The 144,179-nt window shown below is 43.7% G+C and overlaps 1 protein-coding gene across 5 annotated transcripts; it reads left to right on the top strand.

The window, feature by feature from the left end:
• The first annotated feature begins 61,318 nt into the window (after positions 1–61,318).
• LHX9 (LIM homeobox 9) lies at positions 61,319–124,034 on the top strand. 5 transcript variants are annotated; one of them, XM_085601830.1, is made up of 6 exons: positions 61,319–61,449; positions 78,680–78,972; positions 83,182–83,384; positions 88,096–88,454; positions 114,767–114,963; positions 116,319–122,115. In XM_085601830.1, the coding sequence occupies exons 2-6, from the start codon at positions 78,796–78,798 to the stop codon at positions 116,580–116,582; spliced, it is 1,200 nt and encodes a 399-aa protein (XP_085457956.1). In that variant the 5' UTR covers positions 61,319–61,449; positions 78,680–78,795; the 3' UTR covers positions 116,583–122,115. The 5 variants fall into 5 exon arrangements, with proteins under 5 accessions (XP_085457956.1, XP_085457959.1, XP_085457958.1 ...); XM_085601833.1 differs by lacking the exons at positions 61,319–61,449; positions 116,319–122,115 and adding an exon at positions 122,696–124,034 and having other exon boundaries at positions 78,442–78,972; positions 88,099–88,454; XM_085601832.1 differs by lacking the exons at positions 61,319–61,449; positions 116,319–122,115 and adding an exon at positions 122,696–124,034 and having other exon boundaries at positions 78,442–78,972.
• Positions 124,035–144,179: the final 20,145 nt, after the last annotated feature.

The following is a 144,179-nucleotide window of genomic DNA, read 5'->3' as shown; positions in this document are numbered from 1 at the left end:
CCCTCATCAACAGGAGCCTCCACGATGACACCTGAATCTGCATCGCAGCCTTGCAGCTCCTCTGAACTGGAGCAACACCCCAACTGCACGCCGCATTCATAACACCAGACTTAGCATCACAAGCCCCATCAATGGGATCCTCGATAACGATTCAGGCCCTTGCATCGCATTCTAGCCGCATCTCAGAACTGACGCATCATTTCAGCTGCGCAACGCATTTTCAACAACGGTGTTCGCATCACTCTCCAAACCAAGATCTAAGATACTCTGTTCAGCTGGCCTAACTGGGTCCCTGTAGCCGGCCGCGCTCCATCGCCGTTGGCCTGAACTTGTGACTTTGTCCCGGTCCACTGCAACCAGACATCCACAGTTGTCGCTTTGTGCTTTCTGGCGCTATTTTCACAAAAATCTTTTAAATGGCATATGTCCGGTTCTACAGATTGGATATTTGTTGTTTTGGTCTTGTCTTATTTATTAACCCCTTCAATGTGCATGACGGAGCGGTTCCGTCATGCGCGTCGGTTGCGCTGTGCGCATGACGGAACCGCAACGTCACGGCCCGCCCGCTCAATAGAAACTTCAGCACGGCGCGGTAATCCGCGCCGCGCTGAAGGAGTTAAAGAAAATTCTATTTTTCGAACTTGGTGAGGGATCCTTTTTGTGTTGTGTTTTATTTTATTGCTGTTTGAAGAGTTGCACAAATACTTTACACATTGCCTCTAATATAAGTCTGACAGCTCTGTGCCAAGCTACCAGAGGGTTGAGCACATGTTAATTTAAGGTTGGCTTGTGCCTTACCCTGACAAGAATTATGGTTGCTACTTCAACAGGGCTCACACCCCAGTCAACCAACAACCCAATTTCTCACAGTGTTCTTTATCGCAAGATCAAGGGTGATGGAGCGAAAACTTGCAGGTAAATTTGGGTGATTTAAATGTTGGGGGTGCATAAAAATTAGGAGTTCGGGGTTATGCTCCCACACTAACAGGTAGTTTCCAACATTAAAGAATGCATTTAAAGCTATTCCTCATAAAGACAGTATTCAGTGCCTTCCATGCACTGTCTGCTTTGAAAGGAAATTAGGCCTCCATATGTTATCTGTTGTTGGGACGGGTTTTCTACACTAGAAAAAAGAATGTAGGATAGAGAAAAAAACGTATTTTCGAAAATGCAGATTTGCAACCAAGCACGAGTATTCCTGCAAATCTATGACAGCTGTGGGTTTTTATGAGTGTTCCTTGGATTTTTTATGAAATTCCAAGAATAGAATGCCCACTCCATCTAAAAAAGAAAACCCACAGTATTTGAGTAGCTGTTCAACAAAGGAGATGCACAAAGAAACTCTTGTTAGAAAAAAATAAATATTTGACCTCCATTTTGGAATTTAACACATAGATACAATTGCATGTCCCTTTAGAAAATACCTGCAAAGATTCTCTCTCTCTTTCGTTTCTCTCATTCTCCCTCTTTTTCAGAAGGGAGTATTTAGAAGTATTGTTCTTTATTCCATCAATATTCCCTTTCACCGTCCTTAAAAACATGTTTAAAAACATACACATATTTTAAATGGACGACATACATATTTAACTGTTTTACTCTGCTATTTAAGCTTTTGTGGCATCAGAAATAGTGGTTTATAATAGTCTTGTGGTTGTTTGTATTATTTAGTCTCCGACAATCTACACCATACACCAATTACAAGTAGATACCAACCTGAAGCCAGCCTCAAACTATCAAATCACTGATGGCAAACAAAGCTACAACTGTTCTAAAAATGATTTTGCCTATATGAGCAAAAAATGTACTCCCAGCTTTAAGGAGGTCAAAATGCCAAATTTCTACCAACTAAATTACTTCCCAGTCTATGGCCACCTTTTACCTCTTCATGTGGATCAGATATCACTTGAACCTCTCATATTAAATTTGCGTTTAAGGGACATCAACATGCAACTTTCCATGCTTTAGAAACGTCTCCCCCTTCTACAAACCCCTCACCACATTGAACTAACAAGATGTCGTATCAAGCAGTGGCAAAGCCAGCAGTTCAGGTAACTCCTCTGAAAAACAAGACTTATTGACGTTGCCAATGCTTGTTTAAAAACACATACTCAGACTGTGGCTTTCAGGGTGCAGGATTCGCAGTCATTATTAGGAGAAAAAAGCATGGGGGTTAGATCATATATCCCTCCCAAATATTGTTGAAAGGGGTAAGTCCACGTACCTTGGGCTCTTCACTATACAAGTTCCACTGTCCATTGTTCCCCAGGCAGGATATCTTAACTACAGGGCAGGCCACATTTTCCAGTAAGATGTCTGCCTAGCCAAGTACTGAAATGTGATTTAGAAAGGTCTTCCTAAAATTCTAGGCCTAGCTATTATAACATTTTGCGTCAGGGTTGCGTCACTTTTTGGTGCAGCCCCGACGCAAAGGCCCTGACAGGCTAAGTCTTTGCTTTGTCCTGCAACGCAAAGGCTTGAGCAAGATATACAAAGCCATACAAGGGGTGATTTGTGCCGCCTTGTGTGGCTTAGTAAAAAAATGTAATAACGCAGCGACTTGCACTACCTTTCGTTACATTTTGTGGCAGGAGGTGTTCCATGGTTGGAGCACGTTTGTTCCCGTACATCTCCCCAAGATATTTGATGCGATCTCAGATTTACTGAAAGTAGTAAACCTGAAATTGCGCCAAAATGGTACGTCACCCTGACCATGGCGTAACGAGGAGAAATATGTTTATATCTCCTCATTATTTCCTATTTCTATGCATAGTGCATTCTGCATCACACATAGAAAATAGAAATTGCCTCTAAGGATTGTGATTTTGCAGGAAGGTATCCCTTACTGCACAACAACAATCCTGCAAATAATGAAGGCACCCTTGCATCATGGTGCAAGAGTGCCTAAATTGGTACTGGGCAGCTTCAAGTGCGCCAGCACCGGTAGTCAACTGAAGAGCACCATATCTTATTAAACATGGAAATGTTCAGCTATCTCTGGTTCAAGTAAAGTTGTGCAGCAACTTTGCTTGCTGCCCTGCTTTTCGTGAACTTTTAGATTCTATGCCTCAAAATGTATTTCAGAATTTACTAAGCCATGTTAAGCCCCATGTGTGTGGCTTAGTAAAAGAAAAGTAGCACGAGGCAGCGCATGGCGCTCCCATGTGTTTCCTCGCGTTGCATCTATCGTGGTTTTTAACACAAATCTAGATTTACTAAAGTCTGTACACCTGGATTTGCACCAACATGACACGCCTAACTGAGGCTGGTGTAATGAGGAGAAATATTCTTATTTCTCTTCATTATTGCCTCCTGGCATTTGTGTAATTACGCAGCACACATACAAAGAAGATTAAACCTCTAAGAATTTTGGTTACACAGGAAGAGATACCTTCCTGCACAAAAAGTAGTCTGACCACAACACAGGCACCCTTGCGCCATGATGCAAGGGTGCCTGCATTGGCGCTAGGCTGCCACAAGGGTACCTGCGCAAGGAGACAGCAAACGTTCACTTCTTTGTAAATATGGCACATTTTTGCTCTTTCACGCAACACAGAGCATCAAACTCTCTTGCTGCGTTGCGTGAAATTTAAATCCAGGCTCTAATAGCTAGACTCTAAAGACTCCAAGATAAATCTGCCAAAATTGTTCTGGAGCCACAGACATTTGACCACACCAAACCAGCTCTAAAAACACCACACTGGCCCCCACTGGGTCTTATGAACAAATATGATCCTTTTCAGGTTGCTCTTTATCATACCTAAGGTTTACTCATATGACCCGGCATACTTTCAAATACTGGCTCCACACTACATTCTGCTAAGAAACGTCCAATCAGCATTAGGCCTGGGCCAAAATTCCGTTCCGTTCGCGGAAATTGCAATATTTTGGCATTTTCGCGTTCCGCGGAAAGCGCGAAAATGTCAAAATTTCCGCATTCCGCAGCTTAGCGATAATTTCTTTCTTGCTCGCGCTGTAAAAAAATACATTCTCGCGTTCGCGCGATCGCCTTACCTGAGACCCCGCGGTCGCCGACAAGTTTTCTTGACCCGGTCACGTTCTCCACGAGATGTTGGATTTTGGTAGCCATTTTGCGCTGTCTCGCGACAGTTCGCGGCCGCATTAACGTCATTTGTCACGCGATCACGTCATTTGTCGCGCGATCACGTCTTTCTTCTCGTGATCATGCACCGCGCGAGTATGAGAAGATTGAGATCTCGAACATGTCATTCTACATCGCGAGCTACAGGATGAGGACGCGGGCACGTGTAATCGAACGCGAAGAGGAGAAAGAGACCCCGAACACGTCATATCCAACGCGACAGGGACAAAGAAGAGAACGCGATCATGTCGTTTTCGACACGCCGGCGGAAGTAATGTGAAGCTCGAGAACTCAACAACGTAAAATGTACAATTTGGAGAGGAATATCGGCTCTAGCAGCATGAAACCATCTGCAAATGCTGATTTTGGATGAAAAGAACTCCTTACATTGACATTTGGCTTTCCTTTTTTGTGCAAGGAGTCATTTTTTTAAAAGGTGGAGAGAGGGAGGAAGTGACACAGAATCTCCAACTTCCTGTTCCTGTCCAGCAGGCTCCTCCCAGTGCTTTGTCCATCTCCTGCTCATTCTGCCTTTGGATTTGGAGCTGGAAAGATCACTCTTTTTGTCTGCTGCATCATTGCAATTGGATTTCAGGATTTTTGGAATAGGATATTTTACAAGTAAGTGGTTGTTGTGTTTGTTTGATTGTGGGCATTGCAGTTGTTGTAACTACAATTTATTTTTGATAATTAATTATCATCATTCCTTTTTTTTTTTTTTTTATTTTGTGGGTAGTAGTAGTAGGCCCGAGCTAGCCATGGGCATGGCCTCATGGGTGTGTGTGTGCATGATGAAGCAACTGTTCCTTTTGTTGTTTTTTTAATGTATTTCATTTTCAAGCACATTTAGGGCATGGATGGCATTGGATTGAGTTGGGGAAGTGTGTTTTTTGGGGGTGGCCTTTGTGATATTGTTGGGCCTGGCCATGTGGCTGGTGGCCATTTTGAGGCCTAGGCCTGCAAGCTTGCCTGGCCTTGTCTGCCAACAGGCCTGCTTTTTCATCCACTAGGATCAGAGCAGGTAGCCACAGCTTTATTAATCAAGTGTTTTCTGTGTGATCTGCTGAATTTAGACATCATTTAGGGCATGGATGGCATTGGATTGAGTTGGGGAAGTGTGTTTTTTGGGGGTTGCCTTTGTGATGTTGTTGGGCCTGGCCATGTGGTTGGTGGCCATTTTGAGGCCTAGGCCTGCAAGCTTGCCTGGCCTTGTCTGCCAACAGGCCTGCTTTTTCATCCACTAGGATCAGAGCAGGTAGCCACAGCTTTATTAATCAAGTGTTTTCTCTGTGATCTGCTGAATGTAGACATCATTTAGGGCATGGATGGCATTGGATTGAGTTGGGGAAGTGTGTTTTTGGGGGGTTGCCTTTGTGATGTTGTTGGGCCTGGCCATGTGGCTGGTGGACATTTTGAGGCCTAGGCCTGCAAGCTTGCCTGGCCTTGTCTGCCAACAGGCCTGCTTTTTCATCCACTAGGATCAGAGCAGGTAGCCACAGCTTTATTAATCAAGTGTTTTCTGTGTGATCTGCTGAATTTAGACATCATTTAGGGCATGGATGGCATTGGATTGAGTTTGGGAAGTGTGTTTTTTGGGGGTTGCCTTTGTGATGTTGTTGGGCCTGGCCATGTGGCCGGTGGCCATTTTGAGGCCTAGGCCTGCAAGCTTGCCTGGCCTTGTCTGCCAACAAGCCTGCTTTTTCATCCACTAGGATCAGAGCAGGTAGCCACAGCTTTATTAATCAAGTGTTTTCTGTGTGATCTGCTGAATTTAGACATCATTTAGGGCATGGATGGCATTGCATTGAGTTGGGGAAGTGTGTTTTTAGGGGGTGGCCTTTGTGATGTTGTTGGGCCTGGCCATGTGGCTGGTGGCCATTTTGAGGCCTAGGCCTGCAAGCTTGCCTGGCCTTGTCTGCCAACAGGCCTGCTTTTTCATACACTAGGATCAGAGCGCAGGTAGCCACAGCTTTATTAATCAAGTGTTTTCTGTGTGATCTGCTGAATTTAGACATCATTTAGGGCATGGATGGCATTGCATTGAGTTGGGGAAGTGCGTTTTTTGGGGGTGGCCTTTGTGATGTTGTTGGGCCTGGCCATGTGGCTGGTGGCCATTTTGAGGCCTAGGCCTGCAAGCTTGCCTGGACTTGTCTGCCAACAGGCCTGCTTTTTCATCCACTAGGATCAGAGCAGGTAGCCACAGCTTTATTAATCAAGAGTTTTCTGTGTGATCTGCTGAATTTAGACATCATTCAGGGCATGGATGGCATTGCATTGAGTTGGGGAAGTGTGTTTTTTGGGGGTGGCCTTTGTGATGTTGTTGGGCCTGGCCATGTGGCTGGTGGCCATTTTGAGGCCTAGGCCTGCAAGCTTGCCTGGCCTTGTCTGCCAACAGGCCTGCATTTTCATCCACTAGGATCAGAGCAGGCAGCCACAGCTTTATTAATCAAGTGTTTTCTGTGTGATCTGCTGAATTTAGACATCATTTAGGGCATGGATGGCATTGCATTGAGTTGGGGAAGTGTGTTTTTTGGGGGTGGCCTTTGTGATGTTGTTGGGCCTGGCCATGTGGCTGGTGGCCATTTTGAGCCCTAGGCCTGCAAGCTTGCCTGGCCTTGTCTGCCAACAGGCCTGCTTTTTCATCCACTAGTATCAGAGCAGGTAGCCACAGCTTTATTAATCAAGTGTTTTCTGTGTGATCTGCTGAATGTAGACATCATTTAGGGCATGGATGGCATTGGATTGAGTTGGGGAAGTGTGTATTTTGGGGGTGGCCTTTGTGATGTTGTTGGGCCTGGCCATGTGGCTGGTGGCCATTTTGAGGCCTAGGCCTGCAAGCTTGCCTGGCCTTGTCTGCCAACAGGCCTGCTTTTTCATCCACTAGGATCAGAGCAGGTAGCCACAGCTTTATTAATCAAGTGTTTTCTGTGTGATCTGCTGAATTTAGACATCATTTAGGGCATGGATGGCATTGGATTGAGTTGGGGAAGTGTGTTTTTGGGGGGTGGCCTTTGTGATGTTGTTGGGCCTGGCCATGTGGCTGGTGGCCATTTTGAGGCCTAGGCCTGCAAGCTTGCCTGGCCTTGTCTGCCAACAGGCCTGCTTTTTCATCCACTAGGATCAGAGCAGGTAGCCACAGCTTTATTAATCAAGTGTTTTCTGTGTGATCTGCTGAATTTAGACATCATTGAGGGCATGGATGGCATTGAATTGAGTTGGGGAAGTGTGTTTTTGGGGGATGGCCTTTGTGATGTTGTTGGGCCTGGCCATGTGGCTGGTGGCCATTTTGAGGCCTAGGCCTGCAAGCTTGCCTGGCCTTGTCTGCCAACAGGCCTGCTTTTTCATCCACTAGGATCAGAGCAGGTAGCCACAGCTTTATTAATCAAGTGTTTTCTGTGTGATCTGCTGAATTTAGACATCATTTAGGGCATGGATGGCATTGCATTGAGTTGGGGAAGTGTGTTTTTTGGGGTGGCCTTTCTGATGTTGGTTGTCTTAAAGACATGCTTTTGTTGTATGTGTCTGGTGTGTTGGTGTGCAATGCATGCACCCTGCAGAGCTTTTTGGGGCCTGTGAATGTTCGTATTTACATTTTGTTGCATTAAAAAGGCAGAGCCGTGTGCTTTAGCAGGCATCCTTTACCTGGCTTTTGTAGGCCTTTTGTCAGCTCCTGGTGGTTCCCAGGCCCCCGGCTTGTTTGTGATTTGTGTGTGTCCATGTGGGTGGTGGCCTTTTTTGGTGTTTGGACTGTGAGTTATTAGTGTCCTGCTTTTGTCATAGGCCTGCATGGTTTTCCTATTGGCTCTTTGGCTTACTGCTTCCATCCATCCACCCCCTTTGCCAGCAGCAGCTCCATGGATGCTGAGATGCTCAAATAATGCAATGGTCCACCCCACTTCCATTAAATTTTTATTTTGTTGTTTATTATTAACTTTCCTATCCTTCCTGAGAGTGTAGTGTGTGGCTGTACACAGTACTAGTAGTATAACATAGCTCTAGTTAAAAAAAAAGTCATAAGAAGTCCTGCTGCGCATCACGTCCACGTGAGACCAGAACTTGTTGTGCATCTGCATCCTGCCTGACATCTGAAGAAGATGGCCCCAAAGAAAGGTACCAGGTCCAGTACCAAGAAAGTTGCCGGTGAGAAGAAGGAACAGAAAAAGCAAGTGCCATTAACCACGACTGGTGGTGTGCCGGCCAATGTTTTTTTTGGCACCAAAGCGTTGTCCGGGAACCAAGCTGGGAGCAGCACAGCGGTCCAACCCCACCAACCTAGGCCCAAGGGCTTTAGTGTCGCAGAGGTAGCCAGTCTACTGACGAGCAGCGATGTTGAAGAAATGTCATTACCGCAAAGTAGTACACAATCAAGTTCAACGCAGGCGCAAACTCAGCAGATCAGTGTGCAGCCGCCGCAACAAGAACAGCAGCAGCTGCCGCAACAAGAACAGCAGCAGCCGCCGCAACAAGAACAGCAGCAGCCGCCGCAACAAGAACAGCAGCAGCAGCCGCTGCAACAAGAACAGCAGCAGCAGCCGCTGCAAAAAGAACAGCAGCAGCAGCCGCCGCAACAAGAACAGCAGCAGCCGCCGCAACAAGAACAGCAGCAGCCGCCGCAGCAAGAACAGCAGCAGCCGCCGCAACAAGAACAGCAGCAGCCGCCGCAACAGCCCACCATAGTAGTTGTTGCTCCTGACGTAGGGGCATTTCAGGAAATCGAGCTTCCTGCAGACAAAGTGGAGCAAAGTCAAACCACTGTTTCAGAAGATCTATTGTCTTCCAGACGACCAGCAAGGAAAAGGAGGCTTAGTCCATCATCTTCTTCTTCAAGCCCCGCTTCTGATGATCGTGATGACACTTGGGTACCACCAGCTCGGTCTGAGAGTGATATACGCCACAAGACAATGCTTCTGAAAAGGAAGGTCCCAGAAAAACTTAGAGTTATGGAGGTAGATGTAGAAGAGGGGGGTGATGATGTTGATGAAGACGAGCCAGTCATCACGCACATTACTCCCACCCCAATGGGATTGGAGACCGACATTCTCACCCTATCCAGAAAGGCTGCTACTGAGCGGGATGTAGCACGGATCTCACCAACACAGTTTACACCACCACTACCTCCAGCTGCCATATTTTCCAAGGCCCGGCAGGGACCTACATCCAGCTCAACCATCTCAGTAGGAAGTGGTAGTAAAAGTCACAGTGTAGGTGGACAGGGTCACATATTTTCAAGCACCCCCTCAAGTTCATCTGGTGTTGAAAGTGGCACATCCAGCAGTGCCAGAAAGTTCTCCTCCCCAGTTTGGGACTTCTTTTCTGTTAGCGCCAAGGAGGAGAACGTTGCTATATGCTCAATTTGTCGACAAGGTGTTCGGCGTGGTAAGCTTGGTACAAACTATGGTACCGGAGGACAAGCAAGTCATCTCAGAATACACCACACTATCGTGTGGGAGGATAACCTACTTAAGTTAAAAGAAAGTAGGAAAACTAAACCCATTGAAGTTGGTCAGGATTCAGAATCAGGGAGCGATATTATTGTGGTGGCAGGTGAAGAACAGGGAGGCATTTCTAGCCCTGTCTCCAGTAGTGCAGTCACTGCAGTGGTAACGCCCACATCCTCCTCAGTAACATCAGAGTGGCACCGCAGTAAGAGCCATACTCAGAGTGTGGGTGAGACACCAAGGCGACCGGCGAGTACCTCAATGAGACAATCTGTGTCGTTGAGCCTTAGTGGGTTAATGAAAACAGCACCACTAAGGAAAGTAAGCCAGCCTACCATTGAGAGCATGTTTAGGTTGGAGGGGCAGTTCCAACGCAACCACCCAACGGCACGATTGTACAATGCGAAGCTGGCTAAAATGTTAGCTCTGGACCTTCTTCCTTTTTCATTTGTGGAAGGGGTGGGTTTCCTTGAATTTGTGTCTGCCATCTGGCCTAAATGGAAAGTTCCCAGCCGGTCCTATTTCGCAAGAATTGCGTTTCCGGCACTACATCATGATGTGCTGGAATTGGTTGGTCACGGTTTGCAGCAGAGTGCTGTGCACAATATCCACCTGACAACAGGCATGTGGAGCAGTTGCCAAGCCACAGATTACATGTGCATCACTGCACACTGGATCTCTTTTGTGGGGGTTAGAGATAAACTATCTGCACGAGGTGTTGTTGACACAGCTGCGATTTTTGAAGGTACTCGGAAACATGCAACTGTAGCCATGTTCGCCATGGAGAAATCTCATACGGCTGAAAACATTTTAGAAGAGTTTCGCACCAAGGTTTTGGAATGGCTGCGGCCCAGAGGGCTTGGTATTGGTTTTGTTGCCACAGACAATGGCAGTAATGTACTTAAGGCCATGGAACTTGGTTCCTATTTCAGGGTTCTGTGTTTGGCACACTGCATAAACATAATAGTGCAAGACTTTCTGAAAAAAGAACCCATAGTCAGCAATTTACTGGCCATCTGCCGAAGAATATGCACTCATTTCAGCCATTCTTTTAAAGCTCGGAAGCAGCTGAGGATCATCCAACGTGAATTTAGGATGCCAGTCAAGGCACTCATCCAGGAGGTGGCAACACGTTGGAACTCAACGTATTACATGCTTGATCGTCTGTACGAACAGCACAGGTCACTCCATGAATATGTCTGGTACAGAAGCAGTGATGCTAGTGTTAAAGGCATGACCCTTCAGAGGGAGCAATGGACCCTAATTAAATGCCTGACTGAGATGCTGTCTCCTTTTGAGGTCTTCACACGTGAAGTCAGCAAGGAGGACTGTACAATGGGCCAAGCTATCCCATTGTTGCAAATGCTAGAGCATGAGCTGAATAATGTGTCTGAATCCTACAAAGGTGTAGAGGACAGAAGGCAAGCCCATGACTTGGTGGAGAGCTTATCCAGGCGCTTATCAGAAAATGTAAGGATACAAAATAAAATTTTGTCACAAGAACATTACATTTGTGCCACAATTATGGATCCACGTGCAAAATTAGGACTATTACTTGCTTTTTCCGACAATGATGTTCCCCGCTACAAAAGTTGTATAGCTGAAGCAGCCATTAAGTTTGAAAACGAAGGGCTGCTAATTAAAATCCCGCCACATCAACCCACAACAAATACTGATACTGAAGCAGGCCATGCAGAATCAAGTGCAACTTCGTCGGCTGAGGGCAGTGCGGTTGGCTCACAATCACAACACTCACCATCACTATCGACTACAGAAACAAAAACAGGATAATTAGGCCGAGTACAAGCATCATCATTACAGGATTGGTATGTAAAGATGGGCTATTGCAAGCACAGTGCTGATGCACAGAAAACACAGCACAAAAGCTTACCATCAGAAACCCTGAACATTGAGCGGATGGTCCAGGCCTATCTGGACGACCCAACAGAGGTGTACGTTGATCAAAACCCATTGCAGTATTGGTATAGGAAAAGGTCTGAATGGCCACAGCTCAGCAGGCTGGCGATAAGCTATCTGGCTTGCCCTGTCGCAAGTGTCTCTTCCGAACGTGTTTTCAGTGCTGCTGGTTCCATTGTAACATTGAGAAGGACCAGTCTATCTCCAAAAAACGTGGAGAGGTTAACAATGATCAAAATGAATCAGCACTTCATACCACCGAATTACACAATGCATGAATCAACAGGAGGAAGATGAGGACAGCGGCTCAGGTGACGGAAGTATTGTGTCAGATGATTACCTACTACTGGAAGAACCCCCAGAGTTTGAGGACGAGCTATACTTCCCTGACAATTAGGCTCGCACTTACTGTCTTCCTCCCTTTTTTTCCCCCTTTGTTTATGTGTCTGTTGTTCCGGTTATAAACTTGTGAATCGCCACAAATCCATTATCACCGTCTTCAACTCTTCTAATTTAATATACAAGTTTCAGGTGTCTGCCATTTGACAGTACAGTCCTCCGAATCCAGCTCCTCCGCTCGATCATACTGAATCTCCTGCTTAATTCCATTTCCCTCATGAATGATGATTGGATGATGGTAAAAACAAATTCAAACTTTCCTCGTCCTTCCAAAACAAGTGGACCGTGAATCAGATGACCACTATAGCTATCCTCCTTTCAGAGCCGAGAGAGACTGGCCATTAACTGAAAATAAGATGGAACAGGTAATGATTGATGCCATGCATTGGACGCAGAGTCGCAGACTGAATGATTTAGATTTTGTTGTGTTTGTTGCGCATGAATTTATGTAATTGTGCACTGCCACTAATCAACTTTCTACAGAACACACTAATTTTCCCCTTCTTGCAAATACGAAATGTGTACTTCTCCTGCATCTTGGTGATACATTGCTTTTAATTCAATACAGGAAGGGGACTCACTAAATCTGTGCAATGCAAATGACTGTGACACAACAGCACCGTCTATGATGATGATGGCGAAATAGACGGCCCGTTAACAAGATGAGATGGAACAGGTAATGATTGATGGCTGCCATGCATTGGCCGCAGAATTGCAGACTGAATGATGTAGATTTTGTTGTGTTTGTTGCGCATGAATTTATGTCATTGTGCACTCCCACTAATCAACTTTCTACAGAACACACTAATTTTCCCCTTCTTGCAAATAAGAAATGTGTACTTCTCCTGCATCTTGGTGATACAGTGCTTTTAATTCAATACAGGAAGGGGACTCACTCAATCTGCGCAATGCAAATGACTGTGACACAACAGCACCGTCCATCATGATGATGGCGAAAGAGATGGCCCGTTAACTTAAGATGAGAAGGAACAGGTAATGAATGATGACAATTAATGGCATGCATTGGACACCTGACTCTGAGCTATTGGTCTTTGTGTTTGCGTTGTTTGTTGTGCACAAAGTGATGTCAAAGTGTACTAGTAGTAATCTATCTTTCTGTACACAATAAAGAATGACTCAAGTCAGTAATATTTATATTTCTACTCTTGTTGTGTCATAAAAATTATACTTTATTATAATTATACTTATACTGCAGGCCGATCTTCAGTCAGTCAGTAAAAGTATCAGAGATGATGATGAAGTCAGGAGGATGTTTCAGGAGTGGCATAAAACGGAAAAGCCTAAAGGTAAACACGTCAACAACAACCACAGCAGACCCAAATGTCTGTGTAGAAGTTGAATAGAGTGTAGCGGTGGGATGACTGCAGTGCATTGATTTTACTAACTTAAACTGTAAAATGCTATGTTTGGAATGGATAATGTGCTTTGCATTTGTCCAACTCTTTGAGAGAAAAAAAAGGACTCTAAAGTGTTAACGTAGGATGTGCTAATGCTAAGCACTGTGGCCCTGCTCTCTCCTGTTACTGTTGAAGGTCAATGCTGGAAAAGTAGAGATGATGCATATGCATACATGCCACCTTGGAAAGTGTTCTTGTTGCACTACACCATCACTTGTGCATTTGTTTTCACTTTCTTTCTCAATATACCCTTTGATTTTCCATCTAAACTTACAGGCCGGTATTGCCCAAAACTTTGTAAAACATTACAATGCATATTAATTACCTTACCAATCAATCACCTTTTTTTTTCCAGCCGGGCAGTGGCGAGTGGCGAGGCGACACACCCAAGATTGATGGACGAGACGAGAGGAGCAAGAGGTCTGCCGAGATGCAAAAATCCAGTCCACATTTTTGACCAGGATAAGACAGTAACAGTATCCACTTTTAACTTCTTTTAAATAATTTGATTAATATCTTGTATACAATCTTTACAACACTGTGTTCTTGGAGTTGTTATTATCAATCATCATTCTGTTTGCTCTGTGTTTACGATTCTTCCCTACCAATATTTAAAATTTCTATTTGCTATCTGTTAAAGTATTAAGGCCGGAACAACAGAACAAGAACTAGAAGTGTATGTAATCCGGGTCTCTCATCATCATGCATGCATTGCCTTTTTCTCCCTTAACATATGGATATGGTAGTCTTCAATGATTGTCGTTTGTTTGTCTATGTATGCATACTGTTTTTCTATGTCAAACCTTTCCCAAAAACCCCCTTCCCATCCATTCAACAAACCCTAACCCTCTTCCCCCGGGCTGTGTGACTTATTGTCGAGGTGTAACTAAATTAAATGCACACCAATACTTAATCACACACTTGCTGGGGCGGATGTGGTGAAAGCAACACTACTTCAATTTGAAGGCAGAGCGATGATCTTCTTCTGTTTGGCCACCCATGAGTAGGATATTTCAGAGGTTATTTAATTTTATTTAACAAAGGAACATATACCTCAGCATGAATTGCCGGCATTGATTGGATTTGTTTGTTGTCATTCCTCATATACAGCACTAACTGTTAGACTGTAGGCATAGTCAAGTGACTCAACACAACTATAGTTTGTAACTCTGTCTAGTAGGCTATCCTCCTAACCACCATTCAGTTTTTTTGTCAAATATTTGAGCATATTATTGTTGCTCGGTAAGTTCTGTACTGTACTTCATTCAACTACTCCTCTAACAGTCTCTCAAAGGCGATTGACTGTCTCCTTTTCTTTTTTTGGAAATGCTGCCGCCCTGCCGGTGTCTACTACTACTACTATACTACCACCACCACTACCACCACCACCACCCCAATCGTGGCATGTATGAAAAAGGAAACCATCTTCACCATGCAGCCAGTGCTGTGCCACAGTTGGACATAAACATCAAGCACCGGTAAGAGAGAAGTTTGGGGGAGGCAGAATTAATAATGGACATGTTGTCAATGATTTCATTTTCAACACCACTCCAAAGAATGCATAGACTAGAGGACAGACTGAAAGTACTAGAAGGACCAATCAATGAGTGAGGTGTGTCGCATCTATCTGTTTGTGTCTTATACAGTCAGCAAATTATTGAAATCAAACACAGGCTATGGGCGGCCATGCACCAGCAAGGAAACAGTGTGATGTCAAACAGTGACCCCATCTACAAAACATTAACAACATTGCATGTAACATAGAAAAATATATTTAATGTACCCTAACAAAAATAAACTAAACCCACAAAAGCTGACCCACCCCCCTCCCTAACCCCAACCACTGTCCATGGTAGAAAAAAACGCCCAAACGAACAAGAATTAAAAAAGGGGCAGTGACAGGGACTAACTGGTGGGGCGGGACTGGAGGAGGACACGCATCTGGCGCATCTCATCCTCTAAACGGGCGACGCGGCATCTAAGGCCGCGGCAGTTGCAGCCACAGTGGGGGGGGCACCGGAGATGGCACGGTGGCGGCGGGCAGCCGCCAGACAGTGGTGCCGTACCGCTGGAGGGCGGTGGCTGGGGCCCGGGGCACTGGAGGAGGCTTGAACAATTGATGCCGCAGTCCCATCAGTCATGTTTGCACTCCGCCATCTCCTCATTCTGTCATCGTGACTTTCCTGCCCACACGGTCTACCGAACATGTAATTATACCTTCTTGCACTCCGATGCCGTTCCCTCTCATACATCTCTTCTTCCCACTCTGTCAAAGCTTCGAATTGAGTAGGTCTAGGTCTTGGTTCTAATCTCATCATTCTTTCTCTCAAGTTCCTTAATACAGCTAAACTAAATGAACCACTTTCTGGAAACGCTAAGACAACATCTTCTTTTGTATACTTTGCCCAATTATCTAGCCAAATACATGTATGGTACCCATATTTCGCTACCATAAAGGATGCAGGCGATTTCGGTCGAGGAAGTATCTGTCCTTCTCTAGTCACAATTGGCTTATCCTTTTTAAATAGACTTTTAATTTTCCCAAACCATGACTTGACATGGATCGTAATACATCATTTTTACTTATCATTAGTCCTGAATCACTAGACTTCTCAAATCACTTCTCTACGACTATTCCATTTGTTGTCCAATCCCAGCGCGAGTCACACTAACGCACCAATCCTGGGCATCTACGTCACACCGACAATTCTCCACTCCTAGCGCGTTTCACACCAATGCACCAATCCGTGAAAGCTTTGTCTCTCTATGGCTGGCCAATCCCAGCGCAGTCTTTCTGATGTCAGCGTGTCTCACTATTCCTGCTTCTGCTGACCCATCCTTCACAAAATTTATCGGCAAACTTTTCTTACGTTTTCTTTAATCAAATCTGTTAGTAACGACATAAAAACACCACCATTGCCCATTTCGCTAAACCAAAGAGATAGTTTTGTTCATTTACACAAGAATTCTGTATTTCTAGTAGGCAGCGCTTTCCTCTACCCTACCACAGAATTATTCAGTTTCGCCGATAAAGTAGCACTTCCCTCTACCTTACCCTTCTAACAAGCAAAAGGCTAACCGTTTCTCTGGGGATAAAACACATGAGGAGGCTACACTGCTCCTGAGAATTAAGGCCAGAGTTTCACGCGAGAACCTGTTGCCATTGCACTCACGCACAACCACACAGAAATGTCCCTAACGATAACACACGACGATGTTACCAACTCGAAACCAGACAATGTGTTGTGCAACTTCACTTGCCACACATTTTCCCCGTGTACCTACAGGGCAACCAGACAATACACAGTGCGACTTCACTTGCCACACATTTTCCCCATGTACCTACAGGGCATCCAACTTCCTACGTCCCGGAAGTCTTCAAAAACAACATGAAACGCGACACGACTCAACATCGAATGTTAGTACATAAATCAATAATCAATCATCAATAATCAATAACTAATAATCACCAAACAAATGCAATAAAACCATAACTCTGCTACCAGAAAAACTGCTCTAGAGGTAAAGGGCAAATTTACATATCCTCCCTGCGTCACAGACCCGTCATCACACTTACTCATTCACGCACGCATCCATTGGTGGGGCCCATTACACCAACATTCATACGTCTCACTCGAATCTGCACACAGGAGGAAAGAAGCGCTGGACATGTGGGGGGTACCTTGTTACCTATCTGGAGTAAATCCTTTACATTATATACATTATATACATCTGCACCTATAGAATCCTAACTTTAACATCAAGGCACTCCACCACTTGGTCGATGGACCAATTAGTTGGACTGGTTGATGGTGATTTAGAACCAGCTAAAACACATTAAAAGCTTCAGAAACCTTCAATAAATCAATACCGTTTTAAAGAATCACAGACTCATTTCTTATTAATCAATGTTTAGTTTATCTAGTTAATTCACTTTCATTAGCATAGTCAAATCTCAATCAAATCAGAATTTTAATGAGTATCTTGAACACAAATTGACATGACAAATATATTTACCTAAATTTGAATATTGATGACCATTTTCCAGAGGAGCCCATCAACCCACAGCATAGCTCAAAATCCATTCAGATGGAATCAGCCTGTTAGCCTTAAATAGGAACTCAATTAAATCCAGGAAAGTCCCTCTCAGCCAAGGGACTGGGTGACCGCGATAACGAACCAAATCTTCACACCAACAGTCACCAATGGAAAAATGGTACTTTTTTTTCTTCTACTAAATACCCCCCTTTTATATTCTTTTTCCCCTTACTTCTAGAACAAATATGCAACAATTTTAAAGACAGAGGTGTTCTGATTTGCTAAATCCCTCTGAATTTGCAAGAAGGGGTGATTTTCCCAAGTTCGTCTGCTTCCCATGCGACAGAGTATGACATCACTCAAATTTTTCTTTTAACGGGTTCTCAAGCGAAAGTTCCGAAGTAACAACATGTAAACCTCCGGGTATAGGTCTCTATTGTCTTTCAGTCATTCACACTAGCTGGGTCCTGGCAATCCTCAATGTTCCTATCCTTGACAAGAAACACGTAGTCTTGTGGTTAGTTGTCGCCTGGAGATCTTCAGAGCCATCCGAGTCTGCGCAGTAGGCATTGCGCTCAAATGACGGTGGCCACTTCCGGACTCCATTTTGAATACCGCGGCCTAGTAGGCCCAAATGCCAACATGAGCAAAAATAAACATAAAAATAATTAATATACGGAAATGAAGATTCTAATGTTTAAACCCACCCTAATCCCAATGTATATTAGTTTTGACCTAACTTATAGCAACTTTTAAAGCAATAATACTGACCATTCCGCAACACTAGAAGCACAACCATCACAAAAGCAACATAAAACATGCAATTCCCTATTTTAACACATCCTACAGTTAGTTTGCGTACCACAGTTAATCATTAGAATTATTAGCCATGCAATTAGCATTTTAGTCCCACGTGTATCTTGTGTTTATTAACTTGCAATTGTTGGGTAATCACAACACTCCAAACAATTAATACAGATTAATATTTAGAATGATTACGTAATTAGTATTTTCATGCAAAATAGAGAAGGTATACAAAATGTTGCTTTACCTGCTCCACCATTGGTATGGAGCCAAGGCCTGGAAGGTAGGACAACTGTACCGGTCAAAGGCATGCCTCTAGAAGCTTCTCCCCCACTTCAAAGGCACAACTGGTTATAAGTCTAGACTTCAGACACCAACTCTTTAGTATACTTCTGGACTTGTGGATACTCTGCCAGGAAGAAAGACTGCTGTGCTGATGAAAGAACTGCCATTCTGCTGCATTATTGCTCGGATGGACTGCTGCCATGCTGTACTGACCTGCTGACCTGCTGCCCTCTTGCCAGGGTGAGAAGGACTGGACCTGTTTATACCAAACCCAGAGTGATTCCAAGGGCTAGTTGGCTGGCCTCCTCATCTGAAGCCTCTGGGGCACAAAAGATTTCCAAAAACCTTAAACCTGCACCTGGACTCCGATAGTTGTGAGTCTACCCTGTCAAGTAGTGCCACCCCAGTCCTGGACCCTTTGAAGTGGGCTTAAAGTGCTCTGCCAGCCTCTGCTGCATGGTGCAAACTTGAGCAGAATCGACACATCATCGCTGATGCATGGATTAGACCCATCAGAAAGATCTGCATCACCCTTGCAGCCCCATTGGAACCACCACTGCTTGACGCATCCTCAACAAAGGCCCTCGGAGCCCTCATCAGCAGGAGCCTCCACAATGACACCTGAATCTGCATTGCAGCCTTGCAGCTCCTCTGAACTGGAGCAACACCCCAACTGCACGCCGCAATCATAACACCAGACTTAGCATCACAAGCCCCATCAATCGATAACGATACAGGCCCTTGCGTCGCATTCTAGCCGCATCACAGAACCGACGCATCATTTCAGCTGCGCAACGCATTTTCAACAACGGTCTTCGCATCACTCTCCAAACCAAGATCTAAGATACTCTGTTCAGCTGGCCTAACCGGGCCCCTGTAGCCGGACGCGCTCCATCGCCGTTGGCCTGAACTTGTGACTTTGTCCCGGTCCACTGCAACCAGACATCCACAGTTGTCGCTTTGTGCTTTCTGGCGCTATTTTCACAAAAATCTTTTAAATTGCATATCTCCGGTTCTACTGATTGGATATTTGTTGTTTTGGTCTTGTCTTATTTATTAACCCCTTCAATGCGCATGACGGAGCGGTTCCGTCATGCACGTCGGTTGCGCTGTGCGCATGACGGAACTGCTCTGTCACGGCCCCGCCCGCTCCATAGAACCTTAAGCACGGCGCGGTAATCTGCGCCGCGCTGAAGGAGTTAAAGAAAATTCTATTTTTCTAACTTGGTGAGGGATCCTTTTAGTGTTGTGTTTTATTTTATTGCTGTTTGAAGAGTTGCACAAATTCTTTACAAATTGCCTCTAATATAAGTCTGACAGCTCTGTGCCAAGCTACCAGAGGGTTGAGCACATGTTAATTTAAGGTTAGCTTGTGCCTTACCCTGACATGAATTATGGTTGCTACTTCAACAGGGCTCACACCCCAGTCAACCAACAACCCAATTTCTCACAGTGTTCTTTATCGCAAGATCAAGGGTGATGGAGTGAAAACTTGCAGGTAAATTTGGGTGATTTGAATGTTGGGGGTGCATAAAAATTAGGAGTTCGGGGTTATGCTCCCACACTAACAGGTAGTTTCCAACATTAAAAAATGCATTTAAAACTATTCCTCATAAAGACAGTATTCAGTGCCTTCCATGCACTGTCTGCTTTGAAAGGAAATTAGGCCTCCATATGTTATCTGTTGTTGGGACGGGTTTTCTACACTAGAAAAAAGAATGTAGGATAGAGAAAAAACGTATATTCGAAAATGCAGATTTGCAACCAAGCACGAGTATTCCTGCAAATCTATGACAGCTGTGGGTTTTTATGAGTGTTCCTTGGATTTTTTATGAAATTCCAAGAATAGAATGCCCACTCCACCTAAAAAAGAAAACCCACAGTATTTGAGTAGCTGTTCAACAAAGGAGATGCACAAAGAAACTCTTGTTAGAAAAAAAAAAATATTTGACCTCCATTTTGGATTTTAACACATACATACAATTGCATGTCCCTTTAGCAAATACCTGCAAAGATTCTCTCTCTCTTTCGTTTCTCTCGCTCTCCCTCTTTTTCAGAAGGGAGTATTTAGAAGTATTGTTCTTTATTCCATCAATATTCCCTTTCACCGTCCTTAAAAACATGTTTAAAAACATACACCTATTTTAAATGGACGACATACATATTTAACTGTTTTACTCTGCTATTTAAGCTTTTGTGGCATCAGAAATAGTGGTTTATAATAGTCTTGTGGTTGTTTGTATTATTTAGTCTCCAACAATCTACATCATACACCAATTACAAGTAGATACCAACCTGAAGCCAGCCTCAAACTATCAAATGTCACTGATGACAAACAAAGCTACAACTGTTCTAAAAATGATTTTGCCTATATGAGCAAAAAATGTACTCCCAGCTTTAAGGAGGTTAAAATGCCAAATTTTTACCAACTAAATTACTTCCCAGTCTATGGCCACCTTTTACCTCTTCATGTGGATCAGATATCACTTGAACCTCTCATATTAAATTTGCGTTTAAGGGACATCAACATGCAACTTTCCATGCTTTAGAAACGTCTCCCCCTTCTACAAACCCCTCACCACATTGAACTAACAAGATGTCGTATCAAGCAGTGGCAAAGCCAGCAGTTCAGGTAACTCCTCTGAAAAACAAGACTTATTGACGTTGCCAATGCTTGTTTAAAAACACATACTCAGACTGTGGCTTTCAGGGTGCAGGATTCGCAGTCATTATTAGGAGAAAAAAGCATGGGGGTTAGATCATATATCCCTCCCAAATATTGTTGAAAGGGGTAAGTACACGTACCTTGGGCTCTTCACTATACAAGTTCCACTGTCCATTGTTCCCCAGGCAGGATATCTTAACGGCAGGGCAGGCCACATTTTCCGGTAAGATGTCTGCCTAGCCAAGTACTGAAATGTGATTTAGAAAGGTCTTCCTAAAATTCTAGGCCTAGCTATTATAACATTTTGCGTCAGGGTTGCGTCACTTTGTGGTGCAGCCCCGACGCAAAGGCCCTGACAGGCTAAGTCTTTGCTTTGTCCTGCAACGCAAAGGCTTGAGCAAGATATACAAAGCCATACAAGGGGTGATTTGTGCCGCCTTGTGTGGCCATGGTTGGAGCACGTTTGTTCCCGTACATCTCCCCAAGATATTTGATGCGATCTCAGATTTACTGAAAGTAGTAAACCTGAAATTGCGCCAAAATGGTACGTCACCCTGACCATGGCGTAACGAGGAGAAATATGTTTATATCTCCTCATTATTTCATATTTCTATGCATAGTGCATTCTGCATCACACATAGAAAATAGAAATTGCCTCTAAGGATTGTGATTTTGCAGGAAGGTATACCTTACTGCACAACAACAATCCTGCAAATAATGAAGGCACCCTTGCATCATGGTGCAAGAGTGCCTGAATTGGTACTGGGCAGCTTCAAGTGCGCCAGCACCGGTAGTCAACTGAAGAGCACCATATCTTATTAAACATGGCAATGTTCAGCTATCTCTGGTTCAAGTAAAGTTGTGCAGCAACTTTGCTTGCTGCCCTGCTTTTCGTGAACTTTTAGATTCTATGCCTCAAAATGTATTTCAGAATTTACTAAGCCATGTTAAGCCCCATGTGTGTGGCTTAGTAAAAGAAAAGTAGCACGAGGCAGCGCATAGCGCTCCCATGTGTTTCCTTGCGTTGCATCTATCGTGGTTTTTAACACAAATCTAGATTTACTAAAGTCTGTACACCTGGATTTGCACCAACATGACACGCCTAACTGAGGCTGGTGTAATGAGGAGAAATATTCTTATTTCTCTTCATTATTGCCTCCTGGCATTTGTGTAATTACGCAGCACACATACAAAGAAGAGATACCTTCCTGCACAAAATTAGTCTGTGTGTGGCTTAGTAAAAGAAAAGTAGCACGAGGCAGCGCATAGCGCTCCCATGTGTTTCCTTGCGTTGCATCTATCGTGGTTTTTAACACAAATCTAGATTTACTAAAGTCTGTACACCTGGATTTGCACCAACATGACACGCCTAACTGAGGCTGGTGTAATGAGGAGAAATATTCTTATTTCTCTTCATTATTGCCTCCTGGCATTTGTGTAATTACGCAGCACACATACAAAGAAGAGATACCTTCCTGCACAAAATTAGTCTGACCACAACACAGGCACCCTTGCACCATGATGCAAGGGTGCCTGCATTGGCGCTAGGCTGCCACAAGGGTACCTGCGCAAGGAGACAGCAAACGTTCACTTCTTTGTAAATATGGCACATTTTTGCTCTTTCACGCAACACAGAGCATCAAACTCTCTTGCTGCGTTGCGTGAAATTTAAATCCAGGCTCTAATACCTAGACTCTAAAGACTCCAAGATAAATCTGCCAAAATTGTTCTGGAGCCACAGACATTTGACCACACCAAACCAGCTCTAAAAACACCACACTGGCCCCCACTGGGTCTTATGAACAAATATGATCATTTTCAGGTTGCTCTTTATCATACCTAAGGTTTACTCATATGACCCGGCATACTTTCAAATACTGGCTCCACACTACATTCTGCTAAGAAACGTCCAATCAGCATTAGGCCTGGGCCAAAATTCCGTTCCGTTTACGGAAATTGCGATATTTTGGCATTTTTGCGTTCCGCGGAAAGCGCGAAAATGTCAAAATTTCCGCATTCCGCAGCTTAGCGATAATTTCTTTCTTGCTCGCGCTGTAAAAAAATACATTCTCGCGTTCGCGCGATCGCCTTACCTGAAACCCCGCGTTCGCCGACAAGTTTTCTTGACCCGGTCGCGTTCTCCACGAGATGTTGGATTTTGGTAGCCATTTTGCGCTGTCTCGCGACAGTTCGCGGCCGCATTAACGTCATTTGTCACGCGATCACGTCATTTGTCGCGCGATCACGTGTTTCTTCTCGCGATCATGCACCGCGCGAGTATGAGAAGATTGAGGTCTCGAACATGTCATTCTACATCGCGAGCTAGAGGATGAGGACGCGGGCACGTGTAATCGAACGCGAACAGGAGAAAGAGACCCCGAACACGTCATATCCAACGCGACAGGGACAAAGAAGAGAACGCGATCATGTCGATTCCGACACGCCAGCGGAAGTAATGTGAAGCTCGAGAACTCAACAACGTAAAATTTACAATTTGGAGAGGAATATCGGCTCTAGCAGCATGAAACCATCTGCAAATGCTGATTTTGGATGAAAAGAACTCCTTACATTGACATTTGGCTTTCCTTTTTTGTGCAAGGAGTCATTTTTTTAAAAGGTGGAGAGAGGGAGGAAGTGACACAGAATCTCCAACTTCCTGTTCCTGTCCAGCAGGCTCCTCCCAGTGCTTTGTCCATCTCCTGCTCATTCTGCCTTTGGATTTGGAGCTGGAAAGATCACTCTTTTTGTCTGCTGCATCATTGCAATTGGATTTCAGGATTTTTGGAATAGGATATTTTACAAGTAAGTGGTTGTTGTGTTTGTTTGATTGTGGGCATTGCAGTTGTTGTAACTACAATTTATTTTTGATAATTAATTATCATCATTCCTTTTTTTTAATTTTTTTTATTTTGTGGGTAGTAGTAGTAGGCCCGAGCTAGCCATGGGCATGGCCTCATGGGTGTGTGTGTGCGTGATGAAGCAACTGTTCCTTTTGTTGTTTTTTGAATGTATTTCATTTTCAAGCACATTTAGGGCATGGATGGCATTGGATTGAGTTGGGGAAGTGTGTTTTTTGGGAGTGGCCTTTGTGATGTTGTTGGGCCTGGCCATGTGGCTGGTGGCCATTTTGAGGCCTAGGCCTGCAAGCTTGCCTGGCCTTGTCTGCCAACAGGCCTGCTTTTTCATCCACTAGGATCAGAGCAGGTAGCCACAGCTTTATTAATCAAGTGTTTTCTGTGTGATCTGCTGAATTTAGACATCATTTAGGGCATGGATGGCATTGGATTGAGTTGGGGAAGTGTGTTTTTTGAGGGTTGCCTTTGTGATGTTGTTGGGCCTCGCCATGTGGCTGGTGGCCATTTTGAGGCCTAGGCCTGCAAGCTTGCATGGCCTTGTCTGCCAACAGGCCTGCTTTTTCATCCACTAGGATCAGAGCAGGTAGCCACAGCTTTATTAATCAAGTGTTTTCTGTGTGATCTGCTGAATGTAGACATCATTTAGGGCATAGATGGCATTGGATTGAGTTGGGGAAGTGTGTTTTTTGGGGGTTGCCTTTGTGATGTTCTTGGGCCTGGCCATGTGGCTGGTGGCCATTTTGAGGCCTAGGCCTGCAAGCTTGCCTGGCCTTGTCTGCCAACAGGCCTGCTTTTTCATCCACTAGGATCAGAGCAGGTAGCCACAGCTTTATTAATCAAGTGTTTTCTGTGTGATCTGCTGAATTTAGACATCATTTTGGGCATGGATGGCATTGGATTGAGTTGGGGAAGTGTGTATTTTGGGGGTGGCCTTTGTGATGTTGTTGGGCCTGGCCATGTGGCTGGTGGCCATTTTGAGGCCTAGGCCTGCAAGCTTGCCTGGCCTTGTCTGCCAACAGGCCTGCTTTTTCATCCACTAGGATCAGAGCAGGTAGCCACAGCTTAATTAATCAAGTGTTTTCTGTGTGATCTGCTGAATTTAGACATAATTTAGGGCATGGATGGCATTGGATTGAGTTGGGGAAGTGTGTTTTTGGGGGGTGGCCTTTGTGATGTTGTTGGGCCTGGCCATGTGGCTGGTGGCCATTTTGAGGCCTAGGCCTGCAAGCCTACCTGGCCTTGTCTGCCAACAGGCCTGCTTTTTCATCCACTAGGATCAGAGCAGGTAGCCACAGCTTTATTAATCAAGTGTTTTCTGTGTGATCTGCTGAATGTAGACATCATTTAGGGCATGGATGGCATTGGATTGAGTTGGGGAAGTGTGTATTTTGGGGGTGGCCTTTGTGATGTTGTTGGGCCTGGCCATGTGGCTGGTGGCCATTTTGAGGCCTAGACCTGCAAGCTTGCCTGGCCTTGTCTGCCAACAGGCCTGCTTTTTCTTCCACTAGGATCAGAGCAGGTAGCCACAGCTTTATTAATCAAGTGTTTTCTGTGTGATCTGCTGAATTTAGACATCATTTAGGGCATGGATGGCATTGGATTGAGTTGGGGAAGTGTGTTTTTTGGGGGTGGCCTTTGTGATGTTGTTGGGCCTGGCCATGTGGCTGGTGGCCATTTTGAGGACTAGGCCTGCTAGCTTTCCTGGCCTTGTCTGCCAACAGGCATGCTTTTTCATCCACTAGGATCAGAGCAGGTAGCCACAGCTTTATTAATCAAGTGTTTTCTGTGTGATCTGCTGAATTTAGACATCATTTAGGGCATGGATGGCATTGCATTGAGTTGGGGAAGTGTGTTTTTGGGGTGGCCTTTCTGATGTTGGTTGTCTTAAAGACATGCTTTTGTTGTATGTGTCTGGTGTGTTGGTGTGCAATGCATGCACCCTGCAGAGCTTTGTGGGGCCTGTGAATGTTCGTATTTACATTTTATGGCATTAAAAAGGCAGAGCAGTGTGCTTTAGCAGGCATCCTTTACCTGGCTTTTATAGGCCTTTTGTCAGCTCCTGGTGGTTCCCAGGCCCCCGGCTTGTTTGTGATTTGTGTGTGTCCATGTGGGTGGTGGCCTTTTTTGGTGTTTGGACTGTGAGTTATTAGTGTCCTGCTTTTGCCATAGGCCTGCATGGTTTTCCTATTGGCTCTTTGGCTTACTGCTTCCATCCATCCACCCCCTTTGCCAGCAGCAGCTCCATGGATGCTGAGATGCTCAAATAATGCAATGGTCCACCCCACTTCCATTAAATTTTTATGTTGTTGTTTATTATTAACTTTCCTATCCTTCCTGAGAGTGTAGTGTGTGGCTGTACACAGTACTAGTAGTATAACATAGCTCTAGTTAAAAAAAAAGTAATAAATGGCTAGACTATCTTTTGTTTGCACTAGTACAGTACTAAGTAACTGAACCACAACAACAAATGCAACATTTCACTGATGTTCTTCTCCTGTCTTATTTGCTTTTAGGTTCACAAAAGACAGAGTAGGAGGTGTCATCAGCATCACCCGGCTACCCGTTGTACTGCCAGCCAGACAGAAGTCCTGCTGCGCATCACGTCCACGTGAGACCAGAACTTGTTGTGCATCTGCATCCTGCCTGACATCTGAAGAAGATGGCCCCAAAGAAAGGTACCAGGTCCAGTACCAAGAAAGTTGCCGGTGAGAAGAAGGAACAGAAAAAGCAAGTGCCATTAACCACGACTGGTGGTGTGCCGGCCAATGTTTTTTTGGCACCAAAGCGTTGTCCGGGAACCAAGCTGGGAGCAGCACAGCGGTCCAACCCCACCAACCTAGGCCCAAGGGCTTTAGTGTCGCAGAGGTAGCCAGTCTACTAACGAGCAGCGATGTTGAAGAAATGTCATTACCGCAAAGTAGTACACAATCAAGTTCAACGCAGGCGCAAACTCAGCAGATCAGTGTGCAGCCGCCGCAACAAGAACAGCAGCAGCCGCCGCAACAAGAACAGCAGCAGCCGCCGCAACAAGAACAGCAGCAGCAGCCGCTGCAACAGGAACAGCAGCAGCAGCCGCCGCAACAAGAACAGCAGCAGCCGCCGCAACAAGAACAGCAGCAGCCGCCGCAGCAAGAACAGCAGCAGCCGCTGCATTAAGAACAGCAGCAGCCGCCGCAACAGCCCACCATAGTAGTTGTTGTTCCTGACGTAGGGGCATTTCAGGAAATCTAGCTTCCTGCAGACAAAGTGGAGCAAAGTCAAACCACTGTTTCAGAAGATCTATTGTCTTCCAGACGACCAGCAAGGAAAAGGAGGCTTAGTCCATCATCTTCTTCTTCAAGCCCCGCTTCTGATGATCGTGATGACACTTGGGTACCACCAGCTCGGTCTGAGAGTGATATACGCCACAAGACAAGGCTTCTGAAAAGGAAGGTCCCAGAAAAACTTAGAGTTATGGAGGTAGATGTAGAAGAGGGGGGTGATGATGTTGATGAAGACGAGCCAGTCATCACGCACGTTACTCCCGCCCCAAAGGGATTGGAGACCGACATTCTCACCCTATCCAGAAAGGCTGCTACTGAGCGGGATGTAGCACGGATCTCACCAACACAGGTTACACCACCACTACCTCCAGCTGCCATATTTTCCAAGGCCCAGCAGGGACCTACATCCAGCTCAACCATCTCAGTAGGAAGTGGTAGTAAAAGTCACAGTGTAGGTGGACAGGGTCACATATTTTCAAGCACCCCCTCAAGTTCATCTGGTGTTGAAAGTGGCACATCCAGCAGTGCCAGAAAGTTCTCCTCCCCAGTTTGGGACTTCTTTTCTGTTAGCGCCAAGGAGGAGAACGTTGCTATATGCTCAATTTGTCGGCAAGGTGTTCGGCGTGGTAAGCTTGGTACAAACTATGGTACCGGAGGACAAGCAAGTCATCTCAGAATACACCACACTATCGTGTGGGAGGATAACCTACTTAAGTTAAAAGAAAGTAGGAAAACTAAAACCATTGAAGTTGGTCAGGATTCAGAATCAGGGAGCGATATTATTGTGGTGGCAGGTGAAGAACAGGGAGGCATTTCTAGCCCTGTCTCCAGTAGTGCAGTCACTGCAGTGGTAACGCCCACATCCTCCTCAGTAACATCAGAGTGGCACCGCAGTAAGAGCCATACTCAGAGTGTGGGTGAGACACCAAGGCGACCGGCGAGTACCTCAATGAGACAATCTGTGTCGTTGAGCCTTAGTGGGTTAATGAAAACAGCACCACTAAGGAAAGTAAGCCAGCCTACCATTGAGAGCATGTTTAGGTTGGAGGGGCAGTTCCAACGCAACCACCCAACGGCACGATTGTACAATGCGAAGCTGGCTAAAATGTTAGCGCTGGACCTTCTTCCTTTTTCATTTGTGGAAGGGGTGGGTTTCCTTGAATTTGTGTCTGCCATCTGCCCGAAATGGAAAGTTCCCAGCCGGTCCTATTTCGCAAGAATTGCTGTTCCGGCACTACATCATGATGTGCTGGAATTGGTTGGTCACGGTTTGCAGCAGAGTGCTGTGCACAATATCCACCTGACAACAGACATGTGGAGCAGTTGCCAAGCCACAGATTACATGTGCATCACTGCACACTGGATCTCTTTTGTGGGGGTTAGAGATAAACTATCTGCACGAGGTGTCATTGACACAGCTGCGATTTTTGAAGGTACTCGGAAACATGCAACTGTAGCCATGTTCGCCATGGAGAAATCTCATACGGCTGAAAACATTTTAGAAGAGTTTCGCACCAAGGTTTTGGAATGGCTGTGGCCCAGAGGGCTTGGTATTGGTTTTGTTGCCACAGACAATGGCAGTAATGTACTTAAGGCCATGGAACTTGGTTCCTATTTCAGGGTTCCGTGTTTGGCACACTGCATAAACATTATAGTGCAAGACTTTCTGAAAAAAGAACCCATAGTCAGCAATTTACTGGCCATCTGCCGAAGAATATGCACTCATTTCAGCCATTCTTTTAAAGCTCGGAAGCAGCTGAGGATCATCCAACGTGAATTTAGGATGCCAGTCAAGGCACTCATCCAGGAGGTGGCAACACGTTGGAACTCAACGTATTACATGCTTGATCGTCTGTACGAACAGCACAGGTCACTCCATGAATATGTCTGGTACAGAAGCAGTGATGCTAGTATTAAAGGCATGACCCTTCAGAGGGAGCAATGGACCCTAATTAAATGCCTGACTGAGATGCTGTCTCCTTTTGAGGTCTTCACACGTGAAGTCAGCAAGGAGGACTGTACAATGGGCCAAGCTATCCCATTGTTGCAAATGCTACAGCATGAGCTGAATAATGTGTCTGAATCCTACAAAGGTGTAGAGGACAGAAGGCAAGCCCATGACTTGGTGGAGAGCTTATCCAGGCGCTTATCAGAAAATGTAAGGATACAAAATAAAATTTTGTCACAAGAACATTACATTTGTGCCACAATTCTGGATCCACGTGCAAAATTAGGACTATTCCTTGCTTTTTCCGACAATGATGTTGCCCGCTACAAAAGTTGTATAGCTGAAGCAGCCATTAAGTTTGAAAACGAAGGGCTGCTAATTAAAAGCCCGCCACATCAACCCACAACAAGTACTGATACTGAATCAGGCCATGCAGAATCAAGTGCAACTTCGTCGGCTGAGGGCAGTGCGGTTGGCTCACAATCACAACACTCACCATCACTATCGACTACAGAAACAAAAACTGGATCATTAGGCCGAGTACAATCATCATCATTACAGGATTGGTATGTAAAGATGGGCAATTGCAAGCACAGTGCTGATGCACAGAAAAAACAGCACAAAAGCTTACCATCAGCAACCCTGAACATTGAGCGGATGGTCCAGGCTTATCTGGACGACCCAACAGAGGTGTACGTTGATCAAAACCCATTGCAGTATTGGTATAGGAAAAGGTCTGAATGGCCACAGCTCAGCAGGCTGGCGATAAGCTATCTGGCTTTCCCTGTCGCAAGTGTCTCTTCCGAACGTGTTTTCAGTGCTGCTGGTTCCATTGTAACATTGAGAAGGACCAGTCTATCTCCAAAAAACGTGGAGAGGTTAACAATGATCAAAATGAATCAGCACTTCATACCATCAAATTACACAATGCATGAATCAACAGAGGAAGATGAGGACAGCGGCTCAGGTGACGGAAGTATTGTGTCAGATGATTACCTACTACTGGAAGAACCCCCAGAGTTTGAGGACGAGCTATACTTCCCTGACAATTAGGCTCGCACTTACTGTCTTCCTCCCTTTTTTTCCCCCTTTGTTTATGTGTCTGTCGTTCCGGTTATAAACTTGTGAATCGCCACAAATCCATTATCACCGTCCTCTACTCTTCTAATTTAATATACAAGTTTCAGGTGTCTGCCATTTGACAGTACAGTCCTCCGAATCCAGCTCCTCCGCTCGATCATACTGAATCTCCTGCTCAATTCCATTTCCCTCATGAATGATGATTGGATGATGGTAACAACAAATTCAAACTTTCCTCGTCCTTCCAAAACAAGTGGACCGTGAATCAGATGACCACTATAGCTATCCTCCTTTCAGAGCCGAGAGAGACTGGCCATTAACTGAAAATAAGATGGAACAGGTAATGATTGATGCCATGCATTGGACGCAGAGTCGCAGACTGAATGATTTAGATTTTGTTGTGTTTGTTGCGCATGAATTTATGTAATTGTGCACTGCCACTAATCAACTTTCTACAGAACACACTAATTTCCCCTTCTTGCAAATACGAAATGTGTACTTCTCCTGCATCTTGGTGATACATTGCTTTTAATTCAATACAGGAAGGGGACTCACTAAATCTGCACAATGCAAATGACTGTGACACAACAGCACCGTCTATGATGATGATGGCGAAATAGACGGCCCGTTAACAAGATGAGATGGAACAGGTAATGATTGATGGCTGCCATGCATTGGCCGCAGAATCGCAGACTGAATGATGTAGATTTTGTTGTGTTTGTTGCGCATGAATTTATGTAATTGTGCACTGCCACTAATCAACTTTCTACAGAACACACTAATTTTCCCCTTCTTGCAAATAAGAAATGTGTACTTCTCCTGCATCTTGGTGATATATTGCTTTTAATTGAATACAGGAAGGGGACTCACTCAATCTGCGCAATGCAAATGACTGTGACACAACAGCACCGTCCATCATGATGATGGCGAAAGAGATGGCCCGTTAACTTAAGATGAGAAGGAACAGGTAATGAATGATGACAATTAATGGCATGCATTGGACACCTGACTCTGAGCTATTGGTCTTTGTGTTTGCGTTGTTTGTTGTGCACAAAGTGATGTCAAAGTGTACTAGTAGTAATCTATCTTTCTGTACACAATAAAGAATGACTCAAGTCAGTAATATTTATATTTCTACTCTTGTTGTGTCATAAAAATTATACTTATACTGCAGGCCGATCTTCAGTCAGTCAGTAAAAGTATCAGAGATGATGATGAAGTCAGGAGGATGTTTCAGGAGTGGCATAAAACGGAAAAGCCTAAAGGTAAACACGTCAACAACAAACACAGCAGACCCAAATGTCTGTGTAGAAGTTGAATAGAGTGTAGCGGTGGGATGACTGCAGTGCATTGATTTTACTAACTTAAACTGTAAAATGCTATGTTTGGAATGGATAATGTGCTTTGCATTTGTCCAACTCTTTGAGAGAAAAAAAAGGACTCTAAAGTGTTAACGTAGGATGTGCTAATGCTAAGCACTGTGGCCCTGCTCTCTCCTGTTACTGTTGAAGGTCAATGCTGGAAAAGTAGAGATGATGCATATGCATACATGCCACCTTGGAAAGTGCTGTTGCACTACACCATCACTTGTGCATTTGTTTTCACTTTCTTTCTCAATATACCCTTTGATTTTCCATCTAAAATTACAGGCCGGTATTGACCAAAAGTTTGTAAAACATTACAATGCATATTAATTACCTTACCAATCAATCACCTTTTTTTTTCCAGCCGGGCAGTGGCGAGTGGCGAGGCGACACACCCAAGATTGATGGACGAGACGAGAGGAGCAAGAGGACTGCCGAGATGCAAAAATCCAGTCCACATTTTTGACCAGGATAAGACAGTAACAGTATCCACTTTTAACTTCTTTTAAATAATTTGATTAATATCTTGTATACAATCTTTACAACAGTGTGTTCTTGGAGTTGTTATTATCAATCATCATTATGTTTGCTCTGTGTTTACGATTCTTCCCTACCAATATTTAAAATTTCTATTTGCTATCTGTTAAAGTATTAAGGCCGGAACAACAGAACAAGAACTAGAAGTGTATGTAATCCGGGTCTCTCATCATCATGCATGCATTGCCTTTTTCTCCCTTAACATATGGATATGGTAGTCTTCAATGATTGTCGTTTGTTTGTCTATGTATGCATACTGTTTTTCTATGTCAAACCTTTCCCAAAAACCCCCTTCCCATCCATTCAACAAACCCTAACCCTCTTCCCTCGGGCTGTGTAACTTATTGTCGAGGTGTAACTAAATTAAATGTACACCAATACTTAATCACACACTTGCTGGGGCGGATGTGGTGAAAGCAACACTACTTCAATTTGAAGGCAGAGCGATGATCTTCTTCTGCTTGGCCACCCATGAGTAGGATATTTCAGAGGATATTTAATTTTATTTAACAAAGGAACATATACCTCAGCATGAATTGCCGGCATTGATTGGATTTGTTTGTTGTCATTCCTCATATACAGCACTAACTGTTAGACTGTAGGCATAGTCAAGTGACTCTACACAACTATAGTTTGTAACTCTGTCTAGTAGGCTATCCTCCTAACCACCATTCAGTTTTTTTTGTCAAATATTTGAGCATAATATTGTTGCTCGTTAAGTTCTGTACTGTACTTCATTCAACTACTCCTCTAACAGTCTCTCAAAGGCGATTGACTGTCTCCTTTTCTTTTTTTGGAAATGCTGCCGCCCTGCCAGTGTCTACTACTACTACTATACTACCACCACCACCACCACCACCACCCCAATCATGGCATGTATGAAAAAGGAAACCATCTTCACCATGCAGCCAGTTCTGTGCCACAGTTGGACATAAACATCAAGCACCGGTAAGAGAGAAGTTTGGGGGAGGCAGAATTAATAATGGACATGTTGTCAATGATTTCATTTTCACACACCACTCCAAAGAATGCATAGACTAGAGGACAGACTGAAAGTACTAGAAGGACCAGTCAATGAGTGAGGTGTGTCGCATCTATCTGTTTGTGTCTTATACAGTCAGCAAATTATTGAAATCAAACACAGGCTATGGGCGGCCATGCACCAGCAAGGAAACAGTGTGATGTCAAACAGTGACCCCATCTACAAAACATTAACATTGCATGTAACATAGAAAAATATATTTAATGTACCCTAACAAAAATAAAATAAACCCACAAAAGCTGACCCACCCCCCTCCCTAACCCCAACCACTGTCCATAGTAGAAAAAAACGCCCAAACGAACAAGAATTAAAAAAGGGGCAGTGACAGGCACTAACTGGTGGGGCGGGACTGGAGGAGGACACGCATCTGGCGCATCTCGTCCTCTAAACGGGCGACGCGGCATCTAAGGCCGCGGCAGTTGCAGCCACAGTGGGGGGGGCACCGGAGATGGCACGGTGGCGGCGGGCAGCCGCCAGACGGTGGTGCCGTACCGCTGGAGGGCGGTGGCTGGGGCCCGGGGCACTGGAGGAGGCTTGAACAATTGATGCCGCAGTCCCATCAGTCATGTTTGCACTCTGCCATCTCCTCATTCTGTCATCGTGACTTTCCTGCCCACACGGTCTACCGAACATGTAATTATACCTTCTTGCACTCCGATGCCGTTCCCTCTCATACATCTCTTCTTCCCACTCTGTCAAATCTTCGAATTGAGTAGGTCTAGGTCTAGGTCTTGGTTCTAATCTCATCATTCTTTCTCTCAAGTTCCTTAATACAGCTAAACTAAATGAACCACTTTCTGGAAACGCTAAGACTACATCTTCTTTTGTATACTTTGCCCAATTATCTAGCCAAATACATGTATGGTACCCATATTTCGCTACCATAAAGGATGCAGGCGATTTCGGTCGAGGAAGTATCTGTCCTTCTCTAGTCACAATTGGCTTATCCTTTTTAATTTTTAAATATTTTTTATTTTCTCTCAAAAACAAAGAAAAATAACAACAAATATAAGCACAGTTTTAACTTACGTTGAGTACCCATTAATAGTTACAATACTTTCAATAATTTCTATTATTTAAATTCCAGCAATTCCACCAAGTTATTTCAATACTTTGTTTAAGCAGTGCGGGACTTTTGTCTCTCCTTCCATTTACTTAATGGCTCCCAAGTCCTTCTCCCCAAACATCTTCCTCTCCTTCCTTTCCGAGCAGAAATATTTTCCTCCATATTATGTACATACAACGTATTTGACAACCAAGTTTGAAATTCTGGGGGATTTTTATCCAACCAAGCCCTAGCTATTGTCAATCTGTAAACGGCCATTATAGCAAACAGGAATTCTGCGTGCTCCTGCTCTCCTTCTGCCACTCCTAACATAATCCAAGATGGTGAAAGAGAGATCCCTATACCCAAGGACCTTGCAAGGAACCCCTCTATCTCTTTAATCAAAAATTGAAGTTGGGGACATGTTGCAAAGATATGTATGCTGTCTGCCTCTAACGCATCACATCGAGGGCAGTTAATTCCTACAGTCCCACCCCATCTTGCTATCCTTGCTGGCGTAAAATAGAGAAAATATAATGTTTTATAGTGCTGAGACTGCAAAGGGACTGAACTTAATATTGTGCGTCCATAATTCAGAGATTCCAAAAACAAATTACTTTTAACTCCTATTTTATCTACCCATTTTGTACTAAATTTCTCTAAATCATCCTGATTTTCTTTCAACAATATTGCATAAAACGATCTTATCGTACAGTCCCCCATCAGCTTGATTTTCTCCATTATTTCTATCTTGGTAAAGCCTGCAGGACCTCCCACTTTGTTTCTGAAGAAACTTCTAATCTGTAAATACTTGAAAAAACCCCTATTATCTAAGTTATATAGAGCTCGCAGATCTGAGAATTGCATAAAACCATCCTGAGAGATCAAGTCTCCTATCTGCGTAATCCCCCTTGTTGCCCACTCCGCCATTGTCTGATCAGCAAATATTTCCGCTGGGAGTGATCTATTATTGCATATGGAGACATATCTGTTATACCTCCCCATCTTAACTTTTTTTAAGAAAGCATTCCATACCACAACAGCCGCCTTAACAGTTTTAAACCTGGTTCTCTTAAAATAGCTAGAATCTATACATTTTAAAAAACAGTTGTAGGTATTTGCCCCTAACACAACTGCATAAATCTCAGTAGACATCTTATGCATTCTTACATCATCAATATTCCCCCCAATTAATCCTTGTATATATTGCAAAACAGTTGCCATATAATATAAACGAAAATCTGGTGCTCCCCATCCCCCTTTTTCCCTAGGCAGTGTCATAAACCTATAGGCCCTCCGGGTCTTACCATGTGCCCAGATAAACCTGCTACATATGGCCTCTAGGCCCTTAAACCAGTTGGCTTCAAACAACAAGGGTATAGCCCTAAAAAAATATAAAAATTTAGGTAAAACCAACATCTTAATGATGTTTCTACAGCCTACCAATGACAAGTGTAGGTTATTCATTTTTTTCCAGCTCCTTTTTAACTTGAGCTGTTAAGGGTGCGATATTGATTTTAACAATTTTATCTACTTCCGGTGTAATCTGGACCCCCAGATAGTTTGCCACTCCCACCACTCTATCATCATTACACATTACCCACTGATTTTTAACTATCTGAGTTTTCTCTTTATTCAGGCTATATCCTGAGAACTGCCCAAATCGCACAGCTTCTTCTTCGATTACCCTGATAGCGTCCGAGGGCTTTGTCGTCAGGAGGGCCACGTCGTCAGCGTATGCTAGCGTTTTAAGTCTACAACCGTTTAATATTAGCGGTGGAATCAGAACATTTCTTTCCAGCTTTCGTATATAGGGATCTAAGTAAAGAGCAAAAAGTAAGGGCGAAGAGGGGCAACCCTGCCTTGTTCCTCTCTGGATATAGACTGCGGATGTTTGTCCTCTATTAACTCTTATCTTGGCCGCCGGGTTTATATATAGGGACTGTAGAGCTTTAATAAATCCTACCCCTATACCATTCCATCTCAGAACTTCCCACATATACCTCCACGAAACCCTGTCGAATGCCTTCTCAGCATCTAGGAACAGGGCTGCCATGGGGTCTTCTAAAATTCTTGCTGCATCAAATGCCGTAATTACTTGTCTAGTATGTTGAGTTGTCCCTTTACCCGGGATAAATCCATGCTGAGAAGGAGTTACCAGTGATTCAACTACCCTAGACAACCTTTTCGCCAAAATTTTAGAAAACACCTTAATGTCTGCGTTCATTAAAGTAATAGGACGATACGACCCCGGGATGTCTGGGGGTTTACCCTTCTTTGTTATTACGATGATGTCTGCCCCGCCCCAGGACTCTGGTACAGACTCACCCTTTTGTGCCAGCAGCATAACATTAAACATTTCTTTTATGAGAAAGGGTTGAAAGGTCTTGTAGAATTCTATCGGAATCTGATCCGGGCCAGCTGCCTTCCCTGATGGTAGATCCCTCATAGCCTCAACCAGTTCCTTCAGCTGCAGTATCTCCTCCAGCCCTTTCTTGTCCTCCTCTGCTAGCCCCGAGGGCTCTATCTCACTTAAATAAGTCCTTATATCCTCCACTTTCTCTCAACCATCCTTTTTATAGAGTTCTGTATAAAATTGCTTGAAGACCTCTCGGATCTGTTCAACTTCCTTCACCCTAATTCCCTGAGAATTTTTAATCTCCTTTATATCGGCCATCCCGACCCTTTGCCTAGCACGCACAGCCAGTATGTGGCCAACTCTTTCACTTAGTTCGTATACCTTTTCCTTATTTACCAGATACTTCTCTACTGTTTCCTTCCCCATCTCCTCCATAGCTTCGGCTTTAAGCGCAACTATTTTCAATAAGATCTGGTCAATTGGGGAGTGTGTATGTAAAGCTGTAATAAGTGCTTCCTCTGCTTTAGTGATTGATTTATTAATTTGCTCAGCTTTTACCTTCAAAATTCTTTGTTCCTTAATTACATAACTCAAGGTTTCGCCTCTTATTCCGGCTTTAAAAGCATCCCACACTATCCCTGGTGTTGAAGTACCCCTATTTATCTCCCAATATTCTTTGATCCAGTTACTCAATCTTTCCCTATACTGCTGATCCTGTAGCAGCTTTCTATCAAATGTCCATTGTCTTAGCTCTTTGTTTCTCCTTTGCCCAATTGCTACAGTTAGGACTAATGGGCTATGGTCTGAGATGATCCTTGGTTCCCTATCTATTCTTGCATAATCCAGCAGTCCTCTTGTAATTAAAAAATAATCCAACCTAACCATTATCTGATGAGGGGCTGAAAAGAAAGTACTCCCATCTAGATTTGGATGACATTTTATCCAAGGGTCTTCCAACAAGTTATGTATTGCCATATCTGCTAAGGCTCTATAAGTCCTCCTTTTCCTCCCCAAGTATTTTCTACCGGGGTCTAAAAAACTACTGTCTGGATCGTGTAAATTCAGGTCACCACAGAGTATAATGGGCTCCGGCCATTGTGCTAATTCTGTATCCAAAAATTGAAAAATATCCGGATCATCTCCTGTAGAGCCATAGACCGAGACAATCGTGATTGTCTCCCCCCTAAAACTTATCTCCGCTATAGCCCATCTTCCCCACTGATCCTCTTTCTTTCTCTTAACCAGCGTATCCTGACTCCTACCTAAAATTGCCACCCCTCTCGTCTTTGTATTTTGGTTCGTTTTTGCCAGCGTGTTATAGCCAAGCTGTTCCAGTAAATAAGCCTCAGTGCCTTCAATATGTGTTTCTTGCAGGCACACTAAATCGAGATTTAGCCATTTTAACAGGGCAGCCGTCTTAAGCCTTTTATTTACCTCATTTAAACCACAGATATTTATTGAGGCTATCCTACATGTCATTGTGATTCAAAATTTTTACCCTCTGTAAGTATGCATGCCTGCCGTTTTTCATCAAACCTCAGTATTTTCTTACCTACGATTCTATTTACTAGTATACTGTACCTCCTACCTCGCAAACCTTCACTACCTTTACTGTGCTTAAAACCACCTCCTGAGTGCATGAGTTTCCCCTTCCCCACCACCTCCCCCTTTCCCCCCTCTTCCCCCCTCCCCTTTGGATCCCCACCCCCCTTGCTACAGGCAAATAGGTCAATCCTGACCTATGTGTGTCCCCTATAGTCTGTAGTGTCGCTACTCTCTCCTATCCTAGTCTCTCATGTACTTGTACCTATGTGTACTTTGGGGATTTTCTCTTACTATGTCTTTGAAGGGCCATTTGGTGGTGTTACCGCTGGAGTTTTCCCTCTACTTTCCTTTCCTTTCTCCAACTCCGTGATCTCCGTCAAGTATTCTCCTGCTTTTATCTCGAACGTGAATATCTTGGTGTACCCCTTCCTAATGACTTTCAATCTTGCTGGGAACAGCAAATAAGCTTCTGCAGCTTGCTTTTGGAAGGGTGCTATCATCTGCCTTAGCTTCCATCTTCTTTCCACAGTGACGTGGCAGAAGTCTGGCCTGGCAAAAAATGTATTCCCGTCGGCTAACTTTCTTGCATCTGGTCTAGCTTTATCAATTATTTCTTGCCTCGCCAAGTAATTCCCTAGAAAGACCAACATTGCTCTTGGTAATGCATTCTCCTGACCCCCTCGATTCTTCCTTACAAACAAAGGATATCTGTGGGCTCTTTGCACTTCTAGATCCCATTGCCATTTTGATTCTGGAAAGGCTTCTTTTAGCACCTTAATCACATAGCCTCTCGGGTCCTGTCCTTCCCGCCCTTCCGCAAGTCCCAAAAGTCTTACATTGTTCCGCCTTTGGCGGTTTTCGAAATCTTCTAGTTTCCATTGAAGGTCTTCCACTACTTTCCCTTGTTCCGTTTTAAAAGACTGCCATTCTGCTACCTCATCTTCTACTCTGCCAGTCCTTTCCTCCACCTGGGTAACTCTCTCCTCAACCTCTTCATATTTTCTATTTACTCTTCTCAGTGAGGCTTGTAGCTTTTTTGTGTCTCTTTTTGCCCTTCGACTTTCTGCTCTGGCCTCTGATTGCATCTGCTTCAAAGTTCCAAACAACAATTCAAGAGTTACGTTTTGATTTTGAGGCTCTGGTCTCCCAGTAGTATCTCCTTCTCCCTGATCTTTTTCTCCCTGATCTTTTTCCAGGTAAGTCGCTGATGTAGCAGAGTAGTCCCATGACAGTTTTTTATCCATACTGCTTCTAGACCCTCCACCATCTCTTCTGTATCCCGATCTCCTTTTCTTCTGGGTCACCAGCTCAGTGGAATCCTTGCTTGTGTCTGATTCAGCAGTGTGGTCTGAACAGCTCTGCTCCTCCTCATTCTCGGGCTCACTAATATCTGTTGTATCCGAGCCCTCATTTACTGAAAAGAATTCAGGGGAACCACCCCTCAAATCTCTATCTTCTCTACCACCCTTAACGCTGTCCCGATCATATCCAAAGTCTTGATACCCCTCGAGGCTCTGGGTGCTCCCCCACCTTAGGCCTGTAGATTTAATCATCCCTGCTTCCACGTTTGCCAGAGCGTCTAGCATTTGGGCATTGTTAAGCTTTTCCATCTGGTCTAGCACTTTACAATCTTCATCCGTTTTCTGCTCTCCCCCCTTGCTCACCTTCTTCTCTCCGGTACTCGGCACCGCTTGATGCGTGATGTTTTCTACCGGATTCAGTGGTTGCCCAGCAACCAGGATAACAGCGTCTGCGTCCTCGCGGTCTGCTGTTTCTCCGACGCCCGCGTTCAGCGCAATTGACAGCCGCAGGGGTCCTCCTAGTGTTCCGGGCTGCTGCGGATCCTCCACTTGCTTCTGAGCCGGCGGGGGTACTTTTGACGCAAAGGATTCGGGTAACGTTGACTGTCGCATCTGTTCTTTTGATGTCGGCATTTGTAAACGCTGTGTTTCCCCTCCTGGCTCGAGTGCCAGCTCCCTCGCCGCTTTGCTAGCTGCTGAGCGGGTCTCCGGTTTTGGCTCCGTTTTCCTTTCTTGTTTTTCCTGTCTTTCGGTTTTTCTCCCTCTCAAGGCACTCTTTGTGGTGCGATTGAACTGCTCCGTTTGTCTTTTAGCAGCAGTAGCCGGTGCTGGCGCCGGTGCTTTTGAAATTGCTCCAAGGCGGTTTTCTTCTCTTTTCATCAAACCTTCGGATGGCCCAGTTACTGCCGCTTTCTCTTTGTTTTTCTCCTTGTCCCTGTCCTTGTCCAAGTTTCTTTGCGACATTCTAAGCGAAGCTTTCACGCTGTTAATTATACTTCCCCAGTAACCAGGGAAGGTTTTCCTCGCCTTGTTTAGGATTCCGTTCAATAAGTCCGACCTGAATGCTCGCTCCGAGAATTTAGAAAGGAGTCCACCAAAGACCCGCATCCCCGTTGTCAGAAGTCCGATAGCATTAAGATAGGAGAGAGGTGAATTAGCGACTTTCCTCTAGAGAGCTACAGCGGCCATCTTGCCCAGCTAGGCTTCTCTAGTCACAATTGGCTTATCCTTTTTAAATAGACTTTTAATTTTCCCAAACCATGACTTGACATGGATCGTAATACATCATTTTTACTTATCCTTAGTCCTGAATCACTAGACTTCTCAAATCACTTCTCTACGACTATTCCATTTGTTGTCCAATCCCAGCGCGAGTCACACTAACGCACCAATCCTGGGTGTCTACGTCACACCGACAATTCTCCACTCCTAGCGCGTTTCACACCAATGCACCAATCCGTGAAAGCTTTGTCTCTCTATGGCTGGCCAATCCCAGCGCAGTCTTTCTGATGTCAGCGTGTCTCACTATTCCTGCTTCTGCTGACCCATCCTTCACAAAATTTATCGGCAAACTTTTCTTACGTTTTCTTTAATCAAATCTGTTAGTAACGACATAAAAACACCACCATTGCCCGTTTCGCTAAACCAAAGAGATAGTTTTGTTCATTTACACAAGAATTCTGTATTTCCAGTAGGCAGCGCTTTCCTCTACCCTACCACAGAATTATTCAGTTTCGCCGATAAAGTAGCACTTCCCTCTACCTTACCCTTCTAACAAGCAAAAGGCTAACCGTTTCTCTGGGGATAAAACACATGAGGAGGCTACACTGCTCCTGAGAATTAAGGCCAGAGTTTCACGCGAGAACCTGTTGCTATTGCACTCACGCACAACCACACAGAAATGTCCCTAACGATAACACACGACGATGTTACCAACTCGAAACCAGACAATGGGGCAGATTTATGACGACTGGCGCATCCCTGCATATCAGCAGGGATGCGCCAGTTATTATGCGCCACAGCTGCGCCACCATGGATGCGCCGCATTTATAATGCGGCGCACCATGGGGCAAAAACGGCACAGATGCGTGACGCATCTGTGCCGAAAAGTGGCGCATTGCTGGAGTTGCGTCGCAAGCGCGACGCAGCTCCAGCAATGATCTGGGGGGCCCTATCTGTACAATGCTGCGTCAATCCTTACGCCTGCTTCAAGCAGGCGCAGGGTTTTGACGCAGCATGGGCCTAAAAGTGACTGAGTGAAATCTTGTAGATTTCACTCAGCCACTTTTAGGAGGCGTTCCTGCGCCGGAACGCCCCCACCTGCCCTGGAACGCCTACATGTGGCGCAGGGCTTTACACCGTGACGCATCTGGGAGATGCGTCACGTTTGTAAATGCCCCGCACCATGGCGCAGGATTTGCGCCGCTGCTGCGTCACAAAAGTGACGCAACGGCGGCGCAAAAGTGCCGCAAGTGCAACATAAATCTGCCCCAATGTGTTGTGCAACTTCACTTGCCACACATTTTCCCCGTGTACCTACAGGGCAACCAGACAATACACAGTGCGACTTCACTTGCCACACATTTTCCCCATGTACCTACAGGGCATCTAACTTCCTACGTCCCGTAAGTCTTCAAAAACAACATGAAACGCGACACGACTCAACATCGAATGTTAGTACATAAATCAATAATCAATCATCAATAATCAATAACTAATAATCACCAAACAAATGCAAAAAAACCATAACTCTGCTACCAGAAAAACTGCTCTAGCGGAAAAGGGCAAATTCACATATCCTCCCTGTGTCACAGACCCGTCATCACACTTACTCATTCACGCACGTATCCATTGGTGGGGCCCATTACACCAACACTCATACGTCTCACTCGAATCTGCACACAGGAGGAAAGAAGCGCTGGACATGTGGGGGGGTACCTTGTTACCTATCTGGAGTAAATCCTTTACATTATATACATTATATGCATCTGCACCTATAGAATCCTAACTTTAACATCAAGGCACTCCACCACTTGGTCGATGGACCAATTAGTTGGACTGGTTGATGGTGATTTAGAACCAGCTAAAACACATTAAAAGCTTCAGAAACCTTCAATAAATCAATACCGTTTTAAAGAATCACAGACTCATTTCTTATTAATCAATGTTTAGTTTATCTAGTTATTTCATTTTCATTAGCATAGTCAAATCTCAATCAAATCAGAATTTTAATGAGTATCTTGAACACAAATTGACATGACAAATATATTTACCTAAATTTGAATATTGATGACCATTTTCCAGAGGAACCCATCAACCCACAGCATAGCTCAAAATCCATTCAGATGGAATCAGCCTGTTAGCCTTAAATAGGAATTCAATTAAATCCAGGAAAGTCCCTCTCAGCACGACAACAGTCCCATAAATGTAGCCAAGGGACTGGGTGACCGCGATAACGAACCAAATCTTCACACCAACAGTCACCAATGGAAAAATGGTACGGACTTTTTTTTCTTCTACTAAATACACCCCTTTTATATTCTTTTTCCCCTTACTTCTAGAACAAATATGCAACAATTTTAAAGACAGATTTGCTAAATCCCTCTGAATTTGCAAGAAGGGGTGATTTTCCCAAGTTCGTCTGCTTCCCATGGGACAGAGTATGACATCACTCAAATTGTATTCTTTTAACGGGTTCTCAAGCGAAAGCTCCGAAGTAACAACATGTAAACCTCCGGGTATAGGTCTCTATTGTCTTTCAGTCATTCACACTAGCTGGGTCCTGGCAATCCTCAATGTTCCTATCCTTGACAAGGAACACGTAGTCTTGTGGTTAGTTGTCGCCTGGAGATCTTCAGAGCCATCCGAGTCTGCGCAGTAGCCATCGCGCTCAAATGACGGTGGCCACTTCCGAACTCCATTTTGAATACCGCGGCCTAGTAGGCCCAAATGCCAACTTAAGCAAAAATAAACATAAAAATAATTAATATACGGAAATGAAGTCTAATGTTTAAACCCACCCTAATCCCAATGTATATTAGTTTTGTCCTAACTTATAGCAACTTTTAAAGCAATAATACTGACCATTCCGCAACACTAGAAGCACAACCATCACAAAAGCAACATAAAACATGCAATTCCTTATTTTAACACATCCTACAGTTAGTTTGCGTACCACAGTTAATCATTAGAATTATTAGCCATGCAATTAGCATTTTAGTCCCACGTGTATCTTGTGTTTATTAACGTGCAATTGTTGGGTAATCACAACACTCCAAACAATTAATACAGGTTAATATTTAGAATGATTACGTAATTAGTATTTTCATGCAAAATAGAGAAGGTATACAAAATGTTGCTTTACCTGCTCCACCATTGGTATGGAGCCAAGGCCTGGAAGGTAGGACAACTGTACCGGTCAAAGGCATGCCTCTAGAAGCTTCTCCCCCACTTCAAAGGCACAACTGGTTATAAGTACTAGACTTCAGACACCAACTCTTTAGTATACTTCTGGACCTGTGGATACTCTGCCAGGAAGAAAGACTGCTGTGCTGATGAAAGAACTGCCACTCTGCTGCATTATTGCTCGGATGGACTGCTTCCATGCTGTACTGACCTGCTGACCTGCTGCCCTCTTGCCAGGGTGAGAAGGACTGGACCTGTTTATACCAAACCCAGAGTGATTCCAAGGGCTAGTTGGCTGGCCTCCTCATCTGAAGCCTCTGGGGCACAAAAGATTTCCAACAACATTAAACCTGCACCTGGACTCCGATAGTTGTGAGTCTACCCTGTCAAGTAGTGCCACCCCAGTCCTGGACCCTTTGAAGTGGGCTTAAAGTGCTCTGCCAGCCTCTGCTGCATGGTGCAAACTTGAGCAGAACCGACACATCATCGCTGATGCATGGATTAGACCCATCAGAAAGACCTGCATCACCCTTGCAGCCCCATTGGAACCACCACTGCTTGACGCATCCTCAACAAAGGCCCTCGGAGCCCTCATCAGCAGGAGCCTCCACAATGACACCTGAATCTGCATCGCAGCCTTGCAGCTCCTCTGAACTGGAGCAACACCCCAACTGCACGCCGCAATCATAACACCAGACTTAGCATCACAAGCCCCATCAATGGGATCCTCGATAACGATACAGGCCCTTGCATCGCATTCTAGCCGCATCTCAGAACCGACGCATCATTTCAGCTGCGCAACGCATTTTCAACAACGGTCTTCGCATCACTCTCCAAACCAAGATCTAAGATACTCTGTTCAGCTGGCCTAGCCGGGTCCCTGTAGCCGGCCGCGCTCCATCGCCGTTGGCCTGAACTTGTGACTTTGTCCCGGTCCACTGCAACCAGACATCCACAGTTGTCGCTTTGTGCTTTCTGGCGCTATTTTCACAAAAATCTTTTAAATTGCATATCTCCGGTTCTACTGATTGGATATTTGTTGTTTTGGTCTTGTCTTATTTATTAACCCCTTCAATGCGCATGACGGAGCGGTTCCGTCATGCGCGTCGGTTGCGCTGTGCGCATGATGGAACTGCTCCGTCACGGCCCCGCCCGCTCAATAGAACCTTAAGCACGGCGCGGTAATCCGCGCCGCGCTGAAGGAGTTAAAGAAAATTCTATTTTTCTAACTTGGTGAGGGATCCTTTTTGTGTTGTGTTTTATTTTATTGCTGTTTGAAGAGTTGCACAAATTCTTTACAAATTGCCTCTAATATAAGTCTGACATCTCTGTGCCAAGCTACCAGAGGGTTGAGCACATGTTAATTTAAGGTTGGCTTGTGCCTTACCCTGACATGAATTATGGTTGCTACTTCAACAGGGCTCACACCCCAGTCAACCAACAACCCAATTTCTCACAGTGTTCTTTATCGCAAGATCAAGGGTGATGGAGCGAAAACTTGCAGGTAAATTTGGGTGATTTGAATGTTGGGGGTGCATAAAAATTAGGAGTTCGGGGTTATGCTCCCACACTAACAGGTAGTTTCCAACATTAAAAAATGCATTTAAAACTATTCCTCATAAAGACAGTATTCAGTGCCTTCCATGCACTGTCTGCTTTGAAAGGAAATTAGGCCTCCATATGTTATCTGTTGTTGGGACGGGTTTTCTACACTAGAAAAAAGAATGTAGGATAGAGAAAAAAACGTATATTCGAAAATGCAGATTTGCAACCAAGCACGAGTATTCCTGCAAATCTATGACAGCTGTGGGTTTTTATGAGTGTTCCTTGGATTTTTTATGAAATTCCAAGAATAGAATGCCCACTCCACCTAAAAAAGAAAACCCACAGTATTTGAGTATCTGTTCAACAAAGGAGATGCACAAAGAAACTCTTGTTAGAAAAAAATAAATATTTGACCTCCATTTTGGAATTTAACACATACATACAATTGCATGTCCCTTTAGCAAATACCTGCAAAGATTCTCTCTCTCTTTCGTTTCTCTCGCTCTCCCTCTTTTTCAGAAGGGAGTATTTAGAAGTATTGTTCTTTATTCCATCAATATTCCCTTTCACCGTCCTTAAAAACATGTTTAAAAACATACACCTATTTTAAATGGACGACATACATATTTAACTGTTTTACTCTGCTATTTAAGCTTTTGTGGCATCAGAAATAGTGGTTTATAATAGTCTTGTGGTTGTTTGTATTATTTAGTCTCCAACAATCTACATCATACACCAATTACAAGTAGATACCAACCTGAAGCCAGCCTCAAACTATCAAATGTCACTGATGACAAACAAAGCTACAACTGTTCTAAAAATGATTTTGCCTATATGAGCAAAAAATGTACTCCCAGCTTTAAGGAGGTTAAAATGCCAAATTTTTACCAACTAAATTACTTCCCAGTCTATGGCCACCTTTTACCTCTTCATGTGGATCAGATATCACTTGAACCTCTCATATTAAATTTGCATTTAAGGGACATCAACATGCAACTTTCCATGCTTTAGAAACGTCTCCCCCTTCTACAAACCCCTCACCACATTCAACTAACAAGATGTCGTATCAAGCAGTGGCAAAGCCAGCAGTTCAGGTAACTCCTCTGAAAAACAAGACTTATTGACGTTGCCAATGCTTGTTTAAAAACACATACTCAGACTGTGGCATTCAGGGTGCAGGATTCGCAGTCATTATTAGGAGAAAAAAGCATGGGGGTTAGATCATATATCCCTCCCAAATATTGTTGAAAGGGGTAAGTACACGTACCTTGGGCTCTTCACTATACAAGTTCCACTGTCCATTGTTCCCCAGGCAGGATATCTTAACTACAGGGCAGGCCACATTTTCCGGTAAGATGTCTGCCCAGCCAAGTACTGAAATGTGATTTAGAAAGGTCTCCCTAAAATTCTAGGCCTAGCTATTCTAACATTTTGCGTCAGGGTTGCGTCACTTTTTGGTGCAGCCCCGACGCAAAGGCCCTGACAGGCTAAGTCTTTGCTTTGTCCTGCAACGCAAAGGCTTGAGCAAGATATACAAAGCCATACAAGGGGTGATTTGTGCCGCCTTGTGTGGCTTAGTAAAAAAATGTAATAACGCAGCGACTTGCACTACCTTTCGTTACATTTTGTGGCAGGAGGTGTTCTATGGTTGGAGCACGTTTGTTCCCGTACATCTCCCCAAGATATTTGATGCGATCTCAGATTTACTGAAAGTAGTAAACCTGAAATTGCGCCAAAATGGTACGTCACCCTGACCATGGCGTAACGAGGAGAAATATGTTTATATCTCCTCATTATTTCATATTTCTATGCATAGTGCATTCTGCATCACACATAGAAAATAGAAATTGCCTCTAAGGATTGTGATTTTGCAGGAAGGTATACCTTACTGCACAACAACAATCCTGCAAATAATGAAGGCACCCTTGCATCATGGTGCAAGTGTGCCTGAATTGGTACTGGGCAGCTTCAAGTGCGCCAGCACCGGTAGTCAACTGAAGAGCACCATATCTTATTAAACATGGCAATGTTCAGCTATCTCTGGTTCAAGTAAAGTTGTGCAGCAACTTTGCTTGCTGCCCTGCTTTTCGTGAACTTTTAGATTCTATGCCTCAAAATGTATTTCAGAATTTACTAAGCCATGTTAAGCCCCATGTGTGTGGCTTAGTAATGGGGCCATAAGTCACAACTGTACAGTATACATATACACATACAGTACACCCTTGCAGTGAGTGTACTGTCAAGTTCAACAATAGTTAAGGATTATGAATCTAACTTACCACCGCCCGCCACTGGTGCTGCCACTCCCCCTACTGCTCCGTTGCTATCTGCAGCAACTGCCGCATCCTTGCCCTCCTCGTCGCCTTCGCTGGCCCCGGCAATGGTCGTCGGTAGTGCGCCTAGAAAACATTACACATTTATTACGCGTCATATACACCTCCCCCTATTGATCAGTAGCAAGGTTGAAAAATGAGTTAATACTAACATACATCACTAGTACAAATCAGGTAGTAGTAGAGTAGACACTAATAGTTATATATGATCATTGTAGCCTTTGCTTAATTAGCCCTAGCCATGCTACCATTTTACCTTTGTGGCTTTTATTTTTGCACATGTGACGTTACCTTTACCTTGCAGCTTCTTAAGACACCTTTGAGCCCACATGACCTGCCTCACACTGCTACTGTCTAGTCTACACGCTGCGTACAAGCGGTCCACAAACATTAACAAGCCACTTTTTTAGGAAGTACTGGTGTACTACTGTTACTGTTAGTCCATATTGCTTATCCATAGATGCTACACTTTTTGGCACGGCTGAGAAATGCTTGCAAGTTGCAATATACTAACGCACACCATTTCTTTTTTCGCATTACAGACGCAAGATTCCCTTCTACGAACCAGAGCTTCTGAATGATGCAACAACTACCAGTACTAGGTTCTTCTAAGGTGAGGGGTCCCTTCACTCACATCTTCTTTTATAAATTTATATAAACTAAATTGCTATGGGATGGTGGTGCTGCCTTCCACCACTGTTCAGTTATCATGATTTAATTCCCAACTGTATAAGTGTAACAACAATGTATATTATTTTAATGTTATTGATTTTCCGGTTGGTGCTGCTAAGAAAATAGTGTACAGAGAGACCTTCTCAAATTGAAATAAACATTTTGAACTTATATAGACTTGGTGGTATTTTGGTGTGGACTAACTTACACGAGTGAGCAAATTAAAGTAAGGGTGTGCATGTGAATTGCTTCCACGACTGAGAGGTTGGGTGTGTTATGTTCTGGGTTGTCTACTTGTTGGGTATCTTGGGGGGAGGGTTCCGAGACCTAATAATTATGACAAGACAGTACTATAGTCAAGCAGTGGAATTGTGGTGGGTGCGGAATTTCTGATTGAGGTGTGCAAGGAAGGTCCAACCTACCATCACCAACATCCTATTTTCTGGTGCAAATGTATGTGCAAGATCCCTACAACAGTAGTATGTCCTACAGGGTATCATATCAAAATAGTTATAAATTTGGTAGGGCTGTTGTTGCTGTGAATTTTCAAAGCCTCAAGATCAATAAGAGTAAAAGTAGTACAAGACGACGACCCAACGGATTGGACTCAATGGCTCGAGCTACTGGTGAATATGAGTTTTATATTACAACCTTTCACAAAGAGTGGCACTGGCCAACTGGGCAAGACTAGCTACTACAGTACAGACAGACTGATAGTATGTAGTAGTAGTAGTACTCAGAGTCATCATAGCGGAGGCAGGGATAAGATTTTTGAAACCGTACAGATCGAAGGATAATTGGTGGTAAAAAAATAGCATTTGGAAACCAACAATAGTTCAGGATAAATATGGGGCAGTAAAAGTTATGGAATAAGAAATATTATTAAAAACAAGAAGACTTACTGGGGCCAGCAGAGGAGCCCTCAGCGGTGTCCTCCTGGTGGTGTTGTTCCTGTCCCACCGACTGCCCAGTCCCTGTCGGTCTGCCCCTGGGTGCTGATGAACAGGAAAGATATAAGAAAGAGACAAACATTGATGGATGGTGTCAAACAAATACAATATTTTTCAACAACGGTCAAAAAACACTTATGTAAACAACAATTGCAATAACTACTTTGACCGATCTCATCTGGTCAACATGTAATATCAGGGGATTCGCAGTTCTACTACTTAAGTTACTATTTATCAACAGTAATCCAGTCTTCCATTCTGATTCCAGAAAACTAAGTTACAACTAAGCCTAAGTACAACGTACCACCCAACCTAGCCCACATATTCCAGGCATGCCAATTGTACATTAAGTATGCATTTCCACTGTATTCCTCAACAATGCGTATGGTCAAATCATGGAGGACACATGAACATGACTACATTTTTTGTATACACCAAATTTTGGTTTGATTGATGCTGATCTGCTACTGCTAAGTAACTGCTAAGCCTACCACCACTCATTGAACAAACTAGAAAAGGTTCTAAAGACTGCCGTACTAGCAGCACGTCACGTAACTGAGTGAGGGGGCATCACGCATACCACTAACAAATTAGAAGCTCATACAAAGTAGTGTACCTAAACATCAATCCGCCCCTATCTATTAGTGACGGTCACGGGACAAAGTAAGGAGTGGACTAGAGTCACTGTAGCATTACGTAACTTAATTTCTCTAAAATAAACTCGTAAAGAATCACGCTAAGCAAGCGCAAACGCAAGCTGCAAACAAGTAAGATTAGTATTAGCGCAGAAGAGCACCATAATCACAGAAGACTTTTAAACGTTATTAACCTGGAATGTATTGATTTGTAAGCAGCAACATTCTAGCTGGTTGGAAGGGAAAAAAATATTCGCAATATATAACACAGAGCAGAAGAACAGACACAAAGTTGTAATAATTAAATATGTACTCACCAAGCCCCGGGACCTCCACTCCTAGCAGGTCCAGCAGGTCCTGCTCACGGTCCAGGATGTCGGACCACCGGTGCGTCAGCTGTGCCTGGGTGCGCCGGACCCCAGAGATGTGCGACACTGCCCGGCGCACCTTCCCCCACCGCTGCCGACGCTCCCGGAGGCCGTACCCGGACCCAGGCCTGCCACCTGCTGCAAGGGTTGAGGGGAGGTGGCGCTGCACAAAGAAAATTAGTGCAGCCAACTCCTCCTCCCCAAATAAGGCCCGTGCCTGCACCGCTTGTGGGCGCCGCCTTCCGAAAGGAAGGCGGTCGCGGCTCTGGCTGCGCCGGCGAACAGCCCTACCCTTGGACATGGTTCTGGGGACGGGGCGGGAAAGAAAAGGTAAAATAAATAAAGGAGTAAAGGAAATAAATAGCAGGGAATAGAAAGAGGCAAAAGTAGCTAAAAAAAAAAATAAATAGACAAAAACCAAAAATATAGAAGCAGGAAAATAGTTAGAGAAATAATAAGTAATAAAGATCCAAAAAAAGTGGCTATAAAAAAAGGATTGAAAGGATTTTGGGAGGATTGAAAATCAGGCCCCAGAACCATGCAATAGAGCGAAAAACAAGATGGCCACGCCCATTGCGACCACGTGCGCAAGTTCGCGCGACATTTTCTCCCCGAGCAAGCAAAAAGCAACGCGATCAAGTAAAAGCGGTCGCGAACAGGAAATTTCGACCGCGAACGGGCGCGAACATGCATTGCGCGACCCGGAACAGGAAGTAAACATCGCGAGAGGGCGGGACAAGTGAAAACAAGATGGCCGCGCCCTTGAGCAACCGCATGGGTAAGTTGGCGACCCGCGATCACGCAAAAAATACCGCGAACAGGCGGGAAAAAAACTTCTGCGTCTTCGCGATATTTCCGGCGTGTTTGCGGAGATTTTTAGCATTTTCGCGATAATTTGCGAAAGTTAATTTCGCAAATTCCGCCCACCCCTAATCAGCATCTCTGAGCCTGACCCCCGACGGCGAGTAGAAACACAGTGGTCGCCCTCTGGGAGTGTTAGGTATAAAATGTGGAATCCTCTGAGCCTGTAACTCGGAGCTGAGACAAACCACCTCCAAACCACGCATATTCAAGGCCCCGTTTGCCTTAAAACTGCCTCCATGGGCCACAATTGCTAAATATCGGATTGCGATGTCACCTCATCCGAATGGACTCTACCAGATAGAACCTTACCTGCTGCCTGATTTCCGTGACTATTTCACTCTTGTTTAGTCAGAGTTAACTTTATTTGTATAGGACAAGCGGTCCTTTGTAAAGTAACTAAATTTAAAAAAATCATTTTGGGGTCAAATGCAATAATTCAATAATTAAATACCCATTCCAGTAGAAAAGATTGTGCCATTGAAAATATGTGATGGGCGTGATAGGGACCATGCCTTCTTTGTATGTTTTTAAGGCGTTGTTAGCGTGTGGCTGGTAGAGATGCGGGTGGTAAGTTCGGTAAATGAATGCCAGGAGCTGTGCCCCAGGCTTCACGCTGATTCTCTGGGTAAATTGGCGTTTTGCTGACTCCAGCACTGAGCCTGCCCCTTATGCATATGCACCTTTGCTAACCCATTACCAGGGTTTACATTTAGGATAGCGGTGGTCGAGAATCACATCTCTTGATATTAATATGGAGCTGGGAAATTGCTGAAAACCCAGGAAAAGCAAGAGAAAGCACAAATCTAAATGCTCGGGGCTCATTTCGCGGACTTCTGTTCAGGATTCAGCTGCTCCTGGATGCGTGTGGAGCCATCTGCTAGCAGCCCTGGCAGTCATTATGGTGACTAAGTCGCAGCCCGCGCCAGACCGTGGTTCAAATGCTGCATCCCTGGGGCGGTAGGGGCGGCAGAAGGTGCGTGTCTGCGGCCTGGTGCCCGCGCAGGTCCGCCTGAGGGTGGGAGAGGTGAGAGCTGCAGGGGGCGCTGTGCTAACCTCTCCGCGGTGGCAGGCGCCTTAATTAGCGCGCTCCGCGGTTCGTCTTCGAGGGGCGCCTGACTGGAAGAGTCTGAACACCCCCCGCCCCCACCCCCGTCACCCCTCGCCCCCACCGCCCCACCACCTATATCTACATATCCTGTAATGGAGAAATGTGTGACAAGCATGTGTTTGAACACGCTCTAGCCAAACGATAGAGTGAAAAATGCTGTCAGCAGGTTTTGTGCAGGATTTGTGACAAATTTGACCCCAGTAACCACTGTTTGTATTCCGTTAGGCATTCATAGACTGAGTTATTTCAGGGCGGTTTCTTGTTTTTCTCATTGTTTTGTTTGTTTTCATATTTTCTCCGTATTTGCTTGACAATGCCACATAGTTCTTATATAGTCTATATATTTCAGATACTTACGATGTGACACTGAATTGTATCATGGGAGGTTAATTTTCTGCCTAAATTCATTGGTTTCCTGTTTTTGTAATAATGCCTCGGGATCTTGCCTTATATAATACAAAAAATTATAGTAGCTGAATTCCTGCCTGCGCAAGGCCGTCGTTCCGATGCTGCACGTCCGCTTGAGGTTCAACTGCAGGGGGCGCTCTGGTAACCACTGTGCCGCGGCAGGCGTCCTAATAAGCCGAGCTCTGCAGTTGGTCTTTGTGGGCGAGGCCTGGTTGCAGATTTCTCAGCAAGCCCTAGGGGAGAGGGCCCTGCAGGGTGCCTGGCGTCAGGCGCAGCAGAGTACCAGACCGCTGTGACGTCACGTACTTTCCGCACTCTATTTATAAGTCCGTGGTCCTCAAAACTGTGCACACTAATAAACTCAAACAAAAACATGAAATATGTATCACCAAGTTGGTCGCACACTGCTCCACCCACTAGCGTGTTACCCCGAAGAATTGTGGTCCCTGTAGTCAGCGTCGGCGGGTACGCCTATGCTCAGTGGTGCGTGCAAGTCAGAGTAGCGTTAGCCATCCCTGGACACGTGTTTCGCGGTAGTTGCCGCTCGTCAGCAGGGAGTAGGAAGAGTGCAGGGTTGCTTGTGTAGGCTGCTAAAATCATATCAGGTCTGTACCTCTCGTAGCGAACACAGGTGCGTAACCATGAGCCCGTCGACTCCGGGGCTCAGACAGCCACTAAATATGTATCACCAAGTTGGTCGCACACTGCTCCACCCACTAGCGTGTTACCCCGAAGAATTGTGGTCCCTGTAGTCAGCGTCGGCGGGTACGCCTATGCTCAGTGGTGCGTGCAAGTCAGAGTAGCGTTAGCCATCCCTGGACACGTGTTTCGCGGTAGTTGCCGCTCGTCAGCAGGGAGTAGGAAGAGTGCAGGGTTGCTTGTGTAGGCTGCTAAAATCATATCAGGTCTGTACTTCTCGTAGCGAACACAGGTGCGTAACCATGAGCCCGTCGACTCCGGGGCTCAGAGAGCCACTAAATATGTATCACCAAGTTGGTCGCACACTGCTCCACCCACTAGCGTGTTACCCCGAAGAATTGTGGTCCCTGTAGTCAGCGTCGGCGGGTACGCCTATGCTCAGTGGTGCGTGCAAGTCAGAGTAGCGTTAGCCATCCCTGGACACGTGTTTCGCGGTAGTTGCCGCTCGTCAGCAGGGAGTAGGAAGAGTGCAGGGTTGCTTGTGTAGGCTGCTAAAATCATATCAGGTCTGTACCTCTCGTAGCGAACACAGGTGCGTAACCATGAGCCCGTCGACTCCGGGGCTCAGAGAGCCACTAAATATGTATCACCAAGTTGGTCGCACACTGCTCCACCCACTAGCGTGTTACCCCGAAGAATTGTGGTCCCTGTAGTCAGCGTCGGCGGGTACGCCTATGCTCAGTGGTGCGTGCAAGTCAGAGTAGCGTTAGCCATCCCTGGACACGTGTTTCGCGGTAGTTGCCGCTCGTCAGCAGGGAGTAGGAAGAGTGCAGGGTTGCTTGTGTAGGCTGCTAAAATCATATCAGGTCTGTACCTCTCGTAGCGAACACAGGTGCGTAACCATGAGCCCGTCGACTCCGGGGCTCAGAGAGCCACTAAATATGTATCACCAAGTTGGTCGCACACTGCTCCACCCACTAGCGTGTTACCCCGAAGAATTGTGGTCCCTGTAGTCAGCGTCGGCGGGTACGCCTATGCTCAGTGGTGCGTGCAAGTCAGAGTAGCGTTAGCCATCCCTGGACACGTGTTTCGCGGTAGTTGCCGCTCGTCATTTATGGCGGGCCTTGACCTTAAGATCAACGTCTCTAAAACGTTTATAATGAGGGCACGTCTCGCCCAAAAAAAAAGTACCACCAAAATGAGGGGTATCCACCTGGATCAAAAAAAAATAGCCACCACAGAAAAATATCCCTATTTAGGTATTATTATGGATCATAAATTATCCTGGAAGCCGGCTGTAGAAGCAAGAAAACTTTTATTTTTAAAATCAACTACAGCCCTTATTAATTTTACCAGGAAGCTGGGAAATAGAGCTCCCGCAGAAATTCTTATGATCTATAAAGCTAAATGCTTATCTGTGGCTCTGTACGGGGCGGGTTTATGGGGTTTTGTGACCACAGACTGTATTCAAAAAGTGGAAAATTCTTTTTTGAGATACATTCTCGCAGTCCCCCGGAGTGCGGGCACTTTTGCCTGCCACATAGAGTTGGGCCTTGCTCATGTCTCGGACCAAGCCAAAATCGAACCACTCTTATTATGGCGTAAGATCTGGACCTCTGACAAGGCAACCCTCTCCCAGTCTATTTTGTCTGACTGCCTTTCAATGGATAACGCTCATAGGTCTAGGTGGCTCTCGTATATCGCAAGTTTTTTCCATGATCTGGGCTGGGATACATACTATCACAATCCTTCCCTAATAAGTGAGATCACGAGGAAGACTTTAAAAAACAAAGCCCTTGCCCATCTGGAGGAACAAAGACTGACGAATGAAATTGCTAAACCTTCTGCTACCCATTCTTTATTGATTCAGTTGGTCCCTACATTACAGCCGTACCTTACCTATAATACGACAAGCTATGAGCGTTACCTATTGGTAAGATTTAGAATGAATTTTTTCCACCGAATGGTCACATTCCCTGTACAAAATAATTGGGCCAAACATCTCCCCTCTTGTCCTTGTGATCAAAAATCCCAACAATCGACTTCGCATACTATCCTTTTTTGTAAAATTTATACGGATCTAAGAAAAAAATGGCTTATTCCGTATTTGAAGCGAACTGGTTTCAGGCAATGTCGCCCAGCATTATTATTTTTACAGTTGTTGGAGGGGGAGTATTTGGTATTCGTATTAGCAAATTATTTGAAATCTATTGTCAAATACCGCAAGATTTTAGATTGATGTATCACTTTGGATACCCAAGTTTTTGCTTTTTTCGCTTTTAACTAGTTGTTATTTTTTTTTTTTTTTTTTTTTTTTTAATCCCATTTTAACTTGTAAATAGTGTTATGATATGTGATTGTATTATTGTACGCTTTTATGATTTGAAATTTATAATCGAAATAAAGCAAGAATTGAATTGAATTGAGTGCAGGGTTGCTTGTGTAGGCTGCTAAAATCATATCAGGTCTGTACCTCTCGTAGCGAAGCTGACCTTCAGGGACCATTTTCATTGGGGGAACACGACTGGTAGGTGTAGCAGTGTGCGACCAATCTGGTTTAACTTTATATTCAGGCTCCCTTGAGCCGGTGGAGTCGACGGACTCATGGTTACGCACCTGCGCGCTACGAGAGGTACTAGACCTGATAACGATTTTAGCAGCTTACACAGCAACCCCACACATTTTCCTACTCCCTGCTGACGAGAGGCAACTACCTCGAAACACGTGTCCAGGGATGGCACACGCCACGCATACTTGCATTCACACTCGAGCATAGGTGTATCCGCCGACGCTGACCTTCAGGGACCATTTTCATTGGGGGAACACGACTGGTAGGTGTAGCAGTGTGCGACCAATCTGGTTTAACTTTAAAAACATGAAATATATTCAGGAACGCCTCTGAGGAAAACAATCTAACCCAATTCGCTCTAAAAATGGCATAATTGTCATTGTCAGGGAAGCATCGTTCACTACTTGATGCTACCAGGGTAGTTCGTCTGTTGCCACTTGCTATCCTCCCATCTCTAGCTTTCTACCCCCTGTCTCCGTTTCCCATTTCCCTCGCTCTATCTCGCGTATAAGTGCTTTTCCGAATTAATGTTCACTCTCAGTGAATAAACTGCCTCCCGAGCTAACAGGTCCAGCAACTCAAGTTCTGAACCTATGTGCCCCTCCCTCCTTCGGCCTTCCAATATGGTCTGGTTCTGTTTAATCCCCCTCCTCTCTTTAAGCAAAAACCCCTTGGGGTGGTGACCCTCCCGGCTCCCATGGGGCTCGTCGGCCCCTTTCCCCAAAGGCAAGCTATTCAAACACCACAACTGTTTGGATTAGGGGTCATAAACCCCGGACGTATTTTATTACATAAAATAATCAAACATTAAAATTAATATTTACATTATGTACACAATATGCATAAAGTCCATTACATTGATAGGTACAAGTTGTCAATTGGCTAACCTTAACATGCTTCTAATACAAGCCATTCCTATTGTAAGCTAAGCGTCTGCGTATCCTTGTTAGAGCCTATGGCAAGGTCAATGACTGGCGGCCCCACATCCAGATCAAGCTGGGTCCCCACTTCCTACCGAAGTGACCTTGTGCAGGGGGCCCAGCTTACCAGATGGATACCTCCCCCAGGCCCCCCCTACGCCCTCAACCTTAACTCCATAAAGGGGCCCTTGCAGTTATGCGTCCTTGTGCCCTTAGGGCATGCGCGTGAGAGAATTGGCCAACCAGCCTACTGGAAGCGAGACTTCCCTTCCCCCGTACCGTTCCAGCCTACCAACTGTAACTGCCCCTGGAGTTCCCTGAGAGACCTGCCCCATGTTGACCGGACTTGTGACCCAGAAGCACTCCTAAGTGCTTCCGGCCCACGCCCACCTTAGCCAATCACCAGAGGGCTAGGCGAGTCCGGGGCGCCGCGTCACTACTGTGTGCGGCGCGTCCAGCCTCTCAACGGATGTGGGGGACCGGCGCGACTGCTATACTGACGACGTGCCCGAATCTGTGCCCGCCTTTCAATCCTGTGCCGTGTACAATCTAAACTCCTGCTTCCCAATGCACACCTGTTGGGGGCATCCTGGGACCATGCCAGGCAGTAAGTGCTAGCCAGTGCATCATGGACCCTGGTGCAGGGAATGAACCTGGCCCTAAGCGGCTGTGTGAAGTATTATGGCATGCAGCAATAATTAGGGTTGAGTGGGCTTCGCAGGCCATTGGGCCCCGGTGCCGCTGCACCTGCTGCCTCATTGGAAGCTTCTCCCCTGATGGCAAGTCCAGTTAGCAGCTCAAATGAGCACGGGGCAGCCAGAGCTCTGACTTAAGGCCTATTCTGGGTTTATGTTACGTTCGGGGCTTCTCACAGATATTTGTGGTGTCGCCGTCTTCTAAGCACATTTTCTAACGGGCTGGTTACGGGCGCGTGCCGGTATGCACACACTATTGGTTACTTGAGCACTGTGAGCACGGGCTAGAGACTCGTCTCTTCAGGAGCTGCCATTTCCTCTTTGTCGCGACCTTTGAGACGCCCGCATCCCTCCGAGGGGCCCAGTGCCTTTCCTCGCCTCTCCTCCCCTCCCCGCACCCTGGTACCAGAGAAAGCCGCCCAAGGGTCAGGCCTTGGCTCGCCCCAGCCCCGCACAGTGGGGCCACATAGAGGTGCGTAATCCAGGCCTCTGCAGTGCCTGCTATGCTGGAGGAGTGGGGCCCCAGGCTCCACGGAGCCCCCATTCAGCCTAATGTCTGTGAATATCTTTGAGATATGGGGGGGCTGAGGGCCCCTTACGTTATTCCGCAAAGTGGGATCAGCATTTCGTGCTCCCCAGGGGCAGCCTTTGCTTGTACCGCATCCCCTGCATCCGGAGGCCATCTCTCAAGGGGCAGCCCTTGTCTCTCCTTCATCCCTTGCATGCCGAGGCCATCTCTCCAGGGGCAGCCCTTGCCTCTCCATCGTTCCCTTCATCCCGAGGCCTGAGGCCACCGCTCCAGGGGCAGCCCTTGCCTCTCCATCGTTCCCTTCATCCCGAGGCCTGAGGCCATCGCTCCAGGCGCAGCCCTTGCCTCACCTTCATCCCCTGTATCCCGAGGCCACCGCTCCAGGGGCAGCCCTTGCCCCGCCTTCATCCCCTGCATCCCACCGCTCCAGGGGCAGCCCTTGCCTCTACCTCGTTCCCTTCATCCCGAGGCCTGAGGCCATCGCTCCAGGCGCAGCCCTTGCCTCTCCCTCGTTCCCTTCATCCCGAGGCCTGAGGCCATCGCTCCAGGCGCAGCCCTTGCCTCTCCTTCATCCCCTGCATCCCGAGGCCGTTGGCCATCGTTCCAGGGGGCAGCCCTTGCCTCACCTTCATCCCCTGTATCCCGGGACCTGAGGCCATTGCTTCAGGGGGCGCCCTTGCCTCTCCTTCATCCCCTGCATCCCGAGGCCTGAGGCCACCGCTCCAGGGGCAGCCCTTGCCTCTCCCTCGTTCCCTTCATCCCGAGGCCTGAGGCCATCGTCCAGGCGCAGCCCTTGCCTCACCTTCATCCCCTGTATCCTGGGACCTGAGGCCATTGCTTCAGGGGGCGCCCTTGCCTCTCCTTCATCCCCTGCATCCCGAGGCCACCGCTCCAGGGGCAGCCCTTGCCTCGCCTTCATCCCCTGCATCCCACCGCTCCAGGGGCAGCCCTTGCCTCTCCCTCGTTCCCTTCATCCCGAGGCCTGAGGCCATCGCTCCAGGCGCAGCCATTGCCTCTCCTTCATCCCCTGCATCCCGAGGCCGTTGGCCATCGTTCCAGGGGGCAGCCCTTGCCTCTCCTTCACCCCCTGTATCCCGGGACCTGAGGCCATCGCTTCAGGGGGCGCCCTTGCCTCTCCTTCACCCCCTGCATCCCGAGGCCTGAGGCCACCGCTCCAGGGGCAGCCCTTGCCTCTCCCTCGCCCCCTTCATCCCGAGGCCTGAGGCCACCGCTCCAGGGGCAGCCCTTGCCTCTCCTTCATCCCCTTTATCCCGGGACCTGAGGCCATCGCTCCAGGGGCAGCCCTTGCCTCTCCTCCATCCTCTGCATCCCGAGGCCTGAGGCCATCGCTTCAGGGGGCGCCCTTGCCTCTCCTTCACCCCCTGCATCCCGAGGCCTGAGGCCACGCTCCAGGGGCATCCCTTGCCTCTCCTTCATCCCCTGCATCCCGAGGCCTGAGGCCATCGCTTCAGGGGGCGCCCTTGCCTCTCCTTCACCCCCTGCATCCCGTGGCCTGAGGCCACCGCTCCAGGGGCAGCCCTTGCCTCTCCTTCATCCCCTTTATCCCGGGACCTGAGGCCATCGCTCCAGGGGCAGCCCTTGCCTCTCCTTCATCCCCTGTATCCCGGGACCTGAGGCCATTGCTTCAGGGGGCGCCCTTGCCTCTCCTTCATCCCCTGCATCCCGAGACCTGAGGCCACCGCTCCAGGGGCAGCCCTTGCCTCTCCTTCATCCCCTTTATCCCGGGACCTGAGGCCATTGCTCCAGGGGCAGCCCTTGCCTCACCTTCATCCCCTGTATCCCGGGACCTGAGGCCATTGCTTCAGGGGGCGCCCTTGCCTCTCCTTCATCCCCTGCATCCCGAGACCTGAGGCCACCGCTCCAGGGGCAGCCCTTGCCTCTCCTTCATCCCCTTTATCCCGGGACCTGAGGCCATCGCTCCAGGGGCAGCCCTTGCCGTTCCTTCATCCCCTGCATCCCGAGGCCGGAGATCATCGCTCCAGGGGCAGCCCTTGCTTCTCCTTCATCCCCTGCATCCCGAGGTCTGAGGTCATCGCTCCAGGGGCAGCCCTTGCCTCTCCTTCATCCCCTGCATCCCGAGGCCTGAGGCCATGCTCCACGGGCAGCCCTTGCCTCTCCTTCATCCCCTGCATCCTGGGGCCTGAGGCCTTCGCTCCATGGGGAGCCCTCGCCTCTCTTTTGTCCTCTGCATCCCGAGGTTGCAGGCCATCTTTCCGGGTACAGCCCTTGCTTATAAAACATCTCCTGCATCCCGAGGCCGGAGATCATCTCTACAGGGTCAGTCCTTGCTTCTCCTTCATCCCCTGCATCCCGAGGTCTGAGGTCATCGCTCCACGGGCAGCCCTTGCCTCTCCTTCATCCCCTGTATCCCGGGGCCTGAGGCCTTCGCTCTATGGGGAGCCCTCGCCACTCCTTCATCCCCTGAGGCCGGAGGCCATCGCTCCAGGGGCAGCCCTTGCCTCTCCTTCATCCCCTGCATCCCGAGGCCTGAGGCCATGCTCCACGGGCAGCCCTTGCTTCTCCTTCATCCCCTGCATCCTGGGGCCTGAGGCCTTCGCTCCATGGGGAGCCCTCGCCTCTCTTTTGTCCTCTGCATCCCGAGGTTGCAGGCCATCTTTCCGGGTACAGCCCTTGCTTATAAAACATCTCCTGCATCCCGAGGCCGGAGATCATCTCTACAGGGTCAGTCCTTACCTCTTCTTTATCCCCTGCATCCCGAGGCCGGAGACCACCTCTCAAGGGGCAGCCTTTGCTGGTACCCGGTCCCATGCATCCCGAGGCAGGAGGCCAGCTCTCCAGGGACAGCCCTTACCCATCCTTTATCCCTTGCATCCCGAGGCCGGAGGCCATGGTCCAGAGGCAACCATTGCCCCTCCTTCATACCCTGCATCCCAAGGCGGGAGGCCAGCTTTCCAGGGGCAGCCCTTGCCTGTAACCCATTCCCTGCACCCAACGGCTGAAGAGCCCCCAGCAGACAGAGTTCTGTGTTTGTCTCTGACTCTCCTCCAAACCTTACGTGCACGTGGGGGGGGGGGTGATGGGGGAAGGGAGGCGGGGTTGATGGGCAATGAATGAAGCTGGGGGCACACCTAGAGAGAGAGAGAGGCAGAGGTATATCAAGGAGGGGGGGGGGGGGGTATGGCAGATCATCCGATGACATGAAGAGAGGGGGTGGGAGGAGAGCTGGGAACGTATAGTGGCAGAGAGTGCGGAAGGCGAGAGAAGGGGGGCTGGTAGGAGGGGGTGCACACTGCAGCCTGTTTATTTTAATTACCGCCGAGGCTGTCTGCCAGCAGCACACGAGCCGTCCACCCTGTGGCAGGAGCGCTGTATCCCCTCTCCACCAGAGCCCCGTCCGCGCGCTCCTGGAAGCCGCCCGGTGCCAAGGTAAGAAGCCCCCCGCCGCCCCCTGCCGCGCCCCGGGCATCCTTCCGCGGGGGACGAGGGACCCTGAGGGGAGCACCAGTTCCTTTTCGTTTTTAAAACCCACCATTTCCGGGGTATTCTCTCGCACTCGTTTGAATTCGTTCACCTGCCTCCGTCCCCGAGATAGGACCATCACCAACTTGCCCATTTTTGCCCAAAGTCCCGGCCGGTGCCAGCTTCCTAGGATGCGCCCTGGAACCCCCTGTGTGCAGTCTCTTCCTACAGGCTGCTGATTTCAAGACAGAACCCGCTCTTAACGTGAGAAATCCATTCATCTTATTATCTCTAAATTCGGGCTAGAGGGGGTGTCGGCAAGGCTTCTTTTGCCTTGTGTGTTTTCCTTAAAAAATGACAGTTTTTTTTCATATTTTATATTTTTTAGGATAATATCGTAGACTTCTGGAATAAAATAACCCTATCATAGTGGCACGCAAATAGAAGATTGGGGCCAGGGGGATTCTCGGGGCACAGTCACCCCATGCCTTGCCTCTTTAATCGGGTGTGTTGGGGTTTCCCGCCGGCTGCTTGGCCCCCGCTGGCGGCTCCAGGCGCCTCACTTTGTAGTTTGTATCCCCTTGAAGGACGGAGGCAGGCAGATGGGCGGCTTTACCTGCGGGAACAGGCGGGCGCGGCAATAATAGCTGTCAATAAAAATATCGTTCTCGTGCACGCCACACAGGTGTGCGTGGCTATCACGGATGGTCACGCGCTACCTTACACATCTTTACAAATAATTCGAGTTCATCTTCGTTATTTAAAATGTGACTTTCACTGGAGGATTTGAACACGTGTTTCCGCGTATGATTTAAGCGTACACGATATATATCTAGCCACACACACATACATATAGATATAGGTAGATGTAGGTACATAGATATTGCAACTAACAGGAATGTCACGGCTTTATTCAAAATTCTACAGCGGATCTCGTTTGATGAAAAGTCTACATTTTTGTAGGCAATATTTAAAATAAAATGAATATTTGTATCTGGTAATGACATGTTTACAAACGTTTATACGTCACCAGAAAAACATTTTACACATTAAGCAAATTCTTATAATCTCTTTCTCTCTCTACATAAAACACAAGCGTACACACGCACACACACACACAGGTTTATATATATTCACATATATGTTTATGTATGTTTGTGTTCTGTCACCAGGATTTGCATAGCGCCCTTCTGCCATTTGCGGGGCTTCGTGTCGCATATATGCAAACACACACTTGTACATGGCTAGTGAATTGTGAAATATAAAATGACATCTCAGTAAGGCTAATGCAAATCTATGAATTACTGACTGAAACAAATGAACAACTGCAAACGCACACACAGGTTTAATTGTTATGACAACACAGCATTATTACGTATATTCGAAGAGCAAGGGTTGGCTGGACGTGTAGTTGTTGTAAATAGTGAACAGTGTGACCTGCTCACACGAGCAGCGACTGCAGAAGGGGTGTGAATGTACCCTGAAACGTATCTTTTATTCCGCCCTGCTTCTGTCAGAGCCTTGGCATGGATGGCAGAGTTTTGTGCTACTTCCTGCCGTGTGCAGAAGTGGCGGTGTGCCAGCCCGGGGAGCCTGGCACTGGGCCTGAATGTGTCTCCTTGCCCAGCTGATGTGAGCCTGGCATCGAGTCCGGGCTGGACAGCACTTTGAGCCGGAAGAGGTGCCCTGTAGTTCTGGTCCGGCTGAACTATCGGAGAACCTGGCACAGAGACTAGGGTAGTCTCAGTACAGCCACTGGCAGCCTGGCACTGAGCGCTGGATGGACTGAACATTCAGTCTCCAGGAGCCTGGCACTCAGTGCCAGCCTGCCTCAGCGCATAGGGCATTGAAACCTGTCGTTAAGTATTCGCTGGTCTCCGTGCCGAGTTTATGGACGCCTGGCACAGAGTCCGAGCTTCACTGAGCACTCGGTAATGGCAGGCTGGCATTGACCCGGGGCTGAACAGAGTACACATCCTGAAAGAGTGTGTCTTTGAGTAGGGGTTAGTCATAGCAGCCAGTCGACAGAAGCCTGGTTCTGAGTAAGGGCTGGACTGACCATCCATCCTCAAAGAGCCGGGAGTGAGTTGGTCTGGACACTCATCCGGGCATGGCGAGTCTTTTGTCGAATTTCTGCCGGAGTGACTGCCCAGTCGCAGTGGAGCTGCCCTGGCTTTAAGCTTGGGCTGATCCGAACCCACGGGAACGGGAGACTGGCACTTGCCCTAGATTGGGCGGGCCCCAGACTGTTCTCAAAGAGCTTGGTATGGAATCAGGATATAGCTCATATATGGACTTGTTTAGAGTCTAGGCTCAACAGAGTGCTCAGCCCTATGCAGCGTGGCATCGAGTACGGACAAGCGTCATTACCCACCCCTGCGCACCAACGCCCCTTGAGAGTACGCCATTGACCCTAGGCTGGCACTGTGAGTGCGGTGGTCTCAGCACCAGGCCTGCCCAGAGAAGACTGGCATTGAGTACCCAACAACCTCAGCCTGCGTCTGGCCTGCACATAGCTGGTTGGAGCTGGGCATTGCTCCACTGCTGAACTTAGCGCCTGGACCTGGCAAACCTGGCACAATGCCCATGCTTTTTACTTGGCACCTGCCTTGACTGTACTTACTGTCCGCGGACCTGATTTAAGTTCTAGGAGCCTGGCACTGCATCTGAGTCACTCAAACCCTTGGGGTCTGGCAGTGCATCTGAGTCACTCGATCCCTAGGGGCCTGGCACTGCATCTGAGTCATTCAATCCCTAGGGGTGTGGCACTACGTCTGTCACTCAATCCCAAGGGGCCTGGCACTGCATCTCAGTCAGCCAAACCCTAGAGGCCTGGCACTGCATCGAAGTTATTCAATCCCTAGGGGTTTGGCACTGCGTCTGTCACTCAATCCCTAGGGACCTGGCACTGCGTCTGAGTCAGGTAATCCCCAGGGGCCTGGCACTGCATCTGAGTCACTGATTCCCTAGAGGCTTGGCACTGCGTTTGAGTCAGGCACCCATCCCCAGGAGCCTGGCACTGCGTCTGAGTCACTGATTCCTTAGAGGCCTGTAAATCACAAAAAGTAAGGACAACAAGACTACCCCAGTCTCAACGAGGTTTATGGGGTTTTGCTCCTGTTGTCTATTATAAAATCCCTAGAGGCCTGGCACTGCGTTTGAGTCAGGTACCCCCTAGGGGACTGGCACCGCATCTGAGTCACGCAATCCCTAGAGGCCCGGCACTGCATCTGAGTCATTCAATCCCTAGGCATCTGGCACTGCATCTGTCACTCAATCCTTAGGGGCCTGGCACTGCGTCTGAGTCAGATAATCCCCAGGAGCCTGGCACTGCATCTGAGTCACTGATTCCCTAGAGGCCTGGCACTGCGTTTGAGTCAGGCACCCATTCACAGGGGCCTGGCATCGCATCTGAGTCATGCAATCCCTAGAGGTCTGGCACTGCGTTTGAGTCAGGCACCCCCTAGGGGCCTAGCACTGCGTCTGAGTCACGCAATCCCTAGAGGCCTGGCACTGCATCTCAGTCACTCAATCCCTACGGGCCTGGCACTGCATCTGAGACACTCAATCCCTAGGGGCCTGGCACTGCGTTTGAGTCAGGTAATCCCCAGGGGCCTGGCACTGCGTCTGAGTCACTGATTCCCTAGAGGCCTGGCACTGCGTTTGAGTCAGGCACCCATTCCCAGGGACCTGGACCTACATTTGAGTCAGGCACCCCATAGGGGCCTGGCACTGTGCCTGAGTCACACAATCCCTAGAGGCCTGGCACTGCATCTGAGTCATTCAATCCCTAGGGGTCTGGCACTATGTCTGTCACTCAATCCCTAGGGGCCTGGCACTGCTTCTGAGTCACTCAATCCAAGTGGCCTGGCACTGCATCTGAGTCATTCAATCCTTAGGGGTCTGGCACTGCATCTGTCACTCAATACCTCGGGGCCTGGCACTGCATTTGAGTCAGGCAATCACCAGGGGCCTAGCACTACGTCTGAATCACTCAATCCCTAAGAGGCTAGCACTGCATCTGAGTCACTCGATCCATAGGGGCCTGGCACTGCGTCTGAGTCACTCGATCTCTGGGGACCTGGCAATGCGTCTGAGTCACTCAATCCATAGGGGCCTGGCACTGCGTCTGAGTCACTCAATCCATAGGGGCCTGGCACTTCGTCTGAGTCACTGATTCCCTAGAGGCCTGGCACTGCGTCTGAGTCACTCAATCCCTAGGGGCCTGGCACTGCATCTGAGTCACTGATTCCTAGAGGCCTGACACAGATTCTGAGTCACTCGATCCCCAGGGGCCTGGTGCTGCATCTGAGACATTCTTACCCAGGGCTGTAAGTGGGATGAAAAAACTGGGGGAGGGGGGTCTCTCAAAGGGGCGTGGCCAATATAATTAAGGGCGTGGCTTAAAAAACATATGCTAAAAATCTGTGCTTAGCATAGTGTGCTGCCCAACTTGTATTTTGCTTTTTCTGTCATTGCATCTATATATATGATACAACAAGTAACACCCTACCTACAACAAATCCAGACTATTGGCTTTGTCAATGGTTGTTAGTTGCATAAGATAAATAAGCAGCAACTATGGTTTGTATATAATATTGAAAAAGCTTCCACTTAAAGTCCTGGTGACACCACAACAATGTTGCTGCTCCTGAGTTTCAAAAAGAGAAGGGAAATTCAGAGAGAAAATGACTCTTCAAAGGATTTCCCTTCCACTAAAACGCTCACTTGGCATGACGTCATGCCGTAACTTCTCCACTAGTGAGAAGTGAGTAGTGTGAGCACGCGCACATGGATGTGCCTGCACTCTCTGCAGACCGGAAAAAAGCGGACCGCCTGTGCCAGGGCACAAAACATAGCCCAATATAGACCCGTTTTGAGCCCCCCTTTAAAAAACTGCTGGTGCTCAGCACCGGTGAGACCCGGCCCACTTAAAGCCCTGTTCTTACCCCCTGGGAGCCTGGCACTGTGGCTGAGACATCCACAACCCCTAGGATCCTGGCACTACCTATGGACGTTTCTAACCACGGGTACGAGGTTCTGTGCCAGGACTGCTTCATGCCCACGTGAGGCTCTAACCGAGACCTGGCTTATCTCAGCACCTTTGCTCAGCCTCACAAAGCTTAGGTTCAGGGAAGTCCCAGTTTTATACCTTCAGCAGCACCCTCAGATCGGCTGCCCCCTAGCTTACACTGAGAGGATAATTCACAACATTTCTTTGGGCTTGGAGAATTCTTAAATTTCACCAAAATAGCTGCCCTGAGTTTGCCACGGACCCCTTCGATCGTGTCGTGAGGGCGCAGCGCCAGCCCCTCCTCACCGTTACACGCCACGCTACTAGTAGTAGTGCACCAAATTGTCTCAATCTAATATAAACTTCTTTTCGCTTGTACTTAAGTGGTTGTCTATTTACTTACTTATATACTATTGCGCGACCTCTTGTGATGTGTCTGTAAAACTTACCTTTTGTCCTCAATTTTGACCTCATATCCTGAATTTTGACCTCATGTCCTGAATTTTGCCCTCATATCCTGAATTTTAGTCCTGAATTTTGACCCTTTGTTCTGAATTTTTACACTCACCGTCCTGAATTTGCACCCATGGCAGTTGGTCACCCTTGCTACTACATATGCTTCGCAAGTACTTCTGTGCATTGAGCAGCTCGACCCTCTCACATGTCACTGTCGCATTAGATATTCGCAGAATCATTTGCATATCGGCAGCGAAATGGTGCCCCTTGTGCGCAGCAGGAATGGGGCAGACAGCACGAGACTGCAAGCACCGGAAGTGGGCCTACTTTGTCGCCATACTCTACAACAAGATACATATTCCAGGAAAAAAACTGCCATCCATTCAACCGCGTCAGGTGATATATACTATTGAAAAATAGAAGGCTGGGTCGGAAAGTGTATGGTCTTCTCACTCTTAACTGGAAGCAAGGTCGGACTGGTTCACAAGGAAATCAGACGGGGTCAGAGGGCTTGTCTGACAGGTCAGTGTGTGGGGCGGATTTTTGCCTGTTAGTGGGCCTGTTTTATGGTCTGGTGTGTGGGTTTTTGATGTTGATTTCATATATATTATCAAAAACATTGCTTGCTGCAAGCACAAATGCATGCAATCTCCTATACCTTGGAAAACATTTATGCATATATACATTCATACGTATACAAAACACTTACACACTTATAGTTATACAAAACACTTATACACGCATACGTATACAAAACACTTGTACACGCATACTTATACATTTCTTTACAAGTTCGAAACTGCCCCAAAGTGCAAACGTGGGTCACCTTTTTACCTATCTAGTTCACTCATGGGGTCTACTTTTAGATTAGTGCTGTGGCCTATATTCTGTCCTAGTCCGACCCCGTCGGGAGGTGCGGACTTTGGCCTGGTGAGTGGATGCAACTTTTAAATGCATGGGCAATACTTCTGAAGGGATAGTACACAGACATCTCAACAGAGTACAGCATGTTCGGTTGGAGAGTACTGATACTTTTGTGCCATGATGCAATAATTCGATTAAAAGAAAAGAGCATAAAGTGCAGGTTTTGCATTTCCAGAAGAACCTGATGCCCTCTCGCACATGTGCAGTGAATCAGAGCAACAACAGACAGAGTGGACGAGGAACTCACCGCTTCAGAGGGTGCTTCCAGCTCAATTCAGAGCAGAGCTGGATTAGTTAATCTAGAACGCACCGCTTACCCTCAGCTCCTCAGTTGCTGTAGTTGTGGGAGCAGCTGGGAGCTAATGAGAGTTCCTCCGTCGTTTGCAGCACTCAGCCAAACGCACTGTATCTCTCTGTGGCCCTGTGCCGTGTTGCACAGCCAAGTGTAGAACATTTACCTCCAAGCAGGGCCCGACTTCTGATGCCCATGCAATTATGTAGGGTCCCTTGTTCACTTTGCCACTGGATTCAAGCTAGCTTGGCTGATAAGGGGTGTTACCCCGAAACTGGTCCCACGATGCTTGCCTCCGATTCAGGGAAGACCTGGCTTGGCAGTTCGGCTGGAGAGTACCCATGAGGCACAGGGTCAAGACTGATTTGCATATAGCTGGGTCTGAACTGAGGTGGGGAAGTGAGCTAAAGAACGATGATGGATTCAACCCAGATCTGTGACTTGGGGTGAGTGTCTGAAAAGTTTCAGTGCTCCGTCCATCATCTCTTTGTGTTTGCATCATGCAGTTATGTAATCTGTAAACATCCTTGACTCTGCCTCATATGCACGATTCGGCAGGGATTCTTTTCCCTTCGCCCCAAATTTTACCTGCCCACCCTCATGTGGCATTGCAGTCAGACTCCACCGTCAGCACATGGACCACTGGTCAGTGTCAATGTCTTGGATTCATTCACTTTTTCTGTGACAGCGTCTTCTGTCAGTTTGAGTATAGTTTGCCATGCCATGATCCGCTGTCAGTACGTGCGACGCCAGCAGTGCCGGTGCCTTGGTCTCATTAGATCCCTCGGTGCCAGGGCCCTCAGTCAGCATAGGGGGTGCTGCCAGGTGCAGAGCCCTTCTTGTATCAGACATTTGTGTGACAGTACACTGCATACCTCCAGTGCCATTGTTCACGAATTCCTGTGCTGTGGCCAATTGGGACCAGGTGGAACACTGACAGAGCTAGTTTACTGATTTTATCGGATCTTTTTCTGACAGGGTGAGCTGTCAATTCATGGGAAGCCTGTAGAACGGACAGGGCCCACTCACGGGATACCTAAAGGGCCAGTTTACTAGTTGTATTAAATCTTTATGAGACAGGGCCAGTCCTCAGTGAATGGGACGCGTGCAGCACCGCCAGGGCCTGTAGAGTTCACATTGCACTTTCAGAGTCAGCTTACATTTTTTATTGGATCTTTTTGTGACGGGTCTGCTGTCAGTTCATTGGACGCCTGCAGTGCCAATTAACTGGCTTCATTAGATCTCTTTTGAGTCTTCAGTACATAGAAGGCTTGCAGTGCCAGCAGGGTCTGCAGTCAGTTCAGAGAAATCTTTCAGTGCCAGTTGACCTTTTTCATTGGATCTTTTTGTGACAGGGTCCGCAGGCAGGTCACGAGTCACTTGGAGTGTCAGTTTACTGATTTCATTAAATCTTTTTGAGATAGGTCGCGTCCTCAGTATATTGGAAGCTTGCTTCACCAGCGGAGTCTCAAGTCAGTTTACATGACATTGGCGACGTCAATTTGCTTTCTTCATCAGATCTTTTCCTGGCGTGGTCAGTTTGTCAGGTAACAGGAAGCTTGCAGGGTCAGTTTCTGGTTTCATTAAATGTTTCTGAGATAGGCCCCGTTGTCAGTGCATGGACCAGCGGGATCCACCGTCAGTTCGTAGGACACTTGGAGTGCCAGTGCCCTGATACCATTAGATCTACCTGTGACAGACATTCCATCAGCTTCTTCTGAACTCACTGTGCATACTGGGGGTTGGACGGAATGGGCAGACTTGCTTCTTCTCTGTTTGACTAGAAACAACTTCAAACATAGAGTTCATTGCATTATCACGGGAGACCACTCTCCAATGGAACCCTTCATATTCCTCTATCCTTTGTACTTACATCAAACATCAGGCTCTTTGGTTTGTTTTTTGTATGAATGTGAAACATCAAGATCACAGTAGACGTTCCAATGTCCATCTACGTCATATATTCTGTTTATCTTCAAAGACTATACCCTCGGAGGTATGGACACAGCTCTAAATTGAATCTTACATGACCCTTATTCATGAGCAGTGAGACCACACTGTGTTATTGACTGTTGCCTCCAGACTTCACCAAATGCCCCTGTGGCCTCCATGCCCAGAGTGTTCTGGTTGAAGATGTTTGTCTTTGATCCTGCAGGAAGCTCCAGCTGCCTTTTTTTCCTGAAAACTGTTCTATTTGTGTAGCCTTTTATGGCCTTGGGTGTTGACCCCACTGTGGCTTCAAATTGTCTAGAGAAGGGAAGCAAAGGTACCTGGGACCTAATGCAAGCAAGGAAAATGTGCAGTACTCCCCTGTTGGCTAGTAAAAGACAACCATAATTGGGGCGCAAATGTTCCTTTGCCTCACTAGGCTCTGGTGCCACTGCACATGCTGCACATGTGATAGCTAAGCCATGGCAAAAGAAGCAGTTCACATCTGGCGGTTCCAAATGTCTTCATCAACAAGCTCCAATAAGTGCAAAGATGGCAGTTCAGCTTCAAAAAGTTTCAAAATAAAATTGCAATAATGCAGAACAGCACATGTAGGAGAAGTAGACATTAAAATAGAATCAAAAACCTCCCAATAAAGAAGATGAGGTAAAATTGAGCTCCTTTTATTACTTGCAAATGCACATAGTGCAAAGTGCTATATGTTAAAGAAGGTACCCAACATGTTTAGGCCTTTCTCAAAGGAAAATGAAGAAAGAAAGTTCACATAATGATTGTCACGTGATTATAATGGAAAACAGGAAGCACCTTGTTCTAATTGTGTACCAATGTTACATTTTATACCCACTTTCCATCAAAGTAATAGTAATAAACACATAAATGTATCCCAATTTTACATATTCCTTGTTCTTACTATGGAGTGTACACATCCTAATAACCAATAAATCGTAACTGAATGCAGCTCTCAGCATCCTGATAAGACATTAAAAATATTCTCACATCTACCAAAAAATAACAAAAATAGTAATACCAATAAATGTTAAAAATCATCAGTGCATACAGAAACAGTTGGCAAGGGAAACACAAAGCTCTTCATCTGTATTAAGGCCCTTGGGGGACTTTATCATATCAAAATCACCCTAGCTTTTAACCATCATAGGTGCAGATCCCCGTTGCATTCTATTACCTTACTTGTTTCTCTGTATATTCCCACCATTTCCAGGTTTCATTATCATATCTCTCGTCATAGTGTAACACCATCAGATAATTTGCATCTTTGCATCAACGTTCTTGAAAGCTTGTAAATGTTCCATAAGCTGTATTTTATCACCCATGTCTGTCTGTCTGTCTATCTATCTATGTAGCTATTTATCTTTGTATGCATACATTTATATACACATACATTTGTGCAAAGTCTAGATAATCTAATGAACAGTTAATAAATGGCCTAATTTCAGCATCAAAAAGAGTTGTAAGAAGACTGCAACACCAACTCTTGTGCTGCATTGCCCTGGTTCCTAATATTACAAAAAAACACAATCAATATACTCCACCTGGGTTGCACCAAAATCCTGCACCTACCGGAGAGAGGCATAATGAGGAGAAATGTCCTTATTTCTCATTACTACCTGCTTCTACACTGCTGCAGTCTGCCCAAAAACAGTCTTGCTCATAAAGCAGTTAACCTTGCAGCATGGTGCAAGGGTGCGTGCATTGGCACTACGCAGCGCACAGTGTGCCAGCGCTAGGAGGGAGCAGAAGTGTGGTATATGTCAACAGATATGACGCATTCTGCTTGATGCCCTGCGTTGCGTGAACATCTAGGCCCAAGTATTGAACGTTACAGAGTTGCTATAATTTGTGATCAAGTCTTTCCATGTGCAAGCTTAGACGGCAACTAAAATATTGCAAAATAAAATCCACTGTTCTGGTTTTTTTTTTTCAAGAATATTGATTATGAAATTTTACAAAATCGAATCTTAATGTTTCATGGAGGGAACAGTCTTGTTGCACATCCATCACCCTCTTCTGCTGTTGAAATGATTCTGTTTTATACTAATCTGATATCACCTGCCAGCTGCAGTCCACTTTAGATTCCCAGCCAGGCCCAATGAGTCTTTCATCCTTCCGTAGATGTAGTGAGTGCCATTAAATTTGATAAGAGTGATATCTGTTTGTAAGAGTGCTTAGAAACAACAAGTGTAGGAAGAAGCAGTACATTATTACAGGTTATGGAATACCTGCACAGCTCAATCAGCCTCATAAATACAACACCCAGACATACTCCCACTAGGATGCACATAAACAGACACCAACTAACTGAAAAAAGACAAACACACGAATTAAATCTCTCTCTTTCTTTCTCGCACACACACGCGCACATTCAATCTCTCGCTTGCTTTATCTATCACACACGCAAAGATGCAATCTCTCTCTCTCACACACACTCACAAGCGAGAAGGTGGCTAGAAACATGGCAGGCAGCAGCAAGGTTTCACTTTCCCTGTTTATCTTGCTTGCTTGTTGTGTTAATTGGCTTGTTTTCTCCCAGGACATTCCCTGCGCCTGAAACCTGCCTGCATGTTTACTTGCCAAAGACTCACACCACTTTTGGCGCGGCCAACATTTCGAAACAAATGGGAGATTGTCTTTGATATTTTGATGTTTGCACAGCTATGGCTGCTTTACTTCAAGAAATCATTGATTTCCGTCCAAAGGGGGCTAATTACATTACTTACAGTAAATAGCAGCCCTGCTGTCCAGGATCTAGTGTGCCAAGAGGAAAAAGACCGGTTTATTTCACTTGATTGGCTCCATCTTTGTGTGAAATTGTGTTTTATGAGCTGTATTCTGGCACCGAGAGGAATGCAGCAACATTCAAGCTGCAAATAACATTACAGGGGACTTTAAACAGAAAAAGGGGCGTGGGTGTGTGGGAGAGGAGGCTGCAGATGCCGTGTAATCCCCTGGAGGAGGAGGTAGTGAGCTACAAGGCATGGAGAGGAAACGGGGCCCTGCCTGGTGCTTTTTTGACGAACTGTGTTGGGTTTAGTGAGGGCATCCCTGGGGGACCGGGAGCAGCTCCTCCGCCGCCGGGAAGATCTCTCAGTGGGGATTGAGGTGTCAGGAAACAGCCGCCAGCTGTTCAACCGCAGAGAAGTGTGAAGAGTGAGGAAGAAAGAAAGATTAAACATTATACCCTGATTCCACACACAGACTGATGGACTGACAGAGAAACGCACAGCCTGACAATACACACAGGGGCGCGTGCACTCAGGCAAACACACAGCCACACAAACAAGCAGGCAGCACATAGGCTGACAAGCACAGACTGGTAATCGCGAGCATACATACAATCGGGCAGCACACAGACTGATAAACTCAAGCATACAAACACTCAGGCAAACACACAGCCACACCAACAAACAGGCAGCACATAGGCTGACAAACACAGACTGGTAATCGCGAGCATCCATACAATCAGGCAGCACACAGACTGATAAACTCAAGCATACAAACACTCAGGCAAACACACAGCCACACCAACAAACAGGCAGCACATAGGCTGACAAGCACAGTCTGGTAATCACGAGCATACATACACTCAGGCAAACACACAGCCACACCAACAAACAGGCACCACATAGACTGACAAACACAGCCTGGTAATCGTGAGCATACATATACTCAGGCAAACACACAGCCACACCAACTAATAGGAACCTCGTAGACTAACAAGCGCAGACTAGTAATCACTAGCATGCATACACTCATGCAACACATACTGACAGGTGCAGACTGATAAACACTAGCATACATACACTCAGGCAAACATACAGCCCCACCAACAAACAGGCAACAGATAGATTGACAAACACAGACTGACAAACACAACCATACACACACACTACCAGATTAACAAACAGACAACATACAAACTGCCAAACAGATACAGAGACTGGCAAACACAAGCATACATACATACACTCCGGTAAACACACAGACACACCAACAAACAGACAACACACAGACTGAGAAACAGACACTGAGAAACCCAAGTATACATATACTCAGTTAAACAAACTAACACAGAAACATACCAACGGACGGACTAACACATGGATTGGAAAACACAGAGACAGATGCACAAACAGATGTACATAGTTACACACAGTCACACACACTCACAGACTGGTGGGTTGACAGAAAAACATGCAGAAATTGACTATCACAGATATATAAACACGGATAGTGTCCACAAGACACACATTCAATTGACAAACGTATAAGCGCACAAGTGCACTCGAGCCCATTAGCACAAGACCCTCTTCACCCACAGAGAAACGTGCAAAGTCTTAAAACACAGACCCATAGACACACAAGCACTCAGAGACACTTTCTGGTGGAACGACGGTTACACACAGACTGAGGAGCATGGACATACAGACGGATAAACACAGAAAACGACAGCCACACAAACATACTCCTAGGTGTACTGACTAACAGCTTCACAGACTGAACCGATGCACATGAACACGCACAAAGCGACCCCCAAACTAACATGTAAGAACATACAAACATACAGTTCATAAGTACTTACCAACAGCAGTAACCACAAATGTGGTAACACGGAATAAGGCATAAACACGCAAAAGCACAGATACACACAAGCTCAAACATGCTCAAACAAACACATGTACACATTTAGACACACAGAAGCACACATGTAAATAGACAGACACAAAAATGCACAAGTACACATATATGCATAGACACACACACATACCACGTGTGCCCCACCATACCACCCAGACACGCACAGAAGCGTGTAGATGTACTCAAATTAACATTATTAAGTAACACGCAGGCAAAAAGTTCACACCCACAACACACATGGCGAAACACAGACAGAAACACATATACAGGCATACATGGGTGTAGCCACATATACAACCACACACACACATAGACACAAATATTAACATACTTACACACAGAAACACACAGTCACGTATGAATTTTCTACTATGCAAGCACAGACAACCCAGCAAAGGAAGCCAAAATGAAATGTTCGCCAAGATCAATACAAAACAAGATTACAGGTATACACGCAAAGATACACGCAATTGTTATCAAACACACACACGCATACAAAATCACTGTTGCTCAACATACACAGAAGCAGGTAACGGTGACACAAACATACGCAAACCCAGCTGGATAAGCAGTCACGTGGCGTCGCAGACACAAAGATTCATACACGCAGGCACACACAGAAATACACATGTTAAAACATCCAATACACTCACGGAGACTTTTAAACGTACAAATGGACGGTAAATAAACCTTCACAGAGAGACTCGTGCACACAAGTCCGCACACTCGCAGAGAAAACAGACCACAATATGCAGACACAAAAAGATATATGCGAAAATCGCGTGACATGCACATGTACACAGAAAGAAATACATTCCTGTTATTTTTCAAATTCGAATTTACTGTTACTATTCAGCACTGGTTTTTACGCCCATGACCTGGAAGCAAAATGAAAGGTCTCCGTTCGTATAAAATTGTGTTTCAGAAATTGCCATTTTCAATGCCAAATTCCCAAGTGGCAGTTACAGGTTGAGCTGTCTGATGAAAGATACGAATTCTGTGGGCTTTATAACAAACATTTTAAGTTCTGGGAAGGGCTATTGCGTCGCAGATCACGCCGCGATCCCAGTTCCTGGAGAGTGCCACGGAGGGAAGGGTTGTGCCGCATTTTAATTCGCTTGTTGGCGCCTGGCAACGGCTGCTCTCGGAATACGTTAAAAGGCGGGCTTGGGGCGGCGGTAAACTCACCTCAGCAGCATTCCGGCTTCTGACAGGGCAATCGCGAGTAACGTGATGAGCCTCGGAGAAGGCACGATGTTCGGGGTCTGACTGTAAAGCACGTGCCCTGGGCTTTAAATGGGCCGGGGTCCGCCGGATCCAGAAGGCATATTATGCACTTAGCTACTCGGGGAAAAGCTTGCATGATTTTTGAACAATGGCTGTTCAAACAATTAAGACGACCTATATCGGCGAGGTAGTTCCTGTATTTCATGTGTATTTTAAATTACTTTCCCATGGGTACCTGCTTTTTCCAAGATGCTGTTTTTCTGCAGTTTTCTTTTAAAGCAGCGTATTCCTCTTAAATAATTTCTACTGTGAGCTGGTTCTTCTGTAGGTGCCTGTGTGTGAGTCGGGTTGTGGGTGGACATTTAAAGTAGTGTTATTTGCACATTTTTTTAAGTATTATAGTGCATTGAATTAGGTCGATCGTTGATCAAGATTTTGCTCCATACCCCCGAAGGTTATATTCTTCTATAAACCGTTACAGTTTCTGTGAAAGGTTACACAATTGCCAGAAATTAACAAAAAACAGTAAAACCTTTTTCTGCCATAACTGCAGAAGTGGAAAGAGAGAAGTTTCAGGTCAGGTTTGAAAACTCCAGAGTTGGGACTAAAGACAGGGCGAATTTCTCACGGTGCCTACCAATGGGCATACAGATGATCACAATACTGCTTGCCCATGCAATCCTTGGCCTCTCTGCAGACGCAGGACAATGGTCATGAAGGCCAATTGTAATTCTAAGCAAGTGTGTGTGAAAGGGTACACCACTGTCGAATTATTTACAGAGCAAAAGTAAATTTTAAAAAATCAGTGGTTACAGGTGAGTGGGTGTGCAGTGTGTTGGGGTGCAAGGAATTGAGTGTAGGGGAGAGTGAAATGAAGGTGCAGAAGAGAACTATGCCACGTAGATTTCAGAAAGAGATGTGGAGAGAAAGGGGTGTGTCTCTCACAGTAGAGAGGAAAGTGTCTGAAGGGGAGAAGAGAGGTGATTGCACCATTCTGAAGGACAGTATTCTTTCCACAGCCCACAATAATATTCAATTCACAGCCTCGTCTTTTTAGAGTTGAAACATTTTAACTTCTTATGATTCATAATAAAAAGCCACTGTTGTTACTTGTCTGATCCTGCTAGCATTGGCAAGACCAATAGGTCGGGCATATTTTAGGTGCATGTCTGTTTTTGTGTGACAGATTTGGGTGCCATAGAAACAAAGCCTATTAGGAGGCCCCACAATCCTAGTCTGAGGCCATTAGGGAAAGCACGGGATTTCGTTTACATTAGGCCCTCAGGTACATATGTCACACCTTGTGGAAAGGATTCCTAGAGATGCTTCTTAGGCCACGCCCCTTTCAGAGAACACACCCGCTTTCTCCAACCTACTTAAAAAAGTCTTGCACGTGCCTTAAAAGACAACAAATAGTATTAATGGAAGACGGAATGGTCCATATCACGCACGGGGGCGGTAGAGGTAAATTGAAAGGTTGCGTGAAATACCGCCCGGGTTTGCACTTGACCCTACATAATCACGAGAAACGAATTTGCTTCAAAGTTTAGTCCTGTTTTAAACTGGGACCTGTTAAGGATGCTGCCTCTTCGCTTGTTTGGTAAACATGGGCAATAGTGAAGACTCCAGGGCTATTTGTCCAGACGGAAAACAGACCGGATCCGCCGGTGCATTCGAAACGCAGGGTAAAGTGCGCCAAATTCGCAGCCTTCTTGTTCTCCGATTCCTCAGCGACGCTCTTGCAATTTTACAGAATGGCTGAAAATGTCCAACGGGGTAATTAATGTGTGCATGTGTTTTTTGCCATCACAAAATCGAAAAAAGTCAAAAAGGTCTATTTATATGTGGGAAGAAAGCAACGGGTTCCAAAATTTAGAGGTAGAACAAAGGGTTTAGTTTGGAAGTGTGTAAGTAAAATGTATGACGATTATGAAAATATATTTTTTTCGTAAACAGGAAGCTCGGATTGACTTTCCTCTAAAGCAAAAACAGAAGGGAAGCGGGGCAAGCAGTTTGGTGGAGGGGGCAGGGGGGTCATACAGGGCACGGAGTCCCTGGACGGGGAGAAGCAGCCCCACTCCCTTCCGCCCCCCCCCTTACATCCACTCCCCCTCCCCCGCCACCCCAGTCACTTGCTAGAGCCAGACCAAGTACCTCTCCACTTTTGCGGTTCACTGCACGATTCTGACTTCCCTGCCCCCGCCCAGTCTGTGTATCTAATATAATTATTTTTTTTTGGGGGGGGGGGGCGAGGGGGAGCCCCCAACAACCCCGAGGGCTGTCAGTGCGTGTCCATCCGCAGGGGGCTGAGAGGAGCATGACAGGCCTTTGTTGTGTGGATAAAGAGAGCCCGTCAGTGGCAGCTCCGGGAGGGGGGGGGGGGGGCTCCTCCTCCTGAATTAGGAGGGAGTGGGCTGGCTTTAGCCTCTTAACAAACCGGGCACTTCTGGGGAAGGCAGCACTCCCGAGTGCGAGCCACAGGCGCGGGGACCTCTCAGGCTAGCCTTGCCGGATACCTCTCCTCGCCCCTTGGGTTTTCTGACTCCAGAACTTGAGCGCTGCCCCTGAGGATTCAGGGTGCGGACCTCCCCACCTGATTCCACGGCAGAGCTCCCCCCACATGCCCCCTGCCAGGCGCGTGCTGCCGGTCCTCACTTCTTGTGTTTTTTCTGCACCCCCAGGAAGCTCTGCGGCGCTCTGAGCCCACCCTGTGCCCGGGTGCCAGCCTGGGACGGCCTGCGGGGGCACCTGCGCCCTGGGCGCCCGCCCGCTCTTTGGAAGCCCGGAGGACCCGTGTATGGAAATAGTGGGGTGCCGAGCAGAGGAGAGCTCGTGCGCCTTCCGGCCCGCCGCCATGCTCTTCCACGGCATCTCCGGGGGCCACATCCAGGGCATCATGGAGGAGATGGAGCGGCGCTCCAAGACGGCCGAGGCGCGCCTGGCCAAGGGTGTGCAGATCAACGGACGGGACGCGGTAAGGAGGGCTCTGGGGGCGGGAGGGACGAAGTAAGGAGGGCTCGGGTGGGGGGTGCAGTGGACGGGAGGTACGAGGTACGGAGGACTCTGGGGGGACGGGATGGGTGGGAGGTGCGGGGGGAGCCGAGGCCTGGGACCGGTGGAGGGGGCAGACTAGGCGAATTCACCCCGAGCACGCTTCCTGCCAGCAGAGTTCAACAGGTTGCACACAAGTTCTCAGAGGCACTTAACTACACATGCTCCAACAAACACGCACACACAAACACACACTCTCGCTTTCACACTTGGGAAAACAGATTATACTCGTAGTTAGCTATTCAGGACAGCAAACAACACACACATTTAGACAACTATAGGGAGCAAAGTGCCCACATATGGACTCAGAGGTGCCGATCTGCAAATACGAGCACTCAAATGTTCCACACTACACCCGCGGGTACCCAGGGGCAACAAACCACACACGCAAGCAGTTGGAGACGACACTGCACACACAAAGGTATATATGTGTAATACATACACGCGGAGGGGGCCGCTAACACAGGCATCCCGGGAAACGATCACACATGGGCACCCAAGGTGTACCAACTGACATACACAGGTACTTGAGGCCGACACGTTGTATACACGGGCACTGGAAGACAACCGATCGCACGCACAAACAGTCTAGTGCACGAAAAACACTCAAGGGCGGCAGGAAACACGCAGAAGCTCTCACGGAACCGAACCACACACGGGTGGTCAGCTGCACGTGTACCAAACTACAAGCACAGGTACTCGGGGGCAACAAGCAGGCAGAAGGGGCAGGAAATCACTGCAGGCACTCGAGGAACAAACAACACACAGTGGAACTAGGCACACACACATATACACGCGCACAAACACACACTCAAAACACAAACACGCAAAACACACACACAACACACACTAGAATTGACAATCTCTACAGAGAGGCTCCCGGGTGCAATAGATGACAGGCACGAGACACCCATGGGAAAGAGGGTTGACACGGCCTCTCCGGAGCACACTTTGTTCCTTCAACAGGGGCAGGCCGTCTCCTCTGCCTTTCACCTCATTCTGCTCTCGAGTGAAGGCTGAGCAGTTTGCACGTCCGGTTCCGGTTAAGTATGCCTGTTTGTAAACACATCTGCAGATAACGGCAGCGAGTCACGGGGAGGCACAGTGACTTTCCAGGGACCACGCATCCAGGGGGCGCATGCCAAACATATTGCTTTATCCATTCAAAGTATTTTATTCAGTAAGACAACATACAATCAGATGATATTGTGATACAAGGAAGGCGCATAACATATATTTCTAACGAAAAGTCATCAGATAAAAATGCAAAAGTCCAGTTTTATAAATCAGTCTACTTAGAAGAAAAAATGGAGATTCGAGAACCCCGAATATAAGTGATTTGCCATGACCTACACTACGAGGATTGCAGATTTTCATAATTTGTAAAAACCTGCCCCTCTCGTCACATTTCACCAACTATTATACCAATTTCCTCTTGGGGAATTTGTGGCCTCGGATGGCACTTGGGGTCTTGAATCTTTCACCGGTAACCAAGGTCGTTTAGCCCACGTCTGTCAGCCGCGTGTCGCGAGCCAACTGGGGGGTCCGCCGCTATTTCAGGGACACTCCACCTCTCACCTACTCCGGGGGGAAAATACAGAGGGGAACGTTTTAAACTAATCTATATATATCTATATATCTCTCTCTCTCTCTCTCTATATATATATATATATATATATATATATATATATATATACATATATATATATATATATACATGTCGTTATAATTACACGATACGATGCACAATATAATGTCGTCGCTTATAGTACATTGACGTCGTTTACTTAACGTGTCCTATAGCCGCGTACATTAAAAGTCCCTTATAGTCCAGTAAATGATGTCCCTTTAGTGGCGTATATAAACTTCGTTTGCAATATACCATTCAGAGTAACTCTTTCAGTTAAGGAGAGGCCTGTACCTAGAAATTATAATATTTCTAAAACTCGTTTTTTTCCTGTTCCCATTCTCCTCATGCCATTGGAGGCTCAGGGGAAAATCAAAGTTCAGTCACAAACCCCTCTCCTGAATGTTTCTAACTGCAGAGGCGCGCTGCAGATTTTGACAGCAATTAGTAAAATTATCTCTGTGAAATAGCTGGTCTATTAACGGTGATGTCTGTTTTGTTTTGGTTAAGCCCAGCGAACTTCATGTACACGGTGACACGTTTGGTCTTTTTGTTCGAGAAAATACTCGTCACAATGTAGTGCGTTTTCTAATTTTTGCGTTCGGTCTTCTTAAACAATATTTTCTAGTCCCTCTGCTTACTTTTAGTCTCGCACAGTAGTTTGCTCTAAAGCACAGCTATCAATGGGGCCTATAAAAACAATAGTAGCCTCGGGAAAAAAAACAAGTAATTGAGAAGGTGAACCAAAGAAAACAATGCACATATTTGCTGTGACGCCCAAACACACTGTAACCGTTAATAACATCTAACACCGTCGATGGATTTCCCAAAATATTAATATTCTTTTTAGTTTCCGAATCCACCTGTTAATTATGTTATTCACAACATTGTCCAACTTAAAAAAAACGCACGCCAGTGTTTTGCGTCCTTACTCCGGCCTGTACCGTTCTATCGGTTGGTTGAAATGAAGGAAAGACTACAAGGCCGGACAAAAGGGCACGAGTAATAAATAAAAAGACACCTGAAGTGCGAAATTACTCGAGGGAACGAAAGAGCAGCCGAATATCTGTTTTAAGGACAAGCCCGGCTCATTCCCAAGGCACCCCTGGGTGCTGGGCAGTTGTACCGCACGTGTACCGATCACTGCTCCCAGCTGTTCACATGGCACGTCACGAGGTGGGGGGCTCGGACACCTTTAATTAGAGGCCCCAAAATCTGCAGGAGCCAGAGCGCGTGGATTCACGGAGAAATCTGTATTTTTATATTAGTAAAGGGAAAGCTTAGAGGCCCCTGGCGATAATAGGTAATATTACCACCCTAACGTAACATACTATTAGGGTTCTTTTTATCATTATTATGAGCGCAATCCTAATAACCATAATTCTCGTTAAATTAATCATACACACTTGCAAATATAGTGGCAATAAAAACAAAAGTAATTGCAACAATAATGTTAAAAAAACGCTCGCATTGTTTTACAGCAATAGTTCTGCATTTAAACAATGTTAAAGGCTCCTTAAAGATTGTCATTAATAAGTCTGTAGAAAGTGTAAACCCCCGGTTATTGTACAGCCAGGTGCGCGTCGGGTCCTTTCTCTGTTTCCTGGTCCATGGAAGGTGCGCGAGGGAGGCTTCGGTCCCTTTGTTCTACGGGTGCCTAGAAGGCTTTCTAGTATGTTATTCATACCTCTCGTCCGAGCAGTGCCAGGCAGTGCCCTCACGGCCGCTCAACCAAGGTGCCTTTGTTAACAGACCCCGTGCTATTAACGCTTTGTTAATGACCGCGAAGGTTTGTTTCAGGTTGTAATGTTACCTCCCGGCTGGTGATCTTTTCCCTCTTCATTTGTTTTAGAATGGAATCTGACAGTACCCAGCAGGTTCCTTTATTGGGAAAGCCCACTGTGCAATTAAAAGCACGTTCCTTAATGCAGCGCATCGGGTCACTGCATCTGCTGAGAATGACAAAGCACCCCTTGTAACGCCTGTGCATTATTGTGTGTACCTTTGTCTAGGAAGCACTCCTTTATAACATGTTTTAGTCTCTGGTTTTGGTCACTTGCTAATGTAACTTTTGTTAGGTTTTAAAACTGTCTGTGGTCTGCTTCGCTAAAGTAAAACACATATTCAGAAAGGATTGACACCCAGTGTTTCAATCTAGAGTGCATGTCTAATTCCATAGGAGAGCACACACCTTTCAGTTCTTTCTTACAAACCAATACAACCCTTGCCATTTCTGCTCGATCGCTAGTTTATGTTTTATTGGTAACTTAAAGCAGGGTTCCAGCTCTTGGTGTCTGCATCGGCATCCTCGCTGTGTTTCCTTGTTAATTAGCCGTGAACTCATTTAATACAGGTTGAGCCTGCATGATTGCATTTCAGATGTAACATCACTATATAAGTATTTGCGGGACTCCGGGAGCCAGGCCCGGCGCAGCGCCTCACCATACTGTGTGCTCCTCGGCATGCCCCGCCGCTCACGGTCTCTCTCGCCTGCTTGCTCCACAGGGCTTGCCCCCCATGAGCCCCGAGAAGCCTGCCCTGTGCGCCGGCTGTGGGGGGAAGATCGCGGACAGATACTACCTGTTGGCCGTCGACAAGCAGTGGCACCTGCGCTGTCTCAAGTGCTGCGAGTGCAAGTTGGCGCTAGAGTCCGAGCTCACCTGCTTCGCCAAGGACGGCAGCATTTACTGCAAGGAGGACTACTACAGGTACTGCAGCGCCGACTGGGAGGAGGGGGTCAATGGTGGTGCGTTGTGGGAGTAGTATTGGTAAAGAAGTGGGGGATAAGCTGGCTGGGGCGTGATTGAAGTGCGGCCCGGCAGCTTGAGTGGCCACCTGCACGGTATGTCATCAAGCACGAGGTGTACAGTCATGGGCTTTCATGTGATAACCTATTGCATTCTGGGTGCTGTAGTCATTTCATTTGAACTACCTAAACACGCACAGCGTTCTTCAGAATCCAGCCCACGTCTAGTGCCTGTGATGATAGGAGGTGAGGTTGCCGCCCTAATGTGGATGGGGGGGGGGGGTGAGGGGTAGATGCAGTGAAAGGGGCAGACACTGTTTTAAAGGGGAAGGGGTGGATTCTTGACCTGTCACTCACTGTCTCCTCTGGCCTGCAGGGCACGGGGCTGCTGGTGACCCATCCCAACTGGCCTTTCAGAGGCACCAATCATTGAGGACAATCCGCGTTTCTGGTGTACTCTGGCCTTTAGCAGATGTGGTTTATCCGAGTCCAGTCCGCGTAGTATGGTGGCCTAACACTTCTGTGACCTCTTTCCAACACACCTGCGACCTCGCCCCTAACCCGAACACACCTGCGACCTCGCCCCTAACCCGAACACTTCTGTGACCTCTTTCCAACACACCTGCGACCTCGCCCCTAACCCGAACACACCTGCGACCTCGCCCCTAACCCGAACACTTCTGTGACCTCTTTCCAACACACCTCTTACTTCGCCCCTAACCCGAACACACCTGCGACCTCGCCCCTAACCCGAACACTTCTGTGACCTCTTCCCAACACACATGTGAACTCGCCCCTAACCCTAACACACCGGTGACCTCGCCCCTAACACACCTGCGACCTCGCCCCTAACCCAAACACTTCTGTGACCTCTTCCCAACACACATGTGAACTCGCCCCTAACCCTAACACACCGGTGACCTCGCCCCTAACACACCTGCGACCTCGCCCCTAACCCAAACACTTCTGTGACCTCTTCCCAACACACCTGTGAACTCGCCCCTAACCCTAACACACCTGTGACCTCGCCCCTAACACACCTGCGACCTCGCCCCTAACCCGAACACTTCTGTGACCTCTTCCCAACACACCTGTGAACTTGCCCCTAACCCTAACACACCTGTCACCTCATCCATAACACACCTGTCACCTCGCCCCGAACACACCTGTCACCTCGCCCCTAACCCTAATTCCACTTTTCCCTAAACGTACCCCATTTTCAACCATAACCATGAAACTTCCAGCCACCACCCCATCGCTAACGTTAGCTCAAGATCCCAAACCTATTCCCAACCCTACCCATAATCCATTCCACCTGTCATTACAGAGCCATGCCTAGTCTGATACTCAGCCGTGCTCCTTTCTCTAAGAGCCTTCAGTGCTCCGATCTCCACAGCCATTTTCAGTCCTACAAGCCTGGCAGCGACCCCACTGTTGTGATGCGCCATGTATCTGATGCAGGTCAGGCCAGTTAGTCAACGCCGGCTTCTATCCCGAGAGACCCTGGTTTCAAATCTTCTTTAAGAGCTGCAACTCGCAACAGACCCGCAGCAAGTGACAACCGGGCACCGCAAAACCAACGTCAGCAAAACGAAAGAAAGTACATGAACGTCAGTTTCAGAGGTGGCTGGACCCATTTAAGGGGGGCATGGCCGAGAGCAGAGGGGCCCAGCTGTGGTAACTGTTTATACCAGCAGCGAAGCCCGAGTGAATTTAGTTTAGCACCTCTGTGCTTTTACTAAGGGAGAGGCCGTTGCCCTGTCAGAATGACAGAATTTCTCTGGGTCCCTGCTGACGTCATCTTTAATCTGCAGAAGTGTTATGTTCTGCAGCCGGTTCATAGCGAAACAAGTACGACGTAGTACAAGCAGGGCCGGCTTTAGGGCAGTGCGACTGGCCCTGAGTAGAAGCCACAAAAAGCCGCAATTGTAGTATATTCCGAGCCTTGCAATTAAAAGCCTGAAATCGAAATGCGAAAGACGTAGCAGCCGACCCTGGTAATAAGATAAAGCGCCTCGAACGAGCAGAAGCGCTCAGTTCAGCGCTTGTACACATGTCCCTGACAGGACTCGGCTCACGCACCTCATCGCGTGGCCTTGGAGGCCTTTTACTGAACAGCCCCAGATTTCTAACAGCAGAAACGGACCCGAACCCCATTTAATGCAGAACACGGGGTGCTCTTCCTGTTAGGAGCTGTAAATCAACTCCTATGTAAGTAAAATGAATGCTTTAATCCCCGAGAGAGGAATCCCCTACGGCCAGGCGTTTCACGAAAAAAGAACCACTGTGTTAACTCCGTGTTTATTAAAAAGAATAAAATAAAAAATCTGTCTGGAAAATTATCATAAATGTATTTAGCTATAAATTTAGCAGTGTCTCGCTTCTATTCCAGTGCCTGAAAGTATTTTAGTGTGACACTCTAATATTTCGAGTCTAAAAACAATTGCCTTTCTCGTTATATTTGTGGAATATCCAAACGTTTTTATTTGTCCGCGCTTACCCCAGGCACACTAAATCCCCACAGAGTGCATGAGGTGTGAGTGTAACTTAATGTCACAGATAAAATCCTTAGATTTATTAATCCGCAGTTATGTTGTGTTTTATTGGAAACGGGAACAATGGTATTAACGTGGTTTATACAGCGCTTCGTACCACAGTTTTGCTCAGTTCTCTGTCAATACCAGCGCTTTTGTACTACAAATATAATGTATTTAATGATGCCTGAGCTTTCAGTCACCTCGCCTCCTAATGGTAGCAAAGAGAAACCTAGTGCTACGAAGCGGCTTCGTGTCACATGCTGGAATTATAGATTTAAATAATTTAAATCATTTCAGGGGCGGGTACCTGCCGCTCTTTAGTTTTACTACAATACGAACTTTTATGAACAGACAGAATAAAAACTCACGTTCAGCCCTAACGTTGATAGCCTCGTTTTGAAAACCCAGATGTATTTGGCTGCTGACAGCATAAAATCGAGGTATTTGTCTGTGATTTCGGGGGTGCTTAGAATGTTTCTTTTGAGGACAAATGATTCCGGTTTGTTGACTATAATTCCATTTTGGATCTCCGGTTCTTCGTTTATGTGTAAATTTAAATCTGTCATACTCTCATGGATTAAATATAGTTATTAGAGATTTCGCCCCCCGCCCCCCGCATATCAAAAAACCCTTCGGTTTTATTACAAAAAAAGAAACAAATTAAAACTGACGTGTGCGTTCGTTGACATTCCTTGTCAGTAGAATGCACACAATGTTCTTGCAACAGAGAAGAAGGAACGAAAGAAAGGTCTTCATGTCACAAATAGCTCAAAATATGAAATTGCCGCCCTTCTGAAGATCGCATTCGAGATCTTGCTCTCCTGGCCTTGTTTTTATTTGCTGAGTGGGATGTTAGTAAATTTGAGAAGAAAAACATATAATGATGTGGGGGAGAAGCCCCTTCTCGGCCCCACTCCCGCCTCTACATCATTTTGGACGTACTGAAGGCCGAACACAAGGGTATAAACCTGCCATTGTAATCTGCAGGGGTGTTTTAGAAAATGTGCGCTCCCCTGAGTTCATCTATTCACTTCACAACTGCCCCCCCCCCCCCGCCTTTTGCAGGGTTACAAGGCCGCTGTGAGGTGAGTGGAGCTGGTAACGTGAGTGGGGGTTGTCAGCACGCGAGGGAAGCATGCGAGGTGACAGGGTGAGTTGAGCAAGTGAGGGAAGCGTGTGAGGTGAGGGAAGCATGTGAGGTGAGCAGGTGAGGGAAGCAGGGGAGGGGGAAGGGTGCGTTGAGCAAGTGAGGTAAGCGTGTGATGTGAGGGAAGCATGTGAGGTGAGCAGGTGAGGGAAGCAGGGAAGGGGAAGGGTGCGTTGAGCAAGTGAGGGAAGCGTGTGAGGTGAGGTAAGAGAATCATGTGAGGTGATCAGGTAAGGGAACCATTGAGCATGTCAGGTGAGCAGGTGAGGGAAGCTTGTGAGGTGAATGGGTGAGTTGAGCAGCGAGGTAAGCTGCTGAGGGAAGCGTGTGAGTTGAGCAGGTGAGGAAAGCACGTGAGATGAACGGATGAGTTAAGCATGTGTGGTAAGCTGGCGAGGAGAGCATGAGGTGAGCAGGTGAGGGAATCATGCAAAGTGAATGGATGCGTTGAGCAGGTGAGGGTAGCCTGTGAAACGAATGGATGAGTTGAACATGTGAGGTGAGATGAGGTGAAAAAAGGGGGAGGGGAGGGTGTGAGGTGAGCTAGTGAGGTGAGTGGCTAATGTGAGCAGGCGAAAGGAGCCTGTGAGGTGAGGCGATGAGGTAAGCAGCAAGGGGATGAAACGAGTTGAGTTCGTGAGGTAATGAGGTAGGCAGAAAAGTGAGGGGATGAGATAAACTGGCCAGATAAATGGGTGACGTGAGTAGGTGAGGGAGCAGGTGTGTAGTTACGGTGTGCGCATAAGGTTGAACAGCTGTGATAAGGAGAAGGCATGAAAAGACTACAGCAGGCTGAGGGGAGTAAACGGGAGGACCAGGTGAGATGCGCGGGTAGGCCAATGTGTGCATGAGGCGAGCAGTGAGGTGAGCAGATGCCCTGGTGCATGCACTGTAGCCACTTCTAATCTGTGTGACTGTCGCCGTGTGCCCCAGTGCCACGGCTGTGCCGAGCCCCCTGCCCCGGTGTTGATGGCATGTCTTGCTTCCAGAAGGTTCTCTGTGCAGAGATGTGCTCGCTGCCACCTTGGGATCTCGGCCTCGGAGATGGTGATGAGGGCCCGGGACTCGGTGTACCACTTGAGCTGCTTCACCTGCACCTCCTGCAACAAGACGCTCAGCACGGGCGACCACTTCGGCATGAAGGACAGCCTGGTGTACTGCCGGGCCCACTTCGAGGCGCTAATACAGGGCGACTTCCACCCGCAACTCAGCTACACGGAGCTAGCGGCGAAGGGAGGGGGGCTGGCGGCCCTGCCCTACTTCAACGGCACCGGCACTGTACAGAAGGGGCGACCCCGGAAGAGGAAGAGTCCGGCGCTGGGCGTGGACATGGTCAGCTACAACTCAGGTGAGCGTTCTCCTTCTGGCCAATCAGCATGCGACCTTCAGTCAGCATCCTCTGTTGAGATGACATTCAGCCCAAGCCAGCATTCACCAATGGTCAGCATTCAACCTGACGATGATTTCACCTGACTGTCAAAATTCACCCTCCACTCTCACTCTTTATTCAGCATAAACCCTCCCTCCTCACACTCCCTTCAACTTTCACTCGCCTTTGATTGCCTTCCGTCCGCACTGACCACCAGTCTGCATCCACCCATGAAACGATTACCACCATTCACACAGCACTCACCCCACTGAGCCGTCATTTCCGAATCAACATACAGCCCTCAGTTTCAGCTGAGGCAGCCATTATTATCCCAACGTCAGTCAGCATTCACTGCCCATTCAGAACTGATCGCCAGCCAGCATTAACCACCGGTCACAATGCAACCTTGAACCTACAGACGACATTCAGCCCAAAGTCACCATTCATCCCCCAGGCAGCACCTACTCACCCGTCAACACCCTCTGTCCCTTCAATACTTACTCGATTCAATATTCACCCGCCAGTCAGCACCTACTCTACTGTCAGCACCCCCTCTCTTCAGTACTCGCTCGATTCAACATTCCCTCTTCAAACAGCACCTACTCACCTGTCAGCACCCTCCCTCCCTTCAGTATTCACTCGATTCGAAATTCACCCTTCAGTTTCACTCATGCCAAGTCAGAATTCAACTCAGACAGTTTTCACAATAAAGACAGTATTCACCCACCAATCAGCATTCACTCATTCAGCACCCCTCCCTCTACCAACCAGGTAAAGCCATACAGTTAGCACTTACCCCACAGTATTCCCCTCTCAGGAAACATTTTGTTTCTGCCTACTGCAGATTCGTGTGCGGCCTGCAGGCTGTGGTTTTGAACTCTAACAGTGTAAACTCAGCCTTCTGTCCTTCCTAACCCCAGGTCCATAAAAGGGGTGCTACCAGTAATACTAGCATATGCTATTCTTAATATAAGGCACATTGCTGTGTATGGCGTGCTGTGAATACCGTCCTGCAATATTACTTGTATTAATCAATTGTGCTTTTTTAAATATTGTTTTTTTCAGTTTTCTAAAGGTCTCGAGAAAACACTCATAAGGAACCCCCATGCCTCCGCCCAAAAACTTGTAAAGTTAAACTTTGGACACCACACTGCACTTTACAAAACTACTAAGTTAATGAATACATAGAGCATCGGCTACACCTAACGGAGTGTTAAAAAAATACACTTATCATCCCCTTATGTTACCAATGAATGTGTACTTGTGCACACTACAGTGACAGCTTCTGTAAAGTTTTAGGAAAGTGAAAAATGAACCATCTTCGGAGAGTTGCGTCCTAATTCTGGCTATGCATGTGGTTATGCACACTGATGGTCGCAGGTTTCTCTAGTTGGAGGTCTGGTTAGCTGTTTATGTCACTGGCTGTGGTGTCCATTTTCTACATAGTTACACTGCTCACTTTCCTTAGTTGTAGGTTCCCCCAGCGTTGTGAGTTGAGGGGTATCGTTTGTTCCTATTTGTGCCTGCCACAAGGCTTGTAGTTGTAGATGACTTGTTTTGTTGACAACTGTTGGTAACTCTTATAGTGTCCGTTGTTGGACGTGGTCATTGTTGTAGGGGTTTTGAGTTATCCTTTATGTGACTGCCTCTCGTAGGATGGCCACCTCGTTACTGCAGCCCTCTCCTGAGGTGTAGGTTCTAGTTGTGTGGTGTCTGTACCTGTAGGGCCATAGGCGCATTAGCACTAGGTGTGCATGCCTCTAGTTGTCTTGTGTAGTCACGCATATCCATTTGCATTGTGTTGCAGTATATAAGCCACTTAATGCATGTCCGTGTAGTTTTGTATGACCCTTTGTACCTAACTACATGTGCTATTATTTGTATGTGCCCTTATCTCTAGTTCTAATGTGCATGCGTCCCTAAATATAGGCACCACTGCTCACATGTGTCACTATAGTGCTGAAATGTGTGCCCCTAACTGTATGCCCACTTAGTCACATGTACCTGACATCAAAGTTGGGTAAAAAGATGCTTTGGTTTGGAGAATCAATATTTTCTAAGGATGCATACATCACCTAAACCCTGTACACAACACACAACCTCCCAATGAGATCTTTTACAACTTCAGATATACAAAATATTGCCTTCAAGCGATAGCCAATAGCATTTTCCACCCAACTATAACACCACACACCACTGTGACAGTCACACCTACTAATGGTCTCCTTCAGAGAGCAGTCACTAGCAGAACCTCTTCACCCTCACACACAGCATCAAAGCCAGATAGTTGGAAAAGTGCTGCCACATGAAGCACACCTAGGTGCCACACCAATACATCCCCTCGACTCACTCAGATGAAACAAGCATAAACATATCACACTCTCAATCCCACAACACAGCACCAAACCCAGGTACCTGCAAAATGCAACCACATCAGCCACACTCACAAGCTACACCAATACACACTGTAAAGTCACTCATATGATACAAGCGTAAATATGGTTATCAAAAAAAGGGGGGGAAAAAAGAGGTTTAGAAGTTAGGTTCACCCTCCATCTTGTACATAGATATTAAACAACCTGAACGTTCAGGTAAAAAGAACCTAACCTGGGGGTGTCAGAAAGACAATTGGATTCCGATAAACACCCAAAAGAGAAAGAAAGGGGTAGAACTTTTCCTTTCTTGAGTCCCCTCACTCACCAGGGTTTCCCCACGGTGACATGCTTCATCATTGGGGTCCTCTCAGTCCTCTACGGGCTGAGGCGTGCTGCAACTTACGGATTACGTAGGAGCACTTAATACAAATTATGTGTGGTGCAAGTGTAGTGATATGGAGTGGGACAAGTGAATTAAAATAATCAACTAGTGGGCCAAATACATTTTATTCTTGCTCCTAGCTAATTGGTTAAAAACGGGGTAATACGCTAAAATAACCTACTTTTAATGGGTAAGTGTACTTAGCTTATGGTCAACTAGTTTCGAGCTCCCCAGCTCTTCTTCAGGACTACACTGGGACCAGCCCAGTGCAAATACCACTCCTAGTAAACCTTATTACGGTGAAAAACAAGTGAACACGCTGCGACTAATAAGCATGCGTTAGAGATGATACATACGTAAGTATACGCCTGGCAATGTATCTTAAGAAGCAATACTATGCCTCATGGTCAACGGAGGGGGTGTGGAATTCTCGTACACTTGTACGTTAAAAAACACACTCTGGCACACCTACTAGAGCCCAAGCCTCGCGGACCGCATACGCAGGTTGTTTAATATCTATGTACAAGCGTAAATATATCACTTATTATAATCAGCACTGCACTAAAGCCAGGTTGCTGTCAAAGTGCTACCACATCAACCACATTCACGTGTCACACGAATACACACTGTAAAATCACTCAGATTAAACAATCATAAACATATCACACTCTCAATAACACAAAAAAGCACCAAAGCCAGATAAATGGCAATGTGCTACCACACCAACCACACTCTGGCGCCACACCACTGAGCCACTCAGAATAAACAAGCATAAACATCACACAACACAGCTCCAAAGCCAGATATTTGGAAAAGTGCTGCCACATCAAGCACACCTAGGCACCACACCAACATGTACCCTGGAAGCACTCAGATGAAACAAGTATAAACTTGCCACCCCCTCAATTACACAACAGAGCACCAAAGCCTTTCTAAACCCTTCACTCTGACGCTTCTGCCTCCACATTTCTTTTACTCATTCCAAGCCGCCTCCTACTGCTTTGCCCTCCTAAAAAAAGTCTAAAACCTTCCCTCTTCTATCCCTCTACTATAATTTTCAATCCAAATAACAGACAAACATGTCCACCTTTTATATTAATTTCATATTTCAATATACTAATTCACCACTAATCCTTTATGGTTTCTGGAGTAGCGTGCTACTCACTGGAAAAGCGCTTCAACACGTCATCAGGGGTGGCAGGCGCTATATAAATGCAAACCTTTTTCCCTCTTCATTCCCTCCGCTATGCTTCTCAATCCAAATAACTGACTAACATACCCACCACTCAAATTACTTTCATATTTCACTATACTAATCCACCACTAATCCTTTATGCGTTCCGGAGTACCGTGCTACTCGCTGAAAAAGCGCTTCAACACCTCCTCAGGGGTAGCAAGAGCTATATAAATGCAAACCTTTTTCCCTCTTCATTCCCTCCACTATCCTTCTCAATCCAAATAACTGACTAACATACCCACCACTCAAATTACTTTCATATTTCACTATACTAATTCACCACTAATCCTTAATGGGTTCCAGAGTAGCGTGCTACTCGCCGAAAAAGCGCTGTGACGCCTCGTCGGGGGTATTAAGCCCTATACAAATGCAATTACAATACAATACAAAGCCAGATAGCTGGCAAAGTGCTACACCAACCACACTCAGGCACCACACTAATATATACCCTTGAGTCACTCAGATGAAACAAGCATACATATATTACTACCTCAATCACACAGCATTAAATTCTAGTTCATTGTGATACATGAATAGCAAGCAGTCTGCAGTGAAGAAGCAATGGATAACCCGCCACCCAATCACAAAAAAAATAATAAAATGGAATCCCTGGGGCACATCGCCCTGCACATTATACTGTACAAATATCTTTACCTATATCAGACTTATTTTACTGTCACACTGACACAAGCAAACTAAAACTTTGGGGGGAAAAAACTCTATACTAAAAGTAAACAAACATCAACAAACGCATAGATAACATTCCCTGACCGTCATGAAACAGCGCCATGATACTGGTTGTAAGCACTATACAAGTACCATCGCATGAAAATAACGGATTTGCCCCATCTATAGCGACACAGTGCGTGTTCCACTCATTATTTACATATTTACTTGGGGTTGTGTCCCTCCTGTGGCCTTTTCTCATGATCAGAGTTATAGCACAGACTGCACAATGTCGCACAAGACTCTGGTATTTGCTGTTTACAGTTTTTTGTATGCAGTTGTTGGTGGATAGGGCGAGGAGCGTTGAACTAGCCGAGGGTTATTGGCGGCCCTGACGCAGGGGCTGCTGGGCTTGTGCAGGCCTGGAGAGGAGGCCCTGGCGCAGGGGCTGCAGGCCTGGAGAGGCGGACCCGAAGTGGGGCCTTTCATGGGACGCCGCTGGGTGATTATATGCCGGGCAGAAACCGAGGGATTCCAACGTCAAGTCCAATTAACAAAGAACAATTAAAACAGGGCTGCCGGCTCCGATGCACCCACCAGAGAGGGGAAGAACGTGCGCGCGAGCAGCCAGCGACCCAGACCCTAAGAAGAGAGCACCGATCGGCGGCTAATCCCGGCACAGTGTAGAACGCCGAGCAGACCGCTAATCTTGGCCTGAGGAGACAGAGGGGGGCTGGAACAGGGGAGGGGGTGCACCGAGCAGACCCCGAGAGACCAAGGAGCAGTTTCAGACGGCACTGGCCAGGCCGCTAATCTCTTGGAGAGGGGGATAATGGAGCTAACTAAGGGGAGCCTGCGGTGAAGGGATCGGCGTGGTAGAGACCGGGGACCGAGAGCGAGCTAGGACCCTACAGAGTCACATACATTTTATGAGAACATAAATCGTCGGGCTCATACACCTGGGAACGCTGTATACAGTGCACACAGGACTATAACAACGGTGCACATATGACTGATGGACCAGGAAAGGAACAGTTCTCTTTGTCAAATTCGTGTATGGGCTCCTACAGACCCCTACCCCACTAGGGCAGATGGTTAGTCAAGATAGACGCCAGGGTAAAAGACAGTTATAACAATAGGTGCAAAGTTTAAATGTGTGGTGGTAGGTTAGGCCTTGGACATGGCTGCTCCATCTACGATTAGTTATTCACACACTTTGAGCAAATAGTGGATTACAAATTATGTTAATCATAAGAACACCAGAACTAGTAATGCTAATAAGAACTAAAAGGAATATATAATAATAATATAGTATCAATTGAACTATTAGCCTTAGAACACGTCACATTCCTGCATATACATAAATGTGTGTGGCTTTCAATTCAAATCTTATTCTAAAGAACAGGTACAGAGCAGATTAAAGGCATTTAACGTGTACAATGTTTTTGCTTACTTCAGCACTCTTTTAATAGTTCTAAATTGTAAAGAGGCACATCTTTTCCCGCCCTAGTTCTACACAATTGCGAGAACCTCCTTAATAGATCGTTTTGATACTAGAGAAGAAGGTGTTCTAAAGTTATATGTTATGTATTTTTTTAATTATTTGTAAAAATAAAACAAATACATCTAGAAACGAATTCACACGTATGACATAATTTCAGAAAAGTATGTTTTTTTCTGAAGAACTGCTTTCTGTACTTTACAAATGGACAATCGTGAAAAATGATCTACGTAACTCTCCTAATTTACGTTGCATACTTCACTAGCCTTTTTGCACAAAAACATTGCATATTTCATAGCAATTTAAATCCTATCCATGATTAGTTTTCCTACATTTTGCAGAGCTAAGACCATTCCCATGAATTATTGATTTCATCCAATGGGAAGCGCAGAAAGTTAGCTTATTAGTCTGATTTTCTTCCTAGCACCCAATTAGTCTTCAAAGATGACAATGTGTTTAAACGATGAAAACATCAAAACTCACAGTCCACTGTAATCACTGCTACTTGTGTCACTGGCCTTCTCCTCCTCAATGGCAAACAAAGTGATGAGCCCATCTTCAGCCAGAGACCTTGCAGAAGGCGGCTGCAGGCAAAACCCCTCCTTCCTACAGACAAAGCATGCTTGTTAGGCAGTAAACATCTCCCCCTCACCCCAATTTCTGATTGGCATCAAATATGTTTTTCCACTTCTTTTAGTACTGAGAAGAGATTGGCACCATACAGTCTCTAGCATGCATTATTCTGTAAAAATCGTTTTAAAAAATGTTTATTTTTTATAACATATTATATCAAATTGAACATAAAATATTACAAAAATGCGTAGTGTATAGTATGGTTGAACGGTGCATTTTGCAGTTCTGGTAACATTTCCAACTCAACCAGCATTATGTGGCAGACGTCCTTAATGGCAATATTAGCCCATTCGTTGCCCTTTAATGAGCGTTGGGAGAGCCATGACTTGTTATACTAAAATCCTCGACTGGCTCATGATGCCCCTGTTCGACCCCAGCAATGTTAGCAGATAGCATATTCCTGTAAACTGCTCTGCGTATATACTTTATGCCAACCCATTTTTCATTGTAGATTATAGCATTATTACATATATATACATACACACATACCATTAGATATTTAACCAGCGCCCAAGGGATTCATGCAGTGAAATAACATCTCATAAACAGGCCTTATGAGTGTGTGCCCAGTTGTTTATAAATGCAGAGTGATTGTAGCACAAAGACAATACATAAAATAAACGAGTAATTACATGGAATCTTTGGAGCAGTAAATATAGTTTCGTAACATTAAATAGATGTCACTATGGAAATAACAAGAAACGTTACCTTTTCACTGTAGTAATACATATATGGAATATACGCATTGCAGTACTTGCACCAAATAGCCTGTTTTTAGGGAAACATGTATTTCCACTGAGAGAGTGTATGTCTCTATCTACACACACACAAACACACACACACACACACAAACACGCAACTGGTCCTTTTGTAAAGCGCTCTGACACCTTTGGATAAAGTTTGCGCTGAATAAAATTCATTAAATAAAATAAAATAAATACAAAACACACACTCATAAAAATTAACTTGCAGAAAAATACACATACGAATATCATGCTAGTGAATGTATATGCTTTTCCCAAAACATGTTATTTGTAGCAAGTTTGCTAATTATCATGCATTTGCACATTTATTTCTACGTGCTTTGTATAATGTAGTATGAATTTTGAATTTGAGGAGTGGATCTAACCTGTGAGAAGTGCAGCCTTGATTAGGTCATGGAGTTTCTCCCCCAACATTAGAACCACTAATTAACATATTACACTCTGCTCATCTGCAGGTATGGTTTATGGCATGGTGTTTTTCATGTATACTTGCTATAATTTGAAATATTTACTCAATACCAGGTTGCCTGGGTTTACATTTATGCAGTGAGATAAAAGTCTCAGTGAAGAGGCCTTGTGAAGATTGGTTAGAGTTGTTTGCCTGTGTAAAGTCACTGTACCGTGCAATCCATGAGTCAACATGTTAGTTTCACTGCACTATGGTAATAACATGGATTTTGACCATTCCATCAGTAATACATGGCTGAAAGTGAGTTTAAAAGCACAGTTGCCCTGAATTATGTGATAATTTGCCACTTTTATTTTCATTGACATCGCATAAATATGTTTATGCCCTAACAGTGAAAACAGATGTGGCCCAATGTCACATGTTATTTAGAGCAAGTAAACGAATAAATTCACATTTATTACAAAAGTGACAATGGCAAGTACCACAGGGCAGTGTCACTGACCGAGAAAGCAAAGCTGACAGTCTCACAGAGTTCAGATTGCAAAGGTAACTCTGCTAGAAGTCATGAGGCGTTTTCATTAATTATACCTGGTAGTATCCAGGGCCGGACAGGCCATAGCTGGCATCGGGCATTTCCCTGGGAGGTTGCAAGGGTGGGGGCCGATTATGCAGCGGTGGGGGGCATTTTTGTTACTGGGGTCCGATTTTGCAGTGGTGCTGCTATATTGGCCCACAGTAGCAAAAACAGCTAGGGAGACTGGTCCATCAAAATTGCCAGGGATGCTTTGGGTTTCCAGTCCGGCCCTGTTAGTGTCTCAATTCGCTGTTTAAATTCCTTGTATCCTGGTTCTAGTTCATACCTTAATTTATAATACGGCATATGACAAAACAGCATGCTATAAGCCATATATCTTGGTTGGCACCGAGTAATCTTTTATTGATCATCATTGTTGAGGAAGGGGAGGAGCGTCATGACACACTTGTGGCTTCACATCTCGCAAGTCATATCCCCTCCCGGCACTCAAAATGGCAATAATGGTAATAAACAGCATATTAAACTATATGCCTATGAGTATAACCACGGCCACTGGAATTATGCAGAAGGGAAGGACCAAATTATGCAGTAGGGTTGACCAAATTTTGCTGCAAGAAAATACACATTATGTGACACATTTTGTAGTACTATTACTATTTTTCCATGTGAAAGCTGCCTGTGCAAATATTTCACTTCTGTAGTGCCAGTTTAACATCCAAATAAAGTAATAATCAACTGAAAGCTGAGTCAACCTTCCAGTGGGCGGCAACATGCGTCACTGCTATTTTAGTAACTTTTTTTGAGTTTGAAATAATTTTGTTTTGTCAAAATCTGCAGATAATGCAGCAGATGATGAATTATGTGAGAATTGTGGCACATTCAAATTATGCAAATTAAAATACTGTGGCCGCAGAATCACATAATTCCAGTGACCATGGGCATAACACGGGGCCCAGCAGCCTCTGCAGTGCAGAGGGCCCCACTCTTCAGAGCACCTATTTCCCACAGGATTATCAATATCTGTAACATATAAGAGTGTCAGGGGTCCCTCTAAACATACTATAGGGGGCTCATATGCATTATGGATAGGGCTTTAAGTGGACCAGGACCTGAGATGGGTCCCTATTAGGTTCTCCATTTTTGCCCTCATCCTCAGGGTGAAATATCTTAACTCTGCTGTGGTCCCACCCTTCATTGCCTTTGATGTAACTTCAAAGAGACTGTAAAGTTCTTTCACAGTCTCATTTCAGAACTAAAGCATTGTCAATATTCTATATAACTAAACCATAGTTGTTGCTTATTTATCTTATGCGACTAACAACCATTGGCAAAGCCAATAGTACTGGCTTGTTGTAGGTGTAATTTTACTTGTTGTATTATATATCTGGATGCAGTGACAGAAGCAGTAAATTACCAGTCAAGCGATACACTATGCTAACCACAGATTTTTAGCTTACTTTTTAAGCCACGCCCAAATTATATCAGCCCCGCCTCTTTGAGAGAACCCCCTCCCACCAACACAGTTTTTTTTTTATCCCACTTAAAGTCCTGGTTAAGGCACTGTGCCCACGCGAACACTTCTTACTCTTGTACATTACATTGATAACAGGCCATGCTAATGGAGGAAGTATGCTATGCATATACAAGGAGCAGAGCGTAGTAAGCATACAGTAACATAGTTACTCGTAATCAGACGATAACACCCTGCAACGTCATTCTCTGGACGCCTCCCCCCGACCCCCCTCCCCCTTTCGCTGAAGTGGATAATCTTAAAGTTCAAGTGCTGCCGGACAGCGAAAAAACACACCATTTTAACCAGATTAGCGCACGGAGACTCAATGTTCCCAATCCGTTGGTGAATTGACGCGTAACCCCGCCCCACCGGCGCCGAGCGTGACCCGGCGTCCTGCTTATGGGGGCATCGCGCGCTGGAACGTTCCCGGGCCAGCCCGGATGGGAGCTGCTGTGCGGGATTTTATGCACTAATTGGGGATTTAAAACCGTGCCCAGAACTCGTGTAATCCCTCAGAGTCTCGGTTTAAACCCCAGCCTGGCAACTGAATTTTGTGCCTTTGGAAGAAAGGCCTTTGCGAGGGAAATATTCAAGCACGGCCTTCTCCCTGCAACATTAACTTGCTGTTTGGTTATGTTCAAATAATTATATATTTATTCACAAGAAACGATATAGCAGTGGTTTTAAGCGACTCTAAAATAAACGTCAGTTCTGCTATCTTTGCCTGTTTCTTGGTGCTCTCTATTGAAATCCTTAGGAAAACTAATCCTTGAAATATCGTTTCAAAATAATATTTTTGCCGATATTGTTTTTAAATGACGCTCATTTACTCTTCAAGTTTCTAAACAACCATGAAAGGAAAAGTAGTTTAATAGGAGTGCTCCGGTGACCTCTAGTGGCTTGCAGTTGTAACGGCACTTCCCAGAACATAAAACAAACCAGCTTCAAACAGTGTGTAGTGATTAGTAAACAGCCCGTGCTGCCCCCTCCTTTCCCTTATCACTTCGAAATAGCCGAATGACAGGCTGTGTATTAAAAGCAAGTTCAGCAACTTGCCTGCCATCTGTCCATCCATCCATTCCTACATCATTTCCATCCCTCTATTGTACCACATCACCACGCTGAACCGACTCAAGGGCTGCTTAACTTGTTTTCAGACAACAGAAAAAATGTCACGGAGGAGATGAATTTTAGTGGCTAAAATACTTGCCCAAGTACCTACAGACATGGCACATGGGTTCAATATCTTGGACCCAACTCGGTCCCAAAGCAGTGCAATTGCGAATAGTTTCTGTCTGTTTCAAATTGTAAATATACCCAATGTAAACAAACTAAGAAAGAAAACGAATAATAATAAAAAACAATTGTAGGGTGTACTACCAGACTTTTTTGCTTCTCTCTGCCCGCCTCCTGAATTCCAGTTATCTGGTCTGACCTGGACTCCACAGACGTAATATTTAATGAACGTACTGCTCAGTATGTTATAGGCGCCCGTATTATATACAAACAAGACCCCATAAAGCACATTTTGCTGTTTTCTGCCAGCACGATGGCACTATAGCCAATAGCCAAACAAAAAGGGACACACGCTACCACGTTTGCTCTTCTTTCTTTTACGTATTTTATTCGTACCAGATATAACGCTTTGAAGCAGCCTTGGAGCGTTTTAAGAGCTATACTAATAATCTATCAAAGCAGCAAACAGGCCCCCACTAGCTAGGGATTAATTTATTTTATACACCACAGTACATTCATCCTGTCTGTAAATCATAAATCAATATATTTCTTAGTTCATTTTGTTGTCATTGCCAATATATTTTTCCTCACCATCACCTCATTTCATGTATTTAAATAGTGAAAAGACAACATAAAGTTACACAGCAACACATACAAAGGAAACATAATTCCATATATCCAAACCAAATATATACAACATACACTAATGTACACAAAATATGCACAAATAAGTAGTATTAAGAGTCCTTTCCCTATTCAGTCAACAGGAGCGAGCCATAGGATTAGTCATTAGAATATCTTGGTAGAGTTCATCAGCTGCCCAGTGATGCATTGTTGAGTGCAAATAGTCCTCTAAACTGGCCCCTTCTGTGATATTTCCACGTCAATGTATAGTAAAGAGTAATCACTTCCTTCTTTCAAAAGTGTTCACAAGGGGCCATTCAAGAGCATTCCTCATGTCGAGCTAATAATCTAAAGCACAATCGCAGACATGAAGCAAAGTAGAAATATATACCTATTCTTCTTCATGGTAGGTTCCATTTTGGATGGCGGTATTAATATTCAGGTTGACCTTTGTCAGAGGTGACATGCTGATTGTGCATCCCAGCCATGCACTGTGAATGTTAAGCAGCAAAATGGCGGACAGACACTGAACGGGATTTAGAGTCAGTGATGAGCAGGAAAAGGGAGGGTTGCTTCCCGTGGCTTCTTCCAGCTAGTTTTTATATGAGTAGGGACAACACTGCCTTTAGAAGGTTGTAGTATTTCACAAGATTGGTGTGTATGTTTTATTTCGAGTCCAGCAAAATTCGGGAAAATCAGAGTTATTTTTTATTTTGCCCCTTTCGAAATTTTAAAATAAACAGACACAAGTAGAAATCGCGTGGAAGTATTTTAGAATTATGGAAACTATTTTCTGAATGATTATTAAAATGAGTAGAGGCAGGTTTGCTATGTTTGAAAGGAATACAGATGATTTTACAAGCAACCTTATTCAGTATTAGATCTTGGCCCTTCCAGAATAACACACTATGATCAAATGGCGGGCAGTTTTCTCTGACAGAGGTGGCAACAGCAACATGGAAAGGGGCAGACCCCAGTGGCTGTGGATGGAGTAAGTGAAAGCTGGCCAACATTAGTCCTAGAAGCCTGCGTCCATGGCAGATTTTAAGTATCACCGAATAGCTATATAAATGAATCCCATTTAGATCCAGTGTTTGTAAATGTGTGGTTGGTCCGAAAATCTGGTATGGGTGAGCCTGAGTTGGAAACATCATGAGAAAGTGAACTACAGACTGGGTAGTAGTTGAGACGTAAACAAGCAAGCCAGGGGTTGTCGAAGTAGGGTGAGTAGTGATGGGGTTATGCAGAAGGCAAGGTTGGGTAAGACATAATTTAGGAACAAGTTGTGGCGAAGCCTATACGCTTTGCCTTAGAAAAAAATCGTGTTTTTCATAAATATGCAGTGCTTAAAATGGGCTGGTAGTGTCCTCTTTAATTTGAAAGGGAGAATATCTGCATTTCTCAGCACAGCTGCAATACCTTTAATAGGAGAGTATCAGCACTTCTCAGGAGCAAGCAGGTACTATACATAGTGAGCACCTACACTTCTATATTTCCTTTAAAACACATACATAAGCAATATGCTAAAACAATCGCAAATGTATAAAAAAAAGTGTCCTTCCTTTCAGGCAGCGGTGAAGCTGGCAGACCCATTGCCACATGATGTAGCTGTGGTGGACTGAAGCAAAATGTGAATGACACTGGAACAGACAAAGGAAGGGGGCTAATGAAAGCCCCTGTATGCATGCATGTATGTGTATATGTATACATGTATATGCTTTGTATGCCATTTCTGGGGAACAGGTTGGTGTGATGGCTAAATCTGCCTCTAGACTCACTCAGTAAAAATAATCACTCAGTAAAATAATCTACACTCAAGAGGGCAAATCAATGAGTTGAAATAAATATCAATTCAAAAATATCCAGGGTGAGATTCGCTGGGCCTTTTTGTGCCATTCTACTGAGTTTCTTCCTCATTACGAATTGTTGATTGATCATAGAAGCATATTTAGATCCAAGGTTTTTGGTGAGTTGGTAATGGGGTGCCAGTTACTGGATGTAGCTGAAGCACTTTCTTCCATAAGATCTTGCTGACTTTATGCAATACTTTGAGAGGATGTGGTCCATCGGCAAGACTGCCGACTTTGGTGCTGGAAACCAAGGTTTGAGACTCGGGGTCACGTCCACATCCTGTGATTCTGGGCAAATCACTTTATCTCCCCCTGCCTGAATATGTAATGTAAATACGGTGCTCATGTACAGCGCTCCAATACCTTCGGGTCGAGTTCGCACTATATAAAAGATGCAAAAAAAAAAAAAAATATATATATATATGATTTCTTGCTCTACACGGAACTAGCGATGGTCATTTTGGGTGGTGGTCATATGGCCTGGAATCTTGAGGCAGGAGCACTCTTTTGCCACTTTCCTCTATTTTACTCTAGTATTAGGATATAGTTATTGGGAAGCCTTATGTACGTGATGTCATAACAGCCCTAGTTAGGGGTCGAATACAGCCATAATTAGCTCTATTGGTCTTTAGCTGGTGAACAAACTTTCATGTTGTCTTCTTAATTTAGATTTCTAATGTCCCTTGGGAGTTGAGAGCATTTGTGTAGATTGTTTGAGAGATCACCGCACAACACCTCGCAGGAGGGATGGGCTCCTGACATTGTAGAGTACTTCCTGCAGGTAAAGAAGTCTTGATTCAGTTCTTCTTGAACATGCTGCTTCCTGCAGTTTATGATCTCTTGGTACAGTAATTCCTGCATTTGCTGATCTCATAAAGCAGCATTCCTGCATCTGATGAGTTCCCAACACAATGCATCCTGCATTTGGTGTGTTCCATATATACTTTTTCTTCCATTTAATGAGCTTCAGGTGAATTTCTTTCAGCAAGTGACGAGCACACGGTACTTCCTGCATTTGAGAAGCATCCTGTATAGAAATTGCTATATTTGAGAAACTCCTTCGGTCCTACTCAAATCATTTTTGACTTTAAGTCTCCAAATTCTGCTTCCTATGAAAATATATCTCGGCTGTGCCCTTTGTATATAATTCTAGTATTTAAGCAAATCTCAAACTCACCTGTTGCCTCTTTCCCCTTTAAGTAATATTTTCATGTTCAGATTATTTTCAAATTGCACTCATTAGAGACTTGAATATGAATTTCTGTTTTTGTTCTTTTGTGTCATATTCAGACATCATCTTTCAAGACAACTTGTTAATGCATAGGTTGCACTTCCAAAAAGCATAAAGGCATCAGAAATATATCTATTGACACATACAAAACAAACATGCTTCATAGAACTCAAAGCATGTTTAATGCGGATCTCTCTCTCTCTCTCTAAACTGCTGTATTAAGCCCCACACAAAAAAAGACTAATATTCCCAGTAGCCTTAGTATAATGAATACACCTTGTGTGTAGCTGTCGTGTTGTGTCCCATGGTACTGTGATAAATATTTATTTATGCAGATTTTACATAATACAACTTAATGAGAAAGTTACTGCAGTTTCTAGGGGATTCTTAAAATATAAACATTCAATTTAGAATGTTACATTTGTTAGGTTGTCTCGTTTTTTGGAACCCCTCAAATTATTTCAGAAATAGCCTCTTTCTTTCCCGTTACCCCTTCTCCCACAGTCATATTCTGTTTTCCCCGGACACTCATTTTACTGTTGACTGGGAAGTGGTGTGTCTTGGAATCATGCTTAGCATGTACATACTACACTCCTTGTGCACAATATATACACCCAAAACAAATTTTTTCTTCTACCTAATCACAGAAGTAATTCGATTAGTGCCTTGCAATTTAAGGAACCAAATAGCAATATTATATCAGTATTTCAAAGTAGCCAAAGTAAAATGCCAGTAATCATCATCAAAATTAGTCATATGTGTTTTTTTCCTCGTAGATTTGGATTGTGATTACCCTGGATTTTAATGTTTGGTAGCTCGACGAGCTCAGCTCTAATATGTAGGCTGGTTCGCATTCCAAGTACGAGACACACAGCTTCATAGCTTTGGGTAATATTTCACTTGCAGATTATGTCTGACAGCATGAATGTGTTGTGATCAGCGAGCCTCACATAGGTGTGTTCCTAAAATCAGTCCTGCACATTAACTCTAGCATGTGATGTGTTTTTCCCCCATATAATCTGAGGGGGACAGACACAGCCATTAAGACAATCAAAAGGGTCATACATCGTTTACAAAGACACACAAAGCAATTCATAAACAATAGTAACAAGTACTCAATCAAACAGGAAATCACATGTAAAAAAGCTACAAAAGATTTTAAAAAATCCAATATGAAATAGAACTGTGATACCTATCTTAGGTGCCTGAAGCAACTTAGTTTAAAGACCAGTATTTTGGAACTTGTAAGCTGCAATTCTTAGGCAAAACTTTTCAACTGTTAAAGCTTTGTCTATACAATTGATCTTATAATTCTCAGACTTTACATATATTGTGGGCATGAGAGGTCTAAATAGATACCCTTATTTATGCAAGTTATAAAGAGTTACAACAATTCGTAAAATATTTAATGCAGTTTAGACCGACTGAAGGTAACCAGATATATACAAGGAAGTTAACCAGTTTTAATGAAGAAGCTTTTTAAATAGAGATTATCCTAGGAGACTTCCAGTCATTTATACAATGTTAATGAAACCTGTAAAAAATCGTTGAAGAATCAATAGTGATCAATGACATAATTCAATATATATCCACCCTAATCACTCACGACAAACAACATTTCCCCCAAAAAATCTCATAGGTAAAAAAAGGCCATAAGTCACATTTTCAAAAATTCTTTCATTTGGCCAAGTAACTTGAAGTGGCTCAGGAATATATCTCACAAAACTACTGGATAAAATTAATCATTGTATTGCTTTTCAGAGTCCAAAACACATACAAAATGGAACAATGATGTTTCTTCAATGCTGTATGTTATGGCATGTAACACCTATGACTCCCCCACCCAATAAATGTGCAAAACATCTACTTGTCTTCTTTGATGATAGTCGCTGAAGGCTAACAAATCAATTAAATATTGTAATATTGTTCAATTTTCACATGAGAACTATTAGAAGGCATTACCTTTCTTCCTAGACTCTCGGATCTCGTTGTAGTCTAAAAAATATTTCTAGCACTTGTTCACCTACAAAAGATTGATACAAGCGTTCATATCCACCATGCTAAACCAAATTACCACGACTCGTAACAATGCCCTCCCACTTCCTATCAAGTCCTCATCCAGTTTAATATTCTTTGTGCCATAATTAAAATATTTCTAGTTGTTCTCTTTATCGTTTCTCTATTAACAAAACAGGAAGCATGGCTCTCATAAATTGGTAGCCGTATATTCTGGCTGTGGAGCATCAGCTTTGCAACACAATCATAGACACTCTATAACCTAGATTAAAAACAGATTGCCTACAACCTAAATGTTTGAAGTTGCCAGTGATAACTAACAAACAGTTTATGAGAAGGTCTTAGTTTAAGTGCCTAAAATATACTTGTAACTTGTACATTCAGTCGCTTGCTTTATTTCTGTCCTTCAGATACATCTTATTGGATTCTATTTTTACTCTTTTCTGTCTCCCTTTAAAATGTGTTTGAAGTCAATAATACAAGTTTCAAACAAGTCAATGTTATTTATTTACCTTCTCATGCAAAATTCCTGGTCAGTGGTTAAACGAGGTCTCTCTCTGACATAAGATACGTTCATCGAATCCTTTTTTTTGCTCTCCTTGGAATTTCACCAATATATAGAATGGCCCAAAGCATATATACTGTCAAATGATCAGTAACACCAGTCCATATTTCTGCCATGTATGGATTGATGTAGTACACTCACCTGTAATTACAATTTTTACAATTCAGACAAAGGAAAGTTCATTTTGGTGTGTTCTCCAGAATGTCCACATCATTTCTTCGTGCAATGAGTCAGCGGTGACAAATTGATCTAATCAAATATTAAAATGTGGCAGAAGACAGAAAATTCAAAGATTTTTATTGGTTCTGTCATTTTAAACACTGACAAATATTCAGGAAGTTGGTGTTTTGTCTGTTATTTTTGCCAATGCATAAGTTTGTGGACTAGTTACTCCTCTTGTTTAGAAAATGTGTTTCTTCTTTCCCATATCTATTCTATTCTTCACTTCCTTTTTCACCTCTAAATTATGTTAAACCTCCACCATTCTCTGTCTTCTTTTCCCTTCAACTATATTACAAAATGTGCTACTCCTTTCATTCAGGAGATACAATATATGTAAGAGAATAACGAAGATCACGGAATACAATTGGCTGGCAGTTCTTCATATTTTATGAGTTGTCTGATGTGAATTAAATTCTACTATTAAAAGGTTAATTGTAATACAAAATTGCCTTATTTAAAATAGTTCAAGCCTTAACAGCTTGAATGATTTTCTCAAAAAATGTTTCAATAGGTGTCATGAAGCAATTGTATAAATAGTGCTTGTTTCGCCCTTGCTTGATTATCTGCTTGTTATTTCTATAAAGATCCAGGTGGCCTACACATGGTATACAAAGCACAAAAAATGCAAAATAACCACACATCTAGCCGGTCTCTTATCAAGGACTTAACTGTAAAATAAACAAAGTTCACAAGCTGTTAAAGTTTACAAACATAACATATATCTTTTTCATAAGTAATTCAGTCTAAAGTATTCAGTGGAAGAGATGAACATACTGCAGAGGGAGGGAAGAAACTGTGGCGTTGGCACTTCGCTGAAAGGGAGCAGCCAATATTTTGCTGTATGAAATGACAACTTTGTCGCACTGTGCCTATTAAAATCACATAGATTATTCACAAACTAGTAGCTAGTTGACTCCATAAAGTTCCCCTGTTCTACCATCATCAGTCTAGCCTCCCAGACTGCTTCCTTTTCATTGTCTACCTGCTGGAGATTGGCCCGTGTAGGCCAATTATGATTGGTTCAATTTTGCTTCCTGTCAGTTGAAACTTGAAGACATTACTAAGTTGCCACTATGTGTAGCCTGTATGAAAAAGAGAAGTGGTCCTGGAAATCTGGTGGTGTAGTCTTCATGGATCTACTCTGAATACCCATTAGTTAGAGTTTATTGTGCAGTATCAGATGTTGCATCCCAAAGCACAGAATTTGGAATGGTGAACTGAATTACTGCATTCATTGATTTACATTTTAGAGTTGGAATTTGGTTAAGTCCTCTGAAGAACAGGTATTAAAAAGTAGTAACAGTGTGTAGTTTGCCAGTGTTTGCTCCTGTTAAAGCTGGTTATTAAAACTTTGCCAGACTAGAAAGAGAAGGAAAGGCTTCTCATTGGGGAAAATATTTTCTCAGTGGAGGGAAAAAAGTTACATTTATTGAAAGGACATTTCCTTCACTTTTACATATGGTGAATTTTCCCCTGATCAAAAATGTTCATGTGTAAATCTAACACATTTGAGTACACCAGAAAATGTATTATTATCATAGAAGAGTACACAGGGAATCTTCTGTGAACTCTGGCACAGTGAGAAACTTGATCTGAATGTAGGCATAATACTTCAGAGGCAAATTTACAGCTTTAAGACAATGGCTTTGTGACTCAGGCCAATTAGATATGCGATCTTATTCCTATCTTCTGCCAATTAAAAGGATAACATTTGTAATTTGTTGATATTGTAGCTGGTCAAGAAGGCTCATCACAACACAATTGTTTTTGTACTTTTTAAATGTGTATTCATTTAATTTTATAGTTTTAGTACACATATTTTAGATTTATTGAACCAATTGGTAGTAATTTGTGCATGTTGGTGGTTTGGTTGCTGATATTTATGTTTTACTTAAATAGTAGCACATGTAATATAAGGTTGGTTAGGTAAGACTTTTGTTTGGCAAGTAGACCACACAAAACATTTTGACAGGTGCTAATTCATCTTTTTGGTGGTAAGCAAGACAGTGATTACTGGAAACATCTATTACCACTTAATTATGAAACCAGATTTGCGAAGGTGGTAATATGTCACGATAATGGTTGTTCTTATTTGTTGTGCTGCATTGTGTTGTGGTGTCATGTGCTGTGTGATGATGTGTTTTTATGTGCTGCATTGTAGTCTGGAAATGCGGCAGAAGCCATGGGTATTGCGTGGGAACACCCACAGCAACACCCATTGGACGACCCTTTCACGTAAAGTATTGCATGTACAGGGTCCATATTTACAAGGACTCGAAAAGCCACACAGGGTGGCTTTACGTGTCCTTGTTAATATGTGGCAGCAGGTTACACCGCGGGTACGTCACAAAAAGCAACGACCAGCGGCGCAAGGGGCTTGTAAATAAGCCCCTTAGTTTAGAACACTGGGCTCAGCTGGGGAATGGCATGATCGGGAAAATGCAAAGAAAATGAGGTGAACACCCATTTGTGTAGCAAGTGTGCAAAGTGTGGAATGTGTGCCAGTATTACCAGTTTTCCCAGGGAGCATGTAGCAGAAACATGCAAAATTGTTATTGAATTTAAAAGGTCAATCAAAACAAAAAGCAAAATGTCACTAAGTCTTCTAACACTATGTATCTGTACTGTTTGCTATTGCATACTATGCACACATTCATAGTTTATGGGAAAAGGAGTAAGCCATTAATATTAGTGAATATCAAGCACTATTCATCCAATGTACTTGTGTAGATTACAAATATTTGTCAATCAGCCAAATACTCATAAAATATAACAATGCCTATGCATTAACCTATGCAATGTGACACTAAAGAATGAGGGACAGGGAGCAGTTTAGAAAAAACAAGGTCCAGTACCGTTGCTCCCAAGAACTATCATGTAATCACTATGTGGTAACTGTTCCTAAAGTAAATATCCATAACCTATTTGGTTATGTTGGCGGGAGAGAAGGAGGAAAGAAAAGGAAGTCCTTTTCTTTCCTCCATCTCTCCCGTCAACATAACGAAATAGGTTATGGATCTTAACTTTAGGAACAGTTACCACATAGTGATTACACATTCACCTATGCAGTGCTTAATTTGAGCCAGTGGTTTCCGATGCTCGGCACCAGCACTTAATTGGCAAAAACAGCACTTATGACAGTCTGCTACATGGTGGCACTATCATCTGTCTAATTTAGAAATGAGCACAACAACAGTTATTTTTTAATTCAGTAAACAAAAAAAAATGATAACTGGGTGCCACCCAAGCCATTCTTTTAGCTTTAGGGGTGTGGAATAGTCTGAATTGTCACACTTGCAGGAGTGTGATTAATGGCTTGTAATCATGCCACTTCTTACTTACACTGGTGCATTTGAACTTTTAAATCATTCTTATGATTTTATTTCTGTTTATGCTGACATGGATCAAAGCTGTTTGTTGCTATGTTATGTGCAGGGACACTGAAATTATGCCGCAAGGGAGGGTCAAATTATGGGGCTGGGTTGAGTAAATTATGTGGCAAGAGAAGGGAAACTATGCCGCATAATACGGCACATTTTATGATTGTACTACTGCGTTATTTTGTAATTTGTATGCTTGTTAACACTGTCTGTGCATTGGTGCACCTCGCATGTACTAGTTTAACACCCAAATACAGCAATAAGCAACAGAAAGGTGGCCATTCAATCTTTGCAGAAAGTTATTCACTGCACAGCAGCAAAGTGGCTGCATTTTTAAAAACCTTTGGACCGTTTGAGCTAGAAACAAAATCTGTTTTTGTTAAAATCTGCAGAATATGCAGCAAATGATGAATTAGGTGGCAATTACAGCAAATCTATAAATATGCAGGAAACGCAGCGGCCGTGCAAGCGTTTAATTCCAGTGGCCCTGGTTATGTGCTTGAAAATGTTTCAGGCAGATGTGCACTCTGGCATTTTATGCCCATGCTCTAAGTTTCAAAGCCATTCCCAGATAACAAACTACAGACATGTTTTTTGTTTAGTTCGCAGTCTGAGATATTCTATATTAGGTGTGCTCTATCTTTGCCTCACTATTCCAAAAAGGCAGTGCCTGCAAATAGCACCATTTCTGAAACGTCCTATGATTTAAGTACATTTGGTGATGTGGTTTGAGAAACTCAGACTGCATCTGAAAGAAGTTGTGGTTTTGAGCTTCCTGTTAAGGTCTGGAAAACAAAGCCAATAGCCACAAATGGATATGCTGTGCATATTTGATCTCCCATAACAACACCGCACAAATGAGTGGCCTTAGGCTCTGACATGGGCTGATTTGGCCAGTCCACACAACAAGCAATATAAAGAAGTTCAAAACATTATTTTTTGAAAACCAAGATAAAACAACATTAATTAAAAGAAAGTATAGTACCCATAAAAATGTTAAATACATCTTAAATGTAGGTATGGGTAAAACAATTGTAGATTTCAAGAATATAGAATTATATTTAATATGCATTTTTTCAGTGAATGGACTCCACTAAAATATCTTTATTTTTGAAACTGCAGAATAAAAGAAAATGAGATTTTTGAAAATGAAAATTATTCTGAAAAATGTATGGGGGCATTTTAAGCACACATTGACCATCTGTGGTTCATGGATCAATCTTACAAATGCTTTATTTTAGCTAACCAATATAAGGATGAGAGATTATCACTGTTGTGGTTGTGGTCCAAATTTGGAAAACTAGCATATAAGAACAAGAGTATCAGCCCCTAGACTGCAGATTCTGTCCATGTTTCTGACAGTTCTCTGAAAAACGTAGGCCGAGCTGTCATCAAGTTATTGTCTGTCTTTTGGTTACCAGTCCTGCAAGCACGGATTGCTGCCAGGGTCCTTATTTAGTGGACTGCATGCACAACATGGACTTTAGTTACTAAAGGCAATGGTCTGCTTGGTAGGCCAGTCTCACAATAATGTATGAAAGCCAGTTGAGTCTGCCGTGACTGTTTGCTGGATTGGTACAAAAAAACATAAGAACACAAACACAAAAAAAAATCAATGTCAGAAAAGAAAAAACGTATTAAAATCAAATCAAAGCACTAATGTTAAGGTTCCCATAATAAAACGTTAAAGGAAAGGAAATGTTCATGACATCTCTCATCAAATAACATTAAGCAAACTCGAAGTGACATAATTTATGAAATCAAGAATAAAATCAAGTATTTTATTGTGGACAACAAAGGGCAAAAAGCGTCATTGTTTTTAAATATGTTCCTTGAAATGGTGTGGGCAAGGAGAGAACCCCTCCTACCACTCTGTGTTTGGTGGACTTGACTGAACTGTTAAAGACTGTGGCCTAATGAACTATAATTTCGACATTGAACAAAACATTTAAGAATTTAATTTGACAGTTAAACAAGGAGCATCCAACCTTTTCTACTGCTTCCAATGGACCCTACAGTGATAGCTATGTCAGCTCAGATATGTGTAAACATGCACCACTATAGAAGAAAGAAAAGAAAATGAGAAAAGAAAAAGAAAATACAACAATGTCTTCAAAGTGTATATCAACTTTAAATAACAAAAATATATGCAAAAATGAGTTCTACCTTTAATGATATATTTTCTGTTGAGACATAATGCTTAATAAAGTGAGATATAGGGCCTTATTACATGTTTGGCAGTGTGGGAGCGAGTCGGTTCACCACCGCCACGCTCCTACACCACCAAGCCCGAACGCTGCCCGCCCGCCAGATTATGATACAAATCATTGTCTGGTGGGCGAGCAGCGTAGCGGTCCCGCGGCGGTGCAGTAAAAAGGCTCAATGAGCCTTTAATACTGCCCTGCCATGGGAATGCAATAACGCATTCCAGCAAGGCATGGGGGGATGCTTGCACACAGGGGGCACAACATGTGCCCCTCTGCATGCACCTTCCTGCATTATGTAAGGGGGGCCTGTAGGGCCCCCTTTGTTTCCCCACCACTAGCTTTTACATGGTGGTGCAGACCACGATGTAAGGCTGGCGGCCGGGAAACTCAAATATGCGTGGCATTCTGGCAGCAGCAGCATTGTCAGCATATTCTGAGCCCTTGAATGCTGCGCCACCACCAGGGAACGCGGTTCCCTGGCGGTTGCGGTTGTCAAGTGGCGGTCCTACCTACGGCGGTCAGACCAGCGGTGAGGTGGTGGATGGACTGCTATCACCACACCCCGCGAGTCTGGCAGTCCATGGACCTCCAGATTTGTAATAAGGTCTATAAAGTTACACGAAGAGGAGCTCCTTCATATCTGCCAATGAAAATGAAAAACATACAACCAAAAAATAAAATCACCACACCATGTACTAAATGCAAATTTGAGCTGGCAACTGAAGTTCTTTGACTAACAGCAGCCTTTCAGCCAAGATAGCTAAAAAACCCTTTCATAATAACCAAATTCTCAAGGGTACTAGTCATAGAAGAAAGAGTTCTTGAACAAAAGGCCGCAAAAACACCAGTATAAAAATTTCAGGACAATCGGAAGTAATCTTATAAAACAAGAGAACCTCTGAAGGTGTGACAAAAATGCAAACAAATATACTCAGTTTAAAAATCCTGATTACTATTCCTTATCTGAATGCAACTAAGTGGCATCCAATCTAGCATGAAATACTAAAAAAGTTCTACAAGCTCACAAACATTCAGGATCCAGAAACAACAAGTTATTAACATACTCGAGAATAGACGTTTGCAACTCCCTGCCAAACCACACTTTAATATATTTACAATGAAAAGTTTTAAGTCCTTTTACAGTGCTGTTTTAATGAAAACAAATGACAGACTTTGTAACACATACTTTTCATCCTTTTTAACATTTTGAGAGTCTGGTAAAATATTTTCTTCCAGACTGTATTGAAACAGCACCATAGATACATAAATGAATATTTATAATAGGCGTTATATTTATTTCATTAGTATTAATGTTAATTAATTATGTTCATACTGTCCCTCAAAGTCTTCCACGCTTAGCACACACCAAGGATTTGCACCTTGAGAACATCAGCTTCTACATTCTGTTAGCGTTTTAATGTCAGTGCTATAATTACTGTCAGTGTTATAATTTGTTATAAAATGTCAGTGTTATAATTACTGCAGTCAGTCATTTAGGATGACATTTACAAACACTTTGCACCAGGTTTGCATCTCAAAAGGAATGCAACCTCAGTGCAATGTGTTGTCTTGGGATTTGCTTTCCAACACAAATCCCAATTTCCCTTGGAAAGTATCCTAAAGTAATGTAAAGTAGCACTACTCGCTACCTTGCACTGCTTTGCATGAAGGAAGTGTTACATGGGTGGGTCATGGGTATTCCTATGAAACCATCCATAAGTTTTGACGGAAAGCCTTATCTGATAAAAAAGGTTGATAGGCTTTCACCAAAAATGTTCACCTTCTTGAGGCAGGCAGAAGGTTTGAAAACATTTTCTTTTCACAAAATCTTTCGACGTTTGCACGTGTCCTGCACTCCACAGGACTCCTTCAAAGTGGATAAAGTATTAAATTATGTCAGATCATATCCTTCTAGTACAAAACCTTTGCTTGCCAGAGTGCACACACCCTTGCACCATTATGCAAGGGTGTGAGTGCTTCCAAAAGTGCAAGAGTGCAGGGGGAAGGGAAAAAAGGAGCGCCATATCTTAGTAGATATAGTGTTGTTTTCTCTTCCCCTTTGACTCGAGACAGTGCAGCAACTTTGTTTGTTGTGCTACTTTTTGCCAAATGTTAGAAAATGTGGCCCTTGTTTACCAGAACCGTTAATGGTAAAAACTATTTTACTGACAATATTATTATTACCAACACTTACATTAATAAAATTACTATAGCTGTCTGTGATTCTGGTATCAATAGAATTATTTTGTCAAGTCCTCATACTGCTAATATAAGTGTAATTATGACTACTACAGGCACTAAGCTAGCACTAATATCAGTACAAAAATTGGTATTAGTGCTGCCTCTAATAGCATTGCTATAGCTAGATATTTTAGTGCTAGGGCTATTGAGACCCCTATAAGTAGTGATGCTATGTTTACAGGTGTTTCTACTGTAACTACTAAATGATATTACTTTTACTATTCACAATCCTCAGATTCATTAGATCTGGTGTTACTAGTGTTACAGTTTTGAATACTACATGTACAACTACTAGTTCTACTATTATATCTTCCTCTGTCATTAAATCTACTATTAGTATAAGATTGATATTTTTCTTGAAGGACTAATCATGGTTTCCAAATTTGAATTGCACCATATGAGATGTTAATCATTTGTACAACATCTATAACGTGAATAAGGAGATTTGAAAACAAATGGCAAATAGGTAATGCTATAATTCAACATAATGCATTATCATAATAGTAATCCTACTCTGCAAACACAAGACAAATGGAATCCAGGGGCTATTGTAAACAATGTGATGTGAGACAGGGCAAAGGAAAGTGAATGCAGAGTCACATGGCATACTGATATCCCAAATTTGGCAATCGATCTTTCATTTGTATGGATTAGACAGTGGCATGCTTTGTTGCAGATAAATAATTGTTTACTTTTTGATGCAGGTTGTAATGAGAATGATACAGACCTGGACAGAGACCAGTCCTACCCTCCCTCCCAGAAGACGAAGCGCATGCGCACGTCATTCAAGCACCACCAGCTCCGCACCATGAAGTCTTACTTTGCCATCAATCACAATCCTGATGCAAAGGATTTGAAACAGCTTGCCCAAAAAACAGGATTAACAAAGAGGGTTCTGCAGGTGAGCACTATTTAACCTTTCCTGTGATGTATTAATTATTAATATACTCTGTTTTTATCTCTGAGGCTCTACAAGTCTAATTCATGTTACATAGTGCAGTCCTAGTAGCTGGATATACTTGAAAGGACATTTAGTATGAATGCATGTATTTATTGCATGGTGAAACGTCATAGACTTGCTGGTAGAGCATAGCTGCCAATGTAAAAATGTTTACCAAGGGGCACAAAGACACTATATTACATTTAATTGGATAGTGCATAATTAATTTTGAGAGTGAAACAAAGAAAAAATATGGCACAGTTGCATTTAATTTTCACAAGAGAGATTTTCTTCACATTAAATATAAATTTGGGAGGTTAGCGAAATTATATTCATCAGTTATAATTTAGTACACCTTATACCAAATATTAATATGTAACTTGATCTATATCAACACTGCATTCAGCCATGCACTCTTGGCAGATCATATATGTATATTTGAGAAAAAGAGAATTGCCTGTTTGAAACATGAAATATAATGTTGCCTAAATGCCATGAAGATGTATAGACTAAGAAATGTTGATAAGCCCTGGATTCACTTTTTGGCAAATCTGGTCTTCTAATAAATACTTTTATAAGGAGGACTGACTAACAAATCACTCGCTATGAGATCAAGTGACGCTGTGCCATATCCTGGCCTTTCAGCCAAAAGCACTTTACATTCTGTGTCTAGTAGCATTGCTATTCTCATTCTAGTTGTAGGCCTACAAGTCCCAGCATGTAAACCGCTTTGGGCTGAAAAGCCAGGCCTGATTGTAGATTGCATATATGAAACAAGGACATTTGGCAGCTATGGCTTCTTAGGAGTGTTAAACATGGTGGCCATCTTAAAAGTGTTGTAGTTGTTCCTTAGTAGCAACTGTGAGAAATCCAATTTGGAAAATGAAAGACTTGCATATTTTTTGTGTTAACAGACAACTCAGTTGCCGGTGTTTCTAAGAAAAGAGGGTGTTTGAATACATTATTTTTTTGGATGATGCTAATATTTGTTGATTAACTGCAATGCCTTCCTAATTGATTCAAAGGAATAATCTCACTTTTGTTAAGATGGCCACTGTGTTGATGTCAGCCCAGAGAGAGTCTTGAGAACTTGCAGTTGTAGTCTTTCTTCTATCTCTCTAATGCAATCCTTAAGAAATTCTAGTGTAGAGTCAATATCCATGAATTAATTTGATGAAATAGTGATTTGACTAGCCCATGAATTTAACAAAACTACCAAAGTAGCAATGGCACTGTAGTGTTACTGAAATGATTTGCCAGTTTTACATCCAAACAAAAACTCGGTAAAGAAATCACAAATTGGGATTGGTTTGCAGGTTTGGTTTCAAAACGCACGAGCCAAATTCAGAAGGAATCTTTTGCGACAGGAGAATGGGGGTGTTGATAAAGCTGATGGTACGTCACTTCCGCCCCCAGCCTCATCAGACAGCGGCGCTCTGTCTCCTCCACCACCCGGCACTGCAACCACTTTAACAGACTTGACCAATCCCACTATCACTGTAGTGACGTCAGTGACCCCTCACTTGGACAGCCATGAATCTGGGAGCCCCTCACAAACTACCTTAACGAACCTTTTCTAACTGATCTTTTTTCTATTTTAATAACAATTCACAAGACTTTTTCCACCTCAACCTATTTTGGAATCAGCTCGGTTTGTAGCATCTGCAGCCACTTGGCAAATGAGTTTGCAAGTAAAATGTCTATGCTATAAATAAACACATATTGTCTATAAATTGTTTTGGGATCATAGTGGATTTAGTAATCAATTAGATTACTGATTGATTGGTTATCAATATACATAAATTATCCTACTAAGTGCCTCTTAAAATTGTATGTTCCTTATTTCCAGAGTTTTGAAAATCCAAGTTTAAATCCATGACTATTATACTTAACTAAGATACTTTCCAACGAGAAATGGAACTGTATTACTCACAGACTGGATATGTAATCATTATACATCAATTTAATGCTCATAATGCTCATTATATGGTCATTTTACTTCTATTATCATTAGTACTAATCATGAATGTATCGTATTTTTCTTTTCTTGGTTGTACCTATAAGAAATTAGGAAGAAATTATACTAACTATGAGAAAACAAAAATTCAGCATAAATAGAGACATAGCACATTGGCTTTTAACATTTGGCTATTTCTCCAGGGGAGCATTTGTTCCAGATAGTCTAGATGCAGAACAAAATGCAGTTTATAATTGACTATTTCTTTTCTACAGACTAAAAATGATTTCATTGATTCTTCATTCTCTCATTAATAGTATTTATTTTATAATGGGAAAAATCCTTAAATTAGGCATAGTCTCTAGTACCAAATATATTTTTTCTATAAAATATATTTTTTCAGAGAACGTGGAAATAAGCAAAATATAATTTAATAAGATGTTTAGGAAACATGGTTAGTAATGTTTATTCATTGCTATTCTGAATTTGCTTTGGATGCTACATAAGATTGTATCAGACATTTTGTTTTACATATGAGCAAACATAGTTCTAATATATTCTTTATTTTTTTTACTTTTGTACGAAAGAAAAAAACATGGTGTCAGAGAAAATCTTTTAACATATTCATGGGGTTTGGAATTTTTCCCATTTTTAAATGTTATCTTTTTTGTGTCTGAACGGTATCTTCAAAATGTTTTATGTATATTTACTTTTCAAGTTAAATCAGTGAGATATTATTTATTGTACCATACCCCGTAATGACATCCTCTGGTTAGAATCTTATTCAATCTGAATTAATTGTGTAAAGATTTTCAAACACTAAATGGTATTAGCTCCTTTGAACTCTGCTGGAGTATGTTTCTTTAAATTTTTTGATTATTTTAATCGATGCTTTGCCAATGAAACATGACTTTAGCTAGAGCTTAGTTCGAAGGAACGAATATTCTACAACAATCAATATGGTTACATCGATCTCAATAAAACATGTTATTCAGATAATGTTTTAAATTATTTTAGCTAGACCCTTTGTAGTATGCTGGCAAAATCAATATTTACACTAATGTACCATGTGTTCTGTTAATGCTAACTGATGGATATGTGGAGTAGCTCTATGAGCTGGTCTGTGTATTGTCACCACACCTTCCTGGAATACATTTATTTATGTGTATTTATTCATCAAGTACCAACACATGGACTATTGGGTAATATAGCCAAGAGGCAGAATTACATATATTTCCAAAACACCAAAGGTAAGAATGATAGTATAGAGAAAAACTGAGAAAATCATTTACAAGCAAAGAAAAACAAAAATAATCTGATGCATATGCTCTCCCTCTCTCTCAAGAATTTAATATCTGGGTCTCACTAGTACAGAATGGTAAAGAAAAGCAGGATATAAATGTATACTCAGACTGAATTGTTGTAGCAATTTTAGCTTTCCATCTCCATTTGTACATCAAATTGTACCTTATGCCATCCTAGCCCAACTAATTATTTGTTTGACCAAAGTGCAATTTGCACTACACCTTTTGCAACTTTGTGCCAAGTGTCTTATTACATATTTTGTGTCCTCGTTCGGTAGACCAGTACACACTGTCACAATGGGCATTGTAGCACACCACAAATGACAGCCGTCTGCTGCTTGCCCCATTGAAAAACTAAATTTAAGAAAACAATGGGGTGGTTAGATGTGGTGTATTCCATCTTTGTCTAGAATCATTCTCTTGCATATATTGGTTGCCAGTAAATAGGGCATGGGGCAGGAGCCAATGCTGATATGTTTCCTGCATTTATGGATTGCATTCATGCACTGATGCAGAGCATGCCCACTCAAATTGGTATTACTGGTGTGCGATAGAAACTTGCATACCAGGAGGTATGCAGCCATTCTGCATTGGCTGCAACATTTCGTAATAGAAGTGCTAGTCTGTTTTATTTTATTGTTTCTAATGCAAAAACGACTCTCATACATTTTATGTCTTCTACCTTGTAGGTGAAATATATTGCAAAATGATTTGCAGAGCTCAGCACTGTGTCCCAAAGCATTTATTCATGTATGCATCATGCATAGTTCATAACATGTATTTCCCCCACTTCTACAGCCAAACACTGTGAAGGAAAACGGTATGATTTTCAATCACAGTGAAGCACCAAAAAACAGCCAGGCCTATCCAGTCATAGTCAATGGCACAAGGAAAAACAGACATGATAAATCCAATTAATGTGCTGCAGTGCTATGGGCATTATCAGATGTCAGTAGTAAGATGCTGTGTACCGAACAGCGAGACCACTGAAACACCTTTTTTGCATGTGGGATGAAAGGTGACATAGCTGTGTTTCGAACCAGAGTTTTAACCAGGCTGTTGTAAATGTGAATGGCTCAATATTGAGGAGGGCTGAAGAAAGAGGAGACAGATGGCAATCAAATGTCATTTGGGATTAAGGCACTGACAGGTAGTGCGCCTTAATTATGATCAGCCACCCGTTTCAGCTAAGTAAAAGCCAAATAAACTGACCTTGCAATTGGAGTACCTGGTCCAAAAATCAACACTATGCACTGGCACAAATAATTGTTTGAGTTGCATGCTTATTTGATCTATAACCGAGGCAATTTAATTCTGCATAAAACTTATGAAAAATGACCTCATATTCATATCTCTGTGTTGTAATGTCTATTAGTAGTCTGTTTTAGAACGTAGATGCCATGGTTGACAAATTGGCTTTGAGAGCAGGAGTTAAGGTCAAACACACAATAGGACATGGAGACATTTATGTTTCTATGTCACATCAACAGGCCATGCTTAAAACCAAATTCCCTTCCGTTTAAATAATACTTGTTTGCCTTTAGGGTCACTTGAAACCTTAAAGAAATGTATTGGTATTTTAAAAATACTCTCCTGGTACATAATTTCAATCACTATCTCTTTAATGTCTTGTCTTGTTGTAGTAAAGAGTATGTGCAAGTTGTAAGGCAGAGGTTTTATTTTCAATGATTTCTCATGAGGATTCAGACTGCATATCTACCTGGGTCTGTGCTCTTGTGAGTTGTGGCCCCCACCTGCACTACTGAACTTTGGGAAATAATTTACAGGAATAACATAATTTCGGTGAATTGCACATATATAACCAAAGGACATCGTAAAAAATTAAACATAAAATACACAATTACACAAAAGGTACACTTCCACAAACCCACAATATCCTTCAATGTCCTCTTATGGGTCTGCTAACATATACAAACAGCTATGACTTTGAGCACCTGATTTATCAACATGTCACCTAAAATCCCTTACTGGTTTTGTAGATTCATATTTCATGGTCAATCAATATGCATCCTCTAGCCAAAATTCACTGTTGCATACATGTGTGCACAAAACACTCAGAGGCTGACATACACATTTAAAGCTGTATTGCACCTATGTGGCTGTACTATGTAAGACATTTTGCAGTATTGACATATATTTTACACAACATACAAATATGAGATCTGTTAATGAGAGAGAGAGAGAGCAGTGTTAAGATAATTAATGGTGATATAAAAATTCCACTGATGTTTACCTTTTTAGTATAAGAATATAAGACTGATCATTACAAGAAAAGCCTTTCGCATGGAGACCTTTACACATTGAAACATCTCACACAAATTTGTACACTTTGAGATAATTTCCTATTATGCGGCCAAAAACCTTGCCTGTAGAGGTAATATTATATTTGCAATTTACCTGCATAGGCTATTTATGGTGGCAAGAAACTTAAAATGCAAAACAAAGTTACAGACTAACAGAGTAGATTCATATATAACATCCAAGAGACACATAATTAGAAAGAGCAATCCATTATTTATATACCACCATATGTCTAAAGTATGTATCCAAAATGATGTCCTCTCAAAGGCAATTAAACGATTTGGGTTTTAAAGTACTATTGCATATGTTCTGACATCTGAAAAAATACTATTCAAACTCAGAAGCCTAGTGGATGCTGATAAATAATTATTTTTTACTTTTTAACAGCACTGTTTTATTTATTTATTTTATTGCACATGCATCTGGGCAGTGGTGAATGTCCATTTTGTTTGAATTACATTTACCTGATCAAAACAATCATCTCATTAGATTTGAACACTCTTCCTTTTTGTGGGACACTTGAGAGAAGTGGGTATCACCTACTCCTCAGTTCTGTCCACCTAGTGTATGTTTATAAGTCTAAATCAATTCCATGAACACTACACCGGAAGCAAAAAATGGTAGTTTGTTAGCACTTTGCATGATTTCCCAAAATAATTCTTTCAGCCAAAGGTTTATAAAAAGTTAACCTGCTGCTGTCCACAGGTTGTCCTTTCCCTCCTTACATGAGTGATACACTTCCTGATCATGTAAACAATCACACACTTGCCAATATGAACCACATTGCTGGTCACCCTAGACTGATGACCATTTGTATGCATATTTAGTTACACGTTATCAGTGTACTTCAAATAGCCAAGTTCATCTTTGGAACTTTTGCTCAGGGGATTTTGACACCTACATATTAAAAATAGCAGACTTAAAAAAACATGGATTATGTGTTATTGCAAAGTGAAAACCTTTCTTTACTGAAAATGTATAGATCTTATTTTATTTGCCTAATGGACATTTACCACTGGCCAGTATAGAAGCAAATGTATTAATGCTGATATCCTTTGGATAAACTTTTACAGGTAAAGAATATTGAAAGGTAAAACATTGTTCTTTGACAGAACAGTACAATATTATGAACCTACTTTATTAAGTAGACTAATTAAATATGACTCAGTTCTATTATGTGCCTTATGATATAACTTGGGGTTACTATGTGAAAATCAGGATGTATGTGTTATTTGTTAACTTAATTGTTTGATACACTCTTTTTGACACCTCAATAGTTTTGTACTGTTTTACCTCTTTTTTTCGGAAAAAAATCTACTTCTGGTGTACCATGTTAGAGGGGACAACCATGTCATAGAAAGCAGCTGTGCACTCTTTCCAGTATTGTGGAAAACTCCATAATCTTATATATTGAGCTTTGTGTTTAGAGTACAGTAAGATGTCTAGCAAATTTGTCCAATTTCTTTGTTTATTGAGATGCATTGTATAGAAACTAATGCCCCTAAATATTTATGGACCAAACAATTGTGATATATCCTATTCAATTTGTGTGAATAAATCATTTTGATTTGAAGGAGTTTTACTTTCTGCTAGTATTTATTTATAGCTCAACACACCTTTCTTACTTGAATGATTAAAAGAATGTGAATGAATGGTGATGAAAGTTATCGTGAGATAGATCTGTGTGTCTATATATGTGTATGTAAACACACACACATCTACATAAATCCTTATTTATGTAAATGTATGTATGCATTTACATGCACAAATATACACAAATTGGTATACATGCACAGAAACATGTTTTGATGTCTTTTCATAATTTGTTATATATAACGTTATTTTGTTTTTTACAATTATATACATATTTAACAATAATATGCAATTGATTTTCCTTTTGGTCTTGCAGCCCCTAAAACACAGATCTTTAGCAGATACTGTGAAGTAATTGCATGACAATTGACCTCACCATTAAATATTCATAGAATCATTCATTACCAGTAGATGTACAGGGTGTAGATGAATACATGTAAGGCAAAATAGAAATTGCAGACCCCTAAAAGCCAGGTTGCTCTGTAGTTTAATAAATTGTCACTATGATTTCTTTCAGGGAGAACAAATCTTGGGTCATTACAGCCACACATCCCGGCGTTTGAAAATTCCCTAAAGTATTAAAAGACGGGGAAAGTTTGATCGGAAAACCACTGCACTGAAGACAAAGACATTATTAGGTTATGCTAAGCATCCATTTTTAATTCTATTCAGCCAAAATAAAAAATAGAAAAAGACTCAGAATGGCATTTCCTGAATGTTAACAAGCAAAGTTCCTTCTGGTATCTGAATAATTGAAATGGAATTGAAATTGTGTGTTACCAAACTTTTAAAAAAAAGACAAGTTATGTAAAACCCAGAGCAACCTGGCATTACCCTTCCCTTGTTAAATAAAAGTAAATATTGAAATAAGTTAACATTTGCCCAACAAAAACCACTTGTAAAAATGCCCACATATTTTCATTGCCTCTGCTTGCAAATGTGTACTAGTTATATTGGTTAAAGAGCATTTTTGTAAATTCAGAGGACAGCTTTCTTTCATAATGGAAGTAGGGCCTAAACCAGTAAATAGAAAATATTGTTTCTGCCTGTTACTTTTTAAAATTATGAAAAGTCTGCATGCAATTTTACATCTGTCATGTATCGTGTGCATTTCTGTATGAAGAAATACCCTTGTGTTTTGTGTAAAATAAATAGTTTTCACTAATAAACACTTGTTTTCCATGTAAAGAAATTCTGCTACCTTTATGCAAACACAGCTTCTGACTTCATCTGCTAGTCATGCTGTTTTAGGCTTGTTGAAAACAGTGTCAAAACACATTTAAAATATACATAAAATAAAACTCTGAACATGCCTTGGTAACCTTGCTGCAGGGTATACCGATGGGATTGTTCCCTTTTTTCTAATTTTATCTAAATTTAATCTTTATGTGTAAAACTGACATGTACCCGGAACTTGTCACGTGAAAGCATGTTTGTAAAAACTGTAACATCATTTGAGTATAACAACATGCACATTTTGGCTCCTTGATGAGCTTTCGTGCTGCTCACTATGCAAAGAGCAAAGCTGATGAAAAAGAGAAAAATAAGCTATCCGGAAAAAGGATTTTATTATTGCACAATAAAGTAAATTGAAGATTTTAAAATGTGTATTATTAAGAGTATCAATTCTTTTATAATTAGAAGTCAAACATTGTCGTCTTGTTGAATTTGTTTTTAAATAAACAATATACTCATATTTAGCTAAATATCCAAAGCATATGTTAAAGGCATTAACATAGAAAACCTCCCAGAAAATACTTGCAGTAGCATTACATTTTTATTGTATCGGAATTAATCATATGTACCTATGTAACATTTATGAATATTGACGAAGAGCATTAAATATTTGAATGACATGGACCTGCAATTTTAGTATGTCGATTGTTTTCAATTAGTTCTGTTTTGACTATCCAATGATATTGAGGAAACTCATTTTCTAATGTTCCTTTATGGATTACAGGTACGTTATGTAAAATGTAGTTGTCAGTCTCTGTTGAAAGTTCATGTGTAGTTATCTTAAGGGATTTTTGATCGAAAGAAGTTCATGCACCCAATGATTTCAATATTGATCAGCTAATTTTCAACAGTCCTAATCACTTATGATACCACACTGCTGATAAGGAGCAAGAGATTCACTTAAATAGTTGAACATTGCAAAGCATAAAATTGTGCACTTGTAGATATTTACAAACATAACTTAGAATATTACTCTAAAAAACGAAGCTGGAATAAACAGAGTAACGGGATTTATTTGGAATATGGCCAAAACTTTGACGCAAGACAAGCCCTTTTTTTTGTTTGTAAGTAGACCATTGCTTCTCAGAGTGGGCATGACTAAGTGGAACTGTGGCTTCATTTTGGAGGAATTCTTTAATTTTCATTTCTAATAATTTGAAAATCAAAAGTACATTTTTATCTTGCAATTATGAGCAGGTCAGAACTTTATCTATACAACACAGGTGGTGAAGCTGTCTATGGAGAAAAATTCACCCTTCCTGGAGTCTGAAGCAAAAGCTTAGCCAATCCAGACATATTCTTTATGCGCTATATGGTGATTAAAACCCTTATTTTATGAATTATGACTTTACAGGGCATACTGAAAAAAACACACACACTCACAATTTTATTTAGTTAAATATTGAGTAATGGGATGTGATTGAGATGTTTATAGCATGCCTCACTTAGTAACTTCAAGTGACTCAATACAGGGTGGAAAAGGAAATGTGAGTCAGGGAATGTGTTATGATTGCTCATGTTTGAGTAGATTTCCACATCTGTGGTGAGCCTGCTCCTGGACCACAAGAGCAGAAAACAAAGCTCATTTATTAGAGCACAGAAATGTTTCTGACTCTATTGTCTAATTAAAAAAGTGCAATGTGAATGACTTAGGAAATATTTCAGAAAAGTCTTCTTTTTCAATTGCATCTTGTCACATAATAATAATATTATTTGTGAATTGCACTTATTGTGCATCATTTATGTAACTAGTTTGCCTCCACTTATGCAGATTGTTTTACCCACACCTATAATTGCTGCAGGAAGACTAAATCACTATCAGTAGACCATGTAGCTGTATAAGTCAGTATTTTCTCTCAACATATAACACCATACACCAAATATATTTGATTTAAATCATGTGGTTGGGATGAAATTGTTCCAGACCAGTCACATATTAACTACTCTGTTAAAGTGGGAGTACGTTAGCCGTACACTTATTCAGATGCATTTTTTTTTTTATAAATCTTTTTATTAACAGTAACGTACTCGACATTGTAGTTGGATATTAGACGACAACGTTCTGACAACAATACATTACAATAGTACATTTTGATGAGACACAGTAACTTACAGTATTCATGGTGTTGGCGGTTCGTCAAGGGAGGGAAACCAGGGGAGCACAAATATTTCCCCTGTAGGCATTCCATCTGTCCCATATAGCAGTCCATTGTTTGGGGCAGCCACGTGCAACGTACACTGTTTTCTCTCTTATCATGCACCAGTCCATATCCGCCTTCCAGGCCTCAAGTTTCGGTGACATCTCTGCCCCCCACAGCTGTGCAATATTTCTTTTAGCCACCGTTAAACCCATAGTGACCCATAGTTTATCTTTACTGGTCAAGTCAGTGGGTTTCCACACATTTAACAGGCATCTTTTCGCTTCAGGCCTAATCACAGTGTCTAACACCTCCCCCATACAGTCGTGAATCTTTTTCCAATAATTCTGCACACATCTACATTCCCATATTATGTGAATAAAGGTGCCCACCAGGTCACATTGTCTCCTGCACTTTTCATCAGCCCCCCCCCCCCATTTGCACTAGTCTGGGCCCTGAGACGTAAACTCTGTGTAGGATTTTGAGTGGGACTAGGCGCAATCTGGAAGAGATCTGCACTTCCCTTGGGGAGGCCACCGCCTCCTGCCACTCCTCGTCATCTAGCTCCAGTCTTTCTCCCTCTCAACGCTCTCGTATCGGTCCAAGGGGATCAGCCGTGTTGTTTATTAACTTTTTGTAGGTCAGGGATATTGCTTTCTCTGGGAGGTAGCCTTCTAGCAGCCTGTCTTTCAGTGGAGAGGATCCCGGGGGGTGGTGCCCTCTGGCAGATGTGACTTGAGTGCATGTCGGATCTGGAGGTACCTGAAATAATCAGTGCCAGCTAGTTCATGTTCATGCTGGAGTGAGGTAAACAACACCACCGCACCCTTTATTCATAAGTCCCTAATCTTTGAGATCCCAATTAGGTCCCATCTGTCGAACCCTCTTGATCTCCCCAAGGTGCCCAACTGTTCCATATCCCAAAGGGGAGTGGCTAACGTGAGTTTCTGTTCCCACCCCAAGCTTCTGTTCGCCGCATGCCAGACCTGAACTGAGTGCTTAGTTGGTCATGTTAAGGGGTACCGCCGGGGCTTGATTTCCACCCGGGAGAAGTCACTTGTCCATTCTGTACCCAGGGTCCTCCCCATCTCGATACGTGCAGTGGTTTATGGCAGCCAGGTGAGCGGCCCAATAGTACTTTTTTATGTCCGGAAGCCCAATCCCCCGTCATACCAACTTAGTACAAGTTTGTCAGATGCATTTATTTTTTCATATTGTTAATTCCATTTGTAAAACAGTATAGGCGTTCTCCACATAGAAAATAGCCACATTATTGTACGTTAGCATATTCATACAATCCAAAGAACAAGTAGCAGTGGGTACATCTCCTGACAACATTCCAATGTGATCTTTCAAGATCCCTTGTCCCACTCTTCTCCAAACCTAATTGCCTTTATTAATTGGTAAGTTTTTTATGTGCCGTTCATTCATGTTTTTTTCCTCCTCTGGATTGCTGTCTCTGTGCTGCATCAAATGTTCTCTGTTTCACTCATTTGAAGGTTTCCAGAAATTCAGATATTATTTGTGCATGTTTTCACATTCTAATACTCTTCCCTCAGCCTATATGGCTTCCAATATTGTCCACTTATCAATTCTCAGTGTCATTCATAATTAGTTATGGTGCTCTCCTTCAACCAATACATCCTATTCATTCTCTTATAGAGCAGCAATGTTATTGCCACAACGTTTCTCATTACAGTATCACTCTTGTCAGGATGTGTGTCTTGGCATAACAGAGGTTTCCACACTCTGCCGATGTGTGATACATGCTCTCTCTCTTTGCCACTCTTCCTATATTTTGGAGCATATTGTCAGAAAGTAATAAAAAAATCTGATTTATCTTTTCTGTATCTTGGATAGTTTGGTAAACACTGTGAGTGAAATATGTGTAACAGTGCAAGGCTGACAGAACATCTACCAAGCATACTGAAATAAATTCTGCTCAACATGTTTATTAGGTGAGAACTTATTTGTGTAAAGGAACACTTTGCCAAATCCCCAGCTGAAAAGTTTAAATATATATACATGGTATTTCTATAGTGGAAACCTAGCCAAAGGACAGTGGAGTGCTGTACATGGTCACAGACAAGCATACCATCAATAAATAATAGGAGAGGAAGCTGGGTTGTGGACAGTTAATGCATTGTGATGTAGTGTTCTCTAAAGAGGTGAGCGTTCAGCTTTTTTCTAAATTGGAGCAGGGTCGGAACAGTCCTCATGAATACAGTGATGTTGTTGCAGATCCTTGGTACGCATAAATGGAAATGGCCTGTTGAAAGGTTCAGGTCTATATGCCTATTGCAATTTCCTCATAAGACATTACTGTCCCTGGTGTTGAGGAACACCATAGCAGTATACAGAACACAGTACTTATAAAGCAACTTTTCAGTTATACAATTTCCCCACAATAGAAGTAACTGTTGCAGTTTGTTTCCCTTTCTTATGGATTGCATAGATCTTGAGGCATGACATATCGTGACACTCCATTAATCCAAAAATAGGTCTAAACTTATCAAATTTCCCTTTTTTAAGAGATTTCCCATTTATAACACTCCATCTCTTTACCCACTATACCTGATGAATCTGTGCTACATGCTTTATGACATTTTCAAAACAGAATCAATTATAATAGGGAGTTTTTCCATCAACTGCAGCAGTAAATTAATTTGCAATTCCTGTGCCATTCTAATTATCTCATCTGCCATCTCATTCCAGATCTTCTCTTTCATCCAATTAGCTTCACTGGAGCTGTGCAACATCATGTTTTTAAAATTGCATTAGTCCTGATCTCCTATGTTATTATGGTAGCATCAAGAACTACCATATGTGTTGTCTGCAGCCCTAACAACTGAGTTTCATGGCCACCTTCACTGAACACATTGTGGAAGGACCCTAACACACATATAATAATGACTGTAAAATGATCATCTTGTTTATCACTATACTCCCCATAAGCAAGAGATTTATAAGAAATATATATTTTAGCCTGTTAAACAAGAGCTTACAGCTGATTGGGCATCTGGGTTTTTTCGACATTTAAACTGGCTATTACCAGGAAGTCCTTCAAGTTCTCACATCTTGCAAAGAGTATGTTTTGTTTCAACTTTGTGTTCTTCACAGGGATGAATCCAGATCAATTTAAGTAAGTAGCAGACTGTTCTCTACCGTCCCTTAGTTAGCATGGTACTTCATATACATGTTTAAGGTGTAAATAGCAACAGCCACCTGCAAAGTGAAGTCTATTTATCAAATCTCATACATTTTGGAAACATCAAGTAAATAGACCATCTCATGTGTGCATGTTTTCCTGGGTGTAACTCAGTTTTACACTCAAACCTAATTGTATTTGTGTCAGCCTTTTTCACGGGGAATACATTGCTCCCTGGGGCTCTTGTCCAATTATGTGCTTCCTTCATTGTCCTAAGATATTGTGATCTATTTTATTTGGCTCTTATCTTTATCACCAATAAAATCTAATTTGCTCAATCATACTTTATCTGTTGTGGCATCTCCTCCTTTAGCAACTGGATAGGCAGAGCTCAACAATTATATTTAATAAGCAGAGCCTTGCTGTATATCACTGTCTCATCAGATGCCTTAGCTGTTGTCTTCAAATCACTTGCTATTCAGATTCAAAAGACTTTTGTCTAACTTAAATTGTGTCTTCACTAGTTCAGCATACCTCCAGTTTGCAAAGTAACTGTCTGATATGTATGTGAAGATCTCAGTAACTACAGGTAGGCCCCTAGTATACACTGTTTTAAAGATCCCATCCACCCTGAGGGCTAATTGTGCCTGTTATTACAGTATTGGTATAGCTCTGCAACACTGGGCCTAAGTATATGATACTTTTACGTCATGGATAGAATATGTATTCCGAAAAAAACTCATACTACACAACTCTGCAATTGGTCCAATGAGACTTTCTTCCCTCTTTGACACTATGTATGTATACCTATGTAGGAACAGATGGCTAAGGACCATCAACCATAGAACTGAGAGGCAGTCTGCACCTCTGCATTTTCTGGCTCCTCAACGAAGACCCCAGAGCTGTCTTTTTTGCTTTGAGTGTTAAATCAGTTCTTCATCTGCCAGTTACCACCAGTGACAGAATTGTAATGAAAAGAAACTTTGTCAACGTTCATCTAGACAATGAATGCAGAAAAATATTTCCCATGCAAATAATGTAAATATTTGTGATAGGTTTGCAAATTTTAGCAAAGAATATTCCATTTTATACATTCATTGCATTCATTTCTCGTGCATTTTTCTTGCAATGGACCTGTCCACCTACTTTTCTTGGGTGTGTGTGTGCTATACTATGTACCTGTAGCTGCACTTCTATTTGAAAAATGTGGCCCAGTTCACAAGCCCGTTCTTAAGGAAGCGAAGTAGGACTCCTGTAGTACCATTTCAAGTACTTCTAAAAGCTTTTTTTGAATTGGCTCCAAGTAATCTAGAAATGGGATTATTCATGGAAAATGTATATAACATTAGTACTGACAGAAAGATCTGTCCCTTCTTGGAACTTTTACTAACAGAGTTGGAAATTTCAATGAAAATTCAGAAAGGCAATTGTGAATGCACAAACTAGTACTATTGTAGTACTCCTTCATATACTCATAAATGCCTCTGTGAACCACTACAGTGCTTAATTTGTGCTGGTGTTTAGCACTTATTTTGTAACACTGGCACATATTTATGAAAGTCTACCACATGATGGCAGTGTCAGCCGGGGTGCTCAGGCCATAACTACAACCTTGAGCAGCTTAGAATTTTTCAAACTGTCACATTTGTGGACTGCAATGGTAAATAGGTGTCATTGGTACTGGTATTTGGCAGGGTTGGCTGAAACCATAGGTGGTGCAAGGTGCAGCGGCGTCCTAAGTAATATTTCAGGCCTTGAAACGTATAATTTTACAAATTAAGCACATTAACCACATACATATTGGGAGTAAAATGAGAATATTTTCCTGAACCATCGCTTTCTCAAATGTACCACATTCTTAAATTCATGGTGCACCGTTTGTAGCATCAATCTGCATTTTACTTCTTTGCAGGAAAGTCATGACCCTTTCTTTTAAATTATTCCACCCACACTCCTACCATTTCACATTATACCACTGAACTCACCAAACTACCCATAAGTGCACTAATCCACCAGATATGTGCCCTACTATCTATCCTACACATGATTTGACCATTATCATGTAACTTCCAAACTGCCACGTCAACTCTACCTCTCCACCAAATATATTTTGAAAAATGCCATGGGTTGACTGTTGTAATTTACTTGTATTATTCTGTGATGTTGTTCAATGTCAGTGGTTGTCCTGGTAACAGAATGTGGGTCTCATGGTTCTATGTTGAGACTGGCATTCTGACCAAGGAGGCACTGAAGAGCAGACCTGTCGCTGAGACCTGTCGGTGGTTGAATGCAATAAAGCCTGCTTTTGGATTACCACAACATTGCTGGATTTATTACTGGCGACGAGTAGCTTGATTGGGGACAAGCTACAACCACTGATTCCCCTGCGAACCCAATTAATTTTAGCTTCAATGTATAATTTTCTGGATTTATGGCTTTAATGACATTCTCTTTGGCACCAAGTTGACAAATCTACAACCAACCAAAAGACTACAGCGAAGTTTCGATACCGATTGCCATTTCCTCAAGGACTTCGATACACGGCAAAGTGAGCAACCGTTTACTACTTACTTACTTTTGAAATCCCCTACGAGCATCAACGCGCGCTGCTGGCTCCATGGCTACCATTTCTTCGAGCAGAGCGTCTCGTCCAGGAACTCCTCAGTGACGCTGATGCTGATGCTCGCATAGTGACGCTGACGCTCACGTTACCTTGCGCATCGCGTCATTGAGCATGGCGGCCATTTTGGATTGGGCTGCATGTTACACATTGCGCTTTGCATTTAACATGCGACTCTTGGGTTGTTCTCAACAAGTTAGACAACAAGATACACGCTCTCACAATAATACTGGCACCTTGATGGTCGGGAAGGTCTAGGACTATTAAGGTGAGACATTTACCCCATAATTGGATTTTCTATATCTTGTACTAGATTAAAAAGAAGTATATTTAGTACTATACAAATATAACAAAGTATGGCCACATCCACCAGCATGTCTCAACCCCCAGCATTTTTATCAGAGAAAGGTGAACCTCTCCTTCCTTGGAAGCGGTGGAGGAACTTATTCGATTCTTATTTAGTAGCCATTGGGGGAGAAAAATTTTCTGCTGTCAGAAAACAAGCTATACTATTACATAATCTAGGTGTTGGAGGCAGAAACACTTATGACAGCATGGATCCTTTAACTATTGGTAGTGGAGATGGAGAGCCAGCAGATGTCTATGAGATGTCCATGACAATGTTGGAACGATATTTTGGACCGCGAATTAACGTTGTTCTGTAACGCCATAGATTTTTCACAAGGGTTCAAGGTCCCGCAGAACGGGTGGGAACCTACGTTGCTTCTTTAAAGACATTAGCACGTACGTGTGATTTTGGTGACTTGTCAGACTCCCTGGTAAGGGATCAGCTCGTAAGGTGCACCAACAGTTCAAGAGTACAAGGAAAGCTATTGTCTAAAAATCCTTCATTGACTGAAGCAATTGCAATTGTGGAGGGGATTGAAAATACTTCCTCTTGGGTGAAAGAAATCAGGAAAGACCAAGAGGATTATAACCAAACTCGTAGCGAGAATACGAAGAAAAGTCAAGGAAGTGTCCACTCCATGTCTGAGTGTGATGATGAGACTGATTTCTCTGAGGGCATTGCCAAAGTGTCGTTGGGATCAAAGAGTAAAAGTGTTTTGAGAAACACTCAATCACGCACCACAGGTAGCAAGGATATCCAACTGCGTAATGAGCGTGATCCTCGACAGCAACGTTCTTTTGATTGTGAGAAGAATAACAGTGATATTCGGAGGGTGCGTTGTTACAGATGTGGAAGTTTTTCTCATTCCTCCAGTTTTCCCAACTGTTATGCCAGGGAATCTGTATGTGTAAATTGTGGAATCAAGGGACATTATGCCCGGGTTTGCAAGTCTTCGAGAAAAAGCTACAATGTGGAGAACCCTTCTGACACTATTCGTACTCTCGTCATATCTAGTATTTCGGAAGAGGAAAGCAAGGTGGATTCTGGAAGAATTACAATGCCTTTTTGTGACATTTCTGTTGACGCTAACAACTTCACTGTCATGGCTGACTCTGGCTCTCCATTCACACTGATTGGAAAAAAAATTTGGGATGAGGTGGTTGGACTGGAGAGTGTGAAGTTGCAGCCTCCGAATATTGCTCCTTTTAGTTACGGAGGGTCCCGTGTAGACATTGTCGGATACATTACTGCTTAGATTGTATTCAAACAGAGGGAGACAACGGGCAAAGTTTACGTTGCTGTGAGGGGAGATAATCTTCTTGGCTGGAGGCATCAACGTGACTTGGGGATAATTTTAAATCCCAATGCCACCAACCCAAGGGATCAAGTCATGTTGATGGATGAGATGTGTGAGAGTTTACGTGGAACATTTTTATCGATTGATGATGTGGATGTTAGTGAAAAGTATGTCAAAGACTTTCCGGAAGTGTTCTCAGATACTCTTGGTTGTCTGAATGGCTTTGAGCATCAGATTATTTTGAAAAATTTGGCCAAGCCTTGTGTGCACAAGGTACGGAGGGTGCCAAATTTGATGGTGGAGCCATTGAGACTGGAGCTGAAAAGATTGCTGGATTTGAAAGTGATTGGGGAAATTGAGGCGTCAGAGTGGCTATCTCCGGTGGTTTTGGCACCCAAGGATGGTGGATCTGCTGTGAGGATGTGTGTGGACTTGCGCGGATTGAATGAATGGATCTGGGTAGATCGCCAACCTCTTCCAAACATTTCTGAATGCATAAGTTTGTTGAAGGGAGCTAGGATTTTTAGTGTGTTAGACTTGTCGTCCGCGTATCATCAGGTCAAACTTCACAAGGATTCCAGGCATTTGACATCTTTTGTTACTCCTTTGGGGGCGTTTCGATTTTTAAGAATGCCTTTTGGGTTGGCCTCAGCGGCGGCTTGTTTCCAAAGGATAATGAAGATGGTACTTGGAGATCTTCCTAATGTCTTGTTTTTTCAAGACGATATTTTAGCTTATGGGAAATGTGAGAGTGAGCATGAGAAAGTTTTGAGATCTGTGTTGTGTAAATTAGGAGAAAGTGGGCTCACTCTTAAGAAAGATAAGTGTCGAATTGGGTTAAAATCTGTGACTTATCTAGGACATGTAATTTCTGGAGAGGGTATACAACCCAAATTTAAATTAGCTGAGAGTATTGTCAAGGCCCCTGCACCGCAAGACAAGGAGCAGGTTAGGTCTTTTCTGGGTATGGCGGAGTTTTACTCCAAGTTTGTGAGAGGGTTTGCCAGTGTTGTTGAGGCAATCAGAGTCTTATTAAAGAAAGGAGTGCATTTTGTTTGGACACCAGAATGTGAAAAGGCTTTTAATTTAGTCAAGTCCGAAATAGGAATTATGCCTACTTTAGGTCATTTTGACGCGAAACTGAGGACTGTCCTTACGACTGATGCAAGTCTCAAGGGATTGGGGGCAGTACTTTCGCAGGTGGAGGATGGGGAAGAAAAGGTTGTGGCATTTGCCTCCAGGGCCCTTAGAGATGCGGAGGTTAACTATTCTTGTATTGAGAGAGAGGCGTTGAGTGTGTATTGGGCAATACACCATTTTAAGTTTTATTTATGGGGGATTCCATTTGAGGTAAAGTCTGATCATCGCCCTCTTGTTCAAATTTTCTCGAGTCATCACAGTGACCACTTGACTCCTAGGCTTAAGAGATGGAGTGAAGGGCTACAGTAGTTTAATTTTCGCGTGCACTACATTTCGGGTTTGAATAACAAGTCAGCTGATTGTTTGTCTAGGTTACCAGCAAGTGGGGAAGATCTGAATGATGAGTCAGTGTATGTGAATTGGGTGATGGAAGATCTGCTGTCAGAGGAAGAGTGGTTGTCTAGTGTTGCTAAAGATGAAGTATTTATCTTTCTAAAAGGGATCATAACTAAAGGTTGGCCAAGCTACAAAGATCTTGATCCTGTTGTGAAACCATATTGGAGTGTAAGGGATGATTTGACTTTTTGTGAAGGTAAGTTGTTGAGGGGTGATAGGATGGTCCCGCCTGACATTCTTAGCGATAAGGTGATTAATCTGGCCCATGAGGGACATCTTGGAAGAAGTTTCACAAAAACACGGGTCAGAGAGAGGTACTGGTGGCCAGGAATGGATCGAATGGTAGAGTCGGTGGTCAAAGACTGTCACTTATGTGCCATCAATGACAAGTCTCATGTGACCAATCAAGTTCCCCTTTCGCCTGTGGATGTGCCGGATGCAGTTTGGACCAAGTTGGGGTTAGACATCATGGGTCCTTTTGAGTTAATGCCTCCCCAAGAGAGGTTCGTTGTGCTCTTGGTGGACTACACCTCTAAGTGGGTAGTTTCCAAGTGTATGGGTACGGTTAATTCTAAGTCTGTGATTGATTTCCTTAAAGATGTTTTTGTTTCTGAAGGTGTACCCAGGTTTCTGGTTACTGACAATGGAGTGCAGTTCGTCTCCCATGAGATGCAGGATTATCTTGAAGGTCTAGGCAAAATTCATCAGAAGACTGCATTATATTCTCCGCAAGCCAATGGTCTCACGGAGAGAATGAATAGAGTTGTCAAGAGTTGTGCTCAAAGGGCACTTGATTCTAAGGTCTCTTTTAGTGATGTGTTGAGAGAGACTTGGTGGGCACATCGTACAGTTCCCAATGCAATTTCCCAAAAGTCTCCTTTTGAAGCTTTAAAGGGGAGATTAGCAGTTTCAAAATTAAACCCAGTTTGGCTTCCTAAGTGGGTAAGCAAGGGTGTGAGTGAGGAAGTGAAGAAAACTAGGCTCGCTGAGTATCAGAGAAGGTACAAAGTGCGTTATGATGACAAGAGATCCGTGAAGAAAAGGATGTGGAATATTGGTGATAGAGTTTGGGTGAAGAAGGTCAAACATTGTCATAAAAGGTTGTCTAATCTTTTTGGTCCTTTTGTCATTGTTACAATAAAAAGAAATGTTGTAACCTTGGACAATGGCTGTACTTGGAGTATGTCTAGGTTGGTTAAATTTGATGGCGTAGATCCGGGTACAGCCAATGCTCGCGGTTGTGTTTCGGGAGGAAGGAATGGGAGTTTTGAAAATTCAAGTAGACGGAAGCACATACCTTCAAAGTTTAAAGACTAACAGCCTCATGCATCAAGCCAAAATCCAGTCGGTAAAATACCGAATCGCTAATAACTCCCGTTAGCGAGTAAAAAAAAACGAATCCCAATGCATCAACCCAAATGCAAAAATCGCAATTTAAGGAATCCTTAAATAGCGATTCCTTAAATTGCGATTGCATTTAAGGAATCCCAAATTGAGATTCCTTAAATGCAATGCATTAAAGTTAAAAAATTAGCGATTTCGCTAATATGGGGAGCAAATTACCATGAAGATTAACTTCATGGTAATTTGCAAAAACTTTGAAAAATGCACTTTTGTTCATTTTTCAAAGTTTCATGTTGCGCACACACATGCCCTTAGAGCATGTGTGTGTGCAACATATGTGCACATATCAATTTCAGGGGTGCTATAGGGTGTCATTTTGACACCCTTGCACCCTTGAAATTGCATGAGCAATTTGCGAGAACCTACTGGTACTCGCAATTTGCTCATGCAATCTCCAATTCATTCCTATGGGCCTGAAGGCCCATAGGAATGATTGGGACGGCATTCCTTAATTGCTACTCGCAATTTGCTAGTCGCAATTAAGGAAAGTTAAGGAATCGCTATTTGAATAGCGATTCCTACATGCATAGCCTTTTGCTATTCCTCATTAGCGAATCCTTATTTTTCGCTAATAAGGAATCGCAAATGGCATTGTTGATGCATATGCCCCAAAATTTTGTATTAGTACTTTATAGCTCCAAATTTTCTTAGGTTTTAGGTTGTTTATGTAGATTCTAGGAATGTTGTTTTTCTCTTTCTAATTAGATACATTTTTATTCTCTGGGATACTGTAAGTTCTTTATTTTGTTTGTAAAGGGGATGTGTTGTAATTTACTTGTATTATTCTGTGATGTTGTTCAATGTCAGTGGTTGTCCTGGTAACAGAATGTGGGTCTCATGGTTCTATGTTGAGACTGGCATTCTGACCAAGGAGGCACTGAAGAGCAGACCTGTCGGTGAGACCTGTCGGTGGTTGAATACAATAAAGCCTGCTTTTGGATTACCACAACATTGCTGGATTTATTACTGACATTGGAGGCATAAAAGTGGTGCTATACAATAGGACACCCCCTGACTTTATTGTCTATGCATCTTACTCTTGCTGACCTTAAGTGGTTGAATATTCTGCCTCTTCTCCCAAGAAATGATCAGCCCATAAATCAAATGTTTCTGTTTTATCTCTTACGTTTTTTAAAGTCCTTTTTAGGTCTCGGCCTGACGTAGGCAGCGCATGCGCTGCCTCGTCAAACGAGGCTTCTTGGAATCGATACGATTCCAGAAGCCTCGTCTCAGCTCCGCCTTAGCTTTTGATTCGTGCGAGTTGTTTTGCATCCCAAATTATGCCAAAGGCAGTGCAATGATTGCACTGAAGGCATGTCACTCACTTATTGTTGCCACCCTGTCTCCTTTTATCTACGCCCTGCGGGATTGGATCTTTTACCTGCAGCGTTACACTAGTGCCTTCATTTACTGGGGAAGCACTATTTGTTTCCCCTTCCGTCTGTCTCTCTGAGACACAGCTGCTTAACACTGTTGTTCTGTACCATAACCTGGACAGTTATCTCTATTATGTTGATTCAAAAAGTGCTGATGTGAGTTTGTACTTTGAACTACAGCCGAATTCTGAATGGACAATATGTTCTGTTCTTTGGAAGTGGGTGCTGAATCGACGTTGCATTTTGTTCCTTAAGACAGCACAGAACGTAAACTGCACTATGTTCTGCCACACCAGCGATATGACGTCACACTATGTGTAAGCAGTAGCAGTGAAGCGACACCGCGTTCTCTCGGGCTGAGATAACTGTGACCTCACACTGCGTGTTGTTAAGTAGCAGTGAAGCGAGGCTGCGTCCTCTCCGTGTGACACAGCGATGACGTCACACTGCCTGTTGTTAACTAGCAGTGAAGTGCATGTTGTTAATGGTCAAGTGACAGTGCATCTTGTTCTATGGCACAACGATGAAATGACAGTGTAGTTTATTCAAAGAATGTTGAGGTCACCTGTGTTTTTTGTGTGATAGGGGCTGAAGGAAAGCCCTATTTTTACAAAGTCGAAATTACAACGTGTACCTTATTAGTTAAAGTAAGCGCGCCCTACAAATGCACGCAAGATAACATAAAAAAATTTAAATAAATAACGCACCGTGGCAGAGAGTGTTGAGGACAGCCCATATTTTCAGTTCGGTAGTAGAGCTCGTTGAAGTGACACTATTTAGATCTGGACAACATACTTCTGAAGTTACAATGTATTTTGCTCGATTGAGAGACCGGCATTAGAATGCATTCTGCTCTATTTCAGATAATGTTATAATCTAATTTACTCGATAGCCGAGGATGTCGAAGTGGCCCTGTATATCTATCTGGTATCAGAAACTGTTGACGTTGCATTATATTTTGATCAATAGCAGAGAGTGTTTGATCTGCAAGATTTACATTGTATTTTCTGGTAGCAGAAAGCGCGAGGCGACGCTGTACATTTCTTTTAGATCAGCCAATGTTGAAGTCACAGTGCTGTTTGCTCGAGTGCACACAGTGGTGAGGTGACCCCGTATATTTGCCTCATAGAAGCTGTTTTGTGCGGTAGCAGAAGGCACCGGGGTGACCTTGCATATTTGGGTCATACAAAGTTGTTCGACAGCAGTGAGTGCTGAGGTGACCCTGTATATTTGTTTTGAATCAGATAATGCTAAATTGACAATGCTGGTGCTGAGGCCACCCTATATATTAGCCTCATACAAAACATTTTGCCTGGTAGCAGCTCTCTACTACTCTCTACTTCTCTCTACTCACTGCTCATTCTCTACTATCAACTACTCACTCTCTAGTACTCACTCTCTACTACTCACTCTCTGCTACTCTCTACTACTCACTCTCTGCTACTCTCTACTCACTCTCTACAACTCCGTACTACTCATTCTCTACTACTCACTCTCTACTACTCTCTATTACTCACTCTCTACTACTCACTCTCTACTACTCACTCTCTACTACTCTCTATTACTGACTCTCTACTACTCACTCTGTACTACTCACTCTCTACTCACTCTCTACTACTCACACTTTACTACTCACTCTTTACTACTCTCCTCTACTACTCACTACTACTCACTCTACTACTCACTCTCTATTACTCTACACTACTCACTCAACACTATTCACTCTCTGCTACTCACTCTCTGCTACACACTCTCTACTCACTCTCTACTACTCTCTACTACTCACTTTATACTACTCTCTACTACTCTCTGCTCTCTACTACTCCCTCTCTACTACTCACTCTCTACTTCTCTCTACTTCTCACTCTACTACAATGTACTACTCACTCTCTACTACTCAATCAATCAATAAACTTTATTCGGTTTTTGTTTGCAAAACCATAAAAGTTACACAGATACAATACATAAAGACAATAAAATATTAACACTATTTTAAAAAAAAACAGACTCCGTTACCTCACTGTAAATAATCTAAAAACATGTGTAAAAGAGAAAATTCTACATGTCCATAAAGTGCCTAGATTTCAAAGATGCTTTTAAAAACCCTATTATAAAAATGATACAATCATCCTTCAACAATTGAAGGTACATAAGAGCTGGTCTGACTTGGTTAAAATTTAATTTCTTTAAAATAGGAACTAAAAAATGCCTCCTGGGGACTTCATATAAGTTACAAAAAAACATAAAGTGCAGCAAATCCTGAGGAGACTTTCCGTCGCAGCCACAGGACGCTAGCGCTTGACCTCTGGAAGCACCCTTAGGTCTTGCTAACAGGAGGTGAAAAAGGTTGAGCCGGAACCTAGTCAAAAGAAAGTTTTCGTGTGTCGTCAAGGACCCCATAAGATATGGATCTGACAAAGGTGTTGATTTAAGCGGTAGGTATGCTCGAACACTCGGTTTGGGGAACTCTACTGAATCCCGATCTGCTTGCCTTCGGCTCAGAAAGGCAGACTTAGTTAATTTCACATCCTTTCTTACGATAATATCTGGGTTAAGAAAAAGGATGCCCCGTCCAATCCATTCGAACCCTTTTTTAATATAGTTAAGCCAGGGAATACGAACCATGTTATCTAGGCCCAGACAATTTTTTAAGATCAAATGAGTGAGGATTAGGTCTTTATTTAACCAACACTTTAGCCAGAAAATTAGAGGGCGTAAGGCAAGAGTGTCGCTTAGGTAGGGGACACCCAATTCCTCGTGTACCGCCATATTTGAGGTTCCTCGTGGGACACATAATAATCTTTTTAAAAACCCATTGTCCACTACCTGGCGGGGTTCTGTTGCTGTGGGATGTATGATGTTACAACGCATACTTTTACAACGCATGCACTTACAACACATTTTTTACATCGCAACATCCACTACAACACATTCCATTACATCGCATGACACTACAACGCGTTTTAAAAAACGACCTTTACAACGCATTCCATTACATCACATACTACCTTTACAACGCATACCATTACAACACATACTGTTACATTGCATTTAAGGTAAGTATTGGATAGTATAGGGGTAAAAATTACTATTCTAACTCCAGGGGGTGCAACAGTAGGGTAAGTGTTGAATAGTGTAGGGGTTAAAAATTACTATGGTATGCATTGTAATGGTATGCGTTGTAATGCCTGCGTTGTAGTGACATGCGATGTAGTGTCATGCGTTGTAATGGTATGCGTTGTAATGGTATGCGTTGTAGTGTCATGCGTTGTAAAGGATGTTCCGTTGTAATGCCTGCGTTGTAAGTGTAGTGCGATGTAATAGTTGCATTGTAAAGGTTGTTTCACATTGCTGTGTATCCCCAAATCTCACTACCATAGGATGCTATTGCTAGACTTATTGCTTGATACACTTGCAACATTGCTCCAGTCGGTTTCTTTCCCACTTTTGAGGCAAAATTAAAAATTGCTGCATTTGCCCGAACCAGATCCCCTTTTTTTTCTGAATTAATGGGTCCCACTTAAGTTGATCGTCAAATAAGACCCCTAAATAAGAGAAAACATTTGTGCGGGGAATCTTATCATTACCAGTTCTGAACTGGAAGCGCCTCTTCATATGCCTCCCCACCCTCATGACATAGGACTTCGAGGTATTGATGGACAAGTCCCGGTCTGACATAAAACCCGAGAATGCAACCAAAAGAGCTTGGAGACCCAGTTCAGTTCTGGATAGTAGGATGGCGTCGTCCGCGTAAAGGGAGACGGGGACGCCCCCCGTCCTACATAAGAGAAATCAGCTCCAGATGCCCTCAACACATTTTCTAAATCATTAATATAAAAATTCAATAAAAAAGGTGCCAAAATACAACCCTGATGGACGTCCTTCTTAATCTCGAAGTCCCTTGTTACCTGCAGATCTTGAGAGTACCTAACGTTAGCTGTGGTCGTTGAATGCAGGTCCTCAAGAAAGTTGACAATGCTGTTTTCCACCCCCATTGCCCTCATGGACTGCCATAGCTTGGTCCTGTTTACACAGTCATAAGCAAATGACAAATCCATGAAGGCAAGGTGGATGGTTCCAGAATGTGCTACAGTGTATTTATTCAGTATCATAAAAAGATTAAGACACTGAGCAACAGTGGAGCGCCCCGGTCGGAAGCCATACTGGACGTCCGACAATATCTTGTTCTCATCCGCCCAGCTTGTTAGTCTCTGTAAAAGGACACGACCCACCACTTTGACCACTGAATCGATAAGCGAAATTGGTCTATAACAGTGAGTACTGTTTCTATTGCCCTTTTTAAACATAGCGATGACGTCACACTACCTGTTGTTAACTAGCAGTGAAGTGCATGTTGTTAATGGTCAAGTGACAGTGCATCTTGTTCTATGGCACAGCGATGAAACAACAGTGTAGTTTATTCAAAGAACGTTGAGGTCACCTGTGTTTTTTGTGTGGAAGGGGCTGAAGGAAAGCCCTATTTTATTTTGTATCGTACAAAGTCAAAATTACAACGTGTACCTTTTTAGTTAAAGTAAGCGCCCCCTACAAATGCACGCAAGATAACATAAAAAAATTAAATAAATAACGTACCGTGGCAGAGAGTGTTGAGGACAGCCCATATTTTCAGTTCGGTAGTAGAGCTTGTTGAAGTGACACTATTTAGATCTAGACAACATACTTCTGAAGTTACAATGTATTTTGCTCGATTGAGAGACCGGCATTAGAATGCATTCTGCTCTATTTCAGATAATGTTATAATCTATTTTACTTGATAGCCGAGGATGTCGAAGTGGCCCTGTATATCTATTTGGTATCAGAAACTGTTGACGTTGCATTATATTTTGATTAATAGCAGAGAGTGTTGTATATATATATATATATTACTTTCTCCAGACGGGTTTGTTTTCGGATCCGAGCCCGTTGTCAGTTGGTGCACAGATGCCGGTAAACCAGAAAAACCGGCAAATCAATATCAATCCAATTGCACGTAAACAAAGCACACTCAGAGTCACGGGTATTCCAAAGTGGCAGTAGTTTATTCTTCGCTACGCGTTTCGACACACAGAGTGTCTTGATCACACGAATCTACGAACATTTTGGATAAATTTAAATAAAGTTCAATGAAGTGAATTCACACAAAGCATGGTAATAGAAGTGGGACTATCCCTTAGTTAGTCAATTCCGATGTTTTAGTGCGGCAGACATATTAGAAGGTCCAAAATCAACGTTTTTTAAATTTACAAATTATAGTCATACTTCATTTGTTAAGCGAATCGCTCAATAGACACCAAAAAATTATTTGTGTTGTGGAAATACACGTTCGATATGCATATATTCACATATTCACAATATTTACATTAGCGAATACAGTGCTGTACATTAATTTCAATTTCGTTTATGTCCTATTTCAAGGCTGAATAGCCGTTATTGATATAGTAATCGTTCCGTGTGACAGTATGCAATCGACACATTATGGTACAAGTTTTATTTTGCCCCGGTCTGTCCTTTACACGCATTAGTATTCAATCGCTCTAGTGGCGAAGTAAATAAAGGGTCTATTATTCATGTATTCTGGCGGTCTAGTGCCGAAAGGAGACTGTATATCAAAACGTGACATTGATTTGGCGTTAATCAAATATTATTTGCAATATCTTACGAGACTAAAATTAGATTGCAGGTTACTGTCCCAACTCAATCCATGACACCGTCAAATGTGCAAAATAAACAAAAGAAACCAAAACTAAACAACATAACCAATTCTATTTCCAAAATGGATAGAAATTCATAAAATTCTCTATATATATATATATATTCATTCAGAAGATTTACATTGTATTTTCTGGTTGCAGAAAGCGTTGAGGCAACGCTGTACATTTCTTTTAGATCAGACAATGTTGAAGTCACAGTGCTGTTTGCTCGAGAGCACAGAGTGCTGAGGTGACCCCGTATATTTGCCTCATAGAAGCTGTTTTTTGCGGTAGCAGAAGGCACCCGGGTGACCTTGCATATTTGGGTCATACAAAGTTGTTCGAGAGCAGAGAGCGCTGAGGTGGCCCTGTATATTTGTTTTGAATCAGATAATGCTAAATTGACAATGCTGGTGCTGAGGCGACCCAATATATTAGCCTCATACAAGACATTTTGCCCAGTAGCAGCTCTCTACTACTCTCTACTGCTCTCTACTCACTACTCACGCTCTACTCTCAACTACTCACTCTCTAGTACTCACTCTCTACTACTCATTCTCTACTACTCTCTACTACTCACTCTCTGCTACTCAATCTCTGCTACTCTCTACTCACTCTCTACTACTCCGTACTACTCACTCTCTACTACTCACTCTCTACTACTCTCGATTACTCACTCTCTACTACTCACTATCTACTACTCACTCTCTACTCACTCTCTAATACTCACTCTTTACTACTCTCCTCTACTACTCACTCACTACTATTCACTCTCTATTACTCTACACTACTCACTCTCTGCTACTCACTCTCTACTACTCTCTGCTCACTCTCTACTACTCTCTACTACTCACTTTATATTTCTCTCTACTACTCTCTACTCTCTACTTCTCACTCTCTACTACTCACTCGCTAGTACTCTATACTTCTCACTCTACTACAATCTACTACTCACTCTGTACTACTAACTCTGTACTACTCTCTCTGCCACTCATTCTCTGCTACTCTCTACTCACTCTACTACTCACTCTCTACTACTAACTCTACTACTCACTCTCTACTACTCTCTATTACTCACTCTCTACTACTCACTCTTTACTACTCTCCTCTACTACTCACTCTCTACTACTCTCTACTACTCACTCTACTACTCTCTACTACTCACTCTCTATTACTCTATACTACTCACTCTGTACTACTCACTCTA

The sequence above is a fragment of the Triturus cristatus genome, chromosome 4_2 (genome assembly GCF_964204655.1).
Source record: "Triturus cristatus chromosome 4_2, aTriCri1.1, whole genome shotgun sequence".
NCBI classification, from domain to species: Eukaryota; Metazoa; Chordata; class Amphibia; order Caudata; family Salamandridae; genus Triturus; species Triturus cristatus.
Note: the sequence above shows the minus strand (reverse complement) of the source record. Positions and strands in the feature narration are given on the sequence as shown.

Coding starts and splice junctions, on each gene's coding strand:
- LHX9 (XM_085601830.1), top strand. CDS start 78,796: ATGGAAATAGTGGGGTGCCGAGCAGAGGAGAGCTCGTGCGCCTTCCGG. Junction 78,973..83,181: donor AGATCAACGGACGGGACGCG/GTAAGGAGGGCT, acceptor CTTGCTCCACAG/GGCTTGCCCCCCATGAGCCC. Junction 83,385..88,095: donor TGCAAGGAGGACTACTACAG/GTACTGCAGCGC, acceptor TCTTGCTTCCAG/AAGGTTCTCTGTGCAGAGAT.